Here is a 144,179-nt window from a genome sequence, read left to right as displayed (position 1 = left end):
GGCTGTGATGTTCGGAAAGAGATCTACACCTAGATCTCAAATCATACCTATATTCTCTCACGATGACAACATCCAGAATACGAATGTCCAGCTGTCCAGCTGGAAGCTGAGCCCCTAAGAATGACAACACGATTTGAACTAGAGAGGAGATCATATTTGAGTCTTCAAAGAATGAGATGTAGCCAACAGGCTGGAGAGTGAGGGCAGAAAGGGGTGTGAGGAAGACCCACAGAGCGCTTCTATCTCAAGGGGGCGGGAGGGTAAGGGTCAGGAGGGCGTGATTCCTCCTCTCTTGACTCTGAAACATGCAGGTGTGATCAAATAAACAGTATCTTGTTGAGAAAATGGAGCCAGGGGCAGGCAGGTCCCTATTAGGACAAGGAGGTAAAATTCAAAGAAGTCACATCATCTTTGACCTTCATCTGCACATGGCAAGGTCAGTTATGCAACCTCGGGGGCGGCGGGAGTCTCACTTCTCCTCTGCCCAGCCCCACTTTCAGCACAAAGGGAGGATTTTCAAGTTTGCAGACTGAAGTAACCATAGAGCAAGCTAATTAAGTGGTATGAGTTGTTTAAACAAAAGCCCATTCTTAGTGCCAATGCAGATTAGGTGAAAGCAGTTTTTATGTAATCCACATTGTTCTGAGTAACCCCTCTTCCCACCCAGTATTCAGATTCAACACACTTTTAAGTTTTGTCTTAAATACTTTTGGCTCAAAACACTGTACAGGTATTATCAGAGAGACAGAAGTTGCCTGGTTAATTCAGCATTTGTTATGGCCTTTTAAATCCAGTCCTCATTTCTTTGTACAACACAGAGGATCCAAAGAGGTTCATGGCAAGGATCCAAGGTCTAGAGCATCACAACATTTACTGACCACTGACTATATCCTAGGAATTGTCCTAAGCAATGTTATCATACTGTTGCATTTAGCATCCACGAAACCTTTACAGGCTTTTATCCCATTTTACAAATTGAAAAATAATAAGACGCTGAAAAGTTAAGTGACTTTTTCTAGGTCACCAACTATATAAGGTGTAGAGATAAGATCATTTGCAGAGCTTGCACACCTAACCATAGTCATACAGCCATATACCGCATGTGTGTGCATTTACTCTCCCTTCTTTGTCCAGAGCAGACATCACTGGTTTATCACAGAACATTCCTGTCAAGCTTAATCACTAATCTATTGCTCTGGGACTCCCTACATGGTGAAAAGTGCCAGCAGTCAACGAGAAGTCTCTCTACTGTTCTTGCTCTGGCTCCTCTCTTTTGTTTGTTCCTGTTCTCCCTTAAACCTGTCTCTGTTCTACTCCAGACTGGTTCTGCTTTAACTCTGGTCCTTTGCACAGTGCCTACAATCTTGATCTCTTCCAAAATTAACTCTGGCTGAGACTTAGCCCCCGGCTTCTCTTGTCATTTTTATGGTCTCCTCCTCACCCATCTCCTTCTCATCATGAGTTGGTTGTACGTCTCAGTGTCATTGTGTAGCTGAGGCACAGGGGGAAGGTGGTGGCAATAGGTAGGACAGGAAAGGGAGGCTCAGCACTAACTTCATCCATAGACTCCAGAACTTTGACCCATATATAAAAATCTTCTATGTGAACAATGCACATACGGAATTTTACGCATAGTATCACAGTGTAATGATGTTACAATTGGAACCACTGAACAATGCTGTCAGAATGTTATTTTAAATGAAAAAAGCTTCAATTTTAATCAACTGATTCATAAACAGAAGGAAGCTTTCTTAATTTGGGGAGAAAAATATCTGTGTGTGTTGTGTACTAAAGATGTTAGGTTAGGAGGTTGGAAAGTAGTGAGTTCTAACTAGCTACACAAGGCTGGAAAATCACTTTGGCTGTCTGAACCATGGTTGATCTGTAAATTGTGCCAATTAAAATTTAAGCTATCTTAGATCCATTGCAGTCTCAACATATCCATATTAGAAGCCCTGACCTCCTCCCTCTGTATTCAGATCTAGGAGTCCCACAGGGATCTGCAGGAGACTTGGCAGTCTCCACAGGTCATGTGACATCTATCTTTGTCTCTCTCTTTCTGTCACTCTATCTGTATTTTGCTCACTGCCATTGTCTTTGTTGTTGCGGTTATTGCTGATTTTGGGTTTTATTTTGCTTTTTTTTTGGTACTGCCATTTGAACTCAGGACCTTGCACTTGTCAGGCAGGTGCTTATGCCATTGAGCTATATCCCTGGCCTTTGGTCGGTTTTTGAGACAGGGTCTGGCTGTAGTTCAGGTTGGCCTCAAACTCTTGGAGCTCTTCCTGCCTCAGCCTCTCAAGTGCTGAGATTATAGGCATGTGCCACCATGCCTGACCTACTTGCTATGGTTTGTGGGGTCCCTGAAGGAACAGGTTTGGTGGAGTCTAATGTCTATCACCCAGTGCCACACCACAGGACAGGGTATTAATGTCCTCGTGTTGCCAAAGCTTCTTTTGGAATTGTACACTGTGAAGTTAAAGCCTAAAACAGGGCTGTTCAACTCTACCACTGTTACCGAACCAAAGACCACCTGCCAAGAGGCAGAGCCACAACGTAGACTATTGTCTGCCTGTCAGTCTCTGTTTCCACAAAGCACAACACCAGCTGGCTCAACACCCGAGACACACAAAATATAAGATTGATCTAATCTGTCCCTGGAAACCATTGAGACAAACGCATTATCTGAGAAGCCAGGATAAGTTATAATTAGAAGCCCAGTGACTCACACAGCTCATGGGAGTCAGCTCAGAGGCTCTCGCCCATAAAGAAAAGCACCAGACTGACGTCTGCTGGGGTTCATCCTGGGTGTCAGGATTCAGCCTTTTCCACAGACTAAGAAAACCTGTCAGAGAGGAGGAAGATTCACTGAACACATTTATTCCTGGCCCCCATTTCTTGAAGATGGCTCTATCTGACACAGGAAGTCCAAACAAAGTGATTAAAAAAGTTTCACAAGAAAAAAAATTCCCTTTACCACAAACAATTTCTCTTTAATTTCTCTTTAATTTTTCTAATTTAAGCCCTTCGCACACTTTCCCAGCAGTGACACAAGCTTTTGATTTTAGTGCATGCCCTCCCAAGCCTGGTGAAGTCAGCAGGATTGTACGCTTCCAAATTCCAGCTCCACTGAAGGCTGGCTGTCACTGTGAACAAACTTGCCAAACTTTCTAATCCTTAGTCCTCTTTAAAAATGAGGTTTTTAATGAAAATTTTAAAAACAATAATGACATATGCAAGATAACGGATACCAGATCCCACGTGTGACTGGCAATCCATGGGTGGCAGCCTCCTTTCTTCCCAGTAGAAGTCATTAGATGATATCACCTCAGGTTCTGTTAGACACAGAAAACATCCTTCAGAGTGCTGATGCTGGTTCAGTTCAGCAGACACCTTGTCTCAGAAAAGCAATTAGAAATCCCCAAAGTACTATATTTTCCTCCTGGTAAGTATAGGAGCCCACATCCCATAGTTTCCCATCACTTTACCTTAAGTGAGCCCAACAAATGAATCATGCTACTTACAGAAGCGAATTTGAGAGCTGTACCACCACAAAGGCCATTTGACTTATCCCAGGAAGCTGTCAGTACCACTGAAAAGAAGGCTCAAGGACCCACAGTGAGGAGACCCAACTCCCAACTAGCTGTGAATTCCTATACACTGCTGAGAGCTTAGTTCAGTTTTCTCCCCACTGAATTTCTATCTACAGCATCCAAAGCCAGTTGAGAGCCATTGTTTGGCCATTCAGAGGGCGATTGTTTACTTTTAGAAAACATCTATTTTAGTGTTTAAACGAGGACTATAATTGTCATGGAATTTTCAAAAATTTGTCCTTCGTATAAAAGCAGATATATCTATACATAGATCAACCCTTACTGCCCACAGGCAGCAAAATAGAAAGTGCTCAGGGTTACCAGCAGAAGACCAGCACCTAGTTGGTAGTTTTGTCATTTACTTCTTGTATGATCTGGGGCAAGTTTCTGAGCTGCTGAGCGTTCTCTACAAGGTAGGGAGAATATTTGCCCTATAAACCTTGCACATTAAAAAAGTAAAGATAGTATGTGGAAAAAATACTACAATGTAAAGTATCAGACTGATTTTTGAAAGTAATTATTAGTCTTTTATATTTTCCCAGTAATCCTGGTACTGGTTTCTTGAATTAATTTTGCTGGTCTATTTTTGTGCTCATCTAAATCAATGTATTTTTTTTTGAAAAGTCACAGCCTTTCAGAATGAATGGCAAACTCTAAATTTATAATTGATTTGCCAGAATGAAGATTATTGCACAATGTCAAATCATAATATATTAAAAAATTTAGTTTCCCCATAAAGGACTGTGAAACAATGGCTGGATTGTTCTCTCCTGTGTACTGCACTCCTTGCAATGTCATTTCACAGTACTCCCAATCACAAAGTGGTATCTCTTTCCCTTCTCCTTATGTCTGGGCTGGGCTGAGACCTGCTGGGCCACTAGAATGATGTAAAAGTGGCACTGGCCATGTTCTGAGTCTTGGCCTCAAGAGTCTGTGCAGCTTCCAATTCCAATTCCAATTCCAATTCCCAGAATCCTGCTACTGCTGTGTGTGAGAGTCTGGGCTTGCTGGCTGGTTGATGAAAAATATACAACCTCATCATCCTCAAATTCAACCAGTCAATAACTAACTGAGAGTCATACATGTGAGTTAGGGCATCCCAGATCAGGAGCACCCAGCTGACCATAGGTACCTCTGGAGAGCTTGCACCCTTAACAACAGACTTACTGCATATGACCAGGATCAACTAGACCAAGTTCAGAGAAGCAGAACTACTCCCTCAGCCTTGTAAGCTATGATAAGTGATTTAGAAGTGCTTTGTTGTATACTGATAGGTTAATTTTCCTTCTAATAGCAAATTTGCATAACACAGATTGTATAAACTCTGTATAAACCCACAGACATACCAGCCAAAGTAGAGGATCAAGTGCAAGAGAAATAAAGGAACTCTCCCAGGGTAACATAACAAGCACTCAAAAGCATAGCCATAAGCAAAAGCTGAGACTGTCACATCAGATGCATAATTTGGTCTTAGTCATCAGCATTAATGAATGGGAACAAACATTGCAATGCTAGAGATGGTAGATTTGCCTGACTCACAAGAAATGGGGAATTAGAACCAAAAACCTTGCTATGTTAAACCTGCAACGTCAAAGAGCTGCCCTTTCCATGAAAAGAAAAAGACTAAACAAATATTTGTTTGCTGACTCAGGGGAAATTAAAGGAAGCGTGCCATGTGGCAAGATTATAGGTGAAAAATTGTCCTTGGAATAGTAACACTCCAAGACACAGGTGTTGTAAGTGAATTTACACTATGATTAGTATTGTGGGAAAATCTTGCCCAAAGAATTAACATTAAAACTGTTCTAGGACCATTGAAACCCACAGAAATAAAACAAAATATTCTTACAGGCATTCCCAAAATACAGCATACCTGAGTCTCCTACTGGATCTAAGTTCATAGTAAAAGTGGCAAAATTTGAGAAAATAAGTCAATATAAAAGAGAACTATCAGCATAGTAAATAAGAGTAAGGATGATAAGACCTGGACATAGCAGGACAACTTAATAGAACCATCTATCAATTAAAGGCTTTTTGAGGAAAGAGAACGGTTTTAAAATTCATAATAAGAAAAGAGGACAGCACAAGGAGAGAAAAAAGTGATCTGAAAGAATAAAGCAAACCTAAGAAGAATACAGTCCTAATAGGGTATTGGACACAGCTGCTAAGAAAATTAGTAAGCTGAAAGATAAAGCCAAGGAAATTATCTAAAACACATTGCAGAGAACAGACGGTAAATACAAATGATCACTTAGAAAATACGAAGGCTGGACTAAGAAAATCCAACACGAAGAATGATAAGACAATGTTTTCATCATCTTGCTTTTTACTGGGACAAAATATTCAACACCCACAATTTAAAGGATGAGAGATTTATTTCAATTTGTGTTTCAATTCATAGTTGTCTGGTTTCAAGGAAGAAATAGCATGGTGGGCAGGCATGAGAGAGGAGAGCAGCTCATGTCAAGGTAGCCAAGAAGCAGAGAAAAAAGGGAGGAGATGGGAGGGGGAGATAAACTCTTCCAGGTGACGCCCCAGTGACCTCGTTTTCCACTCAGACCCAGCCTCCTAACAGCAAGTCAGCTACAAGCCCTCATGACCCTGAACCTTGCAGATGTCTCATGTATGAACCCACAAGGCTCTTGGGGGACATCTAGACATAAACCATAACAGACAACCATAAACATAACTGTAAGGGAAATCATTCACAAGGAATTCAATATAACTGGGATTACTTGGGCTCTTATAACATGCTAGCTTTTATTTAATGAAAATGCTAGTGGTGAACAGGAAAAAAAACCAGAGGAAAAATAATTAAGAAAAAAGATAACACCCCCAAAATTTCTAACATTAAAGAAAAACACAAGTTATCAAACTGAAAAAGTACTTGTCATATTACGACACAGTACTTGTTAAAATACATACAAAGAAATGCACAGCTACTGAAGGGACATGGAAAATACTGTGAAAAAAATGGCAAATATTGAAGACAGTGAAAAAACAAACAGGAATAAAATGGATCACCTGAAAAGTAATGAGAAATCAAAACAGTTGAAGACTTTATCTATAATGATGTGTGCTAGAAAATAATGAAACAGTATCTTTTCATATCCATTTTATTTCAAAGAGAAAAAAAGAAAAAGGAAATAAAACTTCAAAACACATCAATCAGGGGCAACAATAGAACATCCATTGTGCATTGTCACCCCCAAACCATTCACCCAGAGCACAAGACATCTGAATTAAATTGTCAAGATCATATCAGAATAAATCTTTCTCTTTAATGAACACAGAGAACTCAGTAGTATAATCATCTTAACTTTTATATATGTATATATATATATATATATATATATATAATATATATATTTTTTATTTTTTGTATTTTTACCGGTACCAGGGATCGAACTCATGACCACAGGCTTGCAAGGCACGCGCTTGTGCCACTGAGCTAAATCCCCAGCCCCAATATATATGTATATATGCACACATACATATGTTGCTTCCTTCAGCTTTTCACACTAGTGAGACAATACAATGTTTACACATGTTTGTCTGATTTATTTCACTTATGAGTGTGGTCTCAGGTCGCATCCATTTACCTATAAAAGTCACCAATTTATCCTTCATTGTATAAAAAAAATACCACATCTTTTCTGACCATTCCTCAGTCAATGGGCATTTATGTTCAGTATCTTTAAACTGCAGAAGAAACATCTCTGTTACTTCAAAATTCTGAGGCCATCTTTAATAAGTGGTGTTGGAAAAACTGGCTTTCTATATGCTAAAGACATAAACTAGAGCCATTCCTATCACCATGCACTAAATTAAAGTCAAAATAGATAAAAGATCTAAATATTAAGACAGAAGCACTAAACCTACTAGAAGACAAACTAGGTAGAACTCTCGAGGACACATGGGCAAGCAGAGTTCATCAACACTTATGTTTATAGCTGTACAATTTTTAAAAGCCAGATCTTGGAAACAACTCAAATGCTTATAAGCTGAGGAATAAATAAAAAAGATGTATGTTTATGCAGTGGAATAGTACTCAGCCATAAAGAAGGATAAACTCAAGGTTTTTATAGGTAAATGCATGCAACTAGAAACCATACTATTAAGTGAAATAAATGACTTGCATGTGTAAATATCATATTATCTTGTTAGTGTAAGACACTGAAGGAGAAATAAGATCCAGAGGTTACAATAGAATAGTAAAAGGGAAAGAAACTGCTCAAAGGGAAATTATATTATTTGATCAGTCTTGCATGCCTGTATCTGGTAACCTGAGTGACTATTTTGAAGATAGCACTATGCAATATAACACCCATCATTAAATTCCTATTGCCTTGTTTTGAAACCATATATATATATATATATTGCTTTTTGTTGTTATTATTATTGTCATTTTGCTTCTGTTATTGATTTTTGATTGTTTGCTTCTTGATTTTTCTGTGTTTTTTTTCTCTTTAAAAAAAAATTCTGAGGCCAGATAAAATTTCATTCAACATTACGAGAGTTTATCCACATAATGGATAGTCACAGTGCAGAGAATGTCATGACATATCATTGGATGGTTAAAACCAAAATAAACAACAAAAACAATATTTTTGCATTACAAAGAAGGAAAGGTAAGCACCTACTCAAATTTGTAGTAATTGTATATAAAATATTTTATATTCAATAGTAATTTTTATAAACTATATAAAATAAAATTGTATATAAAATTGGAAAAAATACACTTGGTTACTTGTGGAGAAAGAGAGCCGAGTGATGAGCATTATCCTGATTATCCTGTACCTAGAAGGGGACTAGCTGGGCCAAATAGCATTTCTAGATTTAGCTTTCTGGGGAATCTCCCTACTGATTTCCATAGTGCTTGTACTGATTTACATTTCTACCAATAATGTAGAAGGGCTCCTTTCTCCCCATAGCCTCACTAGCATTGGTTATTATTTGATTTCTTGATGGTAAGTATCATTTCTGGAGTAAGTCAGAATCAGTATTGTTTTAATTTGCATTTCTCTAATGGGCAGAGATATTAAACTTTTTTCATATATTTATTGTCCATTTGTACTTCTTCTGAAAAGAGTATTTATTTCAGTTGGCCATTTTTTGTTGATTGTTTTGAAGGGTCTGATTTTTTTTCGTTTTTTACATATTCTAGTTGTTAGTCCTTTAATAATGAGTGCCTGATTTTATAACTATACTAAAAGTGTATATTTAAGGAAAAATGAAATGTGAAATGTGTCTCAAGACAACTGATAATGCAAGCACCCAAAGTGTGCTTAACGTTTACTATCCAGTAAAGGTGTCACAGCGACATCACTGGCCACTTGAAGGCCAAAAGCTACAAGCTTGCTGCTGAAAAAGGGTTAGCATTTACTTAAAATTAGGGAGTATTTAAAGAACAATGTGCCCACAGCCAGTGATGATAGACAGTGAATGTTCTTATAAGTCACTTCGTAAAGATTTTCACTCAGATCGGTGGACTATTCTCCTAAGTTAATTTTGCTGGTTTTAAAGCTCAGAATGGTGGTGCACATTCTCAAAGAGGAGTGGAGCCACTTCGCCTATGCCTCCCTGAGTCTGAGGTTCTCCACGCACCCAACATCCAGTGAAACAGGCTGCACATGACAAAGGTGATGGGGTAGAGGTGGTGGCTAGCCTTGGACTAGGGTCCCTGTTTGTGGAGTTGCTAGAGCCCACTCAGATTTATTCAAATCAAATAAGGGTGGTAACACTTCCAAGTAACTCCTCCACAAATACTTCTGCTGGCCTCGGTCCACACAAAACTACCACCAAAGCAGGTAGCAGTGTTTCGCAATCAACGAACAGTCTCTGTGTGACCTGATTTCCCTTTCTGCAGCTCTACTGTTAAGGAAACTTGATAGGTTTCTCCCCAACTGTTGCCTCCCTTTGGCACTAGAGAGCACCTCCCTGCATTTTGCGCATGCCCAAAGCTCCTCTAATCAGCTGTCAATACGTCATTCCACCCGCCCCTTTAACTCTGCCCCCTGTCAAATTCCAAACAAAGCCTGAAGTTTTTTCCTGAAGCTTCCAGGGGTCCCGGCCTCTTTTCAACAGTCCTCTTGTGCCCTCAAAAAAGGTCTTTCCTGCCGTCTTTTCTCTCTTATGCCACAGAAGATCAAAAAAATTCAAGTCCAGAAACATCTTCGCTTCCCTTTCACTGAAACTCAAGTGGCATCTAAAATCCCAGTGTGGCAAAGAGAAAGCAGATTTTTAGCAGATTTCCTTATTCTGTATCTTATTTGACTGACACAGAAAATGTTGAGAATCCTAAATGTGACTGAAGAACATATAAAGATTTGACCAGAAAATACTGTTATGGTTTATGTCTAGATATATCCCCAAAGATTCCCGCAGTCTTGCAGGGGTGGTGGTGGTGGTGGCTTTTTGAAGATAGCTTGTTAAACCTGGACCTCTTGTTTTCATACTCTCAGCTCAGGAAACAGAGTTAGAGCATTTCCAGTTTGACTCAGCAGGGGCCCAGAGGCCTCACTTTCTAAACATCCTGAGCTTATATAAGAGAAGAGCACTTAGATGGTGTGAGTGCTACACCTGCCCTAGGGCAGGTAGCCTGCTTACAATATAAAGGAGGAAAAGAGCCTTGCTTCTCCCTTTTTGCATTTGTTGCTTTTGCCTGCTTCTGCCCCCATGAACTGTTGCCCTTCTGCCATACCACCCTGCTTTGGAGCCAGCTGATTACGGACTGAAACCTCTATAAACTGTGAACTAAATAAAATTTTCCTTCTTTACCTTTGGATGTCAGGTATTTTGTCCCAACAAAAGAGAGAAAAATATCTAAGACAAATATCATGATTAAATCTCGAGTTTCATGAAGAGACAACATTAATATTAGTTAAAAGATGATTTAGGAAACATAGACACTTAGAACTCTAGAAACAAATAATAAATGTTACCTTATTGAGAAATAAAGAATGGAAATTCAACATTCATTTGTCTCTTTCAGTTATCAGGTAACAAAGCAGGTATTATAGAAAACTTCCATAATTCTATTTACGTGTACATTAGAAAAAAAACTTGCTGGTATTACAGGAAATTGTCAATATAGTTATTATATTTTAGATAACATTTTACATTTTAAGTTAACATCATTCTCTTGGGAACAGACATTTTCCTAGGGCAATGATGGATGGATTGCAATCTATCCAAATCTGAGAATTACAAAGCCTAACAGTAGACATTTTCCATCACCTATTTCTGTTCAATGAAAACATTAGATTCCTCCAGCTAAACTCATTTTAAAAGATAGAATCACATTGACCTTAGCTAATTTCAAAATGCTGCTTTTTATTTCTGCATATGTTGAATTCTTAAACTAAAAAAAAGATCTTTGAAGGTAGAATTGACAAATGTTGAAATAACAAGGCAAATACGGTATGCGAAAGAGACAAATGTGTTTGGGGAATCAAGATTGGAAGCTAATTTGCATTAAATTTACAAAAGCTTTTATACTCCCCATAAATAAATTTTTAATCAAGTTTTTATGAATCAGAATAACCACATTTGGAACACTCTGTGTTTTAATCAGTATTTTTAGATTACTAGAGCGTGGCTCTAAACCTAGTGTGAGACTGAGCCTGGAAAGGTAATTCGTTACAACTGCCTGAATACACAGAAACCTTTTTAAAATTAGATACTCCCTGAAGTGTTCTGTTTGCTTGGCCACACACTGGGGCTTAGATATATCAGTGTCTAATACAGCCACAGTAGTCCTGATACCCAAAGTAATTTGTTTCCATCTTTAGAAACCCTCACCAAGGAACAGCCCAACTCAACAGATCCAAAGCTGTGAGTGTGTGGTCTCCTTTGCTTCCCACCAAATGCTGTACAGATATTTTGAACTGCATATTGTGTTCATATATTTATACTTTGGTTCACAGTGACCTCTCATATTATAGAATTTATATGTACTGACCACAAACTGTAAATATAGATCACTCCATAGATAAGAGCAAAGTAAACTGTATTGTAGAACTTTACAGTTAAATGATACCAGTTTCTTATACCACAATCATTTGATACCTGAAGTAGAAAACTAGTTTGTTTGTTCGTTTGTTTTGGCAAAACTGTGGATTGAACCCAGGACCTTTACAGTGAACTACATCTCCACACCAGATTTTTTAAAATTTTGAGACAGCATCCCACCAAGTCACTACCTTGCCCAGCCTGGGCTGAAACTTGAGATCTCACTTCAGCTTCCTGGAGTGCTGAGATGATTGGCATGTGGACTTTCAAGCTTTTTGGGGGGGCTGGGGATTTAGCTCAGTGGCATAAGCGCCTGCCTTGCAAGCAGGCAGTCGTGAGTTCGATCCCCGGTACCGGTAAAAAAGGGAAAAGACCACAAAAAAAAAAAAAAAAAAATCTTTTGATCTTTCTGCTTATTTCCATCCTGTAATCACAACTTAGTGATTTCTGACATTGGATTCTTTTAATCCTACTCATGCATGAAAGGAAAGCTTCGGAAATTCACCCTGTCTGAAGTAAAACACTTGACTTTATTTTAAATGCTACTAAAAGTGAATTAACAGTGATGATAAATTTGACTTTCTATTGATGGCATAAATACACATTTTGGTGAAGCATAGCATCATAGTAAAAACAGTGTTCATACTGAACAAAAGCAGCCTGTGCAGTAAAACTATACTTAGGATTGGTTAGGTATCCATATATGCTATCATGTACTAACAAGTTATAGTGTTCTACAGTTTTACATTCATTAACCACAATTATATCTTAGAAATATTATGAATAAAGCACACACATATCAAAAGATACAGAAAAAGTGTATGTTTTAGAAAAATACTAGTGACACAGTGTATTAGAGTTAAGCATGGCTCAGAATGAATAGTTGCAGTGAAGAGGATGTTGACATAGTGAAACAACCTTGGTGTGAGTAGCTGTGTGTGGTAGGTATATAATGCAATATATCTGTTCACACACAGAATGTGCACTTCCAAGACACAGCCCTCTGTGGCTGTAGATATTGGAGATAATGATACAGGTCAGTGTGAATACATCAAGTTCACCACAAACCATTACTCTGATGTGGGACATGAATAACAGCAGAGACCGTGCACGTAGTGGGCTAGTTGTACCTGGGAACTCTCTGTGCCTTTCACCCCATTTTACTATGGAACTAAAACTGCTCTTACACAATATGTTTAAAAAATACTTAAAGCATAAATCAGTGAAGTTGCTTGAAGTATCATGACCTATGAAAAGCTGCAGAAATACAAGCTAGAAAAATTTTATGATCAATCCAGATTTGGGTTAGGGTATAGCTCAGTTGTAGACTATGTCTGGAATGTGACCTAAGGCTCTGGGTTCAATCCCCAACACCACAAAGAAAAAAAAGACATCACATTAATGACATATTATCATTTTAATGTTGCACAACATTATGACTTCAAATTAATTTTTGTAAGCTCATTTTGTTATGCATCACAATTGCACTATATTTCAGTAATATAGTTAATGGAAAAATGACTAAAAAACTGGTATAGATACAGGTAATATATCTTTACCAGTATAGGTAATATACTGACATGGCAAACTTTTTGTATTAGTGTACAATGATATGTGTGATTTTCAATCTATTAGAAATAATTCTTGAAAAGTTTAAGATAGGTTTTCATTCCCTCTATACAGTAAAACCTTTCTCAGTCAACAAATATTTCAAAAAATGTATAGCTAAGTATTTTAGCAAATCCTTCATTGTCTCAAAATGTGTTGCCCCCACCCTACTTTAGAATGGGCAAGTTTAACATTATAAAAGAAACCAGATTCATTCCCATACCTGGGTCCTAGTTTTTCTTGCATTGTCTTCAGCAGACTTCATCCTACTCTGTGAGTCACATCCTCATTGACCATCAAGATCTCCGTGGTGACCAGGAGGAAGTGAGATTCCCACATTCCAAAACCGGAAAACCCACAAGGCAGGGCAAGGAGGACCTTGGTCAGATTCTGCAACTTGCTCATTTGTGGTTCCCAGCAGAAATCACTTGGAGAACTTCAGACCCTGGATCCACATTTCTGAAAGGGAAGCCCAGAATTTGCATTTTTGAAAGGCATCTCAAGAGATCTATCAGGGAGCCCAGTGTACAAGGCAACTGCTAAAATCTCTTCTGAATGAGTCTCTATGACTCCCTATGTGTCTGCCTATGTCCTGAAAAGCTGGGATCTGGCTGTCACTCAGCATTGCTGAGCAACTGCTCAGTGCTGCTCAAGACACCAGGCTGTAATGCATAGCCTCGCACCCACATGCAGATCACAGCTGGGGGAGAGATCCTTTCTGTAGGCTTGCGTATAGGCTCTTCCTCTTCCTAATGAAGCTTCCTCTCATTCCAGTCCTTTCTGGGGAGGAAAACATGTCCAGACTTTTACTGCTGAAAGGGGAGAGCTGACAGAGGATCTCCTATCCCTGCACAAAAGCTGGCCTCCAGGGAAATATTGTGCTTGTCATTTGTACCCTGAGGAATGGACCTGAGACATCCATAGACATGGTCTATAGCATGTAAGTATATTCACAGATATTTCTTTTTTTTCTAGCCCTTAAATATTTATTGTGCTTTTCTCCCATTAAATAAGCTATCTATATAGGTTTGATACAGAGAAATTGAAAAACATAGAAATGAGGAAAAAAAATAAATAAAAATAATCTACAGTACCACTTTCAAGAGAAAGTTAACAACTGTGAACATGGTTTCATATACTCATTTAATCCTATTTAGTTGATTTATGTACTTCTAAACAACGAAAGTGGAATTCCATTATAGTTTTAATTCCCTAAAACTTATAGTCATGGAGATACACACAAAATGTTTCTTAACCTGGTCTTTCCATTGTCATTTTTACTAGAGATTAAGGTCTCAAAGTAGTTTGGCTTTTTTTTTTTTTTTTAAGTGGAGGGACAGCTGACATATCTCATTAAAACTTGTCTGAGCTCTGACAAGATACATTTATATTTTCCTAAAAATCAATGATTCCTACTAACAAGACACATCCATTCATTCCCCACAGCAAGTACATAATGAGTTAAATGGTCACTCCTTCCTCTTCTAACATACACACAACAAATGCTGACTGAGACTTGTCAGCTGTTCTGAGGGACAAGATTAGAACATTAAATTTCAATTGCACATTTTCATGAATTAAGAGTCAAAATCAGAAGGCAACCTTCTATATTGTTATGGTTTGTGTCTAGATGTCTCCCCAAAGGCTCATTTGGTCATAAGGTTTTTTCAGAGATGGCTGAAGCTAGAGCTTGTGATTGTTTTGTAGTGCGATGCTGGGATTAAGGATGAATGATTAGTCTACTGAATAGATTGACAACATCCTAATTCTGCTAGATTGGATACAATATAAGTGACCGAAATGTAAAGGACAAAAAGAGGTGCTCTCTCTCTCTCTCATTGTTTCTTCTGTCTTCCACACCATGAACTGTTCTCTGCTCAGTCACCCAGATGGCCAATTATGGACTGAAGCCTCTACAAACTGTGAGCTAAATAAACCTTTCCCCCTTTGAGTGTCAGGTATTTTGCTTCAGCAATGAAGAGAAAAACTGAATTTGGTATGAGGAGTGGGGCTGTGCTGTGACTATACCTGACCACGTGGTTCAGGAGCCCTTGGGACTGATTTGTGAGAAGAGTCCGAAAAGATTTGGAGATGCCAGCTGAAAATGTAGCACTGAGATGCCTTAGGCTGTATATATGGGAGATTCTGGTGAGAGCTCAAAAGACCAAAACACTGGTGAAGTCCAGGCTCAGGAGGTTTCTGCTGGTCAGGACTGCATTGGCTGCTGGAGTCCAGCCATATGTTATGGCTTAGCAAAAAATTTGTCTGCATTTTACTCATGTTATGAGACTTTGCCTAAGACTAAGATTAAAGGTGGTGGATTAATCAATCTGCCGCAAGAAATTTCAAGGCAGTCTAACGTCAAAGCAGTGGCATGGTTACTGTTGGGACAATGTTGAAGCAGTGGCATGGTTACTGTTGGGGGCTTTTAGCCATATTTATGTTCATAATCAAGAGCAAAGAGTCCAGAAGAATGCTTTAAAATTTGAATGTGTCCAGACAGGAAGATCCAGTAAAGCTGTGGACCATAAAATAAAGCAAAGGAGATACTGACTGCTGAGAAGAAATAGGAAAATAGAAAAAATGACCCGAGGCCACAAGAAGCAACAGGACTCCACTCTTTGCAGCCTCAAAGTTGCAAAAGTGAAAGACTGCTTTGAGAAAGAAGCTGCAGAGCATCATGCTCCAGAATAGCAGTGGCCTACAGAATTTGTTGCTCAGAATTGAGTTTAGAGAGCTCAGCAATCTAGGCACTTGACCCGTATAGCCAAAAGAAAAGAAATCCTAGCTACTGCTCCAGCTGATGGCAGATCTTGACATCATCCATGTGGTGCTGGTTTTAGATGCATGCAGAAAGCAAGAGTTGTAGGGTCAGGAAGGCTTCCAACCAGATTTCAGAAGGCATGGAAGGCTAGGCAATGTGCCCTTGAGAGGACAGTATGTGAAGCTGTGACTGTGAAGCCAAAGGTACAGTGATGATCCCAGAAGTTTGGAGAAGCCAGGAACATGGATTGTCTGAGGAAAATTTCAAGGGGGGAGCAAAGCATGCCCGAGAGAAGCCATGGGAACTACAACCACTAGAAGTGCCAGAGGGATGGTGGCACCTTTTGGTGTTCACATTTTGCCACAGGATGCCTCAGATGCTGCACATGGAACTACAGAATTCAATGTTTGCTCTGCTGAGTTTTGGTCTTGCTTTGTTCCAATTCCTTATGACCCTGTTTGTAACTTTTGGTATGGAAATGTTTATCTTGTGTCTTTGAATGTTGGAAGTATTTAACTTACTTTTTGTTTGTATAGGGGCTGCTAGCTAAGAGTTTGCCTGAAATCTCAAAGGAGACTTGGGCCTTAGACTTTTCAGCAATGATGAAGCTATTAGGACATTTGCAACTTTTGCGGATGGACCAAATGACTTTTGCACAAAGGGATGTGCTTGGCAGACTAGGAGCAGAATGCTATGATTTCTATCTAGATGTCCCTCCAAAGCATCATGTGGTCATAGGTTTTATTTTTCTTTTTTAGGTGGCTGAATCTACAGCATGTGATTCATAGTGCAGTGGTAGAATTAAGGGTGGGTGATTACTGATTGGATTGGTACTGCCCCAATCTCAGTGGATTAGATACGATATGAGGGACAGAAAGAGGCCTCTCCCTGCCTCTCTCCCTTCCCTTATTGCTTTTGCTGTCTTCTGAGCCAAGTCATGAACCGTTCACTGAGATGCCCCTCTATCCAGTCACCCTGCCTTGGAGCCAGTCAATTATGAACTGAAACATCTAAAAAATGTGAGCTAAATTTGTGTGTTGGATATTTTGTCTCAGCAGTGACAGAAAAGTAACTCAGACATGTCATATTGAAATTAGGGAAAAAGTGCTAATAAGACATTTCCTGATTTGAACAAAAGTTGATGGATCTTAGAAGATCAGATCAATTTCAGCTAATAAGCATTATTATATTGAACAAAAGTTGATGGATCTTAGAAGATCAGATCAATTTCAGCTGATAAGCATTGATTATTATATTGGAAAAAATACACTCATAACAGCAGCACACACTAAACTCACTAATATCTCTTCTAGTATTGTGGATTGCTGGCTAATTTCTATTAGTCATTAAGCTAGAATAGGTACACGAGGGGCAATACAAAATAGTAGAACTTTGAGAACAGGATGACTTGATTATCTCTCACATTTTCTCCTTTCTTTTTGTTAACTTAAAAAAATCACTGAACAGCTTATCAATTTTTCCCATACTCCATTGCCTAAAAATAACTAACAATGTAATAGTTCAAACACAGAGAAAGAGAAGTAAACAAACTACCCAGATTTAAGAGGTTAATCCTCTGCCATGCTTTATATATTTATAATAAACCTTGTCTGTCGTCACTGCTCTATTAACAAGAATATTTGACTTTCCTACAACACAGCTTCTGAACACATTTTTGTAGGTAACTCTTACATACATTTCCCTGAAGTAGTCACTTACCTGTCTGCTGCATGGCCTTTCTTGCCCCAGAGGGCCAGGAAATGAGACCAGGGATACTAGGTAGGTGCAACATGGCTTAAAAACCACACAGATCTGAGTTTCAATCTGCTTGCTATCTAAGCAAATGCCGACAAGTGTCTGTATCTGATGTCCCTTATCCAGGGACCATGAGTTGGAATAGCAGTGCACACCTGTAATTTCAGCATTCTGGGAAGCTGAGTCAGGAAGGTCTGGGCAATTTAGTAACTTAGCAAGGCCATGTTCCAAAATTTAAAAAAAGACTGAGGATTTATCTCAGTGAAAAGGTGCTGGGGTCAATCCCTGACCTCCCCCAGTTCCCTCCTCAACCAACCAACCAACAGCCAAGCAAAATCAAAATGCTTCCCATGTTGTTGAGAAGTTGTGAGGTGATACAAGGAAACCAGCAGAACAGTACCTGCCTATCAGCTGGGATTTCTGACACATACATTGAACAACCCTCAAAGAGCTTGCTTCTGTGTCCAACTGAAGATGTACTAACCAGGAACTGGTCAATCACTCTCCAGATAATTAACAGCTCCTTATCTATGTACTCATCCAGACATGTCACTTTCATCGATGAGGCCAGATTTTGTCAAGTAAAAGAGTGTTCTGATTTTTTTGCTTTGCTTTTTAAACACCTGATGGTGGCTTTTCTTCATGATTCTGATTCCAAAAACAAGATAAAATCTTAAAGTATTCTAGCATTGACCTTTAGGTAAAGTCAAACGTACTCATGAGATAAAAAGACAGCTGTGGTCACAACCATGAAGCAAGTCCCTCTGTGAACATGGACATTATGTGGTTGCCTAGGTCTGTAAACATCATTTTTTCTTCTTACTCTTAGCTTTATCTATTATATGTTGTTAAAGCAAACTGCCTTTAAAAGATTATATTTTTACTCAGTGGTTCTTAATAAGTTCTGGGCTTCAAAATGCAAATGTAGTGTTTAATATTTGCAAACATGTACATGTGCATGTATTATACATGCATACACATACGCTCACAAGCACATATATAAAGTAAATACCACACACATACATCCAAGAAATTTGGGGAGTGGTGGGTGGTGATGGATGGAGAGCATGGAGGTGGGGAAGGGGCTGATGCTCACCAAGGAGAGGCTATTACAGACCTGCATAAACCACCCTGGGTTAACTACTTGAAATGGTATCGGTCTGAAAATTAGTTTGTGATTGTAAATTACACAATCACTAGTTTGTGATTGAAAATTTAAAAATATGTATTTTCCCAAGCGAGATATTGCTATTTCAAATCTTCTGTTTCAAATGAAAAGAATGAAGCATACAATGATATATCTAAGCATAGTGTAAATGGAAACACATGTCTACAGCTGGAACAGAAGGATTAGGACCGTCTAACCGGATTCCACTAGAATGAGTGTGACACCATACTTAAGTAATTATAAACAATAACCCTGAAGCAAGTTACATGAGGAACACCAAGAAATAAAAAGCACTGTATTTGACTCATTTCTCTTTAAACATGTAAACTGCACACACTTCATGGTTTTGTGAACAGACAGCACCGGGTTAGACGCTGGCACCAGAAGACATGAGCAGGAAGCCCATGATCTCCTTGAGCATTAATTCCGTCCCTTTTCTCCTGCTCCTTCTTCCTCAGTAGCTATATGCCCTCCCAGGTAAAAATGCCTATTGACTGATCTTGAAAACCGCAATGCGTCTAAAGCTCGAAACCTCAAAAATCATGCTTCTTTTTATTTATTACAGTTTCCATAGTGAGCAGAAAACAAAAGACAACTGTGTTCAAAGCAAACAGCAATAAAAGAAGCCACACCTCTTAAGCAGGCAAACCTTAGAGAAACAGTTACACAGCCCTAGGTAGACAGTGTTGCATTCCTGTCCCCTGCCTGTGGGGGATGCTCTTAATGGCATTGGTTATGTGTAGATACAAACTGAAGACCAAAAAGCTATTCTTAGAAGTTTCTAACTCATATTTTCTTTTAGGTTTCTGCTGTTTTTCAATTGACCTTCAGAAATCAGATGGTGAAATCTATCTTCTGAAAATCAAAGTACTTGGGAATCAGTGCAGGTCAGACTGCTGGCTGATTTCAGCAAACAGGGACCTGGAATTTGGGCTGAGACTCTAGGTACCTCTGTCTTTTAGAACTGAGTCAGCAGTTACAAAACTTGTATAGTTGGGTTCTCTGGTTTCTGTGGCAGGTAACTGCAAAGCTGGGTCCCTCTACACCCAAGAAACCAGGGCTACCACTTTTATTGACAGTGTACTTCCCCACTGTGACCTCAATCTTTACTTTGTTACCTTCCCCTTGCATCTGAGTGTCTATGCCCATCACAGCACTTTGCTTTGCCTTCTTCCAAAGGCTCCAAATAACAAGTGGTACATTCCTACAACCATCTAATGACAGCATTCTCCAGAGCTAAGCGGGCAGGTCAGAAGGTGGTGGAGAAATGGCCATAGAAAGAGCAGTAAAAGCAGGAGTTTCTAATAATTTGTTTTCATTTTTCTTCTTAAGGGAGGGGATTTTACTTACAGCAAAAATGGTATCTTGGTCATTGACTTGACCTTGCGTGAATTTCTCCTGGTACTTTTCTTTTTACTTTTTTATAGTAGGTAGGTTCTTCTTTACTAAAAAACCAAGGGGAAAACCCCCAAATCCGGACTTTGCTCACATCCTGTCATGTCTTCTCAGACTATTTATTTTCATTCTCAGCCTCATCTGCAGCTACCACATCCTAGTGGCAAGGCGAAGCGGGAAATAGGTCAAACAGAAAGCTGTCCTGATCTCACCGGGCAGAACTCCTGGGTGCTACTTTCCTGCAGCCCTACTTTGAAATGTCAGACCACAGAGTTCCAGAAGAAAACAGCACTGATTTCCCACCTTGTCAGGGCTCAATGAAATATAAAGAACAAATTAATTACTTGACAAGATCTGGCAGTCCCTGAGAATCCAAGCGATAAACAGTAAGAAATATCTTCAATCTTCAGGGGGACAAAGACCCTTTTGATGCAACAAAATTAGACATTTTGTCCTCTGCAGATCTGGGCAGGAGCTGCCATTCTGTTCTAGTGCCCCTATGTCCCTGGCTTCTCCTAGAGACCTAATCAGTAAGGTTGACAGTTGCCTACAACAAAGTACAGTACTTGCTCTGCTTAATCTTGAACCTGTGGACTAATTTTATCCAATGGGTGATTTTTAATTTATTTTATTACTTCCACTCACACTGTGCTGTCTCAACCTTTACACTCAGGTTAAATCATATTTAAATAAACCTTTTAGAAAGTTAAGGTGCATGTCAGGGAAGGAAGAAAGGGAAATAAAGAGGGACCATTGTGCTTATTTTGTTTGTCATAATTTTTGGAGGGGGGATTTTGTATATTTGTATAATATATATGAGTAGAAAATAAAGCATTCATTTGATTGCCTGGTTGGTGTACTAACTTAATTATTATGCTGCCATGCTTAATATGTATATGGGCCACAGTCTATTTAGTTTTGCTTGCTTCCTTTTAGGTCTAGCTGATGAACCCACTTCCTGCCCATCTCGGCCTTCTTGAGTTACTATCAACTCATCTGCTGCAACCAAGCCAAGTTCCACAGTCCTCAAAAGTGTAGGAGTGATGGTCTTTGGTTATTTAAAATTTTGCTCTCTGAAACCTTTGTATTTCCTTCTGAATTCATGCACTTAGAATTTGGTAAAATAAACTATTTAGTCCTCCATTTGATGCCTATTAAGCAAGCCAGATTATGAAGTGACAGATTTCATAGCTGCCTTCCCATTGCCCATTGATCAAGGGCCTTTCTGGATCTGGGCCTCAGAGGGCAGGGAGCCCAAATGCTCGGTCTCCCTCTGTTGCTAACAGCCATGTGATCTTGAGAAAAGACTTTTCTCTGGACTTGAGTTTTTCTCTTTAAAAATGGGAAGCTGGCTGTCGGAACACTAATTTCTCTCCCAGTTACATGCTTTCTGCTTTGCAACTGCAAGGTAGAAGACCTGAGAACTCACTTGTGCATACCTAAGGCGCTTAAAAATACTACAGTACCCAACACTTAAGCACTTTGCATGTATTAACTCATTTAATCCTCTCAATAACCCTATGAGCTAAGTTTTATAATGAGGACCCTTATATTTTAGATGAGGAAAAAGGCACAGAGAAAGGTTGAATAACTTATCTATGTCATACAGTAGATATGGGGGGGTGTATTTTAAACCACCACATATACAGGCTAATTAGCAGATGTGAGGATTAAGCTTCCTTGACGTTTGCATCTTTAGTGGGTAAGAAAAGGAGTGTGAGAATCAGCTCATCTGCCAGGTAACAGCATTTATAATAATAATAAAAAAACAACACCAGAGCTAGAGAATATCTTCTCTAATTCTTGCTGGATTCTCTTGAACTAGTGCATAACATTATCAGAGAGAAACACAGAGACCTCATGGGAAAGGTGTAAATCTGTGTGATTCTGGCAGCAAACACTAGAATTACTGAAAGAGAAAATGATTAGCTTGGGATCTCCTTGCTACCTTCTGCCCTGTCCATGCACTGAGGTAGTTTTGGGTAGAGAATATTCAAGTGATCTTGGGTAAGGGAAAGCACAAAGAGTATTATTGGGGTCGGTTTGGAGAAGCTTTTTCTTAGGTGTTTTCAACACATAGCTAGTTTGAGGTCCACTGCTGTTTTGATCTCCAACATACACTTCCTCAGAAGCAAGCACTTTCACTGAGCTGGACCATAGCAAAGCTAGGTTTTCACAGAGGAAAGGACACCCTGCTTGATCATTTTAAGAACAAGCCAATATGCCTCTGCTGGGAAAGTTCCTTGCTAGCCCACTACAAAAAGGTAGTGATGAGAACTCATAATACTATCTTGACTCCGAGTTCACTGAATTAGGGATCAGGTCCACCATAGGGCTTCTGGCCTGGTGTAGTGCTGTATACTTTTAATCCCAGCACTTGGGAGGTTTGAGGCAGGAGGATGGATTGTCCTGAGTTTGAGGCCATCCTGGGCTCCACAGTGAATTCAAGGCCAGCATGAACCACATAGAGAGACCCTGACTCAAAGGAAACCAAACCAAACCAAGCCAAAACAAAAACCCCACAAGAAACATGAAACAAAAAGACCCCAAAACAAACAAACAAAAAAACAAACCCAAAACATTATGGGGCTTCTTTCCAGTTTTCTTATATTACCATAGAAGTTTTTATGAAAACATAATTCAGTGTCATTTAGTTCTGTGCCCTTTGAGCTTTTTCCATCATTTCCTAGGGGCTGCTGGCTACACCGTACAACTCTGGTTGTCCTTATGCAACCTTGTATTATTACACTGTGTATTTGCAGATTAACACCATCTTTAGGGGGAAACCAATGAAACAATGTCATTTGATAGAGCTTCAGGTTGTTACTGAATAGCATATATAGTATGTATAACTGACAACTTACATTGATATTTTCTTTGATCCTATCAATCAACTGCTATATGCAATATATGCTATTGTACTGATGAAATATCCTTCCTTCCCTGGAGCTAAAAGCACCCTACAATAAACTGTAGAATTTTTGCTTTTATGTCATTGATTTACCTACTGTCCTCTATAATCCAGAAGAGCTGTGAATCATCCTAACTTTTCAGCTTAAAAAAATAAGTGATTTTTGATACCATCACTCTTATCTAGATTTGTTCAGAATCCTGATGCATTCTCTGGGTGTTAGCTCTAACTTAAGACGGTGTTTAATAATTTTTCCTTCATGTTTTTCCTGCTTGCCCTCTCTAAGGCTTTATATTTGTGGGAATACCTGAGTCACACAGGGTCAGATTTCCAGCATTCAACACTGACAGGCAGTGACTTTCTTTGGCTTTCTGCTCTTCCATGAGTCACTGAACACCATGAAAATTCTGGTGTGTTTAGAAGTGGACCCAGAGGCAATCTCTTATACCCTTGTTCTTGGTCACTAATTTTAATTTCTAAGTAGTGTCACAGATTTCATTAGTACATCAATTCAGGGCTTACCATACGTTGGGCACTTTACAGGGTGCTGGGAATATTGAATCATGATAGAGTCTCAGGAAGGCTCCCAATGACCAATAAGAAAAGACAGCTCATGATTAAATAAGCCAGAAGTGCTCCAAGGAGAGGTAAGCAAGACCTTTATAGGTATGCAGAGACATACTTGACATAACCTGCAAGAGCCCAGAAAACTCCCATCTCAGAGCCAAGAGCTTAGGTCTGACCTAAACCAGTGGTGGTAAACCTATGGTATCTGTGTCATTTTTTAAAGACAAATGATAATGTAGGAGTTGTTTTTTCTAAACTAAAACTTCAATAGTCAGGTTGAATTGCGGTGTTGGCACCCTGTGATAAATATGTGGGTTCTGGATCACAGTTTGGGCACTTGTCTCTAAAAGTCACCATCACTGAACCTTAAAATTTGCAGTTATGGAGTGGAAGCCACAGGTCAAAGCAATAGGATGGGCTGCTGCTGCTGCAGAAAGAGACAAAATTAACGGAAAAGCTTTTGGAAAGTGTCACGGTCAGATCAATTAAGGCTTTGTCCCTTGGGAAAAGCCCCTGAGACTCATAGCAATAACTCTCCATGACCATTATGCCCTTTGGTACTGTACTCTGCAGAAGATCAACAGCTGTGCTCATCCCAGAGGCTTTCCTGGGGGAAGATCTTTGCACAGGATCCTAACATGTGGAACCCAAGCAGTGGAAAGAGTACAAATGACACTTACCACGGGAAGTGCATACAGAGGCAGAGACACAGCAGGCAAGTCCTGGGTAACAAGGCAAACACAAGGAGGTAGGGGCAGGAGTGGGAAGGAGGAGAAGGCTTCAGAGGATCAAATGGTTCCTTTTGTTCCATGAAAACATCGTACAGAACATCACACCATTTCCAAGTTGGCACAAGCAAGGCATAGAGGAACAGGTTCCACTGCTTAAGGTTAATGACAGGAAGGACAAAATAATAGAGTCGTATGCCTTTTTTCCAGTGTCTTCTCCATGTCCAGGAACAGGCTGTTATGTCAAGTCAGACAGTTTCTCTTTGAAATCACACATTCTCTGAGCTTAAGGAGGCTTTTACATGGAAATGTCATTACCACCTGTCCCCACCCTGGAGAAGAAAACAGCTGTAATAATGTCCAGTCATCTTCTATTGCCACTTATACCTAAAGCATAGCTCATGAGCACCATACATAAGGCTCATACAGATCTTGGAGACTGCTCAGACCAACGGTTGGATTCATAGGATCCCTGAAAAAAGTTTTAATTTTTTTTCTCTGGTCACTTTATTTCTCATGAAAAATTTTGGGTCAAGTTAATTAATAGTAGCAAATTTTGGAAGTGTGTGGCATTTCTATCTGATTTTATGACACACTGGCTTCCCTGCTTGCCAACAATCTCTAATCTTTTCCTCGTGCGTTAAATTTTATGATGAACTGTTCAGGCATCTAGGAGACAAGTATAAAAATTTCATTCAAGCTCACTTGCCTCAATTTTCACCAGGGACCTCACCAGCCAGAATATGTTGTAGGGGCTACAAAAGCAGGTCCAAAATCACTGGTTCAGTCACATTGCTCAAGTGGCTTGCAGTCTAGCAAAAAAGAAAAAAAAATTGTGTTGTCACTGTCTTGAACACATCCTATTCTTGTATAAAGTCCCGAAGGCCTCCCTGTTTGGGCTATATTTCCTATTTTACAGTTAGCAGACAGGCTCTGGATATTGTACACCAAATACAAGTTGATGTAATAGGTGTATTTCTGCAAACATGTATCCATAAGGATTTTCTATCTGAAGGGTAGTTTTTGAGTCACTTTCATGAGTCTTTTCATAATGTAAAAGCCTTTTTGAAATATACACCATCCTGTACATCATATGTCCTAATTTCAGGCTTTCAGGTACAACTTTCAAACTACTTGGAGACCATCGTTCTTTTTGATTAAACAAACCTCCATACCAACATAAGAGCCAATCACATTTGGGTCTTAAGCTTTACTAAACAATGACATTTGAAAATGCATGCTGAGACAGAAAACTTCCCCATGAGTCAGTAACCAACTCTGGGAAAAGATCTCATGGTTCCAATTAACTAGCCCACAGCTTTTCATACTCAGTTCTGCTTTTTGCATGGTCTCTGTGTCTTAACTTCTGGCAAGGAACTGAGAAATTGGGTTAATTTCTACTTCTGTAGGGTAACATTAGTGCTAGTATCTCAAAAGAAAAAAAATGGCTGAAGATGTAGCTCAGAAGAAAGCCCTTGGGTCTAATTCCCAATCCCATTCTCCCCACCCCCCTTCTGTCCCCGACACACACAAGTGACTGACACTCAGGATCTGGAATACTGGTACTTCTCCACCTCAGACCCCCAGTCCATCCTCTACTCTCTGGGGACCCAAGGGATGCAGCACGGGAGCAGAGAACAACACTATGCAGAGGATAATGTGTTAACAGGGCTCCTCCTGATGAAGCAGGCTCCAGCGAACTCCATTTGCTAAAGGAGTCACTTCCTAAATCCGGTCACATGTCACAGTTTCCTGGAGAAGGCTGTTTTGTTTTGAACTGAGGTTTTAAGCCCCACTTTGGATTCACCTCTAGGGATGGGGGCCTGGAATCTGTATCTTAAAAAGCACAGTATACTGGCATATGCTGTTGGCACTCTACTTTGTGCCCTGTTAAGGAAACACTGACCTAAGTTTAGTGCTGGTTGGTATCCGCTTATGAGAATCAACTGTTAAATTTTCAGGAATTTTACAAGCCAGTTGCTAAACACAGCCATTACTAAAATAAATTACTTGCTTATGATTAATTAAATAAAAAAATAATATACAAAGCACATCACTTCCTAATCATGTATTATTCTTGAGACTTTCTACATATATATCTTTAAGGGTGTATAAGGTAAATGATGTGCCAATACATACCTTTTGCCAGTTCTATATCCTGCGATATCAAATTGGATGCTTGAAATCAGAACATATATAACAAAAATCAACAAGTACAACAAACTAGAACTTGACATGTTGACTGTCCCCAGACTTAAGAAAATGACCGAGAATATGTAAATGATGCAGGGTGGATTTTAAAATGTCATGTCTGTGGCTAGCCCATTGTAAATGGCCCAAATCTGAGGAAATAGTCTCCCAGTACTATAAAACTGTTTGATGTGGTGAAAAAAAGTATTCTCTTCATTGATGACTAAGTGAAATTACAACACAGGTCTTTCTGGTTTCTCGTAAAGTAAAACACTAGTTATCTTGGTTGCTTTTCTCTTTGTTGAGATTATCTGATGCTTGACATGAAGGAAAGGTTCATTTAGCTCACAGTTTTTGGAGGTTTCAGTCCATATTCAGCTGGCTCCAAGGCAGGGTGGCATGGCAATGGGCAACCCTTCAAGGTAGCAACCAGAGCAAAAAGGAAAAAATAAGCCTCTCCTTCTCCCTTATATTGTAAGACAAACTACCCCTACCCCAGTGGGTGTAGCATTCACAAAATCTCTGTGAGCACCTCCTGCACAGAATGAGGATATTTACAAAGTAAGAATGCTGGTTCCCTGCTGAGTCCCAGTTATTAAACTGCTCAAATTGACACAATGTCTCAACCATAACACTAGCCAACATTCCTGTCGTAGGAGCTCATACTTACCCTTCTGGGCAGCTCTGGTTGGGCTACAGACATCAAGAGTTCTATACAAGGGGAAGCATTTTGTGAGAATTTCCTACATAAAATTTATAATAAAGAGCACTGCAGGTTCTATTATTTGTAAATCACATCTTATTATTTGAATACCACTAACATTTATAATCAACTCAGACTTGATAATATATGCAGACATTTCTTCCCCAGAGAGCTGGTTGTTGAACACTGACCTGCACATCACAGCCTAAGCCAAGAACTAAAAGAGGTTGCACAGCCTGCTTGGCTTCTACCCTGTAGGTCCACACCCCTAACACTTTGGTTCCCCAATCAAGAAAAACACAAAGGATTATAAAATTGCATCAAAAGAAAAAGACTTTACCCTTAAGACCCTAAGTAAATATTTAATCAGCTTAACCCAGCCCTTCCTAAGAAGCTGCCTCTCAAGCAAGAGACAGCTCTAGGCTGACCTGACCACACCTGCCATGTGGGAAAAGTGAAAGTGAACCCTGAACAGATGGCAGACTTGGGTTCCTCGCCTCATAAATACCTGCCCCTTTATCAATTCCCATCAAATAGCTTTTTGGGGGCAGAGAAGGCAGAGGGGGAAAAAGGAAGGAATCCAAGGAATCTGAATCTCCCTTTCAAATCTGGTATATGGTAAATGTACACTAAAGAGTGATTCTATCTTCCAAAAAATGGGGTCCAGGTGAAGATTGTGATTTGTTATTTATTTTAAAATCATCATTGCTAAGGACTTGGATGTCTTGTAAAGGTGAAATAAAACACAACTATCAGACAAAGAAGTACAAAGACTTTTAAATATCCTGTTACTTAATGATCTTGTCTGGTAACTTTAGGCAAATGTTAATAACTATCATAAATCATCAAGGAGCTTCCTTGAGTCCAGGGGAAACAAAGGCAATGAAACTTTTTTTCAAATGTAAAGCCCAATCCTGTCTCTTAAATCAAATTGCTTACTGGCTATTCACATTCCCCTTCAAGTTCCTGTCCAGGTATTTGTTCATTTTTTTACGTACAATACATAAAATTGCATATTCATATTTCTCAAGAGTACTTTTACATTTTTTAAAATCTTACTCACCAATCTTCTCCTGACACTTAAAAAAAAAAAATTCCACCAAATACCTCTTGCTGTTATCTGAAAATCGTAAGCCAGGAGGGAAATACTTCATTTGTGTAAAAGACTAACTGGTGCAGATAAGCCATCAGAGTAAGTTGCTTTTGATTGTCTTATTTATAGTTTTGCAAAAAATAAATACCCAGACTCTTCAGCCACCACCTAAGAGAAGATCGGATACGACCACGCTGAAATGCTTACATGCACACTTGCCAGAAAAGGGAAACCTCTCAGAGCACCTTCAAAATGCAAGTTGTGGGCCAGCCTTGGGACACATTAGTGCTGATCTTTAATTGGCATGTTCTTGAAAGCCATCAACTGCTCCCACAAGACTCTCTCAGTCTCTGAAAAAAGAAGTGCATTTGGTGAAGGTCAGACTGGAGGGCCTCAGCAGCAGGAAGAGAGGCAGAAAGACAGTCAGCCAGATACTCTACAAGGTCTGCGCCCTGTGAGAGTGTTTTACCGATTGGTTATGGTGTAGGCGACAGTAAGGATGAAGTGAAAGTGATGAAATTTTCACCCAGATAGACCCAAAACACTTGCAAAACAATTTGGGAAAAAATCAAGGTGCTATTATCAAGCTTTGATATCTGCATAGAAAAACACATACCTTCAAGCACAGACATTTACTATGTTTCGTATCCCAAATGTTGAATTTCATTTTCTGTAATTTGTAATCCTGGAGCAAAACTAGAAAACTGTGGTCATCCTCCAGTAACTTGTCCTCTTCTCTCTGTAAGAACGCAGGGCTGGTGCCTTCCTGTTTGATCCTTAATAAATAAGGCAGAACAGCAACCCTGGCTTAGGGAAGCAGAAGGCTAAGAAGTACATCATTCATTCAAGTGAAAATCAAGAGGAAAGGAAATGTCACATTATTGTTGGTTTAGCTGCTGGTTACTTCTGCAGTCTGAGTAATTCTGGTAAGAGCGGCTACTGGGAAGTTCAGCAAGGTGTTTCTACTCTAGCAATCCAACAGCATTTCCTTAACTCCTAAAAGTGTCTGTGCTGGCCAAAACTCTACAGAGTTTTCTAACAAACTGCTGTTTCACAAAGAGGAATCTTTTGGGAGGTTCTGGGGTCCAAGTGCCTGCTTGACTCTTGTCAGTGCCGGGTCAAGCTGTGTGATTTTGGACAAGTCATTTGCCTTATTTGGATACAGATAATACTACTACCTCTTATTGGTTGTGGTGAAGACTTACAAAAGCAAAAAGTCATTAGTATTGTATTGTTCCATTTTCATGGCTAGCGTACACATACTTGGAAGACAAGATATTTTTACTAAACAAGAACTGAATATTAGCAAAATTAAGATGGAAAAAAAAAACTGCTAAGAAAATAAAAGCCCTGCAATTTCCCAACTTTATTAATCGGTATTTTACCAGTTTTTCCATTCTTAAGCTTTCTTATCAACTTATTCCTCTAGATGTTTTTAAAGTTGTGAACATTCATTTAGGAAATAAAAATATGCAAAAGCCCTGTACTCCACTGAAAAGTGACTTTATATTGTGCCCAATTCTTAGGCTCCTATGTGCTCTGCTTACAGGAGTACTGACTTCAAGCACTATGTGGAGAAATGATTAAAGCAGAACATTTTAAAAGGAGGGCTACAGTGGCGGTCTCAGCAATAGGTACATCCATAAAAACTGTCATCCATCCATTTTATTCTTAAGCTGAAGTGAGCCATTAAAAGCATAAAAATAATACCTGGAACTCATCATAATATTCTGATTAGCACTTACTTAACAAGCAAAATACATTATTACTTTATCAATAATTTGGTGTCAAAATAAAATGCCCACAAATGACATAATTCACTTAGTAATAAAAGTTGGTGAACTATGGGAACTGTATGATATATTTATTTATCAATATGTATAATATGTAATTCAGGCTGGCCTCAAATCACAGCAATACTGTCTCAGCCTCTTGAGTGCTGGGGTTACAGGCATGTGCCACCGCACCTGACAGGAGCTGTATAATACGTAATGAGCTACCTGGTCCTACCACTGAGTAAACTTGGCCTCCACACCACATTCATTCTGAACTAATTAATTTAAGTAACATACTACTCTAACATTTTGCATTAAAGATACTGAATGCTAAAAATCTGACTTTTCACTTGCTCCTACAGTTTTGCTCAGTAGCTGAAGATCCCAAAGATTAACTGTGATTCTCTGAAAATAAAGTTATAGATGGTCCCTTGGGAACAAAACCATCAGTGTGAAGATTCCTAAAAATGTATTTGCACACACAAGACACCTCCAGGAATTTAAAAAAAAAAAAAAAAAACGGGAGCTGGAGAAGAGGTTTGGGAGTGAAGAAATTAAAATACATTTTGATTAAACAAAGAGTGCTCATTCCTAAATAAGTTTAACTTCTTTTGGACCAGGAGCTATGGCAAAGGATATTTCCTTTTTAAATAGTAGGTCATAAAGGTTTCTCTAGGCACTTGTGCCTCCCAACTAAAACTTTCTAAGTTTTGTTAGACTTACAGTTACTATTGTTACATACAGAGCTACTGTGACCAGGTCTTGGGGAATGAACTACTGAATTTTTGGGTGCTAAATCAAGACACATTTGCTCACAAATCAAAGAGACATAAAAAAGGAAAAAAGGGAAATTGCTTATAACCACTAATGTCAAAACTTGGTTCAAATGTCATCTTCTCTATGAAGTCTTCCAATTATACATAAGCTCTAACTGCAGAACTTGTTGAATGTAAGCAGGCACACAGATACCACTTATCAATAGTTTAAGTACACTACAGGCAAGGACGGTTAGCTGTGTACGACGTATGATTGAAACTGTTGTGTGAATAATGTACTTCAACACTTTACACTTGTTGCTCATTTAATAACTGCCTTATCCGGCAACTCGGGTATTTATTTGAAATAAAATGACAGCATTTTCAAAACAATACCGAAAGTCTAGATAGGTCTTTACCCACCACCCTTTCCTAAACTGTCTTAGCATTGGGTCTTCTTCCAACTATGAGATTGTTTTACTTTCTAATCTTTCTGACTGAGCTCGTGACAGTTATTTACTGTCAGCCTCAAATTTACCTTTCAACACCTGCTCTATAATAACAGATACAGTTCCTGTATGCGTGGCTCCTTTAAGCAATCCTGCTGTTAAGTTTCCTTGGTGAAGACACTCCAGGTGGGAGAATGCCAGTTCTAGCTCTGCAAGGCTGGGCAGCAGGTACACGATGCTCAGTGATGATCTGCTTTGCTGGAGCCTTGAATGGCAGTTCCAGCTTGGCCTGATGACAATCACATGGCCATACAGATTTCATCTGCTCCAGGCTTCCACTCTAAATGGTACCCTAGCTCCATCAGGGTGCCAGTCCATCAGTGAGGCTAATCTGTGGCCTGGATAATCCAATTAGATTCTCCACCCTCATCTACTGGCTGTCCTCTGCCAATGGATACTTTTGTTAATACAGACACCTGGAATCTGTGAAGAAAAAAAAAAAAAACTAAACTAAAGCAACTATTTTTGGTTCAGAACTTGAACCAGTTTCAGAGGTATTGAGTAAAAGTAAAATGTTTTATATACTTATCCCTAGAAGCACTAAACCTTTTTAGAGGTGTGTGTATTTCTCTAAGCCTTCTGTTCAGAAGTAGTAGTCATTAACACTTAACTTTAGCAGAGAGAGCTGTCCATATGAAAACAAGAAAAAAAAAAAAATCCCCTAGTGCTTTTTGCATGTTTACCAGCAGAGTACATAACCATTGCAAAGAAAGTGTGAATTAAAAGTGGTTGTGTAGAAAACACATCATTAGTATTGCTGAGCAATAGGTCCTTCTGTTGACTGTCTTAACTGCAGTTAACACAACCGAGTAAACTACGCATTACAACACTGCGAGCTTGAACTTTTGAACCACACAGACCTACACTTAAATCCTAGTAGTGGCTCTTCTCAGCTTTGGTCAATTTATGCAATATCTGAGTCTGCAGGCATAATATCAGGACTCTATCAGTGCAAAGCACAATACACCTCCCATATAGACAATTAAGTTAACCACTACAATGATTAATTTTTCCTTTTGTTTCTTCATAAGAACACTGAAGCACAGAAGTAAGCCTTTTGCCAATAGTAGTATAATTTATAAAGTGGAAGCAGGGTTAAAATAATTTGATAGTAAGTAAAAAACTTTGTGTGCATACTTACAAGTAGGCACTCATGATAGTAAGCAGTTCTACTGAGAAGGATAATTTATTAAGTTCCATCCTATGACTTCCTGAGAAATACTATTCCTTATCAAACAGACTCATGCTGAGCTACCAATATAAAATAATACGGATTTAGGCAATTAAAATTTTAACATCTTGTTTATTTTATGCTTTATAAAGTGCTATGTCTAATGCTATATCATTTGTTCACAACAGTAATATTTTTTTAAAAAGACCTCTCTTCTAGTGAGAGAATAAAGAATTTCATAAACTAAGGTAGTTTTACAATTACAATACATCATCTTTAAAGGCTGGGGGTTAGCTCAGCAGCATAAGCACCTGTCTGGCGAGCTGGAGATCATGAGTTTGATCCCCAGTACCAAAAACAGAAACACCCCACATCATTTTAAGAAAAGGCAACTCATGACTAATCATCTTGCTAGTAATTCTCAATATTTAATAGAAGCTCACACTTTTTAACTTGTATGTATCATCCACAAAAGGCTTTCAATTAAGAGGTTTAAGCTATTTTCTCAAGAAGAAAAAAGCTGCATGGACTAGAAGGAGGTGATACAAATGTGAAAACAACTTATTTGATTAAAGAAACAAGACTGCTAGTAAGAAAGCCTAATGCTCATTTTCAAAGTATTACATCTATACATCACCTTAAAATATCAATTAAACATTGTTTTCAGAATCACCAATCTAGGTTAACTATACTTTGCCCCAACCCAACCTATCTTTCTTGAAACCAATGAAAGCACTAGAAAAAAATTTTAAAAATCATAAACTATTTAAAAATTGCTTTATTATTAAAAGACTATTTTTCCACTTAAATAGTAATTCAAATGTCTCCTAAAATATACCATTTGCTGTATGCAGCTCACGAGAATCTTCAGAATCTTTATCCCCTTTGGGTATTGGTGCATGTGAGCCAATTACTTTGTATTTTCCCTGTATTTTGGAAGGGAAATGATGTCAGTTACTGCTCTGTGTGATGGGACCCACCTGCCCATATATTCATAACACACCGCAGCCTATCAAGAACATTCCTGGTCTTCTCCCTTCTTTAAGGACAGTGACCTCCTGCAGCTGTGATCAAGTTAAGCTTTTATCATGGGAAACACTTCCACTATTTTCTGCTGACTGGCGTCATCTCTGTTTTAACCTAACTTGTATATTATGGTTGGGCTAATCTTTAAAAAATTAATTCTGCACGTGGTTCCTTCTCTCCTGAAAAATCCAAAACCTTTCCTATTAATAACATCATGCTTAAATTAATGGCTAATGCTTATCTGCACCACACTGTGTTTTTCCTTTCTTCACTGTACTTGAGGGCATCATGATGCAATGTGAAGTATGCACACATTTTCTTTGAAGACTAAGATTTCAATGGCATTTTATTTTTCCCCCACATTCTCCTTGCATTAACTCACAGCACCACCTATCTTTCAATGGGAGGTTAGAGAACCGTGTTTGCTTTTCACATAATGCCCATGTGGCAGCTCTATACCATGTAGTTGAAATTAAGTCCAAAACTGAACAAAAAAAAGGGAGGGAGGGGGAATATTGTAAAAGCAGAAGCTCCATTTGACAATACATTAAGAATCTTTAAATTTTTTAGGGTTTCAACCAAGACTCTGGCAAGCAGTAGATGGTTTCAATCCAGTACACACAGTCAACATGAACACAATACTTGTAAACGATAAAATTCCAACCAGGGACAAACAGGACCATTCTGACTTTAAAATCCTACCATTCATTGACATTTTCATCCCCAAATCTTAACTGGGATGTATGCACCTTTTTCTTTCAAAGGCTTTATACACTTGTACACTTTCCCTATTTAAATAGGGAAAAAAGATGACCAGGTACAAAAACTTCCATTTCTCTAGCATCTCAAGATACCTGCCTATCATAGATGAGTAAATAATGGGGGAGGCATCTGCCGCACACACAGTTCAGATCAAGTAGACCACATTCCTTCCTCTTATCAGTGTTATTCTTTTGACTTCTTCTGCAGTACTGTTTTTGGTACCAGGACTCAAAACTCAGGACCTTGTATTGGCCAGGCAACCACTGCCCAGTGAGCTGAACTGCCAGTCCAATACCATTATTTTTAGAGAAATAATTTCCTTACACAAACCTAATCATTAATAGAGAAATACCAGAGAAAATATTGTTAGTTGAAATGAACAAGTATCTGTACCAAAAGCTGAGCAGTCAAACCAAGAAGCAGGTGGTTATTACGGAAAGTCCAGTAGCGCTGTCCCTGAAGGGTGAAAATGTCTTTGGTCTGTGCAGCCCTTGCCCTGTGCAGTGCACAGCTGTGCAAGCAGGCTGGAGTGGGCATCTGTGCCTGTTCATCTGTAGAGAAATGGATACGCTACTGCACACGGCTGTCAGCCTGTGGAGCACACAACGCAGAGCCAAGACAAAAAAAATCCAAATAATTTCAATGAAATCTGACCTTGAAAATCTTAACTTTATTGAAAACTGCATTTGGCTTCAACTTTAAATATAACTTAATATGACAAAAGTTTCAAAAACTATTGTTACAAATGGCTTATTAAAACTGAGTGGCTGGGGGCTGGGGATTTAGCTCAGCAGCATTTAAGCGCCTGCCTTGCAAGCAGGCAGTCGTGAGTTCGATCCCTGGTACCGATAAAAAGGAAAAAAAGACCAAAAAAAAAACCACCCCAAAAAACAAAACTGAGCAACTGAAGAAAGCATTTTCTTAACAACTGATATATTTGCACTAATTATTTTAGAAGGCTCTTTTGTTAAGGCTTACAGTTCATCATATCACACCTAATAAAACTTGTACCAAAGTCTTTCATTTGGTAATTTATGTCAGCTGATTCTAACTTAAGCCTTTCTGTGACTGGTGAATTAAATTACCATTCATTACCATCCAATTTAAATATAGTTATGGCACCAGTATGGCAGAGTTGCCAAAAAAGTAAGAGGCTCTTCTAACACTTATTGTAATTAGTAAAATTTTCACATTATTGATGGAATAAAAGGATAGTCCTCATGTGTTCTGCTTCACAAGTCTTCTACTCTTTCCAAAGTTCTACATTGCTGATCAGTTTGTTTTCTACTGTCATATTAATTTTAAACTCTTCCTTTCTTCCTGAAGAAGTCCTTTCAAGAGGTCTCAGAGAAATTATTAATGTACTTCAACATCTAAACTTCTATATGCCAACATTTAAAGTAAAACAGAAATTGTTATTTTCTCACATTTTATTGCACAATATAAACTTGATTAAAATGTCCTAAACAACATTTCGTGTTTAAAATTAACACTCAAAAATGTTAGGGTAACAACTTAAATGTATTTCAACTCAGCATGAAAGTCAGTTCTGAAGGTTTTGGAATTTTAACTGTAGGTTTTCATTAAACCAAGCAACTTTTTTGGTCTCTCTTTCTTCATTTTTATTTCTTATATTTTTCTCTGGAAGTCACAGTGTTAACAGAAGTGAAAAATAAGAGTGATAGAAACTTATATGGCTAGAACATATATGGCTTTATATACATAAAAAGGTAATAATGTTGCTATAACCTCCAATACAATGCAATATTGATCACTATTACAGAATAAACTTCTGTATTATTAAGTTGTTCAAGTATACCTAGAGCAGTGCTTATAAAAAAGAGGTCTTACTAACTTACAGGTGTATCTTTTGAGGACCGCTTCTACCTTTAACGCAATCAAGGTAGAGTTCTATCAGTGATTTGGTTTTATAATACATTCTCAAATATTCTAAAACGTTCCAGTGAGTCAAATATATAATTTGATTTTCATCTAGTTTAATAAACCTTTTGTACAGCACCAGAGGTTAAAAATGGATCTAACGAAATGTTTTATTAATTATAATTTATCATCATTTATTTCTACAGCAATAAACCCAAACTTAAAATGAAGGCAACTTGAGTCAATGCTTTCACTTTAAATAAATAAACATTTCATCCACTTCATATTTAAATACTCAATTGTCTTACTATCGTATGTTTCTTGGTAACAACTATTTAATTAACTTCGCGTCTCTGAGAACTAAGCCAGGCGCACAGGGTTTTCTAGGTTCGCTTTGAAACTCTGAAGAAACCTGGTAGCCAGTTCGTCATCGACCACTCGGCTGTCACTTGACATGGTGACTGTAATAAGCTGGTGCTGCTGCAGTCTGGACTTCCCCTCTTCGTCCTCAGTGAGTCTCAGCACAGGGCGGAATCTCCCCACAGCCAAAATGCAGGCCTGAGGCGGGTTGATCACTGCAGTGAATTCGTCGATGCCGAACATCCCCAAGTTGGAAATGCTGGAGGGAAAAAACAGGTCTGAAGGCGGCATGTCCGTGAGCAGAGCATGCTTTCCTGGAAGCATGTGCTTTCACTTCACTCAAAAGGTTGCTGTGCTATAAAACCTTCTACCAAGTCATTTGAAACAAAAGAGTATGTATCAACACACACAAATACATCTGCTATCAAATATTCAGCACTAAACTGGAGGTCCTAAGCAGTGAGATGTGAAGAAAAAGAAACAAAGTATTAAGTACTAGAAAAAGGAAAATTGCTACTATTCACAGATGAACTGATTGTGTATGTAGACAATCTAAGACTGTACACATAAACTAATAAGGTTAATATGTGAACTTTAGTCACTGGACAAAGGGTCAATATAAGTTTAGCTATGTAGAAGTTGTTAAATTATCAATGAAACTTAAAAACAGTACCATTTACAATGGTACAAAAAAACAAATACCAAGGAATAAATTTAATGAAAATATATGACCTCTACATAGAAAACTACAAAACATAACCAAAATAAATCAAAGGACTCAGGAAGACTCAATATTGTGAAAAGTGAATTTTCCTCAAACCAGTCAAATGACTTCATGCAAATCCAATCAAAATCCCCGCAAGGGGTATAGTGTGTGGTGTGTGTGTGTGTCCGTACATGCATGCATGTGAAATCATATATTAATTGTAAATTTTATTTGGTATTTTGGGCGTGAAGAGCCAAGAAATAGTATCTTGAGTGAATGAAGCTGGAATAATTTCCTTACCAGGAATCAAAACAGCTTGGTGTTAACTGAACAAAGGAGAGACAAAGAGGCTAATGGAAGAAGACAGAACACAGAAACTGACCCAGACATATACAGTCTCTTCTCAATACTGCTCAGGTGAAATCTGTTCAGTAAGTAGTTAATATCCAAGAGGGGCCCTTCTACTTTACATCATATAAAAATCTAACTTCAGCCCAAGTGTGACCTGCATCTAAAATGTTATGTTTTCTGAAGACAAAAATAACCTCATGACTTTGAATAGACAAAAATATCTAATAGAAAACATGTCATACTGACTATAAAAAAACAGTGATAAATAGGAATTGGTTAAAATTCAAAACTTTCATTAAAAAATATCACATCACCGTCAGAGTCAACAGAAATCCGTAAGTGTCTGAAGTAACATATATATTTAGCTATGATCTGTATCTGGATGTCCCCTGAAAGCCTCATGCATGAGGTGGGGGCTTAAGGAAAGTGACTGGACGGTCAGGTAGGAGTGAGGAGCGGGGAGAGCTGGCTTGGAGTTGGGAGGTGGGGCCTGGTCAGAAGAGGCAGGTCACTGCAGGTGCGACCTGGAAGGATGCATTGCCCCCCTGGCTCCTTCTCTTGGATACTGCTTCTTAGACACCACCAAGTGAGCAGCTCTCCTCCACCCAGGTCCCTCCACCATGCTGCTGACTCTGCAAGGCCTGAAATTTCTAAACTGTGAGCAAATAAACCTTTCTTCCATTAAGTTATAGATACTGGGTGTAGGTTATGGTGTCCTGCCTATAAATCTGCATTTCATTGACCATGAAGAGTACAAATACACATTCCAAGAATTGTTAAAATTTAAAACCTAACATTAAAATATTGGCAAGAATGTGGAGCTCTGAGAATTCTCATGTACAGCTGATGCAAGTATAAAATTATATAACTAGAAAATAGTTTTATAATATATATCAAAGCTTTTGACCCAAAAATTCTACTTTTAGCTCTGTATAGGAAAAAAAAAATATATATATATATATACACACATATGTATATTTATTCATCATAAGGCACTAGCAAGAATGTCCACAGCACTATTACAATAGTAACAACCTGCAAACAACAGAAATGCATGCAAGTGTAGAATCAGTATGAGTACATTTACATAACAAAAACTATACACTAAAACAACAGATAAACAGTGAATCAGACATTAGTGATGAGAAAAATAAATATGACAATAAAGATCTCACAGTATTTACATAAAAACCCAAACCAGCAACACAAAACCTTAATAATTTTCAGATAGTGGTTTGCGTTGGGGAATGGGTAATGATTACAATGGATAAAGGAAGGTTCTGGTACTCATAACATTCTCCATCTTTCTCTGCTCATGAATTTACTTTAAATAAAGTTTAAGAATGCACATGTCATTCCATGTTAGTCAATGTTCATTCAAAAAGATGTTTATTTCAACACTAATGGCATTCCTATAGCTTTGACATGAAAATCTTACTAGTCTGAAGAATATTTTCATATATTCTGTTAGTTAAATAAGGCATGTGACAGTTAGCTTAACCCTAAAAAATGCTTCAGATAAATAAATAAAACATGCTGAAATGGATTTAATACATCTTATATCTATCTGTTAGATGCTAATGATAATAATGAATTTAAATTTTACCTAAAAGATCCTCCTTGGTATTCCTCAGGTAACAATTTTCCATCTCTTGCTTTCTTTGATAGAGCCTGAGAAAAATACAAAAAGTTTAACAACAAGAAGTAGAATACACAGTTGTCTGCGTCACTTTGTTCTTTGATTTGTCTTAATCTGAATTTTTAAGGTGATTATATATACATAAATTTTCTCTAGTAAAACTTTAAGAAACAAGCTAGCATGCAGCTAAGAAGCTTAAGTCAATCAAGGCTCCTTAAATTTTTTTCAAATATTGGATTTACCTTGTGTATTGATACTATGCAGAATGCTTCACTCTTCTACACATACAAAATGCAATTGTCTATTCTACCTGTAAGGTTTGTTTTTTCTTGTAAAGCAAAAATATTACTAGTCACTATTGTCAATTTATTAGGTTTTAAATAAATTATCCAATGGTAACCAGAAAGGTGTACCCACAATTTCACAACCAATATATATGAGTTTTAATCATTCAGTGTTTCCTTTTTTTTGCAACATATGTAACCTCAGACAATGGTACAGAAAAAAACAGAATGTTGTACTTCACTTCTCAATATTACATGTGTTGTTAATATTCACAGATGATTTTTAATGTGTGCTTAATATTTTAAAGAACCTGCCATGTGTGCTGTTACACACCTGCAATTCTAGCTTTTTATGATGCTGAGGTGGGCAGATCACAAACGTGCCCTTGGGCAATTCAGTGAGACCCAGTCTCAAAATTTGCAAAAAAAAATTTTTAAAGTGGTGGGTGGGGATGTAGCCCAGGGCAAAGGTCCTGGACTCAACTGCAACATCCTGCCCACCCCCCCAAAAAAGGAAAAAGAAAAAGAAAAGATTATTTAGCTGCTGTAATTTCCTTAATCATTTCCCCAGTGTTATCATTTGGTTCAGCAGTTTCTTCTGATTTATTTCAAACACATTTTGAGACATGAAATTACAGTGTCCTACCTAATAGCCACTTTTATGTTATTGATCCCAGAGCTGCAACATTTTCTGAGTGAACCAGTCCAATTCATCCTGCCACAAGGAATATAAAAGTGAACTAGTTTCGTATCATTTTTAATACTGACTTCGAAAAGTGTACAGAGGGAAGACAGATGACACTGGGAGTGGCAGCAAGAAAAATAAATCGTCCTTGGTTGCCCTTGGAGTTACCCACACTTCTGTTCATCTTTACTTTGGGATGCTTCAAAGCAGGAGGACAGAGGGTGAGTCATCATATATTAAAAATTAATGATAAATTAACTTGTAAGGGAAGGGACGGAAAAAGTGAACTCACTGTCATTTGGGTAGATTAAAACTGGGGCTTACTTAATATTTTGTGTTACACAGCAAAGCAGACAGTATTACAATGACAGTTAATAACTATTTACTATTAAACCACAGATGACTTAAAAATTTTTAAAACTAAATTTAAAAATTGATCTCAACATGCTACTTTTAACTGTCATGTGAAATAATTACAGATTTATATTATTTGGATATAGCATGAAAACCACTTGAATTTTAAGTGAAAAATGAAGAGATGAGCTTTGACTTGGATAGCCTTTGAAGTACCAGAAATAGAACAACCTACAAATTCACTTTTTCTGCCTTAAGCAATATAACTGCACATATGACTGGAATAGATACGTATCGTGAAGTCTGCAAGACAGTTTGTTAAAAAGCACATCAACATAGCCTGATAAGCTATCAGGCTTAAACAAATAAAAAAACAGAACGCATTTTAAAAACTAGTTTCAATTATACATACGATACGATACTTTAAATAAATCTCTGTAAACTCTTAAAACATTTTCTGGATATTCCTGCCAATCAATTCTAATAAGCAACTAGAGTAAGTATAGAATTTGAGGAGGATCACTGGCTATGAAAATTCATAATTCTCACTGAGATCTTCTGGTATCTTGAACTTAAAATGAAAGTACAATACTTATTAGTTTAAACATCGAATTAAATGGATGTAAAGAGTAACTAATTCTATTTTGTATGCTTTGTTAATTCAGTCAAAATTTTGCTGGGTACTTAAGAGGCAAATTTTCCTCTGCCTTTTAAAATCATTATAATTAATGAAGAATCAAGCATAGCAAGGGAACTAGGGCTTGTTACTGTATTCAAAGAAAATATACTTGAACTTGGCTGGGGCATGCCTCTAAACCCATACATTGACATCCTTTGGATTAGTAGGGGTCAAGAGGTAAATACACAGTAAGGTGTTCTGCACTAGGAGTCTATTACATGACTTCGCAGGGACACATAAACCTTTGAAAAATTATCAACAAAACGTTTTTATTGAAAAATAAATTTACCGGGGCTGGGGATTTAGCTTAGCAGCATAAGCACCTGCCTTGCAAGCAGGCAGTCATGAGTTTGATCCCTGGTACCGATAAAAAAACGAAAAAGACAAAAAAAAAAAAAAAAAAAAAAAAAGAAAAAAAAGAAAAATAAATTTACCAATTACCATATTCCAAGCAGTCTTCTAGAACTGGATATATGGTAATGAACAAGACAGGCAACCTCTGACAGCAGGGAACACTTGAAGGACTGACAAACAAGGTAATTTCAAAGACTGATACACTTTCATTGAATGAAAATAAAACAGAGTAATGAGACAGAATATTAGGCAGCTATTTAAGCATTGCTACCATGAGTCCAGAGCTCGAGTCCCTGTACCTGGGGCCTGCGAGAGCCGCTGCTGCCTCCCTCTCTCCACTGCAGGTGTCCCTGTCCTTGCCTGTGGCCTGCCTGCTGCGGCCACAGCCTCACACCGCAGCTCTAAGGTTCATGCTTTTTTATAGACGAATCCATAACTCACATCTCTTCTTCTTTTACCACTTTTTCTTCCTGTCATGGACTTCACATTCTCAATCACAAGATTATCATACAAGACATCAATGCTTGCTTCCCTTTTGTTAGATGCAGTAAATCAACTGATTACAGTGTATTTGGTCTAACTGTTCCTTGTTCAGCTATCTTCAACCTGCTTCCCAAATATTTTTTGAGAGGAAATGCCTCTGGTTTTGTTGTCTGAATTTTTTCTTTTCTTTTTCATACCTAGGATTGAAATCGCACTTACCAGGCCGGCACTGTGCCCCTGAGCTATATCACTGCCCAACACTACTGGTTTTAGAAAATATTCAAATAAGATTTTATAATTACTACATGAAAAGCAGCAAAGCCTAGTGGTTGGGATGCAGACAAGTACAATCGAATTACTATCAGTAGGCAAAAATACTGGCTCCATCACCTAACAAGTCTTACACCTCAGTAAATTGTGAGCAAATTATTTAACTTTCTTTTCCCCTTTTACCAACATGATACCAGGATTATTCTTTTGTACTCAATAGGATAATTTTAAAGATGATTGAAAAGAATTGTAAAAACCTATTCAAAAGCTGGCCCGTAATATGCCACTTGCTATTGTTAAAGTTATTACTGTTATTTTTAATTATAAAAAATCTTTAAGATTATCAGATTATATAAATACTATGTTTGTAGGAGACTGGGCTTTTTATTTTGCCATGGTGGGGATCAAATCCAAGGCCTCATGTATGGTAGGCAAGGAATCTTTCATTGAGCCACATCCCAGAGCCAAGTACTATACCCATATATGAATTAGTTATATTATTCTATCTGGTCTGAAGTAGGTTTTATTTCAAGAATTAAAAAAATTCTGAAGTTTGTCTGTCTGACTATATAAACATTACAATTTTTAACAAGCCATACTACAAAGCTTGATGTACAAATAGCAAGATTCAAACTGTATAAAAATGACATTCTTCCAAAAATGGACTATTTCATGACTACAGCTTTTTCTAGGGAGCAGCCAAAACACAACATAAAGACATATGATGGTAAATACATTTATGACTGGAAGACCTGCAGCTACAGCTGGACACACGCAGCTAGACGGTATTTTCTGCACAGTAAGATGTTATACATAATAAATCTTGCTTGATTTGAACTGAACCAAAATCTGTATTGGATATGAAAGACACAAACACCTCAAGTGTCTGATTGATGTGTAAGTATTTGTAAATGTTCAACAGTCCACAGCCACTAAATGAAAATTATCTTGTGAGGAATATCTAAAATATCATAGTTTCTAAAATGTGAGAAAAACCACCCAAACTTAGGGTATTTTGAAATAAGTTACGTTTATACTGCCTAAGCCATTCTGGCAAGAAACTAATATGGCAGAAAACCAGATCCATATGCCCCCAGATATACACCATGGTTCTCCTCTTTAAACCAGACAACTAAGTACTATTTTGAATACACCAGTCAGGCTTTCACTTCTCAAAAGCCTCAATGTGCCTCCGTGCTCTAAATTCCTTCTAAACAGAACCAAGACGGTTAAAACCAGAAGGGTCATTAGGCTTTGTATCACATGACCCAGTGGCCTTGTGTAAGAGACGTGCCCAACAAGAGTGGGCACTTCATACAAGAATGCATGTGGTAGGCCAAATTAAATCCTTTTTTGGTATCTAAAACAGAAAGAAAGACAGAGGGTGGCCAAGAGGAAGTGGCAAAGGGAAAGGAGGAGGGGAGGCGGGAAGAGTGAGGAAGAGGAAGAGAGGGAGAGGGCAGACAGAGAGAACAGAGGCACAGGTGGGGAGTAGGAAAAAGGATGGCGGTGGTATGACATAGAGGAGGTTCACTATGAGAATCAAACCTAGAATCAAAATGCCTAGGCTTAAAGAAATCTTGCCTTCTACCACTGCGTCACCCTGGCTAACAGGATAAAATGAAGCATTAGCACAGCGCTTGGCATATCAAAGGATCAAGACAGAGAGAGAGAGAGAAGCAGGCGCATCAGCAGCACAGAGGAGTCTTGGCAAATGCTGAGATGCTGGGAGCTCAACCTGATACGAAAGGCTCAAGAGCTGCCAGAGGCAGTCGTTCCAAAGGCTCTGACTATCTTCCCATGGCTATGAGGCCAGGCTGCGGACTGCTGAGACTCCTCTTTATTTCTTAAATGACAGTTCTTTCAGGATGCAAAGAATTCTAACATAACTTTTAAGAATTATGCATTATAGTTGCACTACTCTAAAATGCCTACATTTAAAATACAAGCCATCCTATGATGGTTTAACTGTTTAAATTTAATACACATAGTACACACATGAGAATTTTAGCTTGTAGAGCTGAATTTCAGGAACTCACATTTGGTACTTTATGCTTTACAAGCTATTTCAATACTTCATCTTGGCTGAACTTCCTAGCAACACTGAAATAGTACAGGTATTAGTACTGCTGAAAAATTCTCAATTAATAAAAAGCATGTGCAAAGCCCCAGTTTCAGTAACCAGTCAATCTCAGTGTGAAAACACTAGATGGAAAATTTCAGACACAAACAGTAAGTTTTTAATTTCATGCTGTTATGGATAGAATTATAAAAATTCTTGCCCTGTCCTGCCCAGGACACGAATCATTCATTTGTCTAGTGTACCTGTGCTGAATTCACTACCTGCCTATGAGTCGCTTAGCAGTGGTATGCAAGTAATCTTCATTTTACTGAAAAATGATGCTAGTAATTTTATTATAGTACACTGTTATAACTGTTCTACTTCATTATTAAACATTAATCTGTTACTGAGCCTAATTTACAAGTTAAACTTTATCACTGAGAATATATGTATATGAAAAAACACTGAACAAATAGGACTGGTTGAGGCATCTATCTGCAGGTCTTGTAATGTATCTCCCGTCAACAAAGGAGAGTCTATATTGTACTACATTTGCTGAATCAGTCTATTACTTTGACTTACGAATCAGCCAAATTAATACCACCTTTCAATGAAGAAAACAGTTGCATTTTTATCTATAAAAACATACCCTGCAAATCTTTTCAAAGAATCAAGAACAATCTAAAAATATCAATTCTGGTAAGCTGTTCTTCAGTTGTGTATCTCACTCTAAATTCCAAGTAAGCTTACTGTTTATGGATATGTATTTTAAATAGGTTAACTTGCCCTCATTTATTTACTTTGGGTAAGTAGATCTACACATATGCCAGGTCCCCAAAGAAATCTCATCTTTTATCTTTTACCCATCTTGTAACTTTTTCTATCACTAAAAATATATAGATTGGTCCTTGAAAATAATCATCAAGATGAATTTGAACTTTTTAATACAAACACTTCAAGATCTGTGATATTGCCACCCAGAAATATCACTGGAAATGACCTCACTTGTCAAAGTTGAGTGCCTGTGTTTCTGCTTATTTAATGTGGAATTTTTTGGTGAAATCACATTCCTTCATATGTGAGCTACAGTAACTGTTTTCCAAGGAAGAATAAAGTACTAGGCAAAACTGGAATATTAACTACTTTTAGTGGTCTCAATGCTAGACAGAAAATGAATACAATAAACTTTCCTAAGAATGGACCCTGAGGTCTAGCTACTACACAGTTTCAGTTTTACTTCAATTTTAAAATCTACCTGACAGCATCTTTAGGACTGAATTCTGAACTCTACAAAATAAAAGTTTGTATTTCTAAATTTTTTTGAGTATTAAATTTTCATACCTCAGGAAAAAGTGAGAATTACTTGTAACAAACCACACACACGTGATCAGACCATGTTAAGACTTTATCAGAAAGTAATTAGAAAATTCATGCTACCATTTTGAAAGCATAGCATTTCTTAAGACATACCTTTACAGAGTCAGCAATTTCCTGTACACCTTTACCAGCAGCATCTTTTATGATTGGTGTAATTAAACCTTTATCTGTTGCCACAGCAACTGAAATGTCAATAGAGGGCATTTGCTTTGGGCCTTCTCCATCCCAGCTTACATTAACACTGGGCATTTGCTGAAAATAGGGAAGAAATGTTACTTAAGAAGCAGCTTTACACCAAGGTGATTACAAGAAAACAATTTATATTATTACGCATCTTCTAAAGTGAATATAGCTGGACAGAAGGAAATAAAAATTTGGTTTGAAACAATGGTTTGAATCTGTGTTATTTGTGTTTGATTAAAACTTTTTTTTTTTTTAAGCAAGCTTGAGGAAACTATGGCTATACAAAAAGCCTTCTTTTATTAAACCTAACACGCAGAAAATAGTTAATGTTTATTATACATCCTGACTCATATGATGACAGACAGGACCTTGAGGCAAGAAAAGGGTAACAATATTCAACCACATTCCTTGGGCATGAAGGAAGCCTGACTTTTAAAGCACAGCTTTGGAATATATATTAACAAGCCCTCACTAAATGACTCCCTTGTTTAAAAACATTTTCCTAAGCTTCAACTATAGGATACTATAGTAATATATATGAGTACATACACATTCAACACACAAACAACTACATCAAAGGATGAAGAGAAAGGAAAAAATTAAACATATTGATGCTGCCAGATACCACAGAACAAAACAGTACTGAAAATAGTAATTTAAAAAGCTTATGCACCTCAAAAATTCTGTTTTCTACAAAATAATATCATTGAATTGTATTATACCATTGAAACATGGCAATGTACAATTTGACAGCACTATACCTAATTTTACCTGTGATCACGCCCCAAAAATGAATTTCCCACTTTGTACCAGCCACTCATTGTCCCGCCCATTTATGTTGCAGGACTTCCTTCATGTCAATTTCAACGGCTCTTTAGATTTCTTCATCTTTTGAGACTCAGATCATTCATTCATTCAACAACACCAAAACTTCAGAAGAATAATAAAAAAAAGTCCCCAAGCCTCAAATGATTTTCATTTCTTAATAAACAGCATTAAGTAAAACAAAAATAATGGACAGAACAAAATCCAAAAATATTCACAAATGAAGAATGACAAAATAATCTAATAATTTAATCAGAAATGTATTAGAAACCTATGAGACATGGTCTCAATTGTATTTAAAGGAAAACAACATTATAAACCTTATTTATAGAAAGATTTTAAGTAAATTGTATGTTGAAGTTTTCTGACCAAATATTTCTATCCAAGACGAACCTAAAGAAATACAAAATAAACTGAGAATACAAATATGCAATAATTTGAGATAATGAGAACACTAAAAAAATTATAAAAAATAAATTTAAATATTTTAGGCTAGTAATTCTGGGATCTAGATGAAATAGGTGATTTTCTAGGCAAATATAAGCTTCCATAACTAAGAGAAAGTTGAAAATTAAATAGATTAATAGTTATGAGTCTAGGCTCAGATACTTTACTGATAAATTTACAAAACTCTTAAACAAAAAGCAAAAAAAAAAAAACCTCTTAAATAAAAATCTTTGTATGTAGTTGAAATAAGCAAAAAGGAAACTGACTCATATGAAAGCAACAAGAACTGAAATGTATTTAATAAGGTAGTTTTAAAATTAAAAAAGGCCAGCTAACATGAAATTTAAATTATAATTATTTATGGTTCCTAACACAAATTACACAATGAAATACAGCTAATGACCTTTAGAGATTCATTTAAGGAATGAAAGAATGATTCACAACATTCAAAACATTCAGCTAAGAGAATTCATATGAAAATACACATTTGAATGACATGGCTTTCAAGCTTTCCTTTTTGTTTTTTGAGAAATAAAAGTGAATTCATTGTAACCATACTGTAAATCTAAGGTAGCAATCCTGAAAATAGAATCATTAGAGAAAGAGGGCAGGAATGCGACTACAGAAAATCTAAGCTGCTAGTTTACATCTCCTACCTGATACCTCCACTTCATGTGTCTTCCTGCTGTCACTACTGGGAATCTATTAGGCTCCTCAAATTCAACATGTCCAGTACCAAACTCAAGATTCCCCTCCTTAAAGCTATTCCCCTCCCAGTTTTCTCAATCTCACTAAGTGGAAAAATCCACTCTTCTCCCTGCCCAGACCCAAATCCATACCCTTTTTTCTTGAATACCCATACCAAATCCATCAGGCATCCTACTTGCTGTGTGTGTGCCTGAAGTATAACTAAAACCTCTATTTCGCCCCAGCCCACTACTAACTCCTTGGTCACAGCCACGGGCATCTTCTGCAGCCTCCTAGGAAAGCTCTTGCTCTTGCTTCTGTCCTAGCCTTTCCACACAGCTATCTGAGCAGTCTCCCTCATTTCTTTTGAAAGTAAATCAGGCCACATTAGAATCTTTTGCTCAAAAACTTTACAGGATCTCATGGACTTGCCCCCCTTTAAATCCTTTTTTCAGTTCTCTTTAAAAAAAAAATAAATAAAACCAAGAACAACTCATTTCCTGACCTCTCTTACTCTACTCTAGGCATTTTACACCCTCAGTGCTGTGTCTCCGGGTAATGTAAAACACTCCTCACAGCCTCCGTCTCTCTGTTGCAGGACCTCCTTGTCCTGGTCTCTCTGTCTAGGATGCTCTTCTATTGAACATCTATTTGACTCTTTTTCTTTCAGTCTGTCTCAGTTATCACCTCCCAGAGAAATCTTTCTTAACTTTTCAAAACAGCAGCCCTAGTTATTTTAGGCCCTGTCATGGCTTGTAGCTGGATGCTCTCCCAAAGCCTCATGTGCTCACTGGTGGGTCTTTTTCAAACTGGCTGGATCTAGGGTATGTGAATACCGACTAAGGGTGGGTGATAATTGAATTGCTCCACTGACTGATTTAGCATGGTTCTGGGTGTTGATAATGGGAAGGTCCACGTGGGTGGTGTGGGGGGCACCACCCAGAAGCCATGTAGCCCAGATGGGATGGAAGTGAAAGGGAGCCTTGCTGCTGCTGCTTTGCTGCATCACTTCCCTATCGGCTGCCTGCTCTGCCATGGACTGTTTCTCCACGGCAATGCCCCTCTGCAGCATCACCCTGCTGTGTAGCCAGTTGATTCCACACTGAAACTTCCATAAACTGTAAGCTAGAATAAACTTTCCCTCCTTTAACTTTGGGTGTTGGGTATTTTGTCTCAGTAGCTCCTTATTCTGCTGTCTTTTTCTCCTCAACACTTTTATCATCTGACACATTTGTTTTCTCTACAATATAAATCTCAAAAAAGCAAAAACCGGGGGCTGGGGATTTAGCTCAGCGGCATAAGCGTCTGCCTTGCAAACAGGCAGTCATGAGTTCAATCCCTGGTACCGATAAAAAGGAAAAAGACAAAAAAAAAAAAAAAAGCAAAAACTGGTAGGTTCTTGTTTGCTTCTGTATCTCTACTATATATTAGCACAAGATAGGGGTCAATTAATATTTACTGAATAGTCTTTATATTGTTATGGCTTATTTGGGAGCCCTTTGACTCTCAGTTTCTTCATCAGTAAAACAAGGCAGTTAAGATTAAATGACAGCATATTTTGAACACAATTATGAAATTTTTATAATTCAAAAATAAGAGTTTCATTTACTATAAAAATCCCAAGACATGAGACTGTTAGAAGCCAAAAAGTATCTGGCATTTGTCACTTACCCTAAGAGTAACAGCTGCTGCTTTGATGATAAAATCATTTACTGACACTTTAATGTCATCTGAAAGAAAATGAGTACATTAAAATCAGTGTTAACAATAAAGGTTCATTTCTAGGGATCAGGGTGAAGTGTAGCCTAGTGATAGAGAACATGCTTACTATGTACAAAGTCCTGGTTTCAATTCTAAGCACCAGACAAACACACAAAAGTCATTTCTGAGTCTTGATTACAATATCTAAAAAGTACTCAGATACCATCTATGAGAACTTAAAGGATGTAACTATAAACAGAATGAAAATAACCCAAATAATCAACTATTCTGTCTCTAAAAACATAAGTGGTCTCTGGGTTGTATATTGCCAGGAAGTTTACAAGATACATTTTTTTTCTTATTGTCTTTAAATCCCCTTATCCTGTGCATGCTTCATTCAGGAAACTGATTAGAAGAACAGTACATGTAAGTACTTGAAACAATTACATACAGATACATTTACAGTGAGTATTCAAAAATTTCTTTTTACTAACAGTGCCCAACAAAGAGATGACCACTGCATAAAAGCAGCAGCTTGCTTTTTAAATCTAGATGACAGGATATAGCTAATGCCAAAGATGAAGCAATGCTGGCATAGGTCCTAGTGCAATGAATAAAATGAAGTTCTCTGTCTAGATTTATGGCAAATCCACTTGAATCAATTTCCTCCTAGCATACATAATGATTTTAAGATAAATCTAGGGTCCCCACCTTCCCTACAGAGCCGATCATAACTTGATTTATTCTTTCGTTTTTGCCAATGGGTATGGGGGTGCTTGGAAAACATAATCCACACTTGATTCTTTCTTCTAACAGTTTAGAGAAAAAAACTTAAAGTCAAGATCCAGTTAATAGTATGTGTCAAGAAACACATTTCCTGTTACTACAATATGATGGTATTTTACATGGAGTACAGCTCATTCCAAAAGTATGTTGGAGATTAGAAAGAGATTAGATGAATTACCTGCCAGAAATCTCAACTACTGCCAAGCTATCCTGGTATATGTTGGCTGCATGATATCATAGCTCTTCTAATTCTGATATTCAGAAATATATAAATGTTCTGGTTTATGTGCTTAATACCCTTTTGGGAATCTAAATATAAATGGATTTCCAGTATTCAGAGACTTCTCATGACAACTGTATATAAAAGATTTGATCTGCCCAAATTCAAACAGGCGAGCATATTTTGTGAACACATTCTGCTCACCCCGCATAACTCTCTCAGCCCCTCTTTTCATTTTACCCCCATCCTTAAGTACACAGACAGAAGACTCAGTCATCTATTAGTTGATGACTTCTAAACCTACAGCTCAAGCCTGTTGTTCCTATCCTAACAGGCTGAGAGAAAAAGCAGGACAAATTGTAAGACCGTAACTTTCTTGAGTCCATTAGCAGGCTGTGTCACAAAGCAAACGGATGAGCTGAATGGTGAAGGGAGACAATCTGCTCTGAGGAGAGATTGACACAGGAAAAAAATTACCTGCTGTCAGAAAATGGGAGTGGGGAAGACAGAGTATGGTCCAATGTGCCTCAACAGATGAGGACTATTGCCGGAGAACAAGACTATGAAAAACATTCAAACAGAAGGGAAATAAAGGCTGTCACAGATAAAGTATATTTTCGTGAGCTTTTGCAGCTTAAACAATGCAGAGAAAAGAATCTGAGTTTTAAATAACATCAATTAAAAATTATCCAAACTCAAAATCAAAGACAAAGAGGGAAAAACAAGTGAACCAAAACAAATTTGTAGTACCTTTTGTACAATTCAGAATAACATAAAAAGAAAGCACATAAAACAGATGATACTGTTAATAATGCTGAAAATTTTTCCAAAATTTATGAAAGACAATAAACCACAAATATGAGAAACCAAGAGAAATATAAGGAGGGTAACTACAATAGGGGGGAGGGAAAAAAGCCTAGTAGGTAATAGTCAAATTGCTAACAGAGAAAATCTTCAAGCCACTCAAATTTGGCGGTGGTGAGAGGAAATGTACACAGAGGAACAAAGATTAAGAATGGCAGCAGATATTTTGTAATCCAGGGGATAATATAACTGTTTTCTTATCTAAAAGCACTGAATAAAAAAACTATTAACTCAAAATTGTACACCTAGCACAATTACATTTCAAAAATGAAAGGGGCCGGGGATTTAGCTCAGCAGCATAAGCGCCTGCCTTGCAAGTGTGCAGTCATGAGTTCAAGTCCCAGTACCAATTTAAAAGGAAAAAAAAAAATGAAGGAGACACATCCTCTAAGATGGCTATTCTAAAAAACAAAGAAAGAGAAAGCAGCCACTGTTTTTGAAGATATGAAGAAATTAGAGCCTCTTTACACTGTCTATGAAAATTCAAAATGGTGGACCATACTGGTGGTTCCTCAAAAATTCAAAGTAGAATTACCAGATTACTCAGCAAATCTGCTTCCGGGGCTATATCCCAAAATTTAAAAGCAAAGACACAAAGAGAGATTTGTACATTTATGTTCCTAGCAGCATCATTTACAACAACAAACAGGTTGAAGCAACTCAAGCATGAGGTGTTGAGTAGATGAACAAACTATGGCGCACACACACACACACACACACACACACACACACACACACACAGGGATAAATCATTCAGTGTTAAACGGCTATTCTGACACAAGCTATTTCAACATGAATAATCCCTGAAGACATTATACTAAGTGAAATAAGAAGCCAGTAAAGGGGCATGTACTACATGATTCCACTCACATGAAGTACTAATGGGAGCCAAATTTGAATGGGCAGAAAGTACAGTGATGGTTTTCAGGGGCGGGACGGAGAGAAGAAAGGGGAGTATTATTTCACAGCTGGCATTTTGGTTTTACAGGATGAAAAGTGTTCTGTGAAGGATGGTGATGAAGGCTGCACAAGAATACGAATGTACTTAATGCTATGGAATTAACCGCACACTTGAAATGTAAGTTTTATGTTAGGTACACTATACCACAATTAAAATTTTAAAGGAATGGAAAACAGTAATGGAAAAATAGAATTCTGCAGACAAAATTTGCCAGGCAAACTGCAGTATAAGAAACTAAAGAAATTCTTTAGTAAGAATGATAGCAAAAAGCACCTTAGAGCTATATAAAAAATAAGTAACAGAAACAGAAAATAGGAAAACTGTAGATAAATATAACAAGACTGTTCTTCTCATTTAAAAACTCTTTAAAACATAATTGACTTGATAAAACAAAAACATTAAAACACCCATTCTGGGCTTCCACCACAAAAAAAAGTATAATGTGGCAATAACAGCATAAAAAAATGGAGAAGAAAAACAAAGGTATTGGTAACGGTGTCTGCATGCCAAAAATAAACTGTGCTAAGTTCAATATGAACACTGCAAACTCTAGGGAGTCACTACAAAGACAGTAGGGTATGAGGGGATAAAGTAAAAATAAAACAGAACCATCAAAAAACACTAACAGAAAAGGCAACAAGAAGCAAAAAAGGGAGATGAGACACTGGAAATCAAAGAACAAGGTGGACTTATAACCATTAATTAATAATAGATTTTCAACCACTGCATTAAACGTAAGCAGCTAAACACTTCAAAAATACAGACTGCAGAGCTGGATTTTTTTTTTAAATGCAAGAGTCAATTACAGGCATACCATGATGCTTATCACTAATTCCTTCAGGCACTCGTGAAAAATGACAAAACCAGTGAGTACTAAATGATTTTTTCACATTAAAAACAAAAAAACCTAAAAATATTTGTGAAAGTTCTAAGGAATTTTCACATTTTACCATGCTAATATATAAGCCCTTTGCGCTTTGTAATATTACTCTTTTTTTTTTGTGACCCTTGATTGACATTTAAAAATGCAAAAAAGTGTGAGATGGTCACAGTGAGTATGTGGGGTTCTGCACTGTTCCTGAGTTACTGTGAGACCGACACAAGAGCTTGTTCTCATCAAAACACAGTACAGAGGTATGGCTGTGTACGCTACCTGTAAGGAACCTATTTCAATATAAGCATATTAAAAGTAAAATATTCTTTAAAATTACAAATCAAAATAATCTGGGTTCCTAATAACAAGGGTAAAGGCAGAAATTGGTAAAAAAATCAAAATCATGGAAAGCCTAGAGAAAGGTAACAAAACCAAATACTAGTTCTTTGAAGAAATTAATAAGCATCTAGTCTGACAGATCAAGATAGACAGAAATTACTAATATGAAAAATGGAACACTACAGCAGATTATAAAAGTGCTAGAGACATGTAATAAGATAATACTGTGACCCTTATGCCAATAAGTGTGGTAGCTCATATAAACAACATAAGCACATTTCCTACGACACCATAAAAATCTGATTCTGAAACACAATTAAAAAAACCCTCTTAATAATGGAATGTGTAGTTAAAGATTTCAGAATAAGAAAAACTCCAAGTCCAGACAACTTCTTAGGTAAATTCTACCAACCAATTAAAAATGAAATACTATCGATTCTACCAAAACTCCTCCAAGGTATAAAAGAGGAGAAAACATTTCCCAACTAGTTCTAAAAGATCTGATAAGTCCAGGAAAAAAAAAATCACAAGAAAAGAGATATCTACTGTTTTTCACATGCATAATGGAAAAGATTCTTAACAAAATTTTGAGAAATGGAATCGAACAATATTTGATAAGGTTAATGATTAACTGATTCAACATTTGAATGTGACTGATATTACTCACTATTTTAAAAAACTGCAATAGAAAAGATTATCTCAAGAGATGAACAAAAACATTTGAAAAAATCAGCATCTAGTTGTTCATAAAACTTGAGAAATTAGAAATGGGAATTTCTTCAACTTGTAAAGGAGAAGCTAATAAACACCTACCACTAATGTTAAAGACTGAATGTTTTTCCTCAGTCAAGAACAAGGCAAGAATGACTAAATGTTCCACTTATATTCATCATTATACCAAAGGCACTAACCAGTACAATAAGGCTAGAAAATCATATAAAAGACAAATACATTTGAAAAAATAAAAAATAAAACCTTCATATTAAAAGCCCGGTGTCTCTCAGCAACTTTTATTTTTTTGAGAGGAGCAACTACAAACTTATTAATGTGGAAATGCACTTTGAAGAAATATATAATTAAAACTTTTATAAAGAGTAATGTTAAGATACTACAACCTAAAACATTCTAAAATCAGATTTGGATTTCAAACTTGCTAAAATGTTAAGGACTGTTTTGTTCAGATATCGTATCACCAAATATTCAAAATCAAGAACCATTTAGCTTAAGCAAGTCAGTCATGTGTCCTTACAAAATGATTCATATATGAGAAAGTTAAAGCAAACAAAAAAATTAAGCATATTTTTGCTTAAAACAACAATAACTACTAACTATTTGTAAAGCTCAGCGCGTGGCAGAGTTGGATTCAATATTTTTTGCCTGCTGAATGAATATTAACTGAATGCAAATTATTAAAACATCACCACAGAGATTCTGGAATAAAACTAAGGCAGAACCAAAATCCTATTTTGCATAAAGGTAATACATCTGTGATTTATTTAATACTATGGAATCAATTTATATCCTATAGGGAAACAAAATCAATTATTTTCTCTAGTATTAAAACATACCTTGAATGTAATTAGATTACAAACTGAAATTAAAAGCTATACAAATGTGCATTTTGTAAATAAAGAACTTCATGAGAGTTAACATAACATACCACATTCAAGAATCTCAACTCTACTAACCTTTGACCAGATCTTGTCTAACTTTTAAAACTGCACCAAGGTCACAGTTAGCTGTGGCATATGCGTGAGGTATAGTACTTTTAGATTCAGTTAACCTCTTGGCAATAACTCTTCGAATATTGCTAGCAGGGATTTCGGTGAATGTGCCCTACAAAAAACAAAAAGCACAGCAATGTATCCATTAAAACATAGATCAAATAGAGAAAGTAAACAAAACAACTTCCTGGGTGAAATCTAGGCTGTAACCTAAAAGACCAATACATGAAAAGTACTATTAAAAAATTCTTTATAGTAAGTGGGGAATGTAAGAAATCTGAGAAGCCTCTGGCTTTAGCATATACAGCAGTTCCTCAGTTCAAAAATGCTTTGATTTGTGAATAATCAGGTTCCCAAAGAGATGTGTTCAACAAAATTTTGTTTTTGTTTGTGAACTCTGCATTAGGTGATAAACAGAACTGTGTGGCCATCTTCAAGGAATGAATTAAATTTGTGAACTGATCCCAGTGCACAATTTAAAATTCAAATTTCTGTTGTAAATGGAACATTTTATGTTACTATAATTAAGGTAATTTAAAAAACCCAAATCTACCAAATCATGATTCCTTCCACATGTGTTTATGAAGACATGTGTATAAATATACACATACCATGTATTTTGTATATATACATACAAAAAACACAAAATGTGTAACCATCTTTTGTTATAAATATCACGTAATACAATGCAACAGTACCTAATGAGACCAGTCAATATAAATAATTCTTATAAATATAGTATAAAGTATAAAAAGATAATTTAATATAAGGGATAATGTGCCAAATTAACTGTATCTTGGTTTGTAATTTGAAAAAAATCACAAGTATCTTATTTCCTAGGAATTCAAACTATAAAGTATGACTGAAAGAATATCTTCCTGCGACTTTACTGACAGCTTTTCATTCTAGTCCCTGACCCTCTCTCATAAAAACACAATAGACTTTAAATTTCATTTAGTTCTTTCATTCTCCTTCACTTTACTTTGGGAGACGATTATAATCAGCTAAGGATAATATAAAGTAGCCAAAGATATAGCTGATTTTTTAAGCAAATAATCTCTTACATTAGCAAAGTGCTTGATCAAATAGAATAAATCCTTTATGCACGGGATTAGAATTTGAAAGTAAGGTTTACCCTCCTAATTTGAATAACCTACTTTTTAAAAAAAGATCTGCTGACACAGAAAAATTTTTGTGTTATAAATCACTGATGTACATTAAAAATTTGTTTCCTATGAAATCTGTACTGTTCTCAATTCTTTCAAAATATTGTAATAAAAGGTTTTTCTCTAGTAGTGAAACCAGTGTTGGTTTATTTTACTTCTTTTCATTTTGAGTGCCTATTTATTATTAAATAAACCCAATTATCTTGCATTCCCTTTGATGGGACATACAAGTGTTGTGAGAGGTACAAGGGAAAAGACATGGGGAGGAAAAATGGAATAATTTGAAAATAAAAAACAGCTGTTACAGTGCACACAGCAAAGAAGAAAAGCATCAGTCTATGTAGCTAGACTATTAATCTCCTAGTCAAAGAATAAAACACATCTATAAAAAGGAACTAGGGTCATCTATCAATTATTAAATATGAGGACAAATGCCATCATTACAGAATAGTAACATGAGGTACTGAGACTGTGGACCCTGTGGTACACCTAAAATCCAGGCATAATTTCTCCTTGGAATTTAATCTGTACACACAAACATGTTTATGCTAGGAAATTTGCAAGAAAAGCATTTGGAGAACTGTTTTTCATAAATGTATAAACTATTACTAAAATGGATTGATAAAATTATTTGTAAAATATACAGTAATTGTTTTTATTTTTTTTCTTATCTGAAAAATAAAAGTCTTACTCAGAGGACATTACCACAGCATTAGGCTGGCCAGGAGTCGATACTGGTGGGATCATTGGACGAGGATAAGATGGCGCAGCAGTGGCCTGCGGGGCTACAGATGCTGTGGGAGTGGAGGGAGGAGCTGGGGCTGGCCTGGACTCGGTGATCTTGCCTGTCTGTTTCAATTTCACCAGGTTGAGAGCATCTCTGGGAACAAAAGCAAATTAGATAACTGTGGTTATTAGCAACAAAGAATATAAGACAGTCTTTAGAAAATGGAGGCAAAATGTGAAGGGAAGATACAGAAATACAGTTGTAAAGCATATAATGCAAAATCAATTACTTGAGCTAAAAAAGGAAATCCTTTTCCAACATGCTCTGCTGGTTATCCAATGCTATGTACATTTTCAATAACTAAAAAACAAAATTTTATCAAAATACTGGGAATAGACGCTAATTTTTAAAAAGCAAATTAGTCTTTTTGCTGGGAGTTGAATGTAAGAACAATTCACTAATTAAAGCATGCTTTCATTATGCTTGTGAAGTAATTTTCACACAGCATTCAGAAAGTATGAAATTTATTTTATCGATGGTTTTCATTAAGCTATTTTCTAAAGCATTATTTATTCTAGGGCAAATGAGCTTTTTTATGGCCAGAAAATTACAATACTTAATTTGCTGAATATGCAACTAGCACTACCTAACATGAAAAACCTAACTCATTGCATCACTTAGAATGAAAAGTAACCAGCTACAGATTTACTTTTGTATTATTTCAAAAAACAAAATTATCTGTATTTTTTAAACAGTATAGGTAACTAAACATAGGCCACGTTCTCGATTCATTGTACTAAGTTATAATGGGGAAAAGTAATACATTTTTAAAAACAGCTTTTCAGAAAGAAAAAAAAAAAAAGCTTTTCTTTTTTTTTTGTCTTTTGAGACTATGCAGCTCAGGCTGCCTTGAATTCACTGTATAGCCGAGGCTGGCCTCAAGCTCCCAGTGATTCTCCTGCCTCAGCCTCCAGAGTGCTAGGATCATGGGTACAAGCCACCATGCTCCAGCTAAAATTGTTTTTACAAGTTTGCTATATATAATATAGCAAAAAATTTAGGGCAATACAAAGCTAAAGGTAACTTCTAGTTTAAAAAGTTTCTCAAACACAGCTTATATTTTATTATTGTTCCACTTACGGCATCACCAAATCAAAACCATAAAGGGAAATACTTAGCATCTGTTGACACAATCTCTTATTTAATTATCTTACAGCAGCATCACAGGCAGACTTCTAAAGTCATTCCAGTACTGTTAGGCTGTATCAGTGATGGTAAATCCTTTAGAGCTTTCCGTGATACGGTCCACTGTTGACACGTGTGCCATATGTTTGCTACCAATTCCCTGTATGACCCTAGCCTGTGAATATGACAGGTATCACTGCCACGATTAGGTTACATTATGTGACAAGGTTGATGTGACTCTGTATATGTGACTCAGATTCCAAATCAGTCGACTTCAAGTTAATCAAAAGGCAAATTATCTTGGAGGACAGGACATAACAGGGAAGAAGGAACTGAGCCTCTCAAGAACTATGGGTTGAAAGCAATTCAACTGCTGGCCTTAAAGCAAATAGTCACACTGAGACAATCACTGGGGCAGAATCCAAAGGAAGCTGACCTCTAGGAGGTGACAGCAGCACCTGATTAACAGGCAGCAAGGCCGGTATTTAGTTCAGTGGCATAGGCATAGGCGCATGCCTTGCAAACGCAGTCATGAGTTCATCCCCTGTACAAACAAACAAACAAACAAATAAACAAAAATAGGTAGCAAGGGCTTAGGGAGTATGAAAGCCACAAACAGGAAGAGGATTCCAACCTTCATGAGACCCTGCTTGGACGATGCCTGGATTTTAGCCCTGTGAGACATGAGTCACACTGTGCTCAGTCTTCTGACCTACGCAACTGTTAGGTAGCCAACAGGTACTCACGGTGCCGAGAAGGTTGAAACTTGTTACCCATAACAAAAAAGTAACAAAGGCAAGGGTGCTCTAACCTGGGCTATAACATTAAAGAGACACTTCAATGTGCACTGATTTAGTTGTCAGGAAAGAGGACCTGTGCTTTATATGAAATCCAGAAAGAGATATACGAACTTTGCATTAAGTGTGACTAATTTACTTTTTTTTTTGGTACCAGGTATTGAACTCATGACCTTACACTTACCAGGCAGACACTTATGCCACTGAGCTAAATCCCTGGGCCTAATTTATTTCAAAACTAATGAACTGATATTTAGATGAGAGGTCATACTGACATACAAATCTAAAATGCTACATCATAGTAGATCCCTTAGTATACAAAAAGGGTAAAAGTGGCAAAATAATCGTATTGTATGTCAAGTAAGTGCTTATGTTATGTAATCTTAATTTACAGATGAGTAGGCTCACAGTGGTGAAATTTAATGTTTAAGCATAATAATTTTTCAAGTATCTCTATGCTACTCTAGATGTAGGGTGATTCCAGGTTAAAAAGGACAACGCCCATCGTATTATTACATATTACACATTGTTACATATTATATATCATTATATGAACAATCAATATGCTAGTGATTTTTCTGAAATAAAAAAACCAAAGCAGAATAATAAGAGAAAGAGCAATGGATTAGAAACAGGGTAACTTTAAACTCATGGCCAGAGAAGGATTGAGAAGGTATTTGTGAAGAATTATGTAAAGTAGCAAGATCAAGAGCTGAAAGAAGTATCTTTCCAGGAAGAGGGAAGAACAAGTGGAAAGGCAGGAAAGAGCAGCAGGAAGACAGCACTGAAGGAGGACACACACGAAGTGGAGAGAGTTAAGAGAGAAAGCTGGTGAGGGAGGCAGCTAGTAGCTGTCAGGGCTGGTTTCAAACTCCAGAGCCAGCCCAAAGCCAGCACATTTTCTATACCTTTGCCAATACTTATGTACATGCTATGCAAATTAAGTGCAAACTATAGCAGTTTTCTCCTAACAACAGACTGTTACGGAATTAAATAAGCCTATCTGAGATTAACAGCAACTCTGGAATTGAATAAAGACATAGGATCTATCTAATTGAAAGCTAAATGTGAGATCCCCTGACAAAGGCCTTTCTACTCATCATATAAAGAGAAATAGGAACGTATCTAGTAGCAATGCTGGTTTTCAAAAGTAAGCTATCACCTGGTCATGGTGACTGGAGAACAGTAAGTTTGCATCCTAGGGAAGTATCTTATGAATCTTTGTGGGCTTTTGAAAAGATTACTTCTTATACTTTTAATTCTGATATGGCATTTATACCCATAAGTACTGTTGACTGCGATTATACTTACATGTCTATCAACAGAATCCCTGTAAGACCTATGTCATGAACCGAAATCCTAGCCAGACTAAAAAAAATACCTGCCCTGATTAAAAAAAAACAGGGTCTTCTGTTGATTCAGAAAAATGCTTCCTACAGAAGAAATTCAGAAAACTAGTAAGTCAGGGGGCTGGGGATTTAGCTCAGCGGCATAAGCACCTGCGTTCCAAGCAGGCAGTCGTGAGTTCGATCCCTGGTACCGATAAAAACGAAAAAGACCAAAAAAAAAAAAAAAAAAAAAAAAAAAAAGAAAACTAGTAAGTCACGGTCTAACTATTAGTCTCTTCCTTGACTTTTCATCCATCCCCCCACTTGAACCTTCTCAATAGTTTGATGATGGGCAATCTCAACTACACTGCTTTATCACCTACCACACCTCCCTGTCTAGTCCCAACTATCTCCTGTGACACATCTTTGCTTTACTCATCCTAATCCTGAGGGATTGTAAAGCTAACAGTAAGCTTCAAACATAACTCACTCTACCAAGACAAAGGCAGCCCCAAAATTATTTACTTCAGTTTCTGAACCAATGTTTTCACCACACAGACCAGAATCTCCAAGTCATTCCTTGACTGCTGCCACCCTAGCCTATGTTCTATGTTCAGTTGTTTACAAGGGCTTTTGCATTTCATTGTTATGATGTGCTTCAGAATCTCCCTTTTACTTCTTTGACACACGTCCATGTAAAAAATTTATGATCTCTTAAATTAGATTACTTTACAAGCTTAGTATTTACTTCCTTATCATAGTTTTCTGTCCCAATTTCTCCCATAGAAATTTGGAAAACTGATCATTCTAAGCACAGTTGTGATTATTTTATACTTCACCAAATCTTCAATGATGAATTAAATGCAGATTCTTCATCTGTCCCTCAGAATCACTGGCAGGGCAGATCTACCTTTTTATGGAGATGGTTGTTCTCTCCCCTTTCCACAGAATTCTACTATGGCATACATTGATAAATAATTAGCAAAATAAAAGCTGTAAGTACTAGATGAACACTGATGTGGGTAAAGACACTAGCCTTGACTGGCTGTCAGGATTTTTAATTTTAGTTTTTTATGGGTAAGTGAACCTTTAAGTCTTCCAACTAAAAATTCCATGGTTTAGCACATTCTTTTAGTAGCTTGCAGGACAGCAGATTTCCAACACATGTGGTATGCAATGAACTATCCAGTGTGTATATAACAGAAACAGAAACAGAAACACACAAACACACACACACACACACATTTGGTTACAAAAGGCCATATTTTTGAACCTGTAGCATTTGTATTGTTTTTCATTTAAGACAAAGGATGCTACTGCATAAGCTGTTTGTTCTAAACTAAAACCTTAGTATTCAGGTTTAATTGCAGTGTTGGCATTTTGTGAGAAAGAAGTGGGCTTTGGATTGCAGTTTGGCACTCGTCTCTAAAAAGTTTGCCATCACTGGTATAGAGAAATGAGGAGAAATAAGAAATAAAGCTAACTGCTTTAAATAAAGAAATACCCAACAGTAAATCAATACTCTCATGAACAGCAAATCAGTAAAGAAAGTCAATTTGCCTAGTTCAGCACTGTCACTTATAATTTCATACCTTTTGATTTATCCCAACTTATCAAAGTTCAGGCCAATATTACTATTTCTTATCAGTATTAGTCAAACATGGAATGACAATACTGCTTTGAAATTAGTTCAGTTTAAAATATTTAATACGACTATGAACAAAGGAATGTGCCACACATTACTATAGTGTTCACAAGTCTATTTGTTTATTCTATCTTCTCTCTTATATTAAGTCCCAATGGAGAGTTAATATGTCTCCAATGGAGACTTTATACACTCTTAAATGACTCAAAGGTTTAGCCAATTGGAAAGATGTACCCATTTCTTGAAATAGGAAGACTCATTATCATAAAGATGCCAGTTCTTGCAAAGTTAATTAAATACAATCCCATAAAAGTTTTCCCCATCCTTATCAGTGGAGCTTGAAGATTTGCTTAAAATTCATTTGGAGGAATAAAGTAATAACACAACAATAAAACTAGTTTATAGAAAAAGAGCAATCGAAAGAAATGGTATCTCTATCAGATTTTAAAGCATACTATAAAACTTTTATAATTAAAAGAATGGTGCTAAAAAAATGGTACTAACTCATGGAGAAATAGATCAATGGACTAGGAAAAAAATCCAAAGAGAACCAACTTACTTTGAAACAAATGAATACAATTCAAATAGATAAGAGCTATATTAGTTTTAAAAATACATTTCTATGTTTTAGAAATTTAAATGTACTTGTGTGATGACTTAATACAAACTTGAAACAGTATAAAATTTCTCTGTTTTGCACTCTAGTTTTCTGCATTAATCACCATTTTTAAGGATCTGGCTGAGTTATAAACTAAATTAGAAATGTTCTTCAATACTGTGGCAATTATTCAGAAAACAACACTTGCATAGAATACAATTTACATGGAAAAAAGCAATTAAAAGCACAAAGGAACAGTGTATCTCCTTTTAAATCTAAACACTGAATAAGCTCTTTTAAAAATCTTTCAAAAAAGATAAATAATGGAATTGATTATTACAGAAAGCACACACATACTCTTTAGTGAATATCCCCCGAGGGCCGGTTGCTGTGCCCTGGCTGGCATCCAGTGCATGTTTCTCCAGAATGTTGCGCGCAGCTGGACTTAAACGGAACCTAAGAAGAAAACATGGAACTTAATGGAACTAATTAACATTTCCATTGATTCAAATAGATCTAAATGTCAAAAGTTTCAGGGATAATTAGAAACTCAAAATACTAAAATTAAAGACGGTCACAGTCAAATAAATTCATCTGTACTTCTCTTTTATTTTACTTTCAAAACATTTTCATAAAAATTAACTATTTACTTATTCTTTTAGTAAGAGTAAATACTCATTAGCAAAATGCAGTTACATTTTAAGTAACTAAATTTCAATGGTTCTTCATAACACATCACTGAAGATCTAACTATACTGTTGATATATTCCTCATGATGAACTATACAGAAAATTTTAAATTTTAAGCATTTTAAGGTATATGGTTCAGCAGCATTAAGTATAATTACACTGTTGTGCAACCATCACCATCATTCATCTCCAAAACCTTTTCATCTTTCCATTGAAATTGTAAATTCATTAAATAATAACTTCCCATTCCTCCTTCCTCCCAGTCCCTTATTATTCTGTCTCCGCTGATCTCATCATGTATTTTATATTTTGTGTCAGAGGAATCACACAATGTATGTGCGTCTGTGATTGGCTTAATTTTCCTCAGCCTGGCTTCGAGGTTTATCCATGTCACAGCAAGTACTAGAATGTCCTTTCTGTTAAGGCTGAAATACATTTCAGGAATAGGCACAGCATATTCAACACATGAGTTGTTTCTACCATTTTGCTATTATGTATAGCGCTATAAATAGTGAATGCAGATGTGTAAGTACTGATGTCTTCTTTGACTATATTTAATAGTAGACTTGTTGCAGTAACTCTTTTCTGACAAAATGTCATACTGTTTTCAATACAGCTGTACTATTTCACATTCTCACCAGCAAGAGCTAAAGTTTCTCCACAGCCTCACTATTTGTTATATGCTGCCATTTTTTGTTTCTGTTGTTGTTTTTTAGTAACAGCCACACTAACAGTTTGGAGTGGTGTCTCATTAGGATTTGGATTTGTATATCACCAGCAATTAATGATCCTGAGTATGTTTTCCATGTATATACCAGCTATCTGTTTATCTTCGTAGGAGAAATGTCTAAGGCCATTGTCCATTTTTAATTGGGTTCATTTATTGCTACTGAGTTGTCTCATTTATATATTTTCTAAAATCTGTGGTTTTACATGAAAATATTTTTATTTTACATATATTTCAGAAGAGTAAGAGAACAGAGAAACAATTATACTGAGTGTGTGGACAAACAAGCAGGGGCACCAAGTTCCTATGGCTACTAAGTGTCTGTCTTCACTTAAGACCTTTAAGCAACGTAACAAACATAAGTGACTACATATTTAGACAAACAATGTAACAGAAACAAGTGGGTCTGAAAGTTTAAAATTAGTAAACAGAAAAGTACAATTTGCTGTTATCTCAGGAAAGTAGCGCAAGTTGACAAGTGTCTAGTATTATGAAATCTTTAAAGAGAAACTCAAAAGTTTTATATTTTTATATAAGTTCAGTAAAAAAAAACCAATTCAAAACTTTTTATTTTAAAAAAATCACTATGTAGGCCAAATTGCGCACATTCACAGGTTAGTCACTTTTTAACAGAGTGGGACTGTAGAGCATGCACTTATCTTTGCATGAAGACAATACAGTATCATTAAGTAAAACACGATGATGAGACTTTCTGATTTTCATAGTAAATGAAGGGAAAATAAAAGGAGACAAAGCCCAGGACTCTTACTTTCTGTCTACAAATTATAGATTTACACCTTATAAATATGTACAAACCCTAAGTTGATTAAAAATAACAAAGCAAAAAATCCTTCATACTGATACATGGAAAACATGAATGTTTTACTGACCAGAGTTGACAATAACTAAAGTAATAAAGGCTCTGCATTTTTTAAGTACAGAAGCAGTTCTCTATGACAAATTTCTTAACATAAATTAATTTCATATACTTAGAGAATATTAAAAGAAACATTTTAGAATTTTCAGAGATTTAAACAGTAAAATGTTTACTAAGTATCAATTTTATTACAGAACACTTGATCTTCATGTGTCAGAATCTCAAATTCAAAAGTCTTAAAAGGAACACATGTTAAATTGTTAATTTTCTCTTGCCAGTTATACATTGGAAAACAGAATTCATGTTATAGTAATTAGAACTCCATGAATGGGAACACAATAAGGAAGTCTGGTACACTGAATGCCATTCTGAAATTGTAAAACCTAATTCAAGCTCAATGTGGACACAGACTGTTTTGTTCTCCTTTAAGCAAGCAAAGCTGTCCAGGCACCTGAACACAGCGGGTATTCAGAAACTGTTTACTGAATGAACAATGATAACAAACCAGTCACCCTAGGTCTCAGCGTTCTAAGAGAGAGAAAAAAAGGCAAGATTGCTAACTTCCTATTTAATGTACAAAGATGCCTTGAATATAATAATGATTAAAAGTCTTAAGAATGGTCATAATATTGTTTTTAATCATCTTTCAAATAAACATACTCACTGCAATGCACCAGGTGGATGCCCCTTCTTTACAGACAGAGAAACCTGTGGTTCTGGTGAGGGGCCAGGAACTGATGGTTTCGAAACTGGTGGTGGAGGACCTACATCTTTGGGAATTTCAACGTGTTTCCAATCTTTTCCTTCTTCAACCATCAAGCCAATTAGTGAACCTAGCCGAATATTTTTAGTTCCTTCTTCAACCTACATTTTAAAAACAAAATAACCACAGAGATGAAAAGTCTCATGAGTGAAAGTAGTTTATTTCTTAGTTGGATACTTCTGTACTAGCTAAAAAGATCTCTTAAATGCAAGCTAAAAGCTGCTTTCAGGACAACTTGTGTCCACCTTTGACCCGCACCTTCCCTTCCTACTTTCTCCCACATACTCCCAACTACTCCTTCTCTTGAAATTACTCAAGCTGCCTCCTGAAACGAAGGAGCATCTACAACTGCTCTTTTTTTCTGGCAGCCTTCAAATATGTAAGCACTATTGTTGCTATGTCAATTAAAACAAATCCAAAACAGGAAACTGTGGTTGTGTATCTTAATGATTTATCTTTCCCTGACAGCATCTGTAAAATTGCTTCAGAAGTGTAAGAGCTTGCAAGACATTAACTCCTCTAAATCAGTCCTGCTTTCCTCAAATTAATTTAAAGTAAAATGTTTTCAGTAAACTTAAATCTCTGCAGGGGGAGGGGAATATTGCATCATATAGATAGAACTGGTTAACGATTCTCGCTATGTTCGGTACAGTTTAACTGTTTCACTATTATTTCTTTCTCTAAATATCTATTTATAAAACCACAGAAATAAATCTTATGGGCTCATTATAATTGTATCAGAAACACAGTGGTGTCCCAGCTAACCAATTTTTCACAGACAATATCTGCTAACATCTTCAGAGAGATACAACCTTTTTTCCTGTTGGTTTTGTTTTGTTGTGTACTGGGGATTGAACTCATGGCCTTGCACTTGCCAGGCAGACATTCACTCCGCTGAGCTAAAGCCCCAGACCTACAAATGTTTTTTAAAATTAAGATAAATGGATTTGAAGCATTTAAACAGAACTAATTTATAAAGAACGAGCTAATTCTGATTTACTTATTACCAATCCCTAGAATGCCATTTGATAGCAATATTTATAGAGTCATTACAGAAAATGTCATTCTTTCAAAATATTCTATTATTCCTTTTCAATTACTCTAAATAAGGCTCAACGCAGATGTATTTAATGAAAAACAGAGTGATAGGTTGCAGGACATCCCTAACAGTAACTATAAAGGAAAGCATAATTCCTAGGATGGGTTTGGCATTTTACAGAAACACTAATTTTGCTTATTTGTATGTGTCCTATAAGGCATAAATTTTGTAGGTTAAGCTTTAAAAATGTACTAATTATCAATGAAAAATATAAACAATGCTTTAATGAAAAACAGCATAAGAAATGGGCATAGAAAACTAAATGAGAATATATAATGTGTTATATAAGCTGTCGAAAAACACTAAACAATCCAAGAAAACTTTAGCTGGTTCGTTGTTGCACACTAAAAAGCTTTTACTTCTGTGGGCTGTTCATTTGACACTACTATGTCAAAAAGATGAGTAAAGATTACTTTTAAATTTTTAAAATTTTTTATTTTATTGCCTCCCAGTTCCTCTTTCCTTGAGAACAATTTCTTCCTATTCCACCTATCTATTATACATTTTGGTCCTTCTTTATTCTTTCAGTTTCACAGCAGGGAGACAATGGGATGTGTACACAGGTGGGTTTCACTTACTTCACTTCAGTGTAGGCACATCCATTTACCTAGAAATGTCTCAAGCTTGTCCTTCGTTCTGGCTGTGCAGTACTCCAATGTATTACAAAAACTCCAACATCTTTTTTATCCATTCCTCGGCTGGTGGGCATCTCGGCTGTTTCCAAGATTCAGATATTCCAAACCGTGTTGTAATAAACATGGGTGCACATATATCACTGTGGAATGATTTTAATTTTTCCGAGAAGATACCCAGAAGGGGAAAATCTGGGTCAAATGGGACCTCTAATCCTAGTTAATGAAGAATCTTCACACTGATTTCCATAGTGGTTGCACTCACCAGTGGTGAGTCTAGGCTCTCACCAATAGTGGGGGAAAAAATAAAAAATAAGAAAATAAAAGGATAAGAAACAAAGTTTTGTAAATAAGGAGGGAACTAAGGAAAAAAAAAAGAAATGAAAATGTACTATATACAGGTACAAATTCCCTATGATGAGTATGAGCTTTATGTATATCTAAATTGTACCAATAAACTTAATTTAAAATTAAAAAAAGAAAAGAAACAGTTGAAGATCCATATTGTGGAGGGGGACTGAATTTTGACTTTCATTTTGAACCATAACAAACCGAAGTATCTCATGGACCTAAATGTAAAGAATAAAACTAAAACTACTAGAAAAAAACATAGGGGAAAATAACTGTGAATTTGGAGTAGGCAAAGATTTTAAAAACAGGCCACGAAAACCATCAATCATTAAGTGTTTACTTGTTATGAAATGTTAACTCAAAATCAAAGTAAAATGCTAACTTTCTAAACATTTGATAGCAAAAGTATTCATTTAAATCCTATTTGATAATTACTTTTAAAACGCAAACATCAGATTAATATCCAACTACAAAGAACATAATGCAAATATAAAACATTCTTTTAAAAAAGGAGAAAAGTTTGTTTTAAAAATATCAATAACGTCTGAAATGTGAGTCAGACACTACACTAAATCTGAAACTGACATTTTTGTTTCATTAACTAGAAGTCACAGAAATGATTCAGCATGTACCCCATCAACATGACACTGACACTGTCTCACGCAGCAAATGATAGCCCTTTATTATCATTTTAGTTTTTACTGATCTAAATATCAAATAAAATGTATTTTTAGGTATTTGCATTTTTTTTGGTTTTAGAAAGCTGAATCATAAAGCAGGGAACTCAAATACAAAGAGACTGTCTCAAAATACAAAATAAAAAAGGGGCTGGAGACTTAACTCAGTATGATGTCCTTGAGTTTGATTTCTAATGTTATGGGAAAAGAAAAGGAATGGTTAATTCTACTTTTGAAAATAATTTCAGGGGCTGGGGATTTAGCTCAGCGGCATAAGCACCTGCCTTGCAAGCAGGTGGTCGTGAGTTCGATCCCCGGTACCGATAAAAAGAGAAAAAAAATAGTAATTTCAATGATTTACTAATATAATAAAAATTATCAGTGAATATATTACCAGTCAATAAAACAGTGACACTTGGCAGCAATCTCAGCACTGGGAGACTTAGGAAGACTGCTTAGACCTAAGGTGACTTAACATGGCAGGCACATGGCCAGGTGGCGCTAAGTTTGCATGTTATCAGGGTCTCCCACTGGATTCCCAGGGTGCCTACACATAGCACCACCCACCTCTACAGCAAGCTTCCCAGCGCTGTGCACTCCATGCTGACCCAGCCTTGCTATAGCAGCTATGTGGCAGGCAGGCTCCATTTCATGCTGGGTACCACAGGCTAAAGCATTCTACAAGCTTGCCGGGCTCTTTTCCAGCAGCAAGGCCATGACTGATGCGCCACATGCCTGGCAGGACTGTGGCTATGTGAAAAGTTAACACAAATAAAAATAGCAGCTTCGCCAGTTTGACAATTTACCCACGTAGACTGGTGTTGACAGACCTTAAGGGTAAAGAGATTGATACATACAAAGAGCAAAGTAGAAACTGACAATCTTTCAAACAAAGCAGAAGAAAGACTGAAAGAACTGAGGCAGGGCAGTCTGGGGCAGGTGAAGCCTTTGCCACCCACAATTTGAGGAGGCACCATAGATAGCCACAGGCCCACTGCTGCTGACACAGACGAAGCGGAGTACAATAAAGGTCCACCTTATTAAAACATTACAATTGTATACTCCAGGCAGTTTGAAAATATTCTCATCCTCAGTGGGGATGTTAACTTGACAGAATGATTTGGCCTATACCTGGGCTATCATTGGCAGCAGCAAAGATGATGACACTGCTAAAGATGAACTAACTCTGGGAGGCAGGGAAGGAGGCATAGCATTAAGCAGTCAGCTGAAACCAAAGATGGTCACTGTGGTAGAGACTGACCACATGGTGCCTGATGGGTGTCAGAACCACATGGGAAAAACATGGTGACATCTGAGGTAGACCACTATCATGTTCTAATAGAAGGCTGTTCCCAATTCGGAAGAGGTACGCAAAGAAAGGAGAGTTATGCTGTGATTAATGATCTGACAGTTGCCCCAATCTTTAGGTATCCAGAAGACAATTCCATGTGGGATTTCTCCAACTGCTTCTTGACCTCTCAATGAAAGTATTGGAACAGGACGGGAGATACTTTACATAGGGTAACTGTGTCTATTTCACAGAACTTGGGTGCCTATATTATCCTGTGGAATTCACAAAGGAGATCATCTGTGTTGGCCCATACTTGGAATGGCAGGTATTTTACAACACCTGGAAAAATCCTTGATGAGGAACTTTGCATAATCATGTGTACTGCAAATAGCTTCTGGACCCAAATATGCTGCACATGACATCAAAACAAGTTGGGCAATTGTAACCTTCAGAGCTTTCTTTTTTTTTTTTTTACTATTTTTAATTTAGAAAAGCAAAGTAGGGGGGTATTTTTTAAGAAATCAGGTGAAGGATAGTTAGCATAACAAAGACTGAAAAATACACTGACTCACTAGAATGCAGTTTTTATTGTTTTATTTTCATATGAGTTTGTTTTGTTCTGGTTTTGGTAGACTTAAATTTGGACTTCTGGAGGAATAAATATCATTATTTTGTCCGGAAGAAAGTTTCTGATGTGTTTCTTTTCCAAAAAATTAACTCAAATGTAAAAATTTCATGCTTTTCAAAGAAAGGATAGCAAATGAAAGCAATGATTCAATTAAAATTACAGGAGGGAGAAATAATAAAGGGTTTTGGGTTCATTAACTAGTACTGAGAAAAATAATTTTAAGAGAATCTCTGATAAATCCTCCACATATATCATCCTGAAATCCTACTTTATTGATTTATCATTTAAAGCACTTGGCAATTTGCTGTAAATTTAAGGCTAAATTGGTTAATTGATTTTATGTGTGTAATAACAAAAGGTCTTCTACCTGACAATTTACTAGTGATTAAAAGGAAATTAAAAATTCTTACATTAACAGAAGTAAGCTGGAAATAAATCATAGTTATTTATGCAGACAGCAATTAATCTTTATTAAAACAGAAACTTTGTTCTTGACTCATATGTAATAAATATTACCTTATATTTAAAACGCAATTCAGATGCAAAAAGTATACAGTTGCTTAAAAAGAAAACAATAAAATTGTGAAGGTAGAATAATATAAAAACCTATCAAAGACTTTGAAATTAAACTCATGGGAAGGGTAAAATAAATTATAATCTTTCCAATTCTTTAAAAAATGTAGGATCCCTGGTACTGGTTTAAAAAAAAAAAAAAAACACTGTAGGCTCAAAACACTAGAGGGTCAGTTGCTTACAGTTTAGGGGTTAAGTACTGTACTTATTTTTTAGATCATTCTTTACTTTTTAATAAGCTTAGTTACCCCTGATTCTGACATTAGAAACCTCTTATATGTATTCCTATAAAATCATTTTATTATGTGTGATAGTATGAGAATTCTTCCACAATAAAAGATAAAGGTATAAAACTCTTGCTAGTGGTGATAGTGCTGGTGGGGAAGAGGGACAGATGACAAAAAACAAACAAAAAACCCTCACTAGTAATACTATCATTCTTGTCCATTTTTCCCCTGTAAAATCACATAGATTGTGACATGAATTCAACCTATTTCCATTACTCAAAAAGCCTGCAGAGTAGTAAGAGCTGCAATGTGTATACATGCCACAGGATCTGTTTTTGGTCAGGAAATAATGATGTTGAGAGGTGGTTATTAAGTACAACTGTTCACTTTTTTGCAGAGGATTAGGGTCCAGATGAATATGCATTACTGACCCACCGACATGGTTAGCAATTTGAAATCCATTACTAAGCAGGTAAGTGGAAATTCTATCAATTTTGAAAGGTTTTCACAGGCAAATAATACAAAACTAGGGCCAAAAACACAGTCTGCCAAAAGCATACCAATAAAATGTAACAGGGCTTATTACATATGGTAATTTAAGCAATCTTTTCCTTTTTCAAAATACACAAATTAGTTAAATGGTATGAATATTTGTATTCATCAGCTATAAAGACAGGACAATTTTAACCTTCAGTTGATATTTCCTCCAAGGAAGTTAACTGTATTTTCAACAATGTGTTCTAACTTGGATGTTAGTACATAAGTGGCTAGTAAAGGATGTTTTAAATTATAAAATATCAACAATAAAATGTAAGTAGTTTGAGAAAAAATAGTAAGTGATTTCAAAAAATGTATAAAAGGCGGGCACAGTGTTTGCAAGCCTGTAATTCTAGTTACTCTGGAAGCTGAGGCAGGAGGATTCCAAGATCAAGTCTAACTTAGTGAGATCTCAGAAGTAATAAAAAGAAATAGGTATATACAGCCTAGTATGCTCAGGGCCCTAGCTCAATTCCCAATACTGAGGAAGAAGTAGAAGTGCAAGAGGATTTTTAGGAAGAAACACATTTTAAAAACATTTAAAGATCTGCATTTAATTAGAGTATAACAACCCAAAGTGTGGTCTTTGGACAGAACAGGCAGAGGAAGTTGTACCCAGTCAAGTAAGCTGATGGCTCAGAACTAAAATGGTCCTAACAAAGACGTATACAGTTTACCTGTACAAATCAAACTGTATAGGTACAAAAGGATACTTACAGTGCAGCCAACCAATCAACATGAATGATTACACAAACATCCAGACTAACACGGGGGATAACAGTTACCAAGAACTGAATATGTAACTCTAATACTTCTCAAGCACTTGCTGGGGAACAGGTTTTGGGATGAACACTTACATATTCTCCCAGCTACTTTCCCTGCTACCTGTGATGTATTATATTCCTCTCCACCTCTTTATGAAGAAAAAGGCACAGACATTTTGGTACTCTCTACATAGCTAATATGTAGCAGTTTTTAGCTACATGAAATGGGCCACAGTGTGGTACCAAAGTCAGTTTTAGCTGTTGTTCCACATTCTCTTGACAACTGCGCTACAAGAAACAGCATGCTAGTTGGCTCCATCAGTAAGTATACCATATAGCCCACAGTGATGCTTTACCATATGTAGTTCATTTTACTTACCTTTCTCATATGCTCCCTAGTTGTTTTAAAAATAATATATGTTGTATACAAAGTTCAGGAAGTACAGAAAAACAGGTTATTACTGGACCTACACAGTAAAACATTGTAAACACCTGAATTAAAAGTGTATTTTATAGTAGAAAACGGAAAATAAAGAAGTAAAAATAGAAAGTAACTTCAACTCCAGCAAATCTATGTTTAAGATGTCTTCATCCCGCTGAAGATCATCAAAATGAAAACTTACCACAATTTTGGCCAAGATGCCGTCATCACTTGCATCTAAGGTAACCACAGCTTTGTCAGTCTCAATTTCACACAGTGCATCTCCGGCACTCACAGCATCACCTACAAAGTAAGAATGGGTTTGGGTTTGCTTTTTTTTTTTTTTTTTTAAAATAAATATGATTGTTATATGACTCTGTAAAGCATGAATAAACAACCAAATATTCTACATCTATTTCTGCATTATGAAATCACAAGTTGTTTTCAGGGCACATGTGTTTATATGTGCTTATGTTTATGCTTTGCTATGTTTTCCAAAAGTTCTATAATACATAGTTGTCATTACAAAAACTGTTACAAAGAATTTTTAGCAAGAATTAAAAATGAAATTATACTTTATAGAGACAATAGCAAAAAAATTAACATCCTCTTCGGGAAAAAAAAATCAGCTTCTAACCCCATATCTCCCTTTTAATACAATTTGACTATTCTCCTGTCAACAGAAGTCAATAGAACATTTTGGTAACATCTTAGGGTAAATTCAGAAACCAGAAACTTGTCATTATTGCACAGCATAAATGAATAAAAAGAGAAACTCAAATACACAGTAAAGCCTAGTAAGAACCACTTTCGGGAAAGAAAAGATAGAAAAATTCCAAAATTTGAGCAGAACCTGATATTACAGACATGCTGCTCTCCGGATCTAGAAACAATGTGTGGTGGGGAAGGAAGGTAAAAAGGTTTCTTTGGGAAAGTAAAGGAAACTAGAAGTAGCCTGGTCGACCTAGGGGATTTAAACCAGATTTATCACTTGAAGCCAGAGCAAAGTCAGGGTTCTATTTCTAAGCCAAGGCTGAGAGAACAAGCAATTAAATTCTGTTGACTGAGGTTTTGGCTTTAGTCAGAGACTGTGGGTATAGGAAGATGGGGGAGAAAATCACTGCCTCTATCCCAAGAAGTGTATCAAGCCACTCTTGGGCTCAGGATCCTAACTGACAATCTCCCCAATATCAACAGCAAAATCCAGAGAGGGGGACAGATACAGAGAAGGTATGAAATGAGACAGAAGGAAGACACTGACACACAAAAAACTTCTACTCAAAAGTAAGGTGCAAAACAGTGTTATAGCACATGTTGAAATCTCATACAAAAAAAGCAAGACACACAATAAATAACTATACTGGAACTGATTGTAGAAGCAATTCATTTAGTGCAATCTGTCAAGAATAAGTATCTGGAGGATGCTAAATAGTAAACAAAGGTAAAAGTGCTATCACAATAAGAAGAAATAAAAATATAATGATGATGTACAGACATGAAACAACAGGACCAAGTAGGAAAGAAAAAAGAAATTCAAAATTTTAGAAATAAAAAATTAAATCACTGTTAATAAAGGAACAAGTGGGATATGGTACAGATGGAGCACAGCAAAACAGTGACATCGGGAAGTCAGCACCAAGGAACTATCCAGAACTTAAAAGAAACAGATAAAAATTTTTAAAAATCTTTAAGAAAAGAAAACAGCAGCTAAAGGACAAAAACTGAGGCCACAATGCTTGCCTAACAGAGTTCCAGGGGAAAAGAGAGCAAGGAGGAACTGGTAGAAAATCAATACATGAAGAAAGCACTGCTGAGAATCCCTCAGAACTACAGATACTTATGTTTATAATGAAAATGTTTTTGAATGGCTATATTGATCAGGAAGGGCTACAAAAGAGCCTTGCGGCATGTTAGGTGTTCTCCAGATCTCGATCGAGGTGGTGGTAACAGGGATACGTGTGTGTGTGTGCGTGTGTGTGTGTGTGTGTGTGTGTGTGTATAAGGTAGCTCATATCTTATGCTAGTTATAACTTGACAAAAACAGCATTAGACTGCACAAACAAGGATTCACATTAGATGCACTGTAGATAAACCATATATTACCAACAATAAAAACACAATTTTAAGTTATCAGAGGAAGAAAAACAGATTACCTCAATGGAATGATAGACTGAGAGCACACTTCTCAGCAGCTCCAACAGAGGTCGGGAGACAATGAAATAATACCTTCAAAAAGTTGAGACAAGTAAGTCTAGAATTTTATATTCAGTCATATAAAAGAATGAAAATAATTGCTTGGACATATAAAGGCTAAGAAAATTTACCACTGTCGAGGATCACTTAAGTGAGCTCTTTCTTACAGGATGCAGTTGAGCAAGAAGAGTAGACACACAGAAAATCCTTGGGATACAGGAAACAAATTACCGAGGAAGTTGTTGAAGTGTGAAACATTAACTATTGAAATAGTAATGTATGAAGGTTTTAAAAAGTGCAACTTAAACTCTTAAAAAAAAGTAATATAGGTAAGAGAATATTTATGTGATAATTAACCATGTTAATGACTTTGAGATAGGAGGAAAAAATACTGAATAATTCTAGATCTTACTGACAAAATTTTGAATTTAAAAATAGAAATCCAAAAAAGAAAGAAAAGAAATACAACCTATAGCACAGGAAAAATAAAAAGTCATATAACAGAAAGCAGGTACATACACAAACCAGAATACGAATAAAAATGAACCATAGAAATAAATAAAACAACAGAAATAAAGTCAAATATATGAGTAATCACAATACATGTAAGTGGATTAAAATCACCTATTAAAAGCAGTGATTATCAGAATGAATACAGAAATATTAGTAATTTTACCTTACAAACTGAAGTACAAATGAATAGAAACATATGAGGCACACCCAATATATGCCCTCAAACAGCCCCCTAAAACAGATGGAATAGCAATATTAACAGATGAACATAGTAAGTGAGCATAAAGGAAAATCTAAACACTTAAGTTAATAAATATGCTCTGGAAGGCTTCCTAGAATTAAACGATCTCTCATCTGAGCCTAAAAAGATGAGAAGATACATAAAAGGGAGTGCTCCACGCAGAAGGCAGCATATACAGAGCTCTGGAAGCAAAGAGAAAGGATACTCCGAGCAGCTGGCAAAGACCACATGGAAGAAAGGGTTGCTTAGCAGAGTAAGTACAAGGAACCTCTCCCAACTGCGACATCAGTTTCATTCCAGTACCAAGACACTTACTAGTGACCCTGGCTAAGTAAGTTAATATTAATTTCGCTGACTTTCAAGAAGATTCTGAATGTACAGCTGTACAATAAAGTACTATGGATCTAAAAGTATTAGGATAACACTTTGCATCCACTTTGAGATAACATTTTGTATCTTCCGGTTAAACAACCATTAATAATCAAGATACATTCTAACTTCCTATCCAAGATCTCTGATTTCAAACAGATCATTCAACAAGTACTAATGTATAAAGCATTGCAGTAAGCCCTGCATACAAAAGCAATGATAAACAATGGCTCTGTCCACTAAGAGTTTACAGTCTGATGAAAAAGACTGAGAGCTAGGATATAGGCAGATGCACGGCTTGAGGGACATACAACTTCTCAGCTGTCCCGTTGATGGATGACTGGCTGCAGAAGAACAGGGCAGCCCTGGAGCATTCCTGCACCATCTCTTCGTGGTCCATGTCAAGGGCAGAGGTGGGGCGGGCCCGGAACGAGAGTGCGGGCCCCAGGAGGGGCCAGAGCAGAGGCCCGCCCGGGGGGCCGCTCCCCAGCACCGGTGCCAGCATCATGTTCTGTTCCTTTGTCCAGATGAGCAGCTGCCAGAGCTGAGGATAGAAGAGTACAGAGGCTCCCCTCTGTTTGTAAAGTTGAGGCATGAAGTACAGTCTCGGTCAAACAGGGTTTATAGTGATGCTTATTTTATTAACTAAACATCCTGTGGCTTCCACAAAATATTTGTGTTTGACCAAAAGTTAAGAGTAATCTTTATTTCAAAGATATGTATGGTGGTAGTCACAAAGGAGGGCTGGTTATTGAGTGTGTAAGGCCAAGTAGAGCAGATCTACATAAAAGTAAAGAGAAAAACTTACGGCTATGTTGAATCACCAAGACATCCACAATTAGAGATAAAATTCAATGGTTTGCTCACCATTTACCTCTGCCTCCCTGTGAATGACACTGTATGTAAGACAGACACTAGTGCCAAAATCATACACAGGATAGACCTGCTTCAAGAGGGTCCTAATCAGATGGGATAAACATACAAGCTGGCAATACCAATCCCACTCAATTATGCAGATTCCCTGGTCAGTGTCTGCCATCCCTTACAGCTTACTCACACGATGTCTGCACGGCCTGAGACCCAAGGCAACCTGTTGCCTCCCCTCCATCCCTCCAGCCTCTTATTCCACCTACCTAGTGCTACTGCAAATGTTTGCCACAGAAAGTTCTATGGAATAGTACAGTAATCTGTAATTCCATAAGCCAGTTTTAGCATTCTGTTCTAACACAAAATATTAACAATAGCAATCAAAAAGTATAATGATAACAACAATAAAACAAATGACCTGCTGGTATACACAACACAGATGAATCCCAACCATGCCAAATGAAAGCCAGTCACGTCCTAATTTTATATTATTTTATTTATGTAATGTATCCAGAAAAGAGAATTTTAGATAAAATGCAAATGTAAGTTGTTCAGGGCTATGGATGGGAGTGGGAAATAAAAAAGATCAGGCAGTAGAGCTCTTTGGGGGATGACTGAAATGTTCTAAAACGATGTGTTAATGACTGCATAATCACTACAGTTAAGTAAACATTACTGGACTGTGTATTTAAAATAAATTAACGTTATGGTATATGTTATACTTTAGCTGGGGATTTAGCTCAGCAGCAAAAGCATGAGGTCGTGAGTTTGATCCCCAGTAACCCCTGAAATGTTATACTTCAAATAAAGATGCTCAACTAATAACTGAAATAGCACACTGAAAAAACACTGACGTTGTTTATACAATATATTTGACAAAAATTTTCCACTTTAGCGTCACAAACATATATTCCCAGAAACAACAGAAACCAAAAAGCCTCTTCTACAACAGCATCCAAATCCTCAGGTAACTCTCTGCTGCCTCCCAGCAACACAGGAGAAAGCATCCTTCAATTTTATTTTTGAATTTTATACAACATTACACATCCTTAGACAGTCTCAAGCTTATTAAAAAAAAAAACCTTATGTGAAATGTTCAAAATTCCCAGTCATCTTAAGAAACAAGAAGAACAGCAGTACCTAAGAAATCATACCAAGTACCGCAGGGACTCACTATGTACCTAGCAGACCTAGTGATGGCAGTTCCAGACCCCATGCCTAAGTGTTTCACAGAACTGTTCCAGCCAGGGATTGTTCCACTGTGCTTCGTGTCAAAAAAATCTTAAATAACTGAAGAAAGAAAGGAATACTTCTCATGTACAGAACTTTTTTCTTTTTGTTACTTTAACAGATTTGATTTTTTCAATGATGAAAAAGTAAACCATGCTCATTTTAAATAGAAAATATCTGAAGAACTTGTAATAACCTGCAATAAATATTAGCAATACTTTTTGTATGTAATAACCTGTAATAAAGATGTCAAATTGCCCTTCAAGACATTTTGAAATTGTATCTATTATTTAACATTTTCAAAGTGTCTTCTTTACTAATTCTATAATGCATATTTTTATTCAATTTTCCATGTTAAATTAAGTATATCAATACTTACACAACTACTGTTCTGAGACTCATTTGTTCAACCAAGGTGGAAATAATTTATATGCTATACTATTGTGCCTATAACTTAAAAAAGCAAACGAAAATGAATTATGAAGCAATTCTCAAGCTAGAGATAAGCCTTAAATTTCATCTACATCAACTTACTCTCAAGTAGTTCTCATGACAGAGCAGAAAAAAACACAAAGACAAACTTGATTTCCGGGGCAGAGTTCTTCTCACTGTACTGTTACCCTCTTATCTTAAAATACACATGTCAAGATAAGAATTATTTACAAATTCTACTTTTGCCATAACTTTCTCTCCATAACTCAACTGACATGCTTTTGTTCTTACCCCTGAGTTCCTGTAATGACAATTTGAAAAGAATCAAATTGTGTTATATATGCATGCACATATGCATTAATAAAAGCAGCTCTTAGTTTTAAGACTGAATTCATATCCATGTAATTTAATCATTGTTTAACCTTTACTTAAAAAGATTCATAATTAGATGCACTATTCTTTTTTATGATAAATTTCAATCTCCTAATCGCTTTAAATAGTGACCATACATTAACAAAGATTGCAAGATTTAAAAAAAATAGGTAGTAAGAAAAATGTTATTTAAAAATACTCTCCATCAAACTATAAATTTGTTTTCAATACAAAATGAATAAATTATCAGAAATGTCAGGCATATTTAGACATAGCCAATTATTACCAATGTGTACAGTACATAAATGTTAATAAAAAACAAATTATATGTGAAAGAATATAACTAAATCACAAAAGTGATCAGCTGTAAAAGAATAAAAACAAGGATTAAGACTGTTCTCACTTAGTGCTTTGGTAAACAAAATTTTCCCTTCAGTTGGCAGAATACAAAAATTTAAGAAAAAACCTTCAGAGAAATATGCTCCAGAAGCTTAAAATACTGCCTGTCCCACATGAAAATAGCGCATTAGCATTAACAGGAAAAAAGACCACAGTGATGAGACCAAATGTCGTCCGGCTCTTGATCATACTGTCCATATTCAAATGGATGTCAGTAACTTATTCAGACTGCCAGAGCTAGAAGCCTGAGAGATAAATGTGATCCAAGGATATTCCTACCCATATTGTTCTGGGTCTTCCTCATTATTTACTGATACCAAAACCCTGTCCTCCTTACACAGAAACAGCCAAGCTCTATCATTCATTAAAGAAACCTAAAAATAGGGAACTGGAGATTTAGCTCAGCGGCATAAGCGCCTGCCTTGGAAGCAGGCAGTCGTGAGTTCGATCCCTGGTACCGATAAAAAGGAAAAAGACAAAAAAAAAAAAAAAAAGAAACCTAAAAATAGATTGAAATTGATTATATTTTTTAAAAGCAAAACTCTCTTAGATGCTAATAATTATTTTATTGCTATTTTATAGAAGCCTAGCCAATTGTTCAAAGCATTGCCTAATGAAGTACTGAATCATTTATGTGACTAAATTCTAGAAAACTGGCACTTTTTCTTCGAATGTTACCTCTTCTTCGTCCCCTCTTCATTTTGGGTTACCAGATGAATCTTGTTTCTCCTTCCTGTCTCAACTTCCCTTTCACATTATCCACTGCTTTCTCCCCTTGGGATGGCTGCAAGCTAATTCCTTCATGGTGTTCTTCAGTTCACAAATTCTTTTTCAGTCATGTCTAATCATGCTTTCACTCACCCTTAAGTGTTTTCTTTTAGAGATGATATTTTTCATTAGTAGAAGTTCCATTTGTTCTTTTTCAAATGTGCCTAGACATTCTGTAGTGTCTGCCTTCCTCATGACATTTTCATGTATCTAGTAACTCCCCAGTGGCAGTTATAGGTCTAGTTCCACTGCTTGTCATGCTTACTGACATTTGCTCCTAAAAGACTGTTTCCTGATGCATCATCATTATTATTATTGTTGTCATCGTTATTTGGGGTATCGGGGATCAAACTTACAACCTTGTGCTTGTCAGGCAGGTACCTGTGCCACTGAGCTAAATCCCGGGCTCTTGGTGCATTATTGAATTACTTTGAGAACTGTGACTCTTGCTTAAGTGGGACATTATTTGAGCTCCTGCCTGGCTTGGATTAGGAGCTTTGCCCCTCCAAAAGAATGATTTCTGCCAGGTAACCTGGGGGGGAATATGAATTCAGGTCCATTTTACTTCTATCTGTAGAGTCTCCGAAAATGCAAACACTATAAAATAGAACCCCAAAGCCTGATGAGGAAAAGCGCATGAGAGAAAACGATAACGGAATAGGTATTATTACTTCACATACATCCAAAATTTTAAAAATGTGTTTGTTATTATGTGGACTGTATTTCATGCATATGACTCTCAACTTTCTTATCTACAAGGCAGACTTTGCTCCTGAACTTCAACTCCTACAACCAACTGGACATCTTCTCTTGAATGTCTGTGTAACCCATCTCAAATGTCACCACAGCCAAAGCTGAACCTAATTCTTCATTTCCCTTTCTCCACCTCTACCCTCCCATCCCCTCTAACTAAACCTCTGGCCCCCATCTCAGCAGTTCGTCATCCTGCCCGGGCCCAGTGTGCACGCAAGCTTCAGTTCCCATTTATGAACCCTGAAGCCGCAGACACTTAGTGATTTTCCTGTCCTATGTTTAAGTGCAACTTAATTCAAAGGATTTCTTCCATAAGAGTAATGACAGCAAGCCTTACCCATCTGCTGTTGATGATCTTAATGATAAGAAGTCCACAATTTTGGTTTTTCAAATGCAATCAGGGAAAGGAACTTAAGCTTGATAGTTAGATCTTGTTACTAGAGTACTCTCGGCGCCTGTTTCCATTCAATGCAGCGCTACTAACAGGGTTGAGAAAGCATGAGTAAGATACTTCCTATAAATCACAGGAGTGTGGCTGGATCTTGGCTCAAGGATAAGATCCTCACAGACTGAAAAGCTCAACATTGGTATTCAAGATCCTTCTTATGCACTATGCTCTCAGTGCAGCTGGAACTACCTGTAGTTGCCAAAATATGTCTCATGACATTCTTCTTCAGACATTGTGTTCCTACTGTTTACAACACTGGAATGCTCTACTTTCTCATTCTTTTGAAGGCCCATTTATTCTACAAGGAGCAACTCAAATACCACCTCAATTGCATGACTGTCCTTTTGAGCAACTTGTGCCACACATGGATCTCTGCAGTACAAACAGATGTCGTCACTTTTACGATTCTTTTTACTAATAAAATTAATTTAAAAATACACTCGATGGGATAGTCACACACGTATCACTAATGGTTTAATCTGACCAGCTGAAAGACATATTACGACCCTGTCATGAATGTGTTGGTAACATCAACACCCAAATAGTTCTATACTTACAAAACGCTAAGAAAAAGTCAGGCATGGTATATAGCAGATGCCTGTAATTCTGGCACTCTGAGAGGCTGAGCAGGAGGATCCCACATTAGACAGCTTAGACAACCTACTGACAATAAGATCCTGTCTCAAAGTAAAAAGGACAGGGAGTGCTGCTCAGTGGGGAGGTATTGGACTCAATCCTTGGCAGCAGGGAAGGAAAAAAAGTTGAGTAAAGAGTGGTATGTACTGTATTCCAAGGGCAGTATATACAATTATAAAAATTGTATTACAAAATTTTAAAATACACACAAAGTAGTGAGGAAAGGTAATGAAGCCACATGCATCCATGTATCTTTTACCTGACTTTAACTGTCAACTAACTGATCTGTGATTGTCTTGTTTCAGCTATATCCCTCCCAATCCTCTCATCCTTCAGTAGGCTTATTTTAAAACTAACTGTAGATATATTATCACTTTATACATATTACTATTTCAGCTTCTGTCTCTCATTGGTAAGATTATCTAAAATAAATATAATTATATTATTAACCTCCTAAAATTACTCTTTATCATTAAATATCCAATCAGTTTTCAAATGTCCCCATGTCCTCATAATCAAAATAAGATCTATGCTTTAACACTATTCTCTTAAATATTTTATGCTATACATTTGCCTTCCCTGATGCCCTTCCCTTAAAATTTACTCATTGAAGAAGTCATCACAGTCAGGGTCTTGCTGATAAACTCTTCATGGTGCCTCTGAACATGTTCTACTTTCCCCTACATTTCCTGGAAAATGATAATTAGTGCTACAGGCCGAGCATATTCAGTTCAATTTTCTGGCAAAACTACTTTATAGTAGTGAGGTATATTAATAACAGGAAGCATTTGATAATCTGGTTGCCTACTGCATATAATCTCTAATGCAATCTGTTTCATTAGAGATTACAAATTGGTGACATAGTGGCATTTGATAATTCTTCAGTATTTTAACAATGGGGATATGCCAATAATGAACCACTTCTTCCCATGAATTACTTGATTCCCCTGAGCTACAGTCCACATAGGAAAGATAGGGAAAACAAACTTTGCTTGAGTCTTTCCATTTATTATCAGTTTAGAAAATGAGTTTATTTCTTAGCAGCCTCCAAAGCTATCAATTACTATTAGTCTGGTTTTCTTTAGTATTACTGTGAACTTAAGGCTCAAATACACGATGTGTATTTCAAAGACTAGTTATTATCCTTACTGGTCCTTAAACAGTTCTATCTTTAGCTCCTGAGTCCTATACAATATCTTTGGAAGTTTCTTTCTGTTTTGTTTTGGTACTGGGGATTGAACTCACGACTTCACACTTGGCAGGCTTATGCCGCTGAGCTAAATCGCCGGCCCTGGAAGTTTCTGATACGTTCCTGTTTCTCTGAACTGACAAAGTATTCCAGGTTCATATGTATATTTAATGCCCATGACCTGGAAGTAGCCATTCTTTCAGAAGCCTTCATTCACTTTGGTGGGAAGCGGTATTCTGAGACTACAGTATGGGTACTGGGTTTTTCACTGCTAATTGGATTAGTGCTTGTTTCCAGACACTGCCAGGAGACTAAGGGAAAAAAAAAAAAAAAAAACCCTACCACAAAAGAGGCTTTCTTTAACCTTAGCTATCTTTTATCTGTCTCTCCTTCAAATCCAGGTTCTCAATGATATCTTCACTCATTTGTTTTACCTCACAACACACCAAGAAAAGACAGCTTAACAATACCAACATAACCTCCATTATATGATTACTCCAGTAGCTTAGGCTTACTATTAATTTTTGTTGTTGGACCTACTTTGTCCTTCAGTTATAACCTGTTACAGATACATAGTTAAATAAATGAACATTTGAAGTACTCCCTTTGGTACAGCACTAAGTGAAACAGATTCCTGAAAGTAAGAGTTACTGAGCCAAAGGGTGAATACAAATAATTTTTTCTAGATATTACCATTCTTTTCCCTAAAGTTTACACTATTTTTGCATTTCTTCTAGCAGTGTTTCAGAATGCCTGCTTCCTTTTTCTCTCTCGACAACCACAGCAGAAGAGTTTGTTAACCTTTAATTTCTGTCAATACGATCAGAAACGATATCTCAGTGTGGTACTTGTTTGCATAGTTCTAGTCTTATCAGTATAAAAGTTAAACATCCTTTTTTGTGTATGAGAGCCATTTGGAATTTTTGTGTAAACTACTTGCTGAAATTTCCTCTCAATTTTTCTACTGAATTGATAGTCTTATTCTTACAAATACTCTTTTAATTTGTCACTTTTTTCATTGATTTATCAGGTTTTCAGCTACAGAAAAGTTATTATTTTCATTGCCAAACTTAATCAGTCTTCCCTTTACTGTATATACATTTTGAGTTACAGCATGATTATTCTACTTCCAAGTTTAACAGAATTATCAATTTTCTAGTATTTATAGTATATAGTTTTGTTTCTGTACCGTTAAGTATCTAACTCATGTGTAATTTATCCTCGGCATTACAGAAACAATACATCTAGTATTGTCTTCCTTCATTTTACACTAAAAATCCAAGTGCCATCTACTTCTCATTTGTATGCAGTTCCATTAGTCTGTCTTTTTAAGCACCAATCTTGCTTTCAATTTCAGAGCCTTAAAAATATGTTTCGGTAACTAGCAGACTACCAGTCTCTACTGTCCTTTTGGAAGCATTTCTCATCATCCTTACTCATTTGTTCTTTCCAATGAAATTTATAATCGATTTGCTTAGCTTTGGGAAAACACATATGGATACGTGTGCCTGTGCAATCATGGGAGTTATGAACTAAGAGATTAACAAATTTATGATGTTGAAAGGAAAAGCTAGGAATAAGGACTAAAATTTGGAAGGAAAAACTCTTCAAATATTTTACTTGTGCTTGTGAAGAGATACAGGGCTAACCCAGAAAACTTTGTTCTATGAACATAGGAAATTTTTATTTAAGCAAATTTACATTAACTATCAAAGTAACAATTTATTTCATTCATATCATGCATTTTGTAATATAACACATTAGAAAAGTGATTCAATAACAAAGCACAGAAAACATTAGTAATGCACTTGCTCACCTTCCTTTTTCAGCCACTTCACAATGTTTCCTTCTTCCATCGTAGGAGACAATGACGGCATTAGTATTTTAATAGGATCAACTGAAATTGAAAAACAGAAAAGATTAGCCACATACACAGACACAGAGTACCTCAAGCATGAACATTAGTACAACTAAGTAGCCAATAAATGCTACAGAAAAGTAAAAACCTCTACTTTGTTTTTAACAAAATCCTTTTTTAGAATATTTTCAGTTTCTTTTTTAAGGTTCCCCAGTCTCCTGTGTATAGTTTGAAGCTTAGTGTTACAAGTTAAAACAAAAAGAAGAAGAAGAAGAGGAGGAGGAGGAGAAGGAGGAAGAGAAGGAAAAGAAAGAAATAGAAGAAACTTGATTCAGATTTTATCTCCTCCTTTCCTTTGTCTCTGCAAAAAAATTTAGATAAAAGGACAGAAAGAAAAGATAAATAAGAAACAAAGGAGAACAGAACAGGCTCTCATGACCTATAGCAGAATAATTATGTTCAGACTTTAAGAAACTGTTTTTTATTTTCTTGTAAAACTATACTATGTAATAGTCAAAGGTTCCTATGACATAGTATGAAAAGAAAAGTTAGCTTTGTTAAGGGGACATAAGAGGTTTAAATGATACCAGATTTTGTTCCCTACCGTAATTCAACTGGAGATCCAAAAAGGGAGATCTCACCTCAAACTTGAGATTTCTCAGTGAAACATTACTACTCTTTCCCCAGCCCAAAAGGAGACAGCACGTATCTGTCCAATTGTCACCCACATCTGGACCAATTCAAATAGCTCACAACTTTTAGATCTCAATTTACATAAAGTTTACACATAAAATACCATGGCAACAAATTCCATTTCCTGAGGTTTTTTCAGGACTTATTGTCTCAATTTATTCAACTTTCAAGACCCAAACCAGCAATACACTGCAGGATAGCTAACAAATTTAAAATGTGGAAAAAGACAGAATGCTGTTGGTTTTTTGTTTGTTAACATTCTAAAGAGAAGAGTATGGGAATTTCACATGAATATTAAATGAGGCTGAAGATTTCCTGGGGGAAACGGAACCAATTTTATCGTAATTTCAAATGGGACTATTTTACAGCTTCATGTCAAAGGTGCTTCTACTCCTTTCGAATATCGTACATGCACTCAGAAGAAAGCTCTTCCCACTCTCCACTTCTCCTTCACTCCTTTCTAAGGGCCTGGAGAAAAAAGTATATGTACCTGCTTCAGCTCTGTCCTCAATTTCTAAGAACTTCCCTGCATCTTTCTCTCAGCTTCTATGAACTGGGCATCCATGAACTTGTCTTTCAAAGGTAGATCCACATACAGACCACCTTTCTCTATTTCTTCGGCCAGGGGTACTGGATGTGAGACACCAATTCACTTGTGTGTGCTTGCTTTACATAGACAAAGTTCCCCTGAAACAGAAAGCCCACAGCCCAAATAGGATGTTGTACTGGGGAGTCCACCTATAGTTACGTTCTGTTTTTTATTCAACTTAACCAGCACTGAGACACCACCCATCCAGCCATCCATTTCATCTCCATCTGTCTGACTCAAGTGTTCCTTGCAATATGGGACATCCATTAATCACAGGTTATTTGCAACCTATTCTCCTAAAAACTCAAACACAGCAAACCAGACACGCTGACTCCATGTATGCATTTTTAATATGTCTAATAAAATATCCTAACAAAACCTCTTTCTATCTTGGACATACTGAAAGAAACCATTTTTACGACTGGTAATGAATAATAGAAATATAGAAGAGAACAGATAATCTTCAAGCACATTAAATGTTAGAAACATGAAAGAAAAATAGCTAGTGGTTCTCCCACCTCCTACTTTACTATTAAAATATATCACTACTTTAGAAAAGAGTATACAGGCCATCCAATTTCTGTCCCCTATAACTCTCAATTATCACTGCAACAATTTTATTTAATTGTTAAGCTACTTCTAGTTGAAAGGCATATTATAACTAGATTATAGCTTTTAAAATGTTTGCATTTTTTCTTAGTAAAATAAGTTTTTGGGGGCCACAACAGGCACATCAAGTAAGACACTAAACAGGTACAAAATAACACAAACTGCTACATATAACCTCAATGCATCCGTGTCAGTACTGGAAGACCAAATTCTTGAATGAACTAGAATTAAGGAAATGGTCTAAAGGAAAACAGACATATACACACAAATTGCAACGTCAGTGATGCAACTCCAAATTCAAACCATAATAATCCTATACTTGCAATTTTAGTAAGTATTAAAATGTGCTCAAAGGTTCATATAATACAGTAAATATTTTGAAATAATAAAATCACCTAGACTATGATGCATATCTATTACTGGGCTAGGAAACTTAGTGACTTGGAAAGACCTATTTTCAAAGAATGCAAAAGAACAAGAAGGATATAGTTCAGTCTCCCCACCAAAAAAGTACAGCCAATTCAACTCTCCACACTTTTTAAAATTCAGTGATGAGTGGCTTCTTTTTCTTTTATTTCCTTAAAGGCAAAAGATTCCTATGTTTTAGAAAGTATCATGGGAAGAAGCCAGCCTCTTTTTGGGAAGTAGAACTTAAAAAAGTTTCAATACATTGCTTCTGTCAGAAAGTTCAAGTCTGGCATTATGAGACAGAATATTTCATAATCATATATACATAAAATTTATTTATCAAGTAGAATTCTACTTCCAAAAAGCAAAATAAATGAACCAACTATGACTCTACAGTATATTGAGATTCCAGTGTAGGACAAATACTAAGTCATGTCTCTCTTCAATATTTTTACTTTAGTTCAGTTGCTATGATACAATTCATGTTTATTTTATCATTTTGTCTCACATTATAATCTTTCATTTAAGAGACCTTCACATTTCCATCAGTCCCTACATTAAACGTATGAAACTCTGCATCTATTAATCATTATTTTTCAAATCATAACATCAAGAACCTTGAAAATTTTCCCATCTTAAAAAGATAAAAACACAATCATTCCTCATATAGTCACCTTTCATGGGTGAACTGAAATAGCTTCTCAGAATAACGATAATAAAGTATAAAAATCTGTGTAATAGATCACTATCTTTACTCTGAAACGAAGGTGACAAAAACCAAAGAAAGATATTTTTGACATCTCCATTACTCATACTATCGCTTATTCTAGCTTAATACAGAGGCTAAAATGGGCAATATATTCTCCACTTACTCTAACCAATCTATCTTTAGCCCTTCATGCTAGGAAAACAATTTCAAAACATACGTATTAACTTATTAAGAACAGTACATATTTCATTCTAGTATATTCTCTTTGGATTAGAGCATTGTGCATATATATATATATATATATATATATATATATATATACACACACAATGTTTCAGTGTTTCTTTAAGTAACAGCACTGCACATAATCAATATCTGTCTTTTATGGCTGCTATCAATTCTTAAGATAGGATTGGCCTTCCTAGAATCCCTGGAATAGAATTTTAATCCACACTAGCATACTTTTATTAGAAATAAATTACAGCTTCCCTCTTCATTCTAATAAGCAGTAAATTCCACCATTATCTTTTCAAATCAAATGTGTAGTCTTTCCTACTAATATTACTCCAACTACAGGTAAGAAGAGAACTAGGACGACAAAGGAAATGTGATTTTTGCTCAACTGAAACAGAATACTTCAATTATACTCAAAACTATGCACGATTTAGTTAAGAATTTAAATTCTTCTGCAGTAATGTAGTGTTCAGTTCCTGTTTAAAATGCTAACAAATTATACTTAATTTACTAGTAAAGTCTGGTCTACCATAGCAGTTATAAAACATTAAAAATACTAATGAAACTAACGTGATACATATTTCTAACAGTTCATATTTAAGCACACTAATTTTAAAACCTAAAAATCTCACAAATCATTAGAACTATTATAATCTCTTAATTTTTTGTCTCAATAGAATGACACAAATCACAATTGCTTAACTGTGCAACATCATCTGCCATATCAGTAATCAATCACTGAATTTTACAGTACTTTCTCTAAGCAACTTCTTATTACTTTGAATATGCTCTTCCAGTTTTTCATCAGCATAATTCTGACAATAATTTCAAATACGGCATAGTAATCTAATTCTAATTTCTTGTTCCCTAGAATATTTCTTCTCTTCTAAGGACAATATTAATAATTTAAATTGATGACATATAAATGAATTCTAAAAGGTCTCTATGTTAAAAAAAGAAGTTAATGTATGCACTCTAAAAATACAAATGCAGGATAAATTGTTCTATGGCTACAATATGAAGCAGACCTAAGCTCCATTACTCTGACTAAATTAATTAAGGAAATTCAGCAGTTTACATATGGTACAGCTTAAGTGTCATTCTCGCTAGTCCATTTAGAGAACTAAAATCCAAGCACATAAAAACTGTGAAATGAAGGTAGACAAAATGAAGAAGTAAATTATCCATTACGTTCTCAGCGTGGCTCCCTGTTCCTAACATTAATTTACTTATCCTCTAATAGGAAGCATATTCATTTAATTACCTCTCATTTTGCTGCAAGAACTCTTTAAATAAACGTTTAAAATTGCTGTTCAAATAAAACAATTCTGCCATCTGCAGGCTAGATGAAATAAAGCGGAATGAGAGACATAATTTAAAAATCAGCATCAAGGCATAGAATATTAAAATTGCAGCTTTGAATAAAGACACTAATGATTTTGTTTTAATCACTGGGTGTTTTCCATCTAAATTTTCTTTGTTCAAAGTTATCTTGGTATAATACTGATATAAACAGACTGAAGGTCCATGGCCAAAACAGAACTGAAAATATAACAGATTGTATGAAAGCAGCATTTACGAGTTTTACTCTGCACACTAAGGAACATATAAAAGACAACTCTCAGTGTATGTAACATAATCCAATTTTGACATGGTCAACTTGCACACACACAAAAACTAAAAGACATATTCCAAACTAACAGCAGTAGTTATTTCTAATTAGTTAATTAATTAGTAATTTCTAATTAGTTAATGTTTTATAACTTATTATTGGTGCTTTTTTTCTCCACAACTCAATCTAATACTAGACTAAAAAGTGTGCTTTTTTTTTTTTGTTATTTTTAAACAGCCACCAATAAGGACAGGTAGAAGGCATAATAACACCCAACTTTGGAATGAGAAAAGTAAACAGATGAGCAATTGAAGAAAGAATGCCCCCCCCCCCTCCAAACTGATCCTAAACCAGAGAGCATTTGGTTGACAGGAAAAGCAGTTTGGTACCTGGATCCCTCCTTCCAGTGCCACGTAAACACTCCATCCTAGTTCAATAGAAAATTGGAGATTATTTTCTCTGGAAAGGGTAAGAGGACTTCTAGAAAGTTCACCCTATGTGGCCAGAGTATATAAAAACTACAAGACTAACCAAAACCTTAGTTGATATGACTGATAGTACAGAAAACTGTGTGAAAGCATCATTAGATGGTATGTGATATATTTGCAATAGTTACATAGAAAAATCAAACTAAAAAAATTTTTAAAAACCAGTAAATCTTCCTGCAGAAAAGGAAAAAAGGTAACAAACAAAATGAATATATGACAATCCTCAGTTGTACAGCTATTTGCTTAGAAAGAAAATAACATATACGAATTTAACAAAGAATTACAAAATGATTACATTGTTTAGGGAAAACACAGTGGATAGCCAGATCATCAATAGATAATATCTAAAATACAAATAAGGTGAACAAATGCCAGAAGAAAGGTCAGAGACAAAACCCACTGCTTCTAAAGGGTACTGGAGAAGTGGAGAGACAGAACCGAGACTCACTGTATGTTTATAAGCCTTTTAAGAATATTTCACTATTTAAACTACAAGCATGTTACAGTGCTAAATCACATATTTTATTATTTAACAAATTATGAATGGTAACAAAATACTTAATTTTTAAAAACTTGAGAAGCACAATACCACAGTTATTTTGAGAGCAGGCACTGCGGCCAAATTTTAAACTGCTAGGTTCAAATTACAAATCTACTCCTACAAATTACTTCATCCTTCTGGGTCTCAGTTTCCTCTGTGCACAACAGTAACTGATATAGAAAATTATAAATAAACACTTGCAAAATCTTTACATTGGGGCCTGAAAAATAAGTAAGTCTCAAAAATGATGACTATTATTGACAGACATTGCAGAAATGATTAATAAGAGGTTGGAGTCCAAAGGAATCACAGGACACCAGTTTCTTCCTGCAGTAACGAAACGAGGAATCACAGGTTTCTTTCCCATTGTTAGCCTAAAGGTGAAGCTTCTTCCCATCCATTCCTTTACCTAGCCTTGTTCTCAAGGCTGAAATGCGCTAACTCCTCATCTCTGTTCTAGCTGTAGTTCATATGTGAAAAGCAAACTTTCACTAAAATATATGGCTAATGTTTTACCATTAGTGCTATTCTACTATCCAAAACCAGAGCTGAACACCAAATTAGGAGTCTGACAAATGCTTAAATTAATGAGACTTCAATTTTTAAGCACAAAATCAAGACTCCCATGAATGTGTTACCTGTTCTCTTACTCATGGAGGCCACTTGATTTGAGAATAAATAGCACCCAGCAACCAGATCTAAGTCTGGGGTTCAACCTCATAATGAGGGAGGAATGAAGGGTTTACAGCTAGAGATCTGCATTTCTGGAAGACTATTTCATGGCACAAGCGTGGAATGGAGGAGGAGGAGAAAGACAAAAGATCTGTTTGTTCATCTCTTCTTTATTTTACAAATATTTATTCAGCATCTACTACAGAACTGTTGGTTAGGCATTCTTCTAGAGACTGAATATGAAAACCTCCATCTCATGGACCTTTCATTCTAAACTAGAGAGACAGAATAAACAAAATATGTGATGCGGATGGCCATCATTGTACTTAGTCTAGCAAAAGAAATAAATACACATACTTGCTGGAGACCACTATGAAGTGGCTCTGAGCAGGATTTAAAATGAACTAATTGGCTTTCTATGTTCATCTGTGAGTCTGTCCTAGGCCTAGGTCCCTTGCCTGGCTATAGGAGCTGATTCATAGTAAGTGAACCTCTATGAATCACTGGTCCTGGCTGAGACCTGTAGTGGGCTGTGAGGCCAGGATACCTCAAAAGGCAAGATAAGGCCACAGCTACAGATACTTGGCTCAAACATCAATTAAGTAGATAGAGTCTGCAGCTGCAGAAACTACTCCCACAGTCTCACTCCTACCATGTCTTCATGATAAGATGGTTCCCCTAAAATGTCATGATCCATTACTTGGAGACATCCTTGAAGTGACTCCTAAGGTCCTGCTCATTGCCTGCACTTTCCTCAGTTTCCCTGCCCCTTGTTTTGGACCTAATCAAAATGGGTGGTCCAGAAAAGTCTTTGTCTTAGCCCTCAAAGTCCTAAGCTTGGCTAAAGGGTTTTGACCCTCTTGGAGCCCTACAATCATACCACTTGTCTCATTTTATTTAAGCCTTTGCCATACACTTGTTTGGGAGATTGGGGATACTGACCTGATACATATTACTTAGAAAATTTACATATTTTGTTATAAAAAGCAAATAAACCTAAAGATACCAAAAAGAAAGCATCTTTTTTTGTACATAACCATACGCACATTTTATTTGTCAAATTACAAACAATTTTTAAAAAGAAAAGATAAGCAATGAAATAATATCACAATCATGAAAAAGAAAGAAAGCATCTTTAACAGCATATTATCTTAGCTAGGTGTGGTGATGCACACCTATATCCCCAATATTGTGAGGCTAGGGCAAGAGGATCACAAGTTCAAGTCCTGCCTGGGCAAGTTAGTAACTTAGCAAGACCCTGTCTGAAAATTTTTTTTTAAAAAAATTAAAGAAGAGTTGGGGATGTAGCTCAGTGTAAAGGCCCTAGGGACCTGTAGGGAGCCGCGCAACAGCCCCATTGCTGCCTCCCTGCCTCTCTCTCTCCTATGGGTACGATGCGTCTTGCCTACATTAACCATAATCCTCTCCTGCTTACGTCATATACCCGGACATGACAATGACCCTGCTGGATTCATCCCCATAAGCCTCTTCCTGTCCCACCAGCCCGCACTTAGCCTATAAAAGATATAATCACTTCCAGAATAAACGGGGCTTGATTGGACTCTCTCAACTTGCCTCAGTCTCTCTCTCGGTCTCCCCCATGTCTTTATTTAATCCCCATTCCCCCTCCAGGTACACCCCACTGATTGATCCGCGGGCCGGCTCAGGGACCAATTTCCAGTACTGAAGGGGAACAGTGGAAAGCACATTATTATTATTATTTTATTTTTTGTCTTTTTGAGACAGGTTCTCACTATATAGTTCAGGCATTTCATAGCCCAGGCTATAAACGAGGTCTCAAATGATTTTCCTACCTCAGCCTCCCGAGTGCTAGGTTCACCTGTGTGTGTCACCACACCCTGCTGAAGTATATTATCTTAGACATTTAAAATAGAAAAAATTAATATACATTCTAATTCTCTCAGTCCTGCTTCCCTTTATAAACTCGTTTTACTAAATTGTGCTAAAATGATAGTAACATCACAGTAGTCCCTGCAGAGTATTTCACAATGTAATTACTATTGAAATATGTTTCATCTCATAATATACAAAAAGCAGAGGTGTTCAATTAGGATATACAAATGGGAAATAAGACTTCAGCATGCTGGCACTGTTCTGTTACCTATAACCAAGCAGTCCCTTGACACTGAGACAGTCTGTGTCTAAGTTAACAGGTTCTGGTGTCAGGAAGACATCTGTTGAAACTGGATCTCTGTCACTAGAGCATAGCATTAGCTGTGAGGACCTAATCATTAATACAAAATGATTGGAAGAGTGTGTGGCACATAATAAGCACTCAATAAATGCTGCCTGTTATTCCTAAACTCACTCTCTCAAATTATTTTTTGATGTCAGAGGTCCATTTCTGCTGAACTACAAATTTTCCTCACAAGCATGTACTCACCGTTAGTGACTCCAACACTCAACCTCTTGATTAATCAAGGTCAACCACTCGTTAAACCAGTAAAGTCATGCCAGTGACTGAATTAGGACAGGGCATGTAATTCACTTTGGATAATACAATATAAGGGACTTCTGCCTCAGTGACTTAAGAAGATGTTTCCTTGTTCTGCCAGAGTGATTCAGCAGGATTTTATTTCTTTTCCACTGAACACCACCAAAAGTATAGTTCCAAAATGGTCATCCTCATTAACCTTGTGCAATTTGAGTCTCTAGATCTTCATCTGTAAAATTTGAACAAACCTTGCAGGGTTCTGATGATCATTAGGAATAATGCAAGCAGACAATCAAAATACAGCAGAGTAAACAGCTACGTGTACCATATGTGACAGCTATTTCTAATGACCCACTTTCAGACATATAATAAAATGCTTTAAAACAAACACATATAAAGTATTTCTTAATAATCTAGATCTTAGTTTCTCATGTTACTGCTTCTACTAAGATCTTACTACCCTCTTGCTATTTTCTTTGGATGGCCACACTTTCCAGCTATTGAGCAGCCTAGATGTACCCTGCTTAAGTGATTTTACTTGGTCACTAGAAACAGTTAAAGAACTACCACCATCTCGCCTATTTTAATCAGAATGCTATACTAACAGACATGTCAGTCACAGATTCACAACTCTTACTTCCTTCTTAAAAAAACATACCCAAACTTCAGCCTTTGAAAGAATTAGCTCTTGTGTGCCCTATTTCATAAGGGACCCACACATTGTATCAATTAGCCTCTCTTTTCAAGGAATTTGGCATTTAACTGCAGAAATGATAAACACTTGAACTAAATTAAAACAGCACTGAACAAAAAGGACTAAATGAGCATTAAGGCAAGGCAAACAGACATTACAAAGGAAAAAGCAAAGTACACCAGAAAGAAAAAACAAACAGTAGGACCCTTCGACAGAAACAGAGATTCATTATGGTTCTCACGTGGACCTGCAGTACTTCATATCTGTGCTGGGTGTCCCTTTAATAAATGCTATTTTATTTTGGCTATTCTGTGTTGTTTCCACTTTTGTAAGACATTCTGAAAAAAAGAGTATCAATCTCATCAGTACCAGGGCATAAACAGCAAGAAACAGATGTTCCCACAGAAATCTCTTACCAGTAACTCTATTATCAAAGAAGCCGCCTCTTTTTTACAGAATTGCTGTTAAAAATGCAGGCTCTTTGGGAAACAGGTAAGGAGAGAAAGCTAACATCTTCAGATTTTCTCTTTAAGACTGAGACAGGCTTTATTTTCAGATTAGATAAGAATTTTCACACACTCTCTCCCCTCCATTTTTCTTGGTCCATATTTTGATTTCTAATTTCCACAAAAATAAGAGTGTGTTTTGGTACATTTTTTTCTTTTTTTTTTTCTCTTCGTTTTTATCGGTACCAGGGATCGAACTCAGGACTGCCTGCTTGCAAGGCAGGCACTTATGCCGCTGAGCTAAATCCCCAGCCCCTGGTACATTTTTTTTTTTTATCTGTTGTAACCGAATACCTGAGAATACATAATTTATGAAGAATTCCAAAATTTCCAAATAACGTAAGAGCTGGCTATCCAACAACACAACTTTACATGTAGAATAATGCCCCCTTTAACCATCCATGGAGGAGTCTACATCCCAATACCCAGAACCTATGGTTACATTACGTTACATGATAGGAGAGAACTGATACTGAAGATGGAATTAAGGTTACTAATCAAATGTTCTTGAGATGAAGAGATTATCCTAGATTATCGAGGTGAGCCCAATATAATCAAAAAGCTCCCCCAGAAGAAAAAGGCAGGAGGCAATGAGGACAGAGAAATAGTATATGAAATACCAGCCCAGCCATTCTTGACTTTGAAAATGGAAGGGAGCCATGAGCCAGACTTAGAGAAAACTTTAGAAACTGGAAAGAAAAGGAAAAGAAAGAAAAGGAGACAAATTTTCTTCTAAGACCTCCAGAAAAGAACAAAGCCTCTACCAGATACCAAGTGAGATCCATTTTGGACTTCTGACCTCAAAAACTATTAGGATACTAAATCTGTGTTGTTTTCAGCCTACTGTTTGTGGCTTCTGGCAAACCTCAAACCTATGAACTCCTGTTCTCTCACCTGTAAATTAGAATACTCACAATCTTCATGATGCTGCTGTAGGTATTACTGTATTTATGAAGTACCATGCAACATCAGGGGCATCATAGATGATCAGTGAGGTAAAACTACTAATACACACACTATATTCATGTGAATAAGGTCACGAGCAAAAATAAAAAGCAAAAAATATGCACAATCTTACAAGAAAGAAAAAAAATCAACATTGGGATATAGTACCCTCTCCCTTACGATGATGTTGTTAGACAAGCTTTTCAAGGTGTTATGTCTGCAGGCAGGAGATGAGGAATAGGTAAAAGGTCAAAATCAGACATCAGGAAATCCCTGAAACTTCACGCCCATTTTTGAGTGTAATCACTTATGCTTTTCTTTGAAGAATCGAGAGCAGGCAAGGATTCCCAAAAGGTTCCTTTACAAAGAAGGGGAAGTATCTCTTAGATTATTTCCAACACTAAGCTTTTAATATTCCATGATTTTCTCATGCAGTGTCTGAAAATGTGGTTCATCAAACACCAAAATAAAACATCGAAACTCACCTAAGGCTGTTTGTAAAATGCAGGCCCCAAGCTCCATTTGAAACAATCTCTGGGAGCCACAGGAAAGTTCAATTTAATAAACTGGGAAATGGAAAAGTGCGACTATTACACATGCTGTTAAAGATTCACTGCTCTAAGGAGTATTTAATGAAACATTATATAGAAGAGACAAAAATAAATTATCTCCATCACTCAATCCTCATCACACTTGAAGCATTTGTTTTACTGTGTGACTCTGTGTAAGCCATTTTTCCCCCGAGCCTCAGGCAACTCAGAATAAGTAGGTAATGCCTACCACAAATAATCTTTTAGATTAAAATACAATCTGAGAAGTGCCAAGAACAACAATAAGCTGATAAAACAGACTAGAATTTTTAAGTTTTATTATCTACCTCCCACTCTCGCACTGATTTCCCACCCAAGCCCAGTATGCCATTTTACATACTGTACTGTTAACTAAGAACTGTGCCTCTTGTGCCTGTATAATTACCAAATAGCAATTTGCTGTATGATCCCTGTACTAAATTTTTGTTCTTTCAAGCGGATGTTTTACTTGGAACATTTCCCTTGTCCCTATCAGTGGTGCTTTAGGTATTTACAAATCAAGACTTCGAAATTATTCATCAAGTGGCGAAATCCTACTGGCCTCGAAGATCTTAGATCTCTTCATAAGGACGGCCTTTGAGACTGAATAAATGCAACTATAATAGTAGCTTCTAAATCTAAGTAAGTGTAAATCTAAGCTTTTCTCGGTCTGATACGCTTGACAACAAGAAAGGAACCTAAAATGTGATGATGTACGGCCCTGAGAAAAGAGCCTTTAAAAGGGGTCTCTCTCGACCCCTATCAACCCAAATTCCAAAGCAAGGTCACAAAACCGCCATATAAATCAAAGATCAGGGTCCCACCTTCCAAGAAAACCCTTTGCGGTATGCATAAAGTCAAGTCAATAGACACCGACCAGAGAAAGGGTGAAGAGAACTGGGAAACCCGGAACCTCCACGCTCAGATGCGGGGCGTCAATCAAGAAAGCCCTGGGCCAGGGCCAGCGCTCAGCTACACAGGAAAACTAAGTAAGCCCCAGGCACTCACCCCGCAGCCACTGTGTGCTATGAAACCATTTCCAACTAGGTCCACGGCCGACAGAGCAGGTAACAGCACCCTTAGCCAGCACCAAGCTTCGCCGGCCGGAGAAGCCCAAGAGATACCGCAGCAGAGATGGGTCACAGCCTAGCCTCCAGGAGGCCGCCATCTTCCCGGCCTTCTCCCAGGCTGCCCGCCTTACTGCCTGATCTCCAGCTCAGAGGCCCCCCCTAGGCCACGCCTCCTGTCTGACTAGCCGCGCCCCGTCGACGTCCTCACAGCCTATAGGTATGCGATGAGCTATCCTAGCATCGCCTACAACCTTCTTGGGACACGCCCCTAGTTTGGGGGCCGCAGCACCACAGACCCGCCCAATCAGCGATGCCATCCCGGCCCCGCCCCCTGTTCGATAGGCCCCGCCCCTGGGCTGCCCTTAGCACCGCCTGATTGCACGTGAGGTCTTCTAGTGTGCCAGGCACTGAGCTGTGCGGAGGGTGCGGGTCACTGTCGTTTGGACCATGTCTGGCTGCCACGCTCCGGAGGGGCACTGTTGCTCTCGGCGACGAGAAGTGCAGGTAGGAGTGGGCTTCTGGATCGCCGGGTATTCCAGGGTCGCTGGCCGGCTGTGGGGCGGGGTCGTGGGCTGTGGGGCGGGGCTTCGCTGGTCCTCACGGGGTCGCGAGTGACTGAGTGACACTGGGGTCCAGATAAGAGGTCGCTACTGGGACCTGAGCGCCGCGCTGGGAAAGTAACGGAGTGAAGAGAGAAGTTTATGGGAAGACGGGCGGAAGGAGGAATCCTCGGGTTTCCGGTGGAACTGGAGTGAACGCTGACTGCCTCAAGTTTATTTTTGCGCCCTGGCGACCTCTTTAACGTTGCTGCGCCTCTAAGCCACCGTCGTGCTTTAGAGTTGCACCTTACCTGTCCCAGCTTAGGTCATGAGATAAATTTTTTTCTTAAAGCGGGTGCAGGAGCATCATTGCGAGTTGCAGGCCATACTAAACTACAAAGTGAAACTAGACAAATTAGATAAATAATTTCGGTATGATATGATAAGCCCTGCAGAAGGGGCGGAGAAAGTTCCTTTCTAAAATAAGCATTATGCTTTTCTAAAATAACTCTTATTCTTTTCGTTACTCTGAGGACTGAAGGTCCCGAAGAGTAATAACCTCTGGGAGATGTTATTTCCACACGTTTTAATCTTTATCTTGTTTTCACAATTAGCAAAAAGAATGCCAAAAACAGACTATGGGTTGGGAAAAGATCTTAGATGTATAGGACTGTTACAGGATTTGGGAATGCTCTGACCTCTGCTAGAGGTGTTTTCTAGATTCTTTTTGTCTCACAAAGAATTGAGCAAAATAAGCGCAAAAGATCAGGAGATATAGCTTAGCAGTACAGAGCCTGCCTGGCAAGTGCAAGGTCCCGAGTTTGATTCCTATTACCAAAACAAACAAACAAACAAAAAAAACAAAAAACGCAAAAGATGAAGTTTTACATTTAGTAGAGGTAGGAGAAAAAAAATCCTCTGCAAAGTACTTTGGACCAATTAAAAGTAGAAATACACTGTACTGAGTGAGAGCAGATTACCGAGAATCAACAGTGACTTTTATTTCCTTCTCTGGGGCTGAAATCTGGCGTAAAGTCATGCCCACTTCCCCATCCCGTTTGCCACACTTCTATCTTATGACTGAGTTTTTTTGTTAGGCAGTTATGTTTGAAGGATGAGAAAAGTAAAATCAACCTGTTGGTGTATTCATTGCTAAGGTGAAGGTAATTTCAAACTGTGACTCACGTAGGGCTTTATGGAGACTCTAGCCCTTTATAATGATCCAGGTTTTTAGTGGAAGACCAAAGAGAAGATACTAAGGCAACCCTTTGCCCTGTCTTTAGAGGTGACATCACACAACTCCAGCCTTGTTTGTTGTATGGGATTATGGACCCAACGTCCATTTCTGCTGTTCTGATTGGAAACTAGAAATGTTTTGTAAAAATTTCTTGACTTTAAAATTTTAAGCATTGCACAGACAAAATAAACCACTTCTTGATGGTCTGAGTCAGTCTTCAACATCCCAGTTTGTACTGATAGAAGATTTTTCTTAATATGAGGGATGTGTTCTTAATTCACCCAGTGTTCATTAAATAAAGCACTGTGGTGGGTATAACTTACCAAGAGTATATTCCTTATCCTTCAGAGAACTGTACTTAGCTGGGGAGAAAAACCAGTTAGAGTCTATTTCTAATTTTAACTTACCTGTCACAATACCCTGTGTGTAGTGACCACAAATAAATACGATTTTTGATATTTGGTGTTACTGTCGTATAAGATCATTCAAATCTTATTCCATTTTCTTGACCTTAATAGGTCCGTCAATCTTTTCCCCTCCCCCTAGCAATTATTCCCATAAACATAGCCACCCTGCCCAACTAATGTTCTTTCACCATGCTGCTTTTTTGTGCTCCTGTAGTTCTCTGTCAGAGTTCACTAAAGGAACAGGTTTAATATAAAATAGATACTGTCCAAAGGTGATGGCAAAGACTGGAGCTCCTCTGAAAAAGCAGAAGCAAGACTTCCTTCTTTCCCTTTTGATTCCATTCAGGCTATAAGCCTGTTTGTTGGTACGACCCACACCCAGGGTGGGTCTCCTGTCTTCAGAAAATCACTTATCCAAATATCCCCAGAACTGTGCTACACCAATCTGCTAGGTATTTCTTATTGAAGTTGATACCACAATTAACTATCACAGTTTCCTCTGTGTATCCTCTATCAGAAGACTTTCTGCACTGTGTGACAGGTAAGTGCGTGCCTTTGCCTTGAATGCGTCTCACCAAGGCTCCTGAGAACCCAAATGAAGAAGAGATTACTCAGCTACATGAGTTGGTGTCTCTGCAAATATTAGAGTGTCCTATCACAGCTAGCCCCAGCACCACATGGCTGTGCCCTGGGGAGCTTCCTTCACATTTGCCTAGGGAGTTATTCCAAACCTTAACTTTCTTTCTCCTCTACCCAAAGGCTATTTCCCAGATGATCTTCTCTCCAAAATTGCAAAGCAAATGAAAGCTAATGTGAACTTTTCAACTTTATTTTTCTTCCCCAACACAGTATAATATAAGGATTAACAACAAAAGATCCAGAATAGTACTTGCCTAGGCTTAAATCCTGGACCTGCCACTTGCTATCTGAGTAGTCTTGGACAAGCTACTTAATCTTTCTTGGCATAATAAGGTTGTTATAAAGATAAAGTAAAGTAGGCCATGTAAAGCCTTGACAGTTGTACCTGGCACAAATAAACAATAGATGTTAGCAATTCTTGTTATCAGTGATACTTTTATATCTTGTCTTGGTTACTTTTCTCTGATTTCTGAGACAAAAATACCTGACACCCAAAATGAAGGAAAGAAAAGTTTATTTAGCTCAGTGTTTGTGGGGTTTCAGTTCACACTCAGCTGGTCCTGAGGCAGGGTGGCGTGGCACAGGGGAAATACTTTAAGGCAGCAGCCAGAAATGTTTTTGGATCATTGAACACAGCTGTTTGCAGTCTCTCTGTTTGAATGTCCACTTTGTATTCTTTGATACTGTGATTTGAGCAACTATTTCCAAGATGATAATATGTAATCTATTAACAGGTGATTTCTTACTGTTACGTGTTTTTTTTTTTTTTTTTTTGTAGTTTTGTATTATGTGTAACCTTACACCGCTTTGTTTTGTTTTGTGTTTTTTTCTTTTTCCTCTTAAATAAAATTAAAAAAAAAAAAAAGCAGCAGGAAAAGGGGTTGCCGGGGCAGGGTGGGGAGCAAGTCTTCTCCTCCTTTTTATTGTATGCAGCCACCCTCCTCATCTCCCAGGGCAGGTGTAACAGGCGCCAAATCTCTGCCCTCTTCTTGTACAGGACAAGGGTATTTACAAAGTAAGAATCCTGGCTCCCTGCTGAGTCTCTAGTTAAACTTCTAAAGTTCTCAAATTGACACAATGCATCTACCAAAGCAATCTTACTCTTTTACCCTTTCTCCTGTTTAAAGTATTTACTTCTGTTTTCTAGTTCCGTCTTCTCTGTGTCCACACAGACTGACTGACCTGCTGATTAGTTCTCTGCTTTCATACTGTCCCCGCAATCTCACCCACTAGCTTGTGCTGTGGATGTTGAATGTCCCCTGTGTTTTAAAGACTTGGTCCCAAGTGCGGCACTCTTGGGAAGTCACAGTACCTTTAGGAAGTGAGAGCTAATGAGAGTCTTTGTGTCATGCAGAATGTGTCCCCAGAGAGACCATGGCTCTGTCCTCTTTCTGTTCTGCTTCCTGGCAATGAGGTAAGCAGTTTACTACACCACACACTCCCTGCTGTTGCCCTCTAGCGCCCCTCACCAAACGCCTAAAAGCAGTAAGTCCACCTGGTAATGGACACATGAGCCAAAATAAACATTTTATTAATCTCAGATGGACCTCGATATGCAGACCAAGAGCTGACTACCACTCCATGTAATAGAAAATTCTCTCACGAACCACTTTCGCCTTCTGTTTTCTTGTCTTGCTCTTCTCCATAGCAACACTATTGAAAGGGTCCTGAGCATTCTGCGCTTCCACGTTTCATTCACTTTTAAATGGAAGTTAGTGATGTCTACTCTGATAGGGCTCTCAAACCCAATCCACTGAAACAGTAGTTGCTTCAGGTTGTAGTTGACTTACTTTACAAATGTAATGGGTTTTTGCCCACCTTCCTCGTACCTTTACTGAGCAGCTGAGCATTGCTGAGGCTGTTTGCAACAATGCTGTGTTGCCTCCCTTCATACTCACAAGATCAACCCCAAAGCAGCACTGGACACCAACACGCCTCTTCCCTTATAGTTGGAGCTCTAAAGTCCCACTTCCTAAACGACTACTTTACACTTTCATTCTCCTGTCATGCCTGTAGCAGCAGGTCCCCCCACCTGACTTTGTTTATACTTAAGGAAATAGAAGTGGTTAGATAAGAACATCTCACCTTTCTAGCACAAAACCAGTCTGCTTAAAAATGAACCCAACTTCTCATTTCACAAATGGAAGCAACTCAGTTCCTGCCCTAGAACTCAGCATCTGTAGAATGTTCTCTGGAAGTTATTTCTCTCCCTTTCATGTCTGTCTTACCATTAATCAGTTCCTTACTCATCACACAGCTCTCAGACCCAGGAGTTTTGGTCTGTGTAAAGTCACTGCCCACCACTCTCCGCAGCTCATCACTCTACTCTGGCCAACTCGTCTTCTAGCCGTCGAGCACTGTCTCACTCCCAGGCTTTCCCACCTGCTCTTTGCTCTGCCTTGAACACTTAGCTCCCCTGAAGACACAAGTGTAAATGTATGTGCTTTCATCACATGCTGGTCTTTTTCATGTCCTTTATGTCTTAAATGCCACCTGCTCAGAGGACCCTTTTTGGCTACGTTAATCAAAGTTGAATCGCTGCTATTTTTCTGTAAGCTCTTTATTTTCTTCTATTTATTGCAATTTGTTTTTCTAGTCTGTTTACTTTTCTGCTCCCCTCCAGTATTAATTATTTTAGGGCAAGCCTTTGTCTTGTAGATAACTGAATTCCCAGGCCTTAGAAAAGTGCTGTGCACATAGTGAGCGTGTAGTAAATATTTTAAGACTGACATCTTGATCAATGCTTTTGTTTTATACTCACTACTTGACCAGTCAAAAGCTTGAGTCTCTGAAGCCTTCCCTCTTTACTTCAGTTTTCACATCCAACATCTTTGCTTTTGAACCTTTTATGTTTCTTCTAAACCCATTTCCACCATCACTGTCTTCACATTCATTGTGAAGCTATTTCAGCAGCTTCCTTCCTGGTCTGATCTTTTGCTTTCTTGGTCACCACCTTCTTCTTCTCCCCACTGCCATCATGGAATGTTTCAGCAACAAAATCTGATTGTAACATCTTAGCTTTAAACCCTGTGGAGGTTTTCAATCATTTACAAAATAAAACCCAAATCCGTGCACATACCATAAAAGGTCTTTTTATGTGTTTCTTTCCTCCCACCTCTACCCCAAAGAGCCTAATGTATAACCAGTTCCAGCTACTGCGAGTTCTTTCTGACCAAAATATACCCTCCCTTCCTATTCCTTGAGACCATATGTCGGCCATTCCTTCCTCTAAGAAGCTTTTCTCAGCGTTCCCCTCCCACCAGCAGCTTCTGATCCCATAATGCTCTAGCTGTCTTATATTAAGCATGTATTGCTTTGTCATTTTGCAACTGGGTACTTGACAAGATGGAGCTCTTCAAAGGTAAGTATCTTACTCATACTTGTTTCTTAAGCGCTTATTACAGTATTTAGTGCTCAGTGGGTGTATGTTGAATGAATAAAAGAAGTTACAGGGCTGGGGATTTAGCTCAGTGGCATAAGCACCTACCTTGCAAGCAGGCAGTCGTGAGTTTGATCCCTGGTACCGATAAAAACGAAAAAGACCAAAAAAAAAAAAAAAAAAAAAAAAAAGAAAGAAAAAAAGAAGTTACTGATAAATACCAGAAGAAAAGTGCAGAGAGCAAATGCTGTGACATGACTGGAAGATCTGATTACTTTCAGTGGTATAAAGTTTGACAGATTTGATGGACTTACAGTACGTGATCCAGCACAGATGTTTAAGAAGATGTAATTCTTGGCTGACAAGAAATCATGTCTTAGTAATCTATTGGTATGCAACAAATGACCCTGAAACCTAGCAGCTGAAAACACAAACTGATTGTTCCCCACAGTTTCTGAGGATTAGGTGTCCAGGAGCAGTTGAGCTCAAGTTCTGACTCAGAGTCTCTTCATGAGGAGGCCGTTAGGTCGGGGGTGGGGCTCCGGTCCCTTAAGGCTTGACTGCAGCTGCAGCATCTGCTTCTAAGCTCACTCTAGTGTGGCGGGCCTCACGTCCCCCACTGGGCAGTAGCCTTAGAGCTCAGGTCCTTACCACGTGGCCTTCCGCATATGCTGCCTGGTTATCCCCCAGCCACAGCAGCTGTCTCCCCTCAGGTCCGTGATCCCTAGAGGGAGATCAACCAAGACAGAAGCTACAGTTTATTCTACCCTAATCTTAGAAGTGACATGCTATTACTTCTTTTTTGCTACCCCCCTTTTAAAAAAAATTGTAGTCATAGATAGAAAAAGGAGACAGAAGAAAGAAAAGAAACTACCACAAAATTTTAAAGTACATGAGTCAGGAGGTAACAGTGGTACATACACTGCACATTGTCATCCCAGGTCATTCCACACTGTCACTGCTGCTGCAGCGTGTTGGTTGGTAACCCAGATGAACCTGGGTCCAGCGGGAAGGGCCCATACCCCGGTGTGGCTGCAGGAGGCGGAGATCATCAAGAGCCATCTCCTGGTGGACTGCTTCAAGTAGATGGACTGGAACTGAGAGATTTATATTGAAGAAAATACTTGAAATTTTCAAGTGTGGCAACAAAGGACTGAACAGACCGGGGACACCAGACAGTTTGGGGAATGGAGTCGAACAATTGAAGTAGTGTGTTAAGCACTCAGAGTGGAAGGAAAGGGAAGCTGGGATAGTTGAAATTACAGGCAAGGAAAACAAATAGGAAAAGAGTCCCTTGTCCTGCCAATATCGCTCCCTGAGAATTTTTACAGGACTATTGCAAAGTAAGAAAAATAAGGACACTAAAAACATGAATTTTATAAAATTTTATTGCATTCAACTTAAGCTACTTTTTAGTTTGAAATCTCCCTTCTCTTTTTATATTAAAAAATGCTTCTTTTCTAAAATGTAAGAGTTAACTACAATTTATGTCATTATTTTGGAGCCTGATGTCATTCCCTAAAATAAAAAGAAAAAGAAAACTGATTTGAAATTGAGAAATCTGAGAATCATCCATCCAGATTTTAATGTAAGGGAGACTGGTGCCACTGATCTGCCGGTGGACACAGAAGGAGAACAATCTTTTTAGTGTGGGAAAAGTGGCAGGGAGACAGGGCTTTTGAGTGAAGGCGATGTTACTAAGAAAACCAGCAGAAAGATGCAAATAGGTGTGCAAATGGACGTGCAGAAAGGAACAAAGACAAAACAGAAACGAAATCCTGATAGCTCTACTGTACCCACATCAGTCCCTTCCTAGGGCAGTGTCAGGAAACTGTAAAATGAACAGAAAAGATTACTGGGTGCTGCAGGTTTATCTTTAAGCTTCTATGACTATGTGAATTACAGGCTACTGACAGTAATGCAGACAATTATTATTTATAGCAACACAACTTATGTTCAGTGGTGATTTTTTATTGTTACCCTGTGGATATTGTCCAATTTTGCTTTTATTTGTAATGTCAGAATTCCTGATTACTTACATATGAGTGTGTTGAATTCTCCTTTCAACCAGTTCTAGCATTTTATTGATTTCCTCATTAATTGGAAAGTTCAATAATATTTTTAACACTTTTTGGTGCCAAAAATTGAATAAAATGCATTGTGCATTCCAAGCACTGAGCTATACCCCCAGCTTGACATCTGTTTATTTTATATTAGTATGAGCATCTTCCAAGAAAACTTATATTTCAGTAATACAGATATAGGATTTAAGTTAAAAAACAAAAAGGTAAGTTGACTATAAGTAGATATCTCCGTGCTGACTGATTTCCTTAAAATAACTGGATTGAAAAATTGAAAAAAAATGAAACAGTGAATCAAAAACATTGTAGGTTTTAAGATTTTTAATATACATTAAGTACCGTTAAATATATTTCTGATATGGGCAGAAAAATGATGGACTCCAAAAATTTAAAAAGAAGCACTTTATTAGCTAAGTTCAGCGGTGACACTGTCCCAGAAAAGCAGCCAGGGAAGTGTGCGCCAGAGCCAGAGACTGCAGGGAGTTGTAGCAAGCCGCAACGGGAGGTGGTCAAGGTCTTAGGATCAGTTTGTCCCCATAAAAGGAACCAGGGAGGCAGAACAAGCAGTTACAGGAATGGGAGGCAGGGAGAGGGTTACTTGGTGGGTTTGTTACAAAGTTGCAACTTAACTGGCAATTACACAAGTTTTATGGGAAGAGAACAAGTTATAATAAGTACAGCACATTCTGGGTTTTTTAGCTTGTAACAGTTTCTCACTCTAGAACATCTGTTGTAAATCAATCTGTATATGCATATTTATATTTCATTGTCTAATTGAAAACCAGATCTAACAACAAAAATAATACTATGGGCGCTCAAGCGAGAATACTGAGTAAATCTTTCCTTTCTGTCACTGCTTGTTAAAAATACATTACTCCCCCCCACCAAATACATATGTGTCCTGGATTTACTTTCTGATTCCGAACTGTTTGAATGATTTGTGTTCCCACCAAACATACCTCTTTGGGCCCCTGCTAACTGATGACTTTCCTTTAATTGTAATTTTGGGGGTTGGAATGACTGAGTGCAGATGTATTAATAGCAGTTGCCTGATCATTATTATTCCTGTAGCATAGAGCTGGCTAATTGCTGTAATACCTCACTCCTGGAAAAGATAAAAGGGAAGGGGAGACCCGTAATAACAGACCATTTTCTATAATGTTTGCAATTTGCTATGCAAATTTGGTTTTAAGGATTGGAAAACTGCAGGAGTTGTCCTATTTTCTGCACTTTAAATATGTAATTAAAACATCATTTGTGTCCCTAAAAAAAGGAAATAGCAAATTATATGAGGCATACATGATTTCAGCTAGATTTCTTAAAGACAGATATAAGAAATACCTGTTTTACTATTAATCTTAGGGTAATAATAAAATCAATTTTAATTATAGAATTTTTAATCCTTTAAAATGGAAAATAAACTAGCATTGACTGTATCAAAGATTGTGCTGCATGCTTTATATCCATTTATCTCAGTAAAATGAGATTATAACATTGTTATTTTATGGATGAGTAAACTGAGACCCACATTTGGCTAAACTGGTGACTCCTAAGCCTGTGTTGAATCAGAACTTTTAAAAACTTCCAGGCTGTAGCCAGGCATGGTGAAGCGTGCCTATTGCCCCAGCACTTGAGGCTGAGGCAGGAAAATCTCCACAAGTTAAAAATCAACCTGAGCAAGCTCAGGGCCAGTTTGAACTATGTAGTGAGTCCCTATCTCAAAAAACAAAACAAAACCAACATCTTTCAGATGTCGTGTTTCTAACTTTATATTTTGAAGGGTACTCCCAGTTACCCTCTTAATACTTACCTAACACGAAGGATATATTTAGAGGCACTATAATTTCAGGTATCCAGTTAAGTAGCTGAGAATTCAGTCCATTAAATAAATAATGATCCTTTTTTGGATTCAAAAGTGTTTTTCCTTTTTACTCCAGTCTTTCTGAGGTTTCCACCTTGTTTGGGGCTTTCTTATTAGATGTCCCCTGTTGAGTGAGCCTTAGATTTTAACATAAATTTCTATCAGAATCAAAGGTCAAGTTCACTTGAGTTTCATGAATATGCAAATTCTGACTTTGTAGCTCTCTCCTACTTTGGTAATCTCGCTCTCTTTTTCTTTCTTGACCTTATGAAATCTTACTTTTTTTTTTTTTTTTTTTTTTTGCTTTTTTCCTTTTTATCGGTACCGGGGATCGAACTCACGACTGCCTGCTTGCAAGGCAGGTACTTATGTCGCTGAGCTAAATCCCCAGCCCCTTTCTTGCAAGTGGAGCTGTTAATTTTGAAATACTTGTAGACATAATTATTCAAAACTTTAACTTGTTTTCAAGTTAAAGATTGTGTATCACACTGCAAAAAGTGGAATTTGCTGGTTTGTTACTGAATTGTTTTTGTTTTCATTAAACTATATAAGGGAGGGGGCATTGGTGTGTTTTTTCTCTAAAGAGTACTTGGAGGACTTATGTATAAAGTTGAGATTTATTTCACTCTTTGTACATATATATTATTCCTGTAAACACAACTCATCATAGAAATGATTCCAACAAGTATTGTGATTTTTGAATGTTTTTCTATGTTTGTTTGCTTGTTTTTATTTTCCATAGTGAGTATATATAGTTTTTGTAATTAAACAATAAGTTTACTTTGGAAAATAGACAGGACCTTTAAAAAATAAAATAAAATTGAACCAAAAGAATGTATTGAACATATAATAGGCATTGTATTTCTTGTATATGATTTCTTAACTAACCAAGATGTTTTACCCAAAAGCATTTTCTGAATGGATCAAAACATATTCCTTTTGGTATAAATACTATTTTCTTTCAGTCATTTCAGTAGACCTTTGATATAATCACTTCTCCATCCTGGTTTTGGAGGCTGTTCCATACCATTGGTCTGTATGGCCCTACCTTGAATAATCCCAGGTTACCAATCAGTGTTCTAAATCCATTTTTTAAACAGTGCAAACAAAATATATTTGTAATAGCATTTCTTTTCCCTGTATGTGTTCTATGGTAGGTTTCTTAAACTTCCTTAAATTGGCCACTTGTTAGAAATGCTAGCTAGAGTAGTGACTTGTTAAAACAATGTCTGTCTTTAACATCTTTTCTTCATTAGGATAAGGAACACCCAAGATACCTGATTCCTGAACTTTGCCAACAGTTTTACCATTTGGGCTGGGTCACTGGGACTGGAGGAGGGATTAGCTTGAAGCACGGGTAAGTTTCTGGCGGATCTCATCCCCAGGGATTCTCCCTATGTGGACCACAGCTGTGGGTGTCAAAAGAACAACTGATGATCAATTTGGTGTGATACTGATGGCATTTATTTTCTAACTGTTCAAACGGATATGTGTGTAATGGTTCCTGAATGGAACCGATGTGGACAAGATGCAATTATCATAGCTACCTAAGGATTTAAGAACCACAAATTTTATTCAAAATAATTTAGTCCTTAGTCCTCAGAGTATCAAAGTTAGACAACATGCTACCATGTTCATGTCTGAAATTATAAAGAATCCTTTCTAGAAAGACAGGATTTTGTTTTAAGAGGTTCCGGTAATAGTTTAAAGTCACTTAAATATGGATTACTAGCCATTAAAATACTAAATACTAAAAATTGTGTTTGATTGATTCATCAGAAAATCAACTGGATAGATTTATTATTAAGCAGATATATCTTTATTAAAAGACGTAGTATCTGCTAGCCTTTTACTCCTCAGAGACCCAAACAAGAGAAATTGAAATTAAATGGAGACAGAAAGAATTAGTATTTTATTGTTTACTATTTTATTCAATGTCTTTCTTCCAAAAAGGTAAAGAATAAATACCTTTCTAACAATGAAAATAAAGATTGTGGAGGCTTATTCTCTCACAAGTTGCTGAAATAAGATTATTGTTTTTCCTCCAGAAATATTTTAGGAATAATATTGTCTGGAGGCTGAATGTTAAACTGAGTGATGCTGATTTATTTTTTTGTCCTAATTTACTTTCTGTAACAAAATTGGATTTTTAAAGTATTTGTGTTACCAAATACACATGTGTGCAGTAATGCCCCCCCAAGTAGGCTCCACTGCATAACAAAGTAAAATAAATGGAAATATAAGTTTCACAATGGAAAGTAAATAAAATGGAAAGTCAAAATCAGAACAATTTAGACAAAAGGAATTTTATGGTATACCACAAGATGATATGATTATAATTTCATCTGCTTCAAATTACCAAGTAATTCATGAAATGTTAACTGAGCAGTGGGAAATAACAAGAGGCTCTCAGGCCCTCAGCAGGGATAGCTCTGGATGAAGATGCTCTCAGGGTCCAGTAAGATCGTGCCCTGCGTCGGAGCTGTACGCCCCTCTGTGCCTTCCCTTACCGTCACCCACAGTTGCTGTTGTGTCAATTCAGCATTATGGAAGCACTTAGCTTATTTTGCCAGAACTTCCAGATTGGCCTGTTCACAGCTAACCCTATGCCGACAACAATTTATTCTTGCATTTATCCACTCAGAAATTGAGTCCCAGTAATTTGATTTTCTTGCTGTTTGATAATAAATCATATTTAATGTTGCCTCTAGTTAACTATGGCTTATTTGCATATGCAGAAAATAGTTCTTACATATACAAAGTAGAGTGCTGCACTAAGCTGAGCTAAAATGAACATTTCTGTCTGTTTTCAAAAAACAGCAAAATTAAAAGGAGGAATATGAATTTGAGGGGTTTTAGCAGAAAATTATGAAGGACTGTTCATTCTAGTAGACTTACACTCGTCTGTGCGTTACAATTGTGTGTGATCACCAAAACCACTTATTGGCACATCTTTTAAAATAAATGGCATTTATAGCACTGCAATCAATTTATAGAACAATTGCATCACGTGTAAATGTTTCTTTCCTTAGATTCTTAGTAGGTGAGGAGCGCCTCCTAGAGGTCACAGATGGAAAGAGCTGCAGTTTTATGATACCTGAATGTTACTCAATTTGAGCTGTACACAAATGAGTATTTTCTAGAAAAGTATTGAGTTTTTCCTCTAACACTTGAAACACTTCATGAACCCACATCACTAGTTTTATCATCAGTATAATTCTCATGTTGCTAATGATATATTTTGACTCGAGGCAAATGAATTTGGAATGAAGTACAAACTCTATAGGTTATGTTTACTGACATTAAGCTCTTTGAATACACAGAATGGTTGACTGATTTCAAGATTTGCCTCAAATGATTTCAGGCAAACCTTGAAATCGTTCCAGTTTTTACTACTGGTAAGTGGTACCAAAAGATGTACATTAAAAGACAGCTTATGAAATCATAAGACATAAATCAGAAGGAGGAAATGGAGGATCAAGAAAATAATAAAAAAGTAATTCAAGGATAGACAGCATCCATTGGGCCTAGTTTATGTTCCTACTATTTAAATTTAGCATATTTTATTTTCACATTGTAATATTAATATATTTCAGACACACTAATCCTGTTGTATGTTATTAGTAAGAATTACACTTAATAAACTCATATTAAGATCACGTTGAGATCACTGAGGTGCATAGTAAGATTTAAATGATATTTTAAAGTCACCAAACAGTAAATGAAAAGAGAAGCAACTTGACATAAATGTATTATGAACTACTGGGTTTTATTCGCCTGCCTACAACACAGTGAAACAGCAAGAAATATAGAAATAAATTATAAAACTTAATACCTTGAAATTCAAAGTGCCCTTTTTTTGTGGCTTACAGTACCAAATAAACATTTTAGTTTTTGGCATGTTTCCTTCTTAAAAGCTCTGTCATCTTTATATTTTATCCAGGTATTTCTTTCTTTGTAGAGGTTAACACATTTTTTGTCTAAAATTGCCCAAAGCTGATCAAAGTTTAAAGTGAGTCCCATTTTACAAAGGCGGTAACAAAGTAAAATTGTCAAATCTTATGGATAAAGATGAAATACCTTGATTTTCCTACTTTGTAGGTGGGTTTTATTTGCAGGTAGTCATTTTGTACTTTATTAGAGTCCATTCCCAAGACTACATAAATTGCTCCCTATACAAGAAAATCTGTGTTCCACGTACCTATGGAGGGCATGGACGGTACCATCCATGATTCTAGAGTTCTTCCATGTTATGCAAGGACAAAGATGTAAACCACTGGTGTTAGCAATGAGCCCCTTTTACAGTGTATTCCATCCTCGCTGGTTCCACGGCAGTGCCTCTCTCTCACTGTGCACATTAAGACCCTAAAACACTAGCGACTTCGTAAAAGCTAATGTGTGCACCCCCCAACCTGAATTTATATGGCATTTCACTAATACTCTATCAGCAACCAAAACTGATAAGGGAGCCAAAGGACCTAGTTGATGGTGGAGAGGTTCATTTAAAAATGAATCTGGAATGTGCCTGGGGGAAAATAAGGTATAGCATCTCCCTTAACACAAAATCCCGTAACAAATGGATCTATCTCCAATATGGCCATCCTTTTGATATTTTTAACTTTTTGAAATTTTTAAAGCTTATTGCTAGATGCTTTCCAAGAAACTTGAGCTTGTCAAATAGGCAACATATTGTTATCTGAAAAGCCACCCAGTATTAATGCTGTAGTGTAAGAAGCTGTCCAGCAGAGGTCTCTGAGCTTCATAGTTTGCAACAGGCATTTCAAGCAATCAAATCAAACCTGATGCTTTGCTTGACAGAAATCATCTGCCATGGAGCATATTGAATTTTGGAGGGACTGTATTTCATATGTAATTGAATCAGCTCTGCTAATTCAAGCTTTAAGGTGCTTAAAACTTCAATATTCTGGTTTTTCTTTCCTCTAACTAGATTGTCAAAATCTGGTTACCGCCGATTTTGCACCATAAAAAGAAATAAGAATATATGAAAATGTGGAAGACAAAAGCAACCACCTACATTTTGATGTGCCATCAGCATTACCAAGGCATTAAAGTAGTTTGGTATTCTTTCTGTGCAGCCTAAATCCTGAGTTAAACCATGCAGCTGTTTCTATAACTTGATTTATAAAGAATGTTAATTATTGGACTACTAAGATGTACTTTGTGCAAAAACAGAAAATTAGTTAAATAAAAACCATTTTTTGTATTTTATGTTACCAGCGATGAAATCTACATTGCTCCTTCAGGAGTCCAAAAGGAACGAATTCAGGTATAGTAAAGGGATCTGTTATAAATCCAAATGTCTTTTTTACTTTTGTGAAAACTTCTAAAAGATTATGTTAGTTTTGAAGGGTGGTTGGATATATTGTGATAATTTAAATAATCAACAGACATTTGTCTGTTAATGTTATGTTAAGGTGGTTTGTATCTTCCATGCAACCTATGTATGCTTTGAAACCTCATTTAGACTGTAGGGGAAAAAAGTGAATAACACAATCCTAATCCCAATAGAAAGTGATCAGTTCATTGAAAACTTTGTGCCTATGTTGTTTGATCAATTTTTCCTGCCTCTATGTTGTAATCTGAACAACTACTTTGAAGATAACAACACACAATGTACTAGCCATTGTTACTCTCCTACAATCTTGTTGTGAGTTTTTGTACCATTATTTTTATTGTTTTTTTCCTTTAAAATAAAGAATGATTATTATTGAGAAATCTCATTCTACATTAGTGCTGGAATAAAACTCAAAATCTAGGTTAAACCCATTTATAGTATTTCTATCTAAGCCAAGAAAGGAGAAAAAGCTGCTTCCTTAATAAAACATTTACATCATAGTTTGTAATAAACTCTGCCAAAGGGAAGTTACAAATTAGAAATACACACATGCATTACTAAGAAAAAAATCGATGGTTTACAAGCTTTCTTAGAACTTTAAAAATAGTACACCTTATTTAGATCAATCTTTTTGTGTACCAGTTACATTTCTCAGGAGCTACAGAATTTACTCTAAAATTGTACTCTTACTTTGGGATCTGAAAAAAAGTTAGAAAACCCATCTGGGAATGTTGGTTTCTTAATAATTGTCTCCTTGAAATACAGTCACAAAATTAGAGTTAAGCTAAATCAGAAATGACACCAACACTATTACATACATATTAGTTTTCTATGTCAATTTTTGCTTCAAATTCTAAAGGAAAATAGTTTTTAAACACTTAAGAATATTTTTGTTTGTAGAAAACTTTTACTGCTCCATACTGCTGAAGTGCAAAACTTTATTTTTCAACACTGATAAACTTTTTTAAGACACTACACGAATGTTTAAAATGTGAGTTAAGTGTGAATGTACGTATATTAACACTATGTGTGCTGTACACATATGCATGTGAATCCTATATAAATTGTATACATATATTCATCTGTATGTGTGTACTCTAACTGATAATTATGTAAGCCTTCCATTTTTCTCTTTTTCCTTCTATAAATAGCCGGAAGACATGTTTGTTTGTGATATAAATGAAAAGGAGATAAGTGGGCCTCCAGAATCTAAGAAGCTAAAAAAAAGCCAGTGTACCCCTCTTTTCATGAATGCTTACACAATGAGAGGTATGTAGAAGTAGTATTTGCCATAAAGCATATTTGCATATTTCCCCTACAGAACAGTAATTGTTATTTTAGTTAGCATACCTACTGTATGTAAAAAACATTAAATACTTTAGCTCGTTTAGTTCTCACATAAGCTCATGAAGTAGACCCAGCATTATTCCATTTACCCTCCTACCCAGCTCCAGCGTATTATTCAGTGCCAGAAAAATGTCCATTGCCATGTATATTACATAAATATAAGTGCATCTATGAACACACAGGTGTTTTACTTTAAAACGTACACTGTACTGTGCAGGTGTGGAGGTTCACACCTGGAATCCCAGCACTCTGGAAGGCTGAGCCTTGAAAATCGAGCCCAGCCTGTACAACCTAGCAACCAATCAAGCAAGAGCCTGTCTCAAAATTTAAAGAAAAGGTTATTGCTTAGTGCACAGGTCCTGGGTTCACTCTCTCATACCACAGAGGGGGAAAACTGTATAATTATCTTCCCTAAGAATTTGTTCTTCTTCCTTTAGGAGCAGGCGCAGTGATTCATACCCACTCTAAAGCTGCTGTCATGGCCACCCTTCTCTTTCCAGGACGAGAGTTTAAAATTACACATCAAGAGATGATAAAAGGAATAAGGAAATGTACATCAGGGGGGTCTTATAGGTATTGTTACCTTTTGTTTGTTTGTTGTTTTTTGGTACTAGGGATCAAACTCACGACCTCACTTTTTTTAAAAAGTGTCGTGAGTGTCTAGAGCACTCTGAACTCCGGGCAAGGTAAACACGCACGCCTTGTCGGGACACGGGGGGTACAGCGCTTGGAAAAGAAAGACAGGAGAGACACCTTTGCTGTCTGCACCGCGTTACACTGCACTGCACTGCACTGTACGCACAATCTTTATTTTAGGATTCATATATAGTAAACCCGATCAATTCACAGAGCCCAGATAATTAAGTAGTGAAAAGGCATTCTTTGTGGCAAGCTACAACGTGACAGACTACAATGTTTATTCTAAAACTATCTAAGTGAAGTAAATAATCACAACCAGTTCTCACAACTTCTCTAGCCCAGGAAGAAATTCATTAGCTCAAGAATGTTGTTAATTTGTCTGCTGTTAGTGTCACAAAGGGTGGCCAGCCACTTCCTCAAGACTTCTGCAAAACAAAGCCAGCTCACAGTATGGATTCCAGAGGGTGAGGGCTCACTGAGAACAGGCATTCCCGTTCTACCTCCTTCTCGCATACCAGGGCGGCTATTGTAAATTGCAGGTTAGAGGGGGTTGGGCCTACAAAGTGACACCTCATCCCCCACAAAAAAGTATTTTTCTTTCTCTTTAGTAAATAGGATATTGATATTAATCTTTTGTGCATATGATTGTGTGCTGTGGCATCTTTATTAAATAATACCCCACTTAGTATTACATTTCTGGATGCAATGTTTCTCCTGCCCTTCATTAACCATGGTAATGTATTAGCAACACAAACAATGAACTATTTGTTTTAGTAAAATGAAAAAAACTTGGCTAGATTTCTAGAGATGGAAAACTTATGATCCTGTATTGAAAAGATCAACTTCTCTTCATCTTTACATTGTCTTTATGAAGCTTAAGCCTAACTAGAGTTTAGACTTTATGTTGATATAGTTATTTCTCAAGTGCTTTAATGGCTAGGAAAGTTTTCAATTGTTTCAATTCAGTTCATTACTAAGTTCTAGAATTTTCCAATGTAGAAAGTGGCATGGTTGGTAAGAACAGAACAGGGACTTTGTAGATAAGTTTAAATATATCTTCCAGCCTACAAAATCGTTGTCATTATTCATGAATCTAGGATACATGGCTGGAAGAAACATGTCCTCACTGCCCAGGTACAAGCTCCATCTTCCCTTTAAGTTCATTGCATTCTTCCTGATACCTCATCTTAATTTCCTAAAAAGCCTGATAGCTCGCCTTATTTGGAGGGAAACGATGCCAGTTGTACTAAAGTGTTCTTACAGCAATGTCTTATCATCACTGTGTGTAATGGAATGCACATGTTTAAACTGGTGTGCTGAGAAGGTCATTTGATTTGATTTCACTTGGTTCTTATTGTGTGTCTAAAGCATTTCTCAACACTGTGAAAACAGCTATTTATAAAAGTTGATAGAAAAGTGTGTATCCTAAAGGAAGTTGGCCCCATATTGTCTTTTCCATTCCTGGGTCTTGCAGAAGAGGCCTTCAGCTACTCTTACCTTAATGGGCTTTTGATTGCTTTGGTGAAAAAAATAAATCAGAAGAATATGGAGAATGAATGGTGAGGTAGGAACAAAACATAATAGCCTTTGGAATTTTGGAGGAAGAATGACATCAGTGAAAAAATGCTGTTTCTTATTCATAGCATATTTTATATATTATTTTGAATGCTTCAGAATTTGAAGAATAAAAACTTTTTGTGTGGTGTTAAGGATCAAAAATGGGGCCTTGTACCTTCTAGGCAAGCAGTTTACCACTGAGCTACATATGTATACCCTAGCCCAAAACTCTTTTTTAAGACACTCTTTGTAGTTTTATTTTAGACTCACTGGAAAATGAGAAATAGGGTCATTATCACAGCTCAGGAAACGATGATGTTTTATCTGAATCTGGGGGAAAGCCAGCCATTTTTTTATTAGTTTTAACTAATTAAAAAAAAATGAGCCAATATAAACTGGAAGAAGAAAGAAAAGATAGAACTTTAACATTCTTTTTTCTTAAAAAAAAAAAAACATGTTTGAGCATATAGCTCAGTGTTAAAAGCATGTTCTTAATACATAGAAGGGCCAGGTTCATTCCTTAGTCTATACACACAGACACACACACACACACACACACACACACACACGCACACACACACACATACACACACACGCACGCACAAAACCAGCTTTAAAATACTTAAGTTTTTACCAGGAATTGCTAACATATATCAATATAATTGTCCTTCCCTTTGAAATCCTCATGTCTGTGTAGAGTGACAAGAACACTGGTAGTCAAGGGACCATCCCAGCATGCTCTAAATTAGCCGGTCAGGATCTATAGCCTGTCTGAGGAATTGGCTTGAATTAGTTTTCAACTCTTATTTTGCTGTGCAATTATTTTGCGCTTAAAAATATTTCTGACTGTTCAAATGTATGCTAAAGGAAAATATAAGTCCGTGGTTCTCCTACCCATGTTTAGGAAAGATTTGGGACTCGTAGTTCATTCTTTCTCTACTCAAGAATATTTTATAATTAGTTCTGTTTCATCTAAAGTGAAGTAAGGGACAACTCCATGCCATCAATGATAATGGTTAGCCAAGTTTTTAATCCCATGACAGCTACTTGGTTGATACTTGCCTCGAAGGAGCAACTGCTGATATTAATGATAACGCTTTAGGTAGAACTTTTTTTTTCAATTAGGTTACCACACAGGTGCGAATGGCAGATGTTGCTTTAACAATGCAAGAGAATTTCCTGTAAAAAAAAAAAAAAAAAAAAAAAACATGTCTGAGTTGTAATCGGTTTTAGGAATAGATTTATTAGTAATTATGTTGTTTAAACATTGTTTTATTCAGATCACATTGCATGCGTTTCCTAAGAACAAAGTACAAATAAAAGAAATTCTAATGCTATAAGCTTGAGAATATCCTGAAAGTATTATCATGGTTTTAGTCGCTATTTTTAAAAGATTTTTCTGTCCCAGTGAACAAACCTCACCTGTATATATTGACGTGCCTGTCCTGGCTACTTGTAGACCTGCAGAGATGAAATGCAATGATATTTTTAATCCTTCCTATGCTTCTGATTCTGAGATTTATAATTTGCCATCTCCTGTTAAAAATATTATGACTGTCTTTGTTTCAAGGAAATACTTGTACGATCTTGATGATTTCTTTGTTAGATTTTGGTAGACCATGCACATTTCTACCACTTAGGATTGCCTGCCAAATTCTCAGGGTATCTTTTGATACAGATATTTATACAAGATACACAGAATAGCATGCAACATCTTGTTCATAGCTTGGAGTTGCATTCCAGATAGAATGGCTAATTACTTGAAAAAAATTACAAACGTACTGTATATATGATGATCTGTAGTTTGATTTAATGGGGGAAAATGACTTGTCTCATCTTACAGATACAATGATATGTTAGTGGTGCCCATTATTGAGAACACTCCCGAGGAGAAAGACCTGAAGGAACGCATGGCTCGTGCAATGAATGAGTACCCTGACTCCTGTGCAGTACTAGTCAGGCGCCACGGAGTATATGTATGGGGAGAAACGTGGGAGAAAGCCAAGACCATGTGAGCATAAATTGGGGATATCAACAGTATGTCTTAATATTTAAAATGAAGTGTGATTTTCTATGGGTTTTGGGGGTCAAATTAGTTTAAACTTAGTTTATCACTATGAGTTATATTTAAATTGTATTACATATTGATTCACTCAATATTATATATTGATCAGCTTTTATCTGGAAAAGTTCTGTGAACTTTGATATAAAGAAATGAAACAGATTCTAAGTAATGTAAGTTTTACTTCAAAAAATGGCACATAGTAAAAAATACAGATTTGCGTAAGTAGTATATTTAAAATTCTTTTATCTCCTGAAAAACATATAATACTATAGCATGGTTCACTCTGATCCCTTTGCCCATTGTAAAATTATTTGGGACAAAATTTTGGCCTAGAACTGAGGTGGAAAAACGTATAGATACTAGGAACAATGCAGAACTAAGTCGACAGAGAGGAGAGATGTGCTTGGTCAGTACTGGGGAGCTCTGTTTCTGTAAACACTTTCCACTTTTTTTTCTTTTACAGGTGTGAGTGTTACGATTATTTATTTGATATTGCTGTATCAATGAAGAAAGTAGGACTTGATCCTACCCAGCTCCCCGTTGGAGAAAACGGAATTGTATAAGACAAATGGAAGTTGAACTACATACAGTGGAAGCCTACATTTAACTACTACTTTACTGATAATTATTTTTTTAAATAAATTGAAATTTGTATGATGCTGTTCATTTGTAACTATATATACAGGTGTTCACACCTAATGTCTTCTGACATTGTATATTTGTTTATATTATTGCAATTCTAAGTGGCAGAATGATGGAATAAAATTTTTACCCAGTGTTTTATGTTTTTGATTTTGTAACAACAACATATTTGCCCTTATATGCAGACTTTGAAAAAATATATTTTCACTTTAATCTTTAAAGCTGCTGGTGATAACAACTCATTGGAAACTTTTCACTTTATTTATGGAATGGGTATTTTCGTATTTTAATCATGGCACATCATATTTGATATCAAAACAATTGTATAGATTTTTCCCTGTTAAGATCTAGTGTTTCCCTCTTCAAACTTAGTACCCATAATCCAAAAAATCCAAAATCCAAAACATGTTAGCACAGTCATGATGCATAGGTAGAAAATTCCACACCTGGCCTCATGTGACAGGGTACAGTCAAACGCTGGTACACTAAAAGTACTACATAAAATTATCTGTAGGATAAGTTACATATGAACCTTAAGTGAATTCTGTATTTAAACTTGGCTCCTATCCCCAAGATATTTCACCATGTCAATGCAGATATTCCAAAATTTTAGAAAATCTGAAGCACTTCTGGTCCTATCCATTTCAGATAAAGAGTCCTCAACCTATGAAACGATGTTCTTCTCTCATGTGGTGATTGCAAAATTCAAGTCAAGTAATATTAAGTCACACTCCTCACTAAACAAGCCCTGACCAAATCAGTGATGTAATTAATTTGAAAGTATTTCTTAATATAACCAAAAGTAAAATCAACTTGGTCATAAAGATTTTAGTATTTGACTAATGTTTTTCTTAAATGGAGGGAGAAAATTATGTCTTCTGCAAAATATTAATTTTATATCCCACTTCTCTATCTTCTTTTGAGCTGATTATCATAGAGTTTGTTCCTTTGAATAATTCTCTAACCTTATCCATCCTGTCTTGCTCATCACATTTTGTGTTGCCCCTTACTCTGTGTCCTTGCTTCCTTATGAGGCACATATTGCATGGTCCAGTATTCACACCACTTTACTCCAATCATCCTATTCCTAGTTATCTGGTAAAAACTTCAGTTTTTGTTCACGTGGCACTTGTACTCAAGCAGCAAGGCTTGGCAGAGGAAACATGGATGACACTGGCTGATCCCACATGGGCACTGCCACACGAATGCCACAATTCCCTAGCAAATTCATCTCCCAACTGATGTCTTTTTTCTCACTCTTCCTTTTCTTTCATCAAATCTGCAACATTCCCCACCAGCTTTTACCTGAGACTTGAGAAGACAGACTCGTGGCAAAGAGAACCAACTGTCCCACCTCACAGCCCCACTCACCTTCCTGCTTGTCACTGCCTTTGCCACTTTCCATGAAGTTCGTTAAGGCCAGATCGTCAACTATGCCTGAGTCCTGTCGTTCTCTGACATTTCCAAAGATTCTGCTTCTCCAAGGATCCCTACATGTGTCCCATTTCCCCTGTATTATCAATGCCTTTACCCTCTTCACAGCATCTTCAAGAGCTTTTCTGTTTGTTTTTTTTAATGTGTCCACTCATTTACCAGTTTTCTATTCTACCTGCTTCCTGATCCACTTCACTGAGAAAGCTCTTAGCCAGAGAAACCCAATTCTCTACATCCTTAACTTCTTTGGGTGCGTCTTTCACTTTACTCTAAAGAAGCTTGTCCTTCCTTAAAGACATAGTTTCCCCTGGAGCTAAGTGGGAGCTGTTCTCATGTCACTGCTCCCATTGGGCCTCTTGGTGAGATGGATGAATTCATTCAATGCTAAGTGCCTCTTTCCTTTCCTGTCCCTCTTCCTTTGTACTCAGCAAACTTTTAGTCACATTTCCAGCTGTCCTGACTCCACACCTATATGTTTGTACCTTACTGTGGCAGAAATAAAACACACAGCCATGCTAATGTCCAGTGGCTCTAGAGTGCTGCCTCAGAATTTTACTTTATTACCCTTGTCCATTCATTTTCCTACTTTTCTTGACCATTGTTCTACTTTTCTTCCCAACACCTCCCTGCATTGTCACTCAGGAATGATGACCTTGACTGCCCTTACCCTGAAAAGGCCAAGAGACAAATTTCATAAGCTTCCCAGCTCTGCCTGTCCCCTGCAGTATATACAAGCTGTTCTGTTGCCCAGCGAGGTCAGACCTCACTCTGGCAAGAGATCTGCTCTCAGTTTCAAATACATCACTCCTGCCATTTCCCCCCACCACACCATCAGTTTTGTTCTGTGTTAGATCTCTTCCTTCAGCATATAAAATATACTGATCTCTCTCCCTTTTTAAAAAGTAGTTTAAAGCTCACTTTCTTCCTGGATATTGCCTGGCTTCTCTGTTTTTTCTTCAGGATTTCTCAGAAGTTGCTATATTCTCTGTCCATTTCTTCTCCCATTCTGTTGAATTCATTCCCATCAGATCCCTTTCTGAAATATTATCATGGTCTCTGAAGACAATCATACTAATGCAGTGTGATTTTCTTTTTCTAGTTCTGGGGATTGAACCAGGGGCCTCACACATGCTAAGCAAACTACACCTGGGCCCTCTCTGTCCTCATCTTAATCTGTCAACATTTACTATAGAGATCAAATTCTCAAGGCCAACTACACTTACTTCCTATACTTTGTAGGTTCCTTTCCAAGTCTGCAAAGTCCAGGACGTTTCATGAATCAGTCCATAGACAAATTTTCTCCATCCTCCATTGGTGATCTCATCTAGGTTCATGGGCTTATCAGATGGATTGTGCCCGCTCATAAATTTACACATTCAATCACATATTCCTCCTGATCTCTAAATTCCTATCTGGCTTTTGATATATGCAGAGACTGTGTACTCTGTTTGCTGTTATTGCCTGGTCCAAGCCCCACTATTTTTTCACTTAAATTACTGTAGTTGTCTCCTAACCAGATTCCCTGCATCAGTCCTTTTCTCCTCTCCTAGTCCTTGCAGTCTGTTATCAACATCAGCCTGTGTGAACCTCCTAGCATGATACCAGCTGGTATCTCCCTTCTCAAAGGCCCACTTATGGCTTCAAAAGAGAAACTCGTCTCGACTACCTATGGCTTCATGCAGCTGCTCTCCAGAATTACTCTGCTTCAGGGAATGAAAGCGATGTGTAGGGAGCGTCTTTAAACTTTCCAGGTACTGGTGCACATTTTTTCCCCTCTTCAGGTGCTCCTCCTACAAACACCTGCATGGCTCATTCTTTCCTCTCATTTATGTCTTCGAATATCATTGACCACTGTATTTACAATCGCAGTCCCTCCCTGCACAGAAATCTCCTTCCCTACTTCGCTTCTCTGTAAAGTGCTTATATCTAACTGCTACTATCCTGTCGTTTCATTGTTTGTCTTTTTCCTTCTTCCAGAACCTCAATTCCATGATGGTAGACCTTTTCATGCTTGTTCACTGGTGGATCCCTAGCACGCAGCATTTGACACACACTTGTGTGGTCACTTCTTTGTACTTAACAGCATTACTAGTGAGTTCTCCTCCCTGAAATATTTCTTTCCAGGCTTCCTCAACTCCAGATTCCTGCAATTTTCTCGTATCTCATCGGTCACTTCTGTGGGTCTTTTCTTGACTGTTTCTCTTTTCAGACTTAAATGAGGAGAACATTAGGACTCTATCCTTGACTGTGTCTACCTTCTATGTTTTCTTCTTGGAAATCTCATTGTGTCATTTATAGATGATGCATGATGGTTTTTTTCCCCTCCACTTCAGACTCCTTTACATTTCAGACGGTTATCTCTACCTCCTACTGAGTATCACCCCTTGGGTATCTAACATTTACTATCTTAAATCTATTATGGCCAAAACAATACAATCGACTTTTTCTTCCCTACAGCCATTACCTTGCTCCACCTTCAATTTCTGAAAGCTTATGCCAAAAACTTCTTTGGGAAAGATTGCCTGACACATTGTAAGTATTCAATATGTGTCTTCTGGGTTCTTGGTGGAAGTTCGTCCACCGGTGAAAAATAGTTCATGTACTTTGCTTAGCTTCTTTCATATGTTTGTACATAGTATGCATGCATGTATGTAAGTATGCATGTATATAAGTATGTGCATATGTTCCAGAGATTGAACCCAGGGCCTTTGCATCGAGTTACATTCCCAGCCTTTTAAATTATTTTTATCTTGGGACAGGGTCTCACTAAATCACTTTCTCAGGCTATGATTTGAGCTGGCAACCCTCCTGCCTCAGCCTCTCAGGGTGGTAGGATGACAGGTGTGTGCCCCACATGAAGCATTTTCCTTATTTTTAAAGTGAAGCTAAGAATGAGATAAAATATGTGAAATAAATATCCCTAGCGCATGCTTCATGGATATGTGTTCAGTAAACAGGTTATCTTGCTTTCTCTAAATCCCGTTTAATCTTCATAATATTTGTTTTATATTAGTTTGTGAGGCATTTTACTTAAAATAACTCATGAGACATACAGTCTTTGGGGGTATTATCTCAATATCTTTTCAAAAGGTGAGGAAATTGAAGTCCAGGTAGGAATAATAAAGAGAATTTCCATGAAAGAAAATATGTAAATTTCTTAACCTGTGGCGTGTTAGGCATGCACTCCAATTATAAATTTTCTTTCCTAAGGACCTAAGTTCATCGTCATTCAGGTGGTAAATCATTCAAACTACACCACCCAGCAGCACACTTTCATCTGCATGTTCCTTCATCACTGGAAATGCAGAAAAGATTTGCAAACCTGGTGCAGAGCTGGGAGAGTAGCTAGCTGGTCAAAGTCTGCATGTACACATCTATTTTAAAGAATATGATCCCTCCCAAGTGATTACAAGGTACTTAGGTCCAAAGGCAAATCTAAATACAGCCTGGGAAGGCTAATTCCCAAAACTGGTGTGTAAATGTCCTGTGATTATGGGAGGGTCAACAGGTATTCTTCACATGCCCTCGTGACTTCTGTTCACATTATAACTTCATTAAATAGGACAGAAAGATTGGCTGTGAACGAAGGATTAAACTGGTAAGAGATCTAGATTAAATAGATTTTTTATGTCATGAAGTGGTGGACATGCCATTTACTTTCAGATTAAACAAAGGATTAACATTTTAGTCAAGAAATTATTATTTGTTTCTCAAATGATTTTAAAGCCAATTCTTTTTGAGAAGTACTTCAGAATAATATCATTCCCCAGAGAAAGTCCTACACAATTAGAAAGATAAACTCATAGTCTTAAGGAGTGTTCCACCTTACATTTCAATTTGTTCAAATACTTCTCTTTTGAAAAAGAAAACCTTGCCAAGTCTCATCAACAGCTATAGTCAAAGTGGCCGGATTTAGGATTGTTAACATTGACATCACTTTTCAAGAAGCAATTAGATTTCTCCCAGCCAGTTTCTTTAAAACAGAATTACAAAAGAAAAGAGATTGTAGATTCCATCTCACTGATCTGTAATCTGTAAGCAGCAAATTATCAAGTTTTGAATGATAATCTACAAAGTAAGCATTCTTTCATGCTTGTAAGTTTCAAACAGTGCCCATTTTTTTTTCTCTTTGTCATAGTCTACTTGTACAATTTTGGCTGTCTGAATTTGTGTTTCCTGGAAATTAAACAAGCCTGAATGTAATGAAAAAGAATTTGCCTCCATTTACTACCTCCTTGTCTTACAATGTTTAATGATTGAACTTTTCCAAACCAGAGAATAAGCAAGATGATTCTTATCATAAATAATAACCTATCATTGTTTTTGAAACTTCTCAAGTTAGAGGTGGTTAAGGTTGTGAGGGTAAGATGAATTTACACATTTTGTCAAGAAGCCAAAACAAAGTGTAGGTCAGCCATAATTGTGTTAATCTATTGTGCTAGTAATTGTGCTACCTATTAGGAACACAGACAAATGCCAACGACCCTTTAAAAACACTATAGCCAATCTTGTAAGAAACTTGCAAAGCATCATCAAATCACTTTACAGATAAAGAAAATGAAATTAGAGGTTCAGTTACCCAAGGGAGAAATTTACCAAAGCCATGCAGTAAGCCTTTTGCACTTTCCCACACTAGCTCAGTTTTATCTCATCTGTATGATACCAGTAGTTCTCATGCTTGTATAGAGAATTGATGTCACTTTCCAGGAGGCGATTAAAACTCTCCCAGAAAACGTCTTTAAAACAGAACTAAAGAGAAAAAGACGTTTTTGTTTCTGTGTGAATGATTTTTTATCTATAAGCCCTACAATTTTGAATGATACTAAACACTCTTTTTTTTGCAGTTAGAGGCTATAAACAAAATATATTCCAAAAGTATATTTGGTTTCTGATACATGTATTAGGGACTTAGTGCCATAGAACTAATTTTTTATGTATTCATAAAGATAAGCATCCTGGCTTTATGGACCTAATTTTCTTAGAATTCCTTTGGAGATAATTTACTGAAGATGTATTGAGTTTTCACTTATTACTTACTGTAAGATTAATTTATCTCTTTAATATAAACATATGTTCTCTTCTTTTGTTATTTTTCTTATACTTGTAGTAAGTGTCTTTTACTTATCTAACATTTCTTATTGTAATAAAAGGCACAGCTTTGCAAATAAAACTAAAGAATTTTTTATTTTGATATATGATAAAGCTGCCTGTGTTTTGGGTTGAAAAGTTCAGTAACATGAAAATCTCTGAAAGTCAAAATTACCATTAACAATTATCATTAAAAAATTCCTTAAATCATCCTCAGGGTACAGTACTCTATATGTGATTTGTAAATTTAATATAGGTTTTTCCTTTCAGACAATATTCTTTATACATGGTCCTCAATTAATCATACTTGGTTGCCTTTCTTGAGGGTATTAATCAAGTCATCACTATTTACTACTTGAACAATATTTTAAAATAACTTACAGATTTTCCTATTGGCTCCCCAAATGTTCATTCTTGGTTTCAAGTTTACTTGCATCCATTATATATATATATATATATATATATATATATATATATATATATTTAATTATAGATATTATGTTATATATTATATATTATATGTAAACGTTCATCTCATATAAAAACTTTAGGCAAACTTTAAAATGATTCCTTACCACTGTAATTAGCTAGCTAGGGATGGTTCTCTTTACTCATGCATGATTAAACTTTCCTTTTAATAAACACTCCTCATGATATATGTAAATCGTTCTTGTGCGTCTGTGTGTGTGTAATCTTATGTTAAATTAGGCTTGCACAATTTTATAGAAACAGAGGGAAAACCAAGATATCCTAGATCAAGGAAATGCAGCGTATCTGTGTGAGGAACACACCTTTGTGTGTTCAGTCAAATGTAAGGCTCCCAATTTCAAAATCAAATGTAAGGTTCCCAGGTGACCATCTGTAAGCTTATCTGCTGGTAGAATTGACTTAAGGACATCCCAAGAAGGATACAATAGGCAAGAGAGTGGGAGTCAACATCCTTAGGGACTGAATGTTCCTGTCCAAGAATGATTGGTACAACACTGCCTGTGAAATGGTATCGCTGTAAACCTTGTAAGTCCACACTACCTCTCTAAAGAATCAAACTACTACAGATGTCAGCAAATGTTGAATGAATGACTCTTGGCTTTCCAGCAACGTTAAAGCAGATGGAGCGAGGAATAAAATAAAACATCTACCTCACCTTTTGCAGATTCTTAGGGCTCCCATATTGAGTCTAAGGAAAATATCACATTAATCTTTATATTACATAAAATGATACACTGTTGTTTTCTATAATGACATAACTGTCCATTGTGGTTTAATGGAGTAGGGCTGGAAAAGTCTTAAATCAATCCCTGTTTGGACAGAATTGGAAGAGGTATAAATTAACAAATCAATAATATATTGCATTTCGAAGGAAGGAATTTGGAAGAACTGGATTATAAAATCTCATTGAGTCAATAAGGCTTATCTGATGTCTCTTTATTGAATGTCTTTAATATCTATGGGTCTTCCCATTAGCAAACTATGAATCACTTTATACCGTAAATGTGCTTAATACTGATTGCATAAAATCTTATAATTTAGCAAGCATTTTATTTTTCCAGTCATCCTCCCCAAAATTTTGTAATTTCGATAATATCAGCAACTACCAGAGAATGTAAGCTTCTAGTGAGCTGGGGCTCATACCTTATGTATTTTTATACACTGTAACCACATAGAGTAGGTAATTTTAACCTCCATGCTACAAAAGAAGGCACAGGCTCAGAAAGATTAACTTGCTTGAGACCCCTAGGCCATAGAGCTGGGTATTTATCCTATACTTTTACTTCTAAGTTCTATGCCAATTGCCCAACATGCTTTAAAAAATCTCTCTCAATTTATGGATCCAATTCATGCTTTTAAAAACTGTTCTAGAGAATAAATACAGAGACATGTTTCAGGTTGGTTTTTCTGTTTTGTGTTATAAATTTTAGGATTCTTGCTAGCATTGTATTAAAACCTCATATTTTAATATTCACAAAGGGGACTGACATTATAATTTTAAGATATTAGGATATTATCAAAGAGACAACCTTTTCCCTGTCTTCTTCTACGGTTTTTAATCTTTTTTTTGGTACCAAAGATCGAACTCACGACCGTGTGCTTGCAAAGCAGGCGGTTATGCCACTGAGCTAAATTCCCAGCTACTTCTACAGTTTTTAAGAATAAACCTAAGAAACTGATAAACCTGTGAATTTGTGCTGTTTTTCTGCTTTGTTATAGTTCTTCATGGATATGAAAATTGTATAACCTCTGTCACCAGTAGCTTGGAAATATGTTAATTCTGTCCTAAATTCAAACCTCTAGGGTCTTTACATATAAGTGATGCTTTCTAAAGGTATTTTCAAAGCCATTTACAGCGTGTCAAGTATAATTCTGTCCTTTAAATCCCCACATTTTACAGTACTTGTGGCAGCTAATTAATTGTTTGGCATCTCTAACCAGTGATCTTATCACACAATAGAATCAATTAACTCGCTTCAATTAACATTTATGACCGGTAGGTCATATCAGCAATCAATGCGTTCCTTTTACAGGAATACTCCGAAAGGCTTTTCTTCTTTGTTCCTAAATTTCACAACCTACTATGATTTTCTACTGTACCTCTTCTTACTCAGAAAGCGGAACTAAACTAACTTTGAGCTGTTCCCCTTTCTAACCGTGAATGACATTGTTTAAAAAAAAAAAATAAAAGATTAAAAAAAGAAAAAGAAAAAAGAAAAGTAGCTGTTGTGAATTTTAAGGGATATTACTTTTGCCTGAGGTAGGTTGGCAAAAATTACCATTTCTCATTGCCATGATTCTGACTCATCAAGTAGACAAATGAGTGTGATTTTAAGTAAAAGCTTTAACTGCTTCTAGCTGTTAATCTTTAATTGTTCAATGCCATTTGACATATTCTTCAGGCATTTTTCCTACTTAAGACATCACTATAGTTCCAACATGAAATAAAATCTTTACCATAAAACAAATGCATGACGTAACTGTTATCACTCAGAACCTTTTTTAATGTGTTCATACTTGGTGCTGAAGTTCCTACTAGTGTTCCTTAGATTCAATTTCTTCTGATCATTTATTCTTAATAAGAGAAATTTTATTCATTGTCTTATCACTGTTGTTTTTTTTTTTTTTTTAAACCAGAATCAAACTCAGGACCTCACATTTGCCAGGCAGGCTCTGTGCCACTGAGCTAAATCCCTGGCCATTGTTTTTTTCCTTTTTAAAACTCATCTTCCTTTTAAGTGTACATCTTTTGTTTAATTTCTGTATTATTTTCCCTGACTTAAAGCTTTTCTTCTGGCACCTATTTTCTCAGTATCCGTAATTAGCATTTTTAACATTTTTGTATCAACATTAAGTAGAATTATGTAACTTTCCTCCATTTTTATGTTTTGTCTTTTTTTTATTTTTGTTTTGCCCTTTTTTTTTTTTCATTTTCTAAGGATCTTTGAATTTCTAATTTCAGCACATTCTCTAACAGTACTTCTCTTGTACAGATAACAATATACACATAAATAAGTCGGGGGTGGTGCTACCTAATTTACCTCCACGCTGTGCCTCTCCCATAGGACTCTGGAACGACTGTCAATCGCAGCTCCCTGCTTGCCGTTGGCTGTAGACATAAACATGTGGCCTAGCCCTGACCAATCATACATCACACCTCTGTCCATGGAGACTGTTCCAAGTATTAAGTTCCTGACTCAAGGTGGGCTGTCAGGGTCCCTTTTCCTTTCACACAAAGAAAACCTGTCTGTATTTAAACAGAATGAAACCAACACTCAAAGAGAAGCCTCAGAAGAACCAGGATACAGAAATAGAGTTCTGACTACATCCTTTCTGATCTTTTTTAAATCAGAAGGCATGAGCAGATTTGCTTTTTGAGAGGGGGAACCCTTATTTTGAGGTTTGTTTCGTAACATCGTGTTTCACAGTTATGAAAAGTTTCATAACTAATAGTACGAAAACATCAGTTAATGCCTGACTAACAGTGAATCAGGCATTAACTAATACAATGCCTAATAGTATATCAAATCTCGCACTGTGCAATTACATGAAATGAAAGGCTAATTCACAACAATACTGTTGACAATAGTCTTATGCAGGTTACATTCAGAGTTGGTAAATGATGTTGGCACACTGATACAATTTGGAAATTGTGCAAGTTCATATGCAATTTTTCAGTATATTGTTTTAAAAGTAATTAGGGCAAGAATTCTTAGAATTAATAAGAAAGATTTAGAAATATATAAAATGTAGAAAATCTACAGAAATTTATTCTTTATGAAAGAAAGAAAAGCTGATTTATTATCTTCAGGAGACATCAGTGTTCTCAACTGTCAAGCTCCCATGGGGCTGGAAGACACTGCTTCAAACAGAACCCAAGAATACATTTCTACTTACCTGAAACCATGGATTAATTGGGCAAGCTACAGACCTGATCAGATATTTAAATTTGGTGAAAATTAAGTTTTTTAGAGGCAAAGTCCTCTAATATCTGCATCTTCAAGGAGGAAACACCATCCCAGGGAATTGTAAGTAAGGAAATAATTAGCAGTGATAAAACACTACAAGAGAGCTTATTATACCAGCCTTTTTGTTAGTAATACTATTTTTCTGTTACTGTTCTGATTACATGTTCATTAATTTTTAATATCTGCAACCTTGGCTCATTATTTTTAGACAGATTTTTATTTATTATTTTACATGGATTTTTGGGGGAACATATATATGGTATTGTATCATTTATATCATATTCACACATAGCAGCACTCAGTTTCAGAAAGGTTAAGGACTATATAAAAATTTATATAATACATTGGTTTGGGGAAAAGGAAGAAATAGAAATATGGATATTAAAGTGAAGAGATGAAGTTAAGGTTACAAAAGCACAAACAGTGCAAAACCCTGGGTTGAGGAATATACTAGATTTTGCATTAAAAAGGTGGCAGTACTATAAAAATCAGTTCATTAATATTTCTGTTTATTTCATGTTACCCAGGTGGCCATATTTGTTTAGAATGAAAAATAAGAGGCTGCATTTGGTAGAAGCATTTAAATAATTTTAAATAAGTTAAATAATTTTAAATAAATTTTTAATAAGTTTGTTAATAAAGTATATCATAGATTTTTAGATCCATGATCTAAAGGGTGTTTTTCCTTTATATACTTTTGAGTGTAGAGACTAATGCTCAGTATGTACTTGTATTTTTTTGAAAATGCTTTATCCCTTTTAGTTCAAAACTCTTTCTATTCTTCCCTTCTTTTTCTTTTCCTCCCCCTCCTCTTCATCTTCCTTCTCTGTCATTTTTATGTAGCCCATGGCACTAACCAATGCTGTATCACTGAGCCACATGCCCAACTCATAAGTTATTTCCATGTTGATTTATTTGTTGAGAAAGGATTTTCCAATTTAAATTCATATTTCCACAGCACATATACATCTTAAAAGTTAAAATTTACAAAGAAGCATATCATTAAATTAATCTTTCCTCTCACTCTATTATGATCACCTATTTCTTCTTTTTGGAAGCAGCCACAGTTACCAATTTCTTGTGCATCCTTCCACGGATGGTTTATGCAGATATGAAAATATGTCTATATGGATCTGTATTGAGCCCAAGGATTCATCATCCAGATAACAATTCATGGAAAGACTTGTTACTTCAACTCCAACCCTATTCAGAGATATTCTGGTTCCAGAACTGCTCATCCAAGACCACCTCCTTGTACAGTGTATAACCCGTGACTGAAGAAACAGGTGTAAAGGGCTCAGTAATTTCAGACTGATAATAAGCATATGTAGTGAGGCTATTTATCCCAGAATTCTCTTGTGGGTCAGCTGAGGCTATCTATCAGGCCTGCAGTGCTGTTTGGTCTCTCTTCTAGACTGCATAACTAACAACTCCTTTTCCCAGGATGCTGAATTTTCCATGCTAAAACTAAAATTGTCCCAGAAAAAGTATGACAAGTGGGTAACCCAAGGTATTAGGTAGAGACCTAATAAACATTTTGTGCCTTGAATTCAGTTTCATGGTCCATTTCCAGGAGAACTTGGACTGTGACCATTAGTAGCAAGAGTGGTCTGAGAAAGGAGGGGATAAGACAGAGTTGGAGAGTGGAATGTTTTATCACTGAGTTAGTAAGGAGACCTCATCTGGCAGTAGGTGGAACAGGTAATCTTTGGAACAAGGGATGGTTCAATTGTTGAAATTTTCACTGATGCTAAAGTGGAACATTTCACCAAAGAAGAAAAAACACTAACATATGCAGTAGAGCAGAATTTGAAAATTGTGGAAGAGATGCCCAGTATAATAATAGTATAATTGGATGCCTACTGTGATTGGTGCTTTTTAGAAAATAAAAAAAAAAATTAAAGTGACTAAAAGTGAAAAGTGATAGCCAAAGCATTTCCTTGATAGCTAAGAAGCTCATTTCCTTAGTAGTAGATCAAAGCAAACTGCAGAACAGGCTCAGATTTTAATTGGCACATATCTGGGAATCAAAAATGTTAAATTCCTAAGTTTATTTGCCATTTATATTTCTTCACCTGAGAAGTGTGTATTCATCTCAGATGCCCATCTTTGGACTGAGTCTTTGAATTTGGGGGCTTGATATTTTTCAATTCTTTTTATGTTCTAGATAGAAGTCCTTTGTCTGAGGGACAGTTGGATAACTTTTTTCCCATTCTGTAGGTTGTCTTTTCACTCTGTTGATGATGTCTTTTAATGTGCAAAAATGTTTTAATAATATGAGATCCCATTTGTTGAGTCTTTGAAGTACTTCTCATGCAGTTTGGGTTTTATTCATGAACTCTCTGCCCATCCCTAGGTCTTCAAGATTTCTTCCTATCTTGTCTTCCAGTAGATTTAGTGTTACTGTTTTAATATTTAGATCTTTGATCCATTTTTACTTTAGTTTAATACATGGTGATAGATATGTGTCTAATTTTACTCTTTGGCATGCCATTTAAGAAATGCAAATGAAAACAACACTGGTACTCCATTTCACTCCAGAAAGAATGGCTATCATCAAGAAATCAAACAATAACAAATGCTGGTGGGATTGTGGGGAAAAGGAACTCTTTTCCACTGTTGGTGGGAGTGTAGACTGGTACAATCACTGCGGAAATCAGTCTGGAGATTCCTTAAAAACTAGGATTGGAGGTCCCATTCAACCCAGCTATTCCACTTATGAATGTTTTCCCAAAAGAATTAAAAGCATCATATCACAGCAATATATGTGCATCCATGTTTATATCAGCATAATTTGTAATATCTAAGTCTTAGAAACAACCCAAATGCCCACCAACTGAGGAATGGATAAAAAAAGATGTGGTATTTTTATATAATGGAGTACTATTTGTCTCTAAAGGAGAATAAACTCAAGGCTATTATAGGTAAATGGATGCAACTAGAGACCATACTCATAAGTGAAATAAATAAGATTCACATTGTAAATATCATATTGTCGCCTTAGTGTAAGGAAATTGAAAGAGTAAATAAGATCCAAAATGTGGATCTTACTTTCACAATTGTGAAAGTAAGAAGGGAAGACCCTACTCAAAAGGAAAGAACAACTAGGAAGGGGGGAAAGCAGAAAAGAAAGAAGGGAAAGGCATATATATATATATATATATATATATATATATATATATATATGTAATAGATAATTATACCACTAATCTTTATTAGCTTATCAAAAAGAGTGGTTTGTGCTTTCATTGTTTGATCATTTCTTCATACCTTTATCTTGTAATCTGAGCAACTACTTTGAAGGTAATTATACTCAATATATTAATCACTGTTAATCTCTTGTAATTTTGTTTAGGAATCCTGTATCATTATGTTTATTCTTTTTTTGTTTTAAAATAAAAAATAGATCGGTTATTATTTATCATTTTTATAAATAGCAATTTGAAAAAGAATTTAAATTCTCAACATGGCCCTTGATATGGTTTGGATCTAAAATATTTCCAGAAGACTGTATGCCAAAGGCCTGGTTGCCAGCTGATAGCGTTCCTGGGAAGTGGTGGACCCTTTCAGATGGAGGCCTAGTTGGAGGAGAGAGAGCGCCAGGGGCACACCCTTGGAGGGTGTACCTTGTTGGACCCTTCTCTCTCTGCCTTTGACTGTCTGCATGCCTGCTGACATGAGGTGCGAGCTCTGCCCTGCCTGGTATTCCTCACTACGATGTTTTATCTCACAAGGCCCAATATAAACACAATAATGATGATGAATTGAAACCTGTGTAACTATGAGCCAAAGTAAATCTTTCCTTCTTTCTTCCTTCCTTCCTTCCTTCCTTCCTTTCTTTCTTTCTTTCTTTCCTCTTTCTTTTTTTTTCTTGTGGAACTAGGGGTTGAACCTAGAACCTTTGCACTGAGCTACATCCTCAGCACCCCACTCTAAATATCTAGCTGTCTATCATCTATCAATCATTTTTTGAGACAGGATCTCATTTATTATCCTTCTGTTTCAGAGTACTGTCCTGCCCAGAGTACTGGAATTATAGGCATTACCATCACACCCGGCTATCTCAGTACCTGATTGATCTATTGGATGGAAAAATCTATATCAATGGACATAAAAATCTTTTCATTTTCAGATTCTCTGAATTTTAAGAGTCTATAGAAGTGAACTTCCCTGGTAATCTTCTCCTGTTTCTTCCACTTAGAACAGCACATGATCTAACTAGGCTTATATCCCAGAAAAACACAGCCAGGATTGTGCAAAAGCCAACCAGCAAGGACAGGACCTCAAAGGAGCTGCAACCCCTCGCTAGCATACATCCCCGCGAGCCAAGGGAAGGAATGTGATGGGAATTAGTTCCAAGGGTGCTATATCAAGAAAGCTGGGATGTAAGACAGGTTACAGGAGACTATTCATTTTCATATCATAAGATGTTACACTCTGCTTAGGTTTGCAGCAGATAATCCCAACTTACAGCAACAGCTATTAAACAAATGACAAACTCAATGAGATGCCATCTCACCCCATTTAGAATGGCTATTTAAACCACAACCACCACAACAACGACTTCCTCAAAATACAAAAAGGTAGTAAATGGTCACAAGGCTGTGGAGTAAAAGGAATTCTCCCACTCTGGTGGTAAGACTGTAAATTAATATAGCCATTATGGAGAACATTATTGGGGTTCCCCCCAAAATTAAAACTAGATCTACCATACAATCCAGCTCTCCAATTTCTGGGTGGATGGGTATACACCTATTTTTTTTTCAAGTCAGCACACTAAGGGGACACCTGCATGCCCACATTTATTGCAATACTATTCACAATAGGTAAGAAATGAAATCAGTCTAAGTGCCCATCAATGGATGAATGAAGAAAGAAAATATGGAAAATACACACAATGAAATATCAATCAGTCAAAAAGAACAAAATTATATAATTTGCATCAAAACAGATGGAACTAAAGTATATTAAGTGAAATCAGCCAGACACAGAAAGACAAGTACCATGTAGTCTCCTCCTATGTAGAAGCTAAAAATAACTCAACTTTACAAATGTAGAACTGTTGTTAACAGAGGTTGACAAGTTTGTATGGAAACATCACACTGAACCCCACTGATATGTACGGTTAATATATGTTCATCAAAATAAAAAATAAAAAGTAAAAAATAACAAAGATATAAAGGAGGCCAAGATACAGAGCCCCAATTTCTTTAACCTTAATTCAGTTTGAGCCCTGTAGATATTAGATGGATCTTCCAGACAATAAGAATAATCTATCAAAAACCCAACTGCTAGTGGCATGCCAGATAAGACATCTTTGCAGGAGCAGAGTAACATGGTCTCAGTTCTATGGTGTGGAGCCATCAATTTCTAACAGAAAAGATTAGATTCAGTTCACCTTTAAGGGAAAAAAAAGACAATAGAGTTTTCTACTAAGGTCATGTTAGTTCTTACTCGTAATATGGTGGGAAAAGATTTGTACTTTCTGTTTATTTCACAGAATATCATATAGATGCAGTACACTGATGACATTATAAACCTACAAATGGCCAAGACACAGCATTCAACCCCTGTGGGTGGGTGGTAAACCTAAGAAGATTCAGGATGAAGGGGGCTGAGGATTTAGCTCAGCGGCATAAGCACCTGCCTTGCAAGCAGGCGGTCGTGATTTCGATCCCCGGTACCGATAAAAATGAAAAAAGACCAAAAAAAAAAAAAAAAAAAAAAAAAAAGAAGAAGATTCAGGATGTGACAGAATCAAGAAAAAATTTAAAGGGCATTGCTGGAATGGGGCCTCCAAGGATAAAGACAAATGATTACACCTCATACTTTTAAGAACTCTAATGTACTACTGGACCAAAGCAGAACTGGAACTTACCCACGAGACACCAAGATTGATGGTTAATTTTATGCACCAGATGTTAGGTGGACACCAAACTAGATGTTGCCCTGAAGGTATTTTTTAAATACAATCAACAAATCAGCACTTAAATTAGTAGACTGCGTAAACCAGATTACCCTCCACAATAGCCAGGCCTCATCCAAAGCCATGGAAAACTCTAAAGGAAACAGACCAAGATCTTTTGAGGAAGAAGAAGCTTTACCTGTCGTCTGCTTTTGAACCAAGACTGCAACATCAGCTTTCCCTTTGTCTCCCCTCTGACCCCTTGCCCTGCAAACTATGGATGTGCCAGTGCACATAGTTACAGGAACCAATTCCTTTTGTTTTTTCCCACCCACTTAATTCTTTCATGTGTGTATATGTGTGCATATATATATATATATATATGCTTCTTGACTTTTGATGGAACTATGTCTGATAAATCCATAATATGCTGAAAACACAGCAATTAAGAATGAATTCAATACATGTAACCTACCAAACACCACAGTTTAACGTAACCTATCTTACATTAGCCTGCAGCTAGGCTAAATGGTCTAAAACAAAGCCTATCTTATAATGAAGCATCAACCAGCTCACTCCACTTACTGAATACACTATACCATGTAGTACCGCATCAGTTGTTTGCCTTCATAAACCTGGGGCTGACGAGGAGCTGTAGCTGATTGTCAGCATCTCAAGAGGGTTTCATCCCACATATCAAAATTTGAAACATTGCTGCTAAATATGTATTACTCCCACACCACCGTAAAGTCAAAAAATCATAAATTAGAACATCATAAGCCAGGGAACTTCTGAGTGTATCTGTGAATTTATATGCCCTGTCAGATTTGTTTTTCTGAGCCCTAACTGATAGACTAAGTGATCATGCATCCAAAATACCCATCATCGTGAGCTCAGCTTTGTCAGGCCCAAGAAGTCATGGTTCAGACAGGCCCAGTCACAATTCATCATTGACAGAAGCAGAACACCTAGAGTCAGGCAGGATCTAAGCCAGAGGCTGTAAGCGAGTTACAACAACAGGTAGCTCAGGCTTCCACATTATTCATTATTCCAGCTCCAGCACCTCTCCCTTAGTTTCCTATGGCGTTGTCAGGGATTCTTTACAACCCACTGGCAAGAAGAAAGGATGAGAACGCCATTCATTAGAGAGTCAAATCAGTAGGATGGTGCAAGCCACAAACGGCCAGAAAGTACACCACATCTCCCCTTAAGAATAGGCTTGAAAGATAATGATGAAGCAAAAATTCTCCCACTGGGCAGTTTCAGGTGATGAATCTGGTCATCTACTTCTTAGAGACAAAAAGAAATGGCTATAATATAAGGTTAAAATATAATCAGACTTATTGGCAGTGGAAAATAACCTGGCTGACTGACCTAGAGCCTGGTAAGAGAAAGATTGGAAAACTAAGGTCAAATCACTCTGGAGCAGAAGCATAAGAATGGGTAGGAGAAGGGTCATGAAGTGTTGGAGATGGTTGAATCACATGTTAATTAATGCCCACCAGAGGGCGAACAGTACAAAACAGGTTTGAAACAATTAGGTGGACAGGATGACTCAGCCAGTAGATGTCATCCAGCCTCTGTGTGTCTCTCTGATAATCTCTCCCACAAGAAATGCTGTGATTAATTATTCAGACTGCACAAATCCTCACTGGACCACACCCTTAGTAGGTAAGGACAACCTTCTACTTTGGCATTTGCAGTCAGGTTTCATAGGTGTATTTAAGCATTCACAGCAGAAGGCAACCAACAGAGAGACCTGGAAGTCCTCCTAGGATCATGAATTTTCACAGTTGTGAGCTCATTGCTCTTCCATGTCTAAATCTGACCTGAAGTTAACTCTTCCCTGTGCACTCACCACTAACAACATTGCCCAACGTATTTCTATGAATGTGATGGTATTTTCACCCCCGAAGGGAGATATGCATTGTTTCAAATTTAACCTCTCTGTCTGTATGTATTTAGCAAGGACTCCAAGCAGAGACTGCACTGGGACCCTCCAAAAGGAGCTCAAACTCATGTCATCAGGAAGATTAAGCTATTATTTTCCACGTGGAAGGTTTGTATCCCACTTTGATACAAGGGAAAATTCAAGAAAGTCCAACTGATGTTTCATGCTCAGCAAATTGTTGAAATCTTCATTCGATCTGCCAAACTCTTACTGTTGCTCCACAACAATGGCAGAAACCTAAAGTGGCTAGGAGATAGCTATATATGGGTCTGGATTTGGAGAAAGAGTACCTAAGAATTCTTAGCAAGTCAGTTGTCAATCGTCCATTGTCCATTCATTCATCCAATGCTGTTTATTGAAGCCACGCACAGTTGGGGCACACCTATAATCTCAGTACTCTAGAAGGCTGAGGCATCAGGATAATCACAAATTATAGCCTATCTTGGACAATTTAGCTATTTAATGAGACCCTGTCTCAATCAATCAATCAAATTTTAAATAGCTGAGGGATAACACAATATGAAGGCTTTTCTATTCCCACTACTGCAAAAAGAAAACAAATGAAAAAATTATTTATTAAATATTTCCGTGGGACAGGCATTCTAAAGTACTAGGGATTTGCCAGTGAATACGAGAAATCTAGTCTCTGTTGGCCTATAATTTAGAGTCTGGTGGCATCATGGAAGTGTTAACTGAACCCATGAGAACAGATGATGTTTCCAAGGGTGCAAAGAAATACTTAGCTCTGGGGCACATTCTGGACTGTAACTGAGAAAAGAAAAATCAGCAAAGAAAATAGACAAAGTGTGGAGGAATGTGGAAAAGCACAAGAATTCAGTGGTTAGTTCAAGATGTGAAAGTTTCAAGATAAAAAGAGAAAATATCATCTGTTGCCAAAAATCAAGAACAAGATGGGAAAAAAAAGAATAGTGTCAGACTGTTAATAAAGTGGGCTCTCGCTTCAGAAAAACAACTCTGAGTCCTACCTCAACATTTATGAATGGTATGAACATGGACAAATCTTCTCTGGTGGGAATTAAAATGCCCACTTAAGTATTAGAAAAATGAAATAATGCATGCAAATTGTCAAATATAGCTCAGATTTTAAATTGTTTTATACCTCTGAATTTAGTAAAAAGCAGAATTAGTAAAGGAAATTTGTCTAAAGTCCAATATGCTCTTCCTTTTGAAATGTCACAGTGTCTTCAACTCAATCCACAATCTTCTGTATGTGTTTCTCTGATAAGATGGGGACCTTTCAAGTTAACAATTTACACTTACCATCTGGTGCTCAAATGCTTCAACCTTTTAGCTTTGGAGGATGTGGTCAGTCACAGAGCTGGAAATTTAAACAAATTATATATCTTGGTTTTCACAACTCAGAACTTGGGGCTGAGTTGGACTCTGTGTTATATAGTCCAGCTAGCATATGAATAAATCAGGCATCAGATCCATTTCAAGTTGGCAAGGCTACAAAATATTTTCCATTTGCTTTTACTTGCAACTTAGAGACAAGGACAGCAACAGGGAACTATTAAAGTGAGCAGCAGAAACAAAAATAAAAAGTACCAAAAAACCCAGATTGAGTGGAAAAGGTGGTTCAGTTTGTGAAAGACAACTAAAAAAATAAAATCCAGATGTCAGAGGATTAAGCAGATGGTTCCTTAAAAAGCATGCATAGACTGCTCTTTGAAGAAGTTTGGTAGTAAAGAGAAAAACACAGGGAATTTGGGCTAAGCCACCACCCACTTCATCCCAAGCTTAGACTAATTATTTCAACTAAGTCCTGTTCGATGAGTTGGTTTCCCAAGCAAGTCTTCTGCTCAGCTATTTCCCAGGGCTTGGCTTTCTCATGTCCCATAGACACAGAGGATCTTAATCCCTAAAAGATGTCAGTGGGGCAGAATCAACTTTCTAGCATGCCCTAAGATAATGATCTTGACTAGAAGATTGCAAGGTAGTTAAGGATAAGTAGTTAAGGTGTCAGGTCACCCTGTACTTATTTCAGTGACAGAAAAGATCACTCTTTCTATGCCTGAGCTTAAGCAAATAAAACAATCACTAGACGTTCCATTCTCTGTACAGGCATCAAGTTTGATGTCAGGTCCCGCTCTGGGATGTAGGTAGAGGAGTATTTAGGTTAATCTATGTGAACTAGTTCATTGAATGTGTGGATCACTTTCTCTGAAGAGGAACTGGTCAACAGTAATTGAAGGTGCTGACTTAGCTTAGGAGTCTTAAAATATTCCTCACCCCTTAAATCTGTTCCACAGCCTTTTACTATGCCTCATTGGTCCTAAGTCCTACCTGACCTATGCAAGCCTTTGATTCTAAGGAATCAAGGGATCCTGGGATTCTTATAGAATTCTACCCCTCTCATTTCCAACTCTTGGATCCACTTGCTGAAGTGGCTTTTACCAGCTGGCTCCATTCAACTGAATTTACCATAGAGCCTTTGTTTGAAGCTATATGTGTCATTCAGGAACACGAGGGGGATTCGCACCATGCTCCTGTCAGTGCTCAGAAGTCAAATACTTATGTTTATGTCTTGCGGTGGATTTTAAACCCCATGAAAGCTATAACCGTGTGAAGACATTTCTAGGGGAGCTTTGGCCAAGGCCGCATCCTGAATACATTGGTACCCTGTGCAGATTATTGGCTGGATGAGACAGGCGAGTAAATTAGATTTTTATATACAGGTTTCCTCTATTGAATTTAACTTTAAGTAAAATATTCTGGTGTTAAGTTTATTGGATGATGTAGATTAGAATATACTAGAGCATTCTAGTTTTGAGCATTTCTGTTCGAAGCATATTTATGGAGCATGCTGGCTATGGGCAGACACTGTGCTGTGAGCTCAAAGTGCAGTGTGAGCAAACCCACCCAGATTTCTGACCTCACAAGCAAGAAGCAGTCGGGAAGATACATTTTCAAGGAAGCAGAGATGTATAAGTACAATCAGAGAGCTATGGGGTGCTACAAGAATGAATTTAAAGGACATAATCCTGGTCTTCCTGGTGGAAATGATGGAGTTAAGAAAGTAATATCAATTTCCAAGGACACAGGTGAGTTAAAAACCCTAATATTGTACAACCTTGAAAATTCTTGACCATGGTGAGCCTTCTGTATTCTTTTTTTTTTTTTTTTTTTTTTTGTCTTTTTCCTTTTTATCGGTACCAGGGATCGAACTCACGACTGCCTGCTTGCAAGCAGGCGCTTATGCCGCTGAGCTAAATCCCCAGCCCCTCCTTCTGTATTCTTATCAAGTGGTTCTGTATTCCATTTTGGATAGAAAGAGGAGACTAGGAAGTATATAGGTTTAGGGGACAGGGTTTGAGTAAAGAATTCAACAAGGGAATATGATTTCCTAACCAACTAAATTCAAGGCAAACTGTACTAGTTGCTAAATTGTAGATTGGAAACTATCAAGGAGAACCATAATAAATTTATTATATTCAGTTGTTCTGGCTTATAGAAACAGCAAAAAAAACCTGGCTCAGACTGCCTGTGTATAGACTTCTGATAAAGAAGGCTGGGAGGAGGAGGCAGGAGGATCCTGAGTTCAAGGACAGCCTGGACTTTGGAAAGATGCTGTCTCAAAAAAAAAAAAACTTATAAAGCAAGAACAAGAATGACCTTGAATCACAGGACAAGTAACAAGTGGGTGAGGGGGTGGATTGTATCATAATACAAGGGTCAGTAAAATGCTGTGGAAATCAAAGGTATGTTAGAAAGACCAGTAGACTGAGGATAGAGGGTAGGGACACTGGGGATTTATACCCAGTAAGGGTGTTAACATATTCTCTGCATTGCATAAGCTGTTTTCCATCTCTCAGGTGATAGTTCCTCATCTGTGAAATAACAGGGTTTGACCTAAGATATTTAGTCACATCCATTCCATACTCTTTTCTTGTTTCTCAAAGCTATAAGACAGCAAAACTTGGAGCAATACCTTTCTACACTCCCCAGCTCTAAACACAACTGCTTGATGTCTCACAGAATGGACAGGTACAGTTAAATGGCAGTATGGCCGGGATCTGTCAGCCCATCTTGTGAGCCAGGGTCCATGTGGACAGTTCTGATAGGAAGAGGATCTGCCTTTCTTGGCCAGATGATTTAGGATGTAAAGGCTCAGATTTGGATCTGAGCTAGCATTAACTATTTACTCCATGTATGACCCAGGTAGCATTTCAACTCTCTGAGACTGTGTTGCTCATCTTCAGAAATGGGTATGACCATTGTCATGACTCAGGGTTGTCATGTGTTTGGTATGTAATAAATGGAGGCAGAATGACTTTGCGGTTACATGATAAATACCAGGGTTAGATTGTGGGTTCAAATCCTACAACCACTACATACTTACCAGCCCAGTGTTCTTGGCTCAGATTACTTAATTCATCTCCCCTGCAATCCTGAACTTTACCTTCCAATCTATAAAATGGACACGATATTTAAAACAATAGGGATCAGCTGGGGACTTAGCTCAGCGGCATAAGGGCCTGCCTGATAAGCGCGCAGTTGTGAGTTCAATCCCCAGTACTAAAAAAAAAAAAAAATAGGCATCAAATGTACTAACACATGTGAGAATATAGAACAGTACATGACTCTTCATTACACTCAACAAAGTTAGCAATTATTAACAAAGGTAGCTAGCATTTTTATATTACAGAATTATTTCATACCAGAAATGGAAACATTCAGTGGGAAACTTTATGAGCATATTACAAAAAGCATCAGAAAAACAATTGATTTCATGGCCAGCTAAATCAAATGAGCCAATTACTAAGCGTTTTGTTTTTCTCTTCTTAAAAATGGAGCTGTACTGTACAATGATTTTAGAATCTCATTCCAAAGGAGTCAGAAAGGAAATGCTTTCTGAGGTTGTGCTCGGCTGGTGACAGAAATCATTTTCACTCCGCTGACTAGGGTGACCATGTTGCCAGGAGCCCAGGTTTTGTACCTCCCAGCAGAAGGGCAAGTGGTAACCACAAGGGTTTTAGGCCTACGAAGAGTGATTGCCCATGATTGAGATCATGATTCAGGGGTTTGACTGTCAAACAGTGCTGACAAAGACATACTGTTTTCCCTGACAGTACAGAATCATATTACTGTACACGCAAGTGTCTCACACCTGGGAAAGATGAAATTACACTGGGCTTAATCCTCCAAAACCAGCTCAACAAGAAGTCACTTAAACATTTAGAATAGGAGTTGTCTTCTTGCAAAGAAAATAACACAAGGCAACTGGG

General features: G+C 36.9%; 2 protein-coding genes, 1 long non-coding RNA gene and 1 pseudogene across 5 annotated transcripts; 2 read left to right on the top strand and 2 right to left on the bottom strand.

Moving 5' to 3' along the window:
- Window positions 1-35,136: 35,136 nt before the first annotated feature.
- Pdhx (pyruvate dehydrogenase complex component X) lies at window positions 35,137-98,497 on the bottom strand. Of its 2 annotated transcripts, XM_063227764.1 has the most exons (12): window positions 98,285-98,442; window positions 97,193-97,273; window positions 85,511-85,591; window positions 73,487-73,587; window positions 65,986-66,185; window positions 63,386-63,484; window positions 57,454-57,628; window positions 55,547-55,694; window positions 49,785-49,843; window positions 46,065-46,223; window positions 39,391-39,455; window positions 35,137-36,986 (listed from the first exon to the last, which is right to left on the bottom strand). In XM_063227764.1, exons 2-12 carry the CDS (start codon window positions 97,227-97,229, stop codon window positions 36,728-36,730), a joined length of 1,383 nt encoding a protein of 460 aa, XP_063083834.1. In that variant the 5' UTR covers window positions 97,230-97,273; window positions 98,285-98,442; the 3' UTR covers window positions 35,137-36,727. The 2 variants fall into 2 exon arrangements, with proteins under 2 accessions (XP_063083834.1, XP_063083833.1); XM_063227763.1 differs by lacking the exon at window positions 97,193-97,273 and having other exon boundaries at window positions 98,285-98,497.
- LOC106026228 (spermine synthase-like) lies at window positions 69,559-70,489 on the top strand (annotated as a pseudogene).
- On the bottom strand, window positions 73,982-85,503 carry LOC134470934 (uncharacterized). Its single transcript, XR_010040200.1, has 2 exons — window positions 75,609-85,503; window positions 73,982-75,510 (listed from the first exon to the last, which is right to left on the bottom strand). It is a non-coding gene; the product is annotated as an uncharacterized LOC134470934 (long non-coding RNA).
- Window positions 98,498-98,644: 147 nt separating the features above from the next.
- Apip (APAF1 interacting protein) lies at window positions 98,645-120,231 on the top strand. Of its 2 annotated transcripts, XM_063227766.1 has the most exons (8): window positions 98,716-98,850; window positions 102,523-102,582; window positions 109,746-109,846; window positions 113,728-113,776; window positions 114,997-115,114; window positions 115,630-115,765; window positions 119,232-119,399; window positions 119,917-120,231. In XM_063227766.1, the coding sequence occupies exons 1-8, from the start codon at window positions 98,794-98,796 to the stop codon at window positions 120,014-120,016; spliced, it is 789 nt and encodes a 262-aa protein (XP_063083836.1). In that variant the 5' UTR covers window positions 98,716-98,793; the 3' UTR covers window positions 120,017-120,231. The 2 variants fall into 2 exon arrangements, with proteins under 2 accessions (XP_003463907.2, XP_063083836.1); XM_003463859.5 differs by lacking the exon at window positions 102,523-102,582 and having other exon boundaries at window positions 98,645-98,850.
- The last annotated feature ends 23,948 nt before the right edge of the window (window positions 120,232-144,179 follow it).

Source organism: Cavia porcellus, unplaced genomic scaffold (genome assembly GCF_034190915.1).
Source record: "Cavia porcellus strain 051 isolate PalLab524CR breed Dunkin Hartley unplaced genomic scaffold, mCavPor4.1 scaffold_17, whole genome shotgun sequence".
NCBI classification, from domain to species: domain Eukaryota; kingdom Metazoa; phylum Chordata; class Mammalia; order Rodentia; family Caviidae; genus Cavia; species Cavia porcellus.
This window is presented reverse-complemented; position numbering and strand designations above follow the sequence as displayed.

Bases quoted from the DNA above. Each gene is read 5' to 3' on its own strand.
- Pdhx (XM_063227763.1), bottom strand. From the start codon at position 98,444: ATGGCGGCCTCCTGGAGGCTAGGCTGTGACCCATCTCTGCTGCGGTAT. The intron at 73,588-85,510 runs GTGAGCAAGTGC...CTTACTTTGTAG, and splicing joins GAAGTGGCTGAAAAAGGAAG to GTGATGCTGTGAGTGCCGGA. The intron at 36,987-39,390 runs GTAAAATTTAAA...TTTTCCCTCCAG, and splicing joins TACCAAGGAGGATCTTTTAG to CATTTCCAACTTGGGGATGT.
- Apip (XM_063227766.1), top strand. From the start codon at position 98,794: ATGTCTGGCTGCCACGCTCCGGAGGGGCACTGTTGCTCTCGGCGACGA. The intron at 102,583-109,745 runs GTAAGCAGTTTA...TTTCTTCATTAG, and splicing joins TTCTGCTTCCTGGCAATGAG to GATAAGGAACACCCAAGATA. The intron at 119,400-119,916 runs GTGAGCATAAAT...TTTCTTTTACAG, and splicing joins TGGGAGAAAGCCAAGACCAT to GTGTGAGTGTTACGATTATT.